The sequence below is a fragment of the Bos mutus genome, chromosome 2 (genome assembly GCF_027580195.1).
Source record: "Bos mutus isolate GX-2022 chromosome 2, NWIPB_WYAK_1.1, whole genome shotgun sequence".
NCBI classification, from domain to species: domain Eukaryota; kingdom Metazoa; phylum Chordata; class Mammalia; order Artiodactyla; family Bovidae; genus Bos; species Bos mutus.
In genome coordinates, this window is record NC_091618.1 from 31,833,326 (window position 1) to 31,977,504 (window position 144,179).

General features: G+C 43.1%; 1 protein-coding gene, 1 non-coding gene and 1 pseudogene across 2 annotated transcripts; 2 read left to right on the forward strand and 1 right to left on the reverse strand.

Annotated features, from left to right (window-relative positions):
* Nucleotides 1-5,467: 5,467 nt before the first annotated feature.
* On the reverse strand, nt 5,468-5,588 carry LOC138985031 (small nucleolar RNA SNORA40). Its single transcript, XR_011462269.1, has one exon. It is a non-coding gene; the product is annotated as a small nucleolar RNA SNORA40 (small nucleolar RNA).
* Nucleotides 5,589-28,641: 23,053 nt separating this feature from the next.
* MREG (melanoregulin) lies at nt 28,642-98,235 on the forward strand. The gene is made up of 5 exons (XM_005896178.3): nt 28,642-29,188; nt 48,305-48,464; nt 93,989-94,079; nt 95,201-95,364; nt 96,618-98,235. Exons 1-5 carry the CDS (start codon nt 29,094-29,096, stop codon nt 96,750-96,752), a joined length of 645 nt encoding a protein of 214 aa, XP_005896240.1. The 5' UTR covers nt 28,642-29,093; the 3' UTR covers nt 96,753-98,235.
* A 38,950-nt stretch (nt 98,236-137,185) lies between these two features.
* Nucleotides 137,186-137,540, forward strand: LOC102272460 (small ribosomal subunit protein uS10-like; annotated as a pseudogene).
* Nucleotides 137,541-144,179: the final 6,639 nt, after the last annotated feature.

Consider the following 144,179-nt stretch of genomic DNA (forward strand, 5'->3'; position numbering starts at 1 on the left):
ATGAAACCTGTTTGACTTCTTCCTGTTGAAGTGAAGTAGTTTCTTTAACAGTAACACTGAGTTCAAAGCATATGATTGACCAAACCCTAAGCTGGGTGGGGCAGGGCGGTTATCGGCTGCAGAAATTGCAGAATCTGCAATTTTATCAGCATCCCAAGCAGGTCCGGGACTAGAATGAGGCTAATGAGCTGCTGTGGGTGCCGCTTGTAAGGAGGTGCTCACTCTTGTGTGTGAACAGGGGAGGATCGCCCTTGAGAGTGAGCCAAAGCTCCCTTTAACATTGTGTGCATGCTATGTATGTAGCAGAAATCTTTTCCTCCTAGACTACATTTTAATAGTAGCCTTCTGAAGGTGATAACATCACAGCTCCTAAGAATTACAAGCTGACTTAAAGGGCAGGATGGCCCCAGCACAGGTTGGTGCAGAAAATGAAAGAAGCAGGGCTTGCTTTTCAAATTACCTGTTGATGATGGTTGACGACCTCTTGTATCTCCCTAGGTTGAAATTTGCTTATTTCTGTTTAACGCATGGAGCCTGCCCCTATGTAGCACTAAACTTAGCTCCAACTCCTTATTAGATCTTGTTCGACCATTGCTGTACAGCTGATCATTATCTGTGTTCTAGAATTAGAAGTCTGCACTCCAGGATTTCTGTGTGTCATAATAGTGCCTTGTCACTAATGTTCTTCTGTGACTGCACTTGGTAAATTTTGCTGTAGACTGGATGTTCCTGAATGGAACTCATTCGTTCAGCTAATAATTTGGTGCCCATTCTATGTGCTCAACATTATGGTAGGAGTTGGACGTTCAGTGGTGAAAAAAAAAAATATATATATATAATACAGAAATATAAATTTTAAGTTTTATTTATTTTTATTGAAGTGTGGTTGATTTATAATGTTGTATTAGTTTCAGGTGTATAGCAAAGTGATTCTCACACACACACCCACACACACATACACATATTCTTTTTCAGATTCTTTTCCATTATAGGTTATCACAAGACACTGAATATAGTTCCCTGTATTAGACAATGGGTCCTTATTTATCTATTTTGTAATAGTAGTATGTATCTATTAATTCCAGACTCCTAATTAATCCCCCCTTTCTGCTTTGTTAACCATAAATTTGTTTTCTATGGAGTCTGTTTCTATGTTGTAAATAGGTTCAGTTGTATTATTAAGATTCCATATATAAGTGATATTTGTCTCTGACGTTTCACACAGTATGGTCATCTCTAGGTCTATCCATATTGTTACAAATGGCATTATTTGACACTTTTTATGACTGAGTAGTGTTCCACTGTGTACATGTACCATATTTTCTCTGTCAGTAGACATTTAGGTTGCTTCCATGTCTTGGCTATTATAAATAGTGCTGCTATGAACATTGGGGTGCATGTATCTTTTTGAATTAAGAGTTTTCCTCTTTTCCAGATATATGCCCAGGAGTGGGATTGTTGGATCATATGGCAACTCTATTTTTAGTTTTTAAGGAATCTCAAGGAGAAGGCAATGGCAACCCACTCCAGTACTCTTGCCTGGAAAATCCCATGGAAGGAGGGGCCTGGTAGGCTGCAGTCCATGGGGTTGCTAGGAGTTGGACACGACTGAGCGACTTCACTTTCACTTTTCACTTTCATGCATTGGGGAAGGAAATGGCAACCCACTCCAGTGTTCTTGCCTGGAGAATCCCAGGGATGGAGAGCCTAGTGGGCTGCCGTCTATGGGGTCGCACAGAGTCGGACACGACTGAAGCGACTTAGCAGCAGCAGCATACTGTTTTCCATAGTGGCTGTACCAGTTTACATTCCCACCAGCACGATAGAAGGGTTCCCTTTTCTCTGCACCCTCTCCACCATAAAATTCTCTATTATTTTAAGTGCTAACAAGGATAAGGTCATGGTACTAAAGGCATATAAGAAAGAAAGGAAGAAAAGGACATCTAAGGGGAAAAAAAAAACATTTCTATAGTTACTCATGTCAAAAGAGGTTGTTGATAAGATGACCTTTGTGGATGTTATCACCTCTCTCTCACACACACACACACACGCACTGGTCTTTTTGTTTGCAGCTTGTGTTAGTTCAGGTTCTCAGAGAAGAAGATGCCAAGACACAGTAAAACGTGCATGAGATGTCTGGAGAATGTGCCCATGGAGGATAAAGGGCAGGGAGCCCAAGAAGGCATCCATAGCCTTCAGACCATGATGGTGTCTAACACTTGTAGAAGAGGGAGGGAGAGAGGAATGGGCAGGAAACACCTCGGGTTGCAGCCAGAGTTTCGACGTGTGTGAGATCACAGTCACAGTGGGGCAAAAGGGTATCAGGAGGTGCTCAGTGGGTCACCTGCTCCACATGTGCCCTTCCTCCCTGTCCCCACTCTGTAAAAGTAGCTGTGATTCCTCCTGCTGGTGATGGCAATGCCTTTTCTCACCAGCTGGTACCTGGTCACAGGAATCAGTTTCAGTTCAATGGAACCTGGCTGTGTTCCTTGGCAAGAATTGCCCTTTGGGACTAGGATCTCCAGAACTGCAGAGTCCAGAACCGCAGGGATAAGGCCCACAGTGGGTCTTAGCGGGTGATGGCAAGTAGGGCCACTACCACTTCCATTCCTTGGTTCCCAACATGTTCCCAAAGCCAATGAGGACATGCATCCTGAAAGATGGTGCCCCATCCTTTCAGAGGGTCGATGGTACTTCTGCTGTGTCTTGATTATTGTAGTCCTGTTGTGAGGCTAGTTTTCTCTGGAAGTCTGGGGTATGATACAATCAATGGTTCCATGATCAGGGGACCCACTTTGATCACCTGGTTGGATATTGGTGCATGGGATTCCATAGCTGTGTATTCCACCTTGTATAAGCCCCTAGATCAGTGATCCTCAACCTTTTTGGCCTCAGGGACCAGTTATGTGGAAGACAGTTTTCCAGACTGGGTATTGGAGAGAGGATTTCCAGATGATTCAAGTGAGTTACATTTTTTTATATACTTTATTTTTGTTATTATTACATCAGCTCCACCTCAGACCATCAGGCATTAGATCTTGGAATTGGAGACCCTTGTCCTAGATAGCGGTGGTATCTGAGTCCCTGTGAACAGGAAAGTCAAACTCTTACCTGGAATGGTAGGGCTTCCCTGGCAGCTCAGCTGGTAAAGAATCTGCCTGTAATGCAGGAGACCCTGGTTTGATCCCTGGGTCAGGAAGGTCCCTTGGAAAAGGGAACAACTACCCACTCCAGTATTCTTGCCTGGCGAGTTTCACGGACAGAGGAGCCTGTCAATGGGGGTCACAAAGAGTCGGACACAACTGAATCGCGTTCACTTTCTTTCACTTAACTGGAATGGTATCTGTCATTATAAGGCATGACACAAATACCACACAGTCATTTAAACAGGAAAAGTTTAATGTGAAGAATCATGAACCACAGCAGCGGACTGGATAGTAGGAAGTAAACACAATTTTAAAGACTATAGGAGTAGTAGAAGAACTGGCTGTGACTGGGCTGATAGGAAGAGAAGAGCTTCTCCCACCCACTCACCCAAGGCTGACAGACCCTGTTTGGAGGGGATAACTCTGATTTACTGGATGGCTGAGAAGTTACTAGTCATCTATGGGGCTTTGCTGGTGGAATTTGCTAGAAATCTGTCCTCTGGAATTTGCTTGAAATTTGCCCTTTAGGGTGCCAAGGCAGCTGGTGCTATTGCTGACCCAAGTGCATTGCTGACTGGGGGCTGCCAGGTAATCAGTAGAGGAAGCACTGAACTGGGAAGCAAAACCCTTTCCCTTGTGCAGTGTCTCTCCATCGAAGTTTCAGCACTCGCTGGCAAAGGAGAGGCTACTTAAAAGGCCTAGATACTTTTTCACAGAGCTGAGAAGCAGTATGGATGTGAGAGTTGGACTGTGAAGAAAGCTGAGTGCCGAAGAATTGATGCTTTTGAACCGTGGTGTTGGAGAAGATTCTTGAGAGTCCCTTGGACTGCAAGGAGATCTAACCAGTCCATTCTAAAGGAGATCAGCCCTGGGTGTTCATTGAAAGGACTGATGCTAAAGCTGAAACTCCAGTACTTTGGCCACCTCATGGGAAGAGTTGACTCATTGGAAAAGACCCTGATGCTGGGAGGGATTGGGGGCAGGAGGAGAAGGGGACGCCAGAGGATGAGATGGCTGGATGGCATCACCGACTTGATGGACATGAGTTTGAGTGAACTCCGGGAGTTGGTGATGGACAGGGAGGCCTGGCGTGCTGCGATTCATGGGGTTGGAGTCGGACACGCCTGAGTGACTGAACTGAACTGAACTGAACCGAGAAGCAGTACATCCATAAACATCAAGACAGCCCTTTCCAAAAGAAGTTTTGCTCAGTCCACAGCTGTAAGTCCACAAGTCTTTTAGTTGGGCCTTTTTGATTTTCTGGTGGCTCAGACAGTAAAAATCACTACAGATTGTAACTGCAACCATGAAATTAAAAGATGCTTGCTCCTTGGAAGAAAAGCTCTGACAAACCTAGACAGGGTATTAAAAAGCAGAGACATTACTTTGCCAACAAAGGTCCACATGGTCAAAGCTATGGTTTTTCCATTAGTCGTGTATGGATGTGAGAGTTGGACTATAAAGAAGGCTGAGTGCAGAAGAATTGATGCTTTTGAACTGTGGTGTTGGAGAAGACTCTTAAGAGTCCCTTGGAGTGTAAGGAGCTCATCAAACCAGTCAATCTGAAAGAAAATCATTTTGGTTTTGAATTTGAATAGTCATTGAAAGGACTGATGCTGAAGTTGAAGCTCCAATACTTTGGCTGCCTGATGTGAAGAGCTGACTCATTAGAAAAGACCCTGATGCTGGGAAAGATTGAAGGCAGGAGGAAAAGGGGATGACAAAGGACAAGATGGTTGGATGGCATCACTGACTCGATGGACATGAGTTTGAGCAAGCTCCAGGAGATGGTGAAGGACAGGGAAGTCTGGCATGCTATAGTCCATGGGGTCACAAAGAGTTGGGCACGACTGAGTGACTGAACAACAGATGGTAAAGAATCTGCCTGCAGTTGTGAGGGACTTGGGATCAATCCCTGGATTCGAAAGATGCCCTGGAGAAGGAAATGGCAACCCACTCCAGTATTCTTGCCTGGAGAACTCCATGGACAGAAGAGCCTGGCAGGCTATAGTCCATGGACTTGCAAAGAATCAGACACAAGTGAGTGACTAACACATATATACTTTGCTTTCCAATGGAATACAGACTTCAAAACTCCCCTTTTAAAAGCCTTTTAAAAATCAGATACTGTGTTCTTAAGATAAAAGCCTAAAAAAAGAAGCCATCTTTGTTTCATGTCAACATTAAAATTAGAGTACTAAATCAATACAACTGATAATTTGAAAGCTTAAGATATGAGGAAAGAGTATCAGCTATATAGTCCTGGAAGCAAACTTTACGTTCACCAATACACCCCCATGACTTGAATCTCTTTTCAGTGTCATGCTCCTTCTTATCTGTATCAAAACTCATACTGAGCAACGAGTTATGGGTTGCAAAAGAGGATTTCTTTTTGCACCTATCTATAAGTCTTTGTCTATAAATTAAAAACAAACAAGTGCTGTCCCATTTGTTTTTAACACTACCAGGTGCTTGGCTCAAAAGTGTCCCCTTGTGGTTATTGGTGGAACACCAGCCTGTCTGAACAGCACCTTTTTGGGTTTCTAAGATCTGGCTGCAGAGCTTCAACTTGAGCTGTGGTTTCCTCTCGGGATTTCTTCTCCACTCCTAGTTTACAAGGGTTCCACTTCACCAAGTGGCTGTTCATTGAAATAAGAAGGAAGATTTGAACCATATTCAAAAAAGTCGTATTAGATCAAAAGCTAGTGATTAAATCACTAGCTAGCATGTTAGGTCAAAAGCTAGCCCTTGTTTTGAGACAGTCATCTGAAGGGCTACTTATCTCCAGTTATCTAAAGGGATATTTTGAATCTTGTGGACAACACTGTTTATGACTTGTATGGCAACTAAATGCATCTGTTGGTTAGCCCAGTCATGCCCCTCTGAGTAAGAGGCACGCCTGCCCTCTGCCCTAGTAGGAGTTTAGATTGCGGGGACCTGCCAGGTCCTGATGGTTTCATCATCAGCACTGCATTCCTGGACATCTCCTGATTCCTCCTCTGCCCTCTCACCTAGTTCTGAAAGGTGAGCCTCCTCACCTTTGTTCAGCCTCCAAACCTCCTCTCGTGGAGGCTGTCAGTTCTCTAAAAGGAAACATTTCAAAATGTTTGAAGCCACTTGGCTGAGGTTGTCAATAAGTGAAAGTGTTAGTTGCTCAGTCATGTCCGACTCTTTGTGACCCCATGGACTGTAGCCCGCCAGGGTCCTCTGTCGATGGAATTCTCCAGGCAAGAGTACTGAAGTGGCTAACCATTTCCTTCTCCAGGGGATCTTCCCAACCCAGGAATTGAACCTGAGTCTCCTGCATTGGCAGATGGGGTCTTTACCACTGAGCCACCAAGGAAGCCCTGAGGTCATTAATAACCTTTATGCTAATTGCTGCCTTGTATCATCTCCCCCTTCTTATTTTGTCCTTTACTGTCCATTTCTGCAGAGCTCTTGGTGGGCTCTCTTTCCATGAGTTATGGATTTTAGAGTCTGCCGGAGTCCCAACTGCCTGGGTTCAAATCCTAGCTTCTACCACTTAATTACTCTGGTGACAGCTTTGAGATAATTGAGGAATTTGAATGTGGATTGATTATTAGTAGATAATGTCAAATAATTACTGGTCATTTTGTTAGATTTGCTAATAATATGGCAGTTACATTTTTTTTAAATGCCTTTACCCATTAGGGAAGAAATATTGGTTTTGGGATTTGCCTTAAAGTACTCCAGTTTAGGAAAAGATGGTGGTGGGGAGGCAGGAAGCAGACGAAACAACATTGGAAGCATGGTAGTAATTGTTAAAGCAAGGTGACAGATACTCTAGATGCCATGTATGTATATATATACAGTATATGGCTGATCCTACTAGTCTCTTTGCATCTGGATAAGTTTAGAAATTCCCCAAATAAAAAACTGTATATAGATGATCTTATTTGCAAGGCAGAAATAGAGACACAGATATAGGGAACAAAGTGTGGACACCAAGCGGGGGGAAGAAGGGTGGGATTAACTGGGAGACTGGGATTGACATATACACACTTGATACTGTGTATAAGGTGGCTCAGTGGTAAAGAGTCTGCCTGCAATGCAGGAGACCTGGATTCCATCCCTGGGTCTGGAAGATCCCCTCGAGGAAGGCGTGGCAAACCACTCCAATATTCTTGCCTGGAGAATCCCATGGACAGAGGAGTGTGGCAGGTTACAGTCCATGGGGTCGCAGAGTCAGACATGACTGAAGTGACTTAGCATGCATGCGTGCTTAAATTAGATAACTAATGAGAACCTACTGCATAGCACAGGAAACGACTCAGTGTTGACCTAAATAAGAAGAATATCCAAAAAAGAGGGGATATATGTATGTATATAGCTGATTCACTCTGCTGTACAGTAGAAGCTAATACAACATTGTAAAGCAATTATGCTCCAATAAAATTTTTAAAAATAAACAGAAAATAAAAATGGTCTCATTAATTACTTGGATAGAGGGTGACATGGGCAAGAGTTAATTGGTTATAAATAAGGATTATTTGGGAGAAACAGGAAGACTTTTCACTGGACAGCTAGTGGTTTATGTGACAGAGGGCATGGGAGACCAATTCCAAATGGAATATGTATTTGGTGATACAAAGCCATTGCTTCTTAAACTGAATTCTGCCCTATAGACCTTGGATATAACCCATTCAAACTCCTGGCCAGCCTCCTACACTGGCTTAGTCAACATGACTAGTTAGTTCTAATACAAGCCAGTTAAGGAAACATGGAGGGTTGCAAGAGATGGACTCCATCTGATATTCTGATAACGCTGATATACTTGAGTTCATATATTTGAATGGGGACATGATGTCCAGTTGGTATGGAAAAACTCAAATCCGCAAAGTAAAAACAATATTCCTGGCTTCTGTTGCATATTTTGAATCATTCTGTTTCTTTTTTCATCTGCCCTGACTGAATCACACATTTATTTAGAGTTTGTAGTTCTAAGCATGACTCAACAGAATCACCTTCTTTCAAATGCTACTAATTACCATGGACTTAAATAGCAAAGATTTTTTAAAAAGTCATTTCTGTGGGTGATTCAGAGTAGATGTTAACCAGAATTCCTTACCCTGTAATTTTAACACTGAAGTAAGAGCTATATATCAAATCTTTGCTTTGTTAGGTTTCTTCAGTTCCCTGTTAGGCTTCTTCAGCTTCTTCTTAAACCAAGAAGTATAGTCTATTTCTTCCTGCAAGAAGATTCACTTGTGAGGCATTGAGTGTGTATTTGGGGTTAGTGGGATTGACTGTGGCGAGAAGGGAAAAGTGATGGAGCAGCCTTCTCTTCTACATTGTTGAGATGGAGATTAGGGGACCTCAGAGGGTGGCTACCTTTATCTGATTCTTACTAATTAATTCTTACTATTTCATTTGGAGGAATGAAACTACAGAGATTTCAGTGGATACAGAAGAGTACATTTTGCCGAACAAGCATGTGTGTGTGTGTGTGTGTGTGTGTGTGTATAGGAATGGGCCTTGTAGTTGGCTTTTGAGCTCAAATTGGAGAATAGAAAATACATTGCCCACAAACTACAGAATCACTAATGATGGATAATAATAACTAGCCTTTATTGAGTGATTACTATATGCCAGACAATGCCAAGCACTTTCCATGAACGACCTTATTTTAACCATACAAAAACCATGTGAGGTAGGTTTCATCAGTAACAGTATTTTACAATGAGGAAACTGGCATAAACAAGCAAGTAACTTGTTTAAGATCTCAGTTAGCAAATGGCAGAAGTAGAATTTGAATTAAAGGAATTTAGCTTTAGAGCCTGTGACCAATGCAGTATACTGAGAATGACTAGAACCAAGACATCAAGAAATAATTTTTGAAATAAAATTTTGAAAAAATTTTAATGGAACTATTTGAACACATGTTAAAGTAAAGAGAATAATATCATCATGCCCCAACCCAGTTTTAATAATGATCTATATTTTTCCAAATTTTTATTTCTCTCCTACTTGATTTTTAAGTATTTTAGGGCAAATTCCATATGTCCTGTCATTTCTCAGAAAGTTAATTTTAATCTAATTGAAAATATTAATGTGAACAGAAAAACATAGATCACTCTCAAAAGTGGGACAGTGATTCACCATGATAGCATAAGAAAAACCCACGTGGCCAGCAACAGCAGTGCTCACCTACCACTGGCCATAAGGCACACGCCCCCTCCTTGGGCTGCAAATGTTTGCTTTGCTCGGCGTCTTGCTTGGTGTATACATCCCTCTTTTGCAGAAGGATACATCAGACTGTCAGTGCTAAATTAAACCACTTCCCTTTCCTCCAAAACCATGTCCAAAAATAAATAAATTTTGATTTTCTGGGCAGCTTTGATAAAGGGAACTAATGGGCTGGTCTGGTGCGTAGGAATTTTCAGCCAGTTTGAGAGCTGTGTGTAAGTCTAGGCTACATCCTTCAACTTCTGGTGAGTTTGTGAGCATGACTCAGCATCCCTAAATTCTGAGAACTCTGGAGAGAGAGATACAAGTTTGAGTTTCTAGATCTGCAAACAGGTTTGTTACTAGACCTGGAGTGCCAGCCTTTGGGCAGTGGGAAGTGTCCATCACACTTCCTGACTGGTTTTAATCCTTTGCCTTGTCTGCTCTAACTTAGCAGTCTCAATCCTTCTTCTTGTTTATTTTTTAGTATTTATTTATTTATTATTTGGCTGCGTCAGGTCTTAGTTGTGGCACGTGGGATCTTTCATTGCATCACACAGACTCTTCAGTTGTAGTGCATGGATTTAGTCGCTCTGCAGCATGTGGGATCTTAGTTCCCTGACAAGGGATTGAACCCGTGTCCCCTGCATCACAAGTCGGATTCTTAACCGCTGGGCCACAGGGAATTCCCCCAATGCTACTTTATATCACCTTCCATGAAACTACCTGAGTCCTTTTATTTTAAAAGTAAATAATTAAGAACATGACATGTCCTTTTGATTGTATTACTATCTTAATTAGAATTGCTATTTGTAAATATTGAGTGGTCTACATAGTTCTATATTCTGATAGGGTAAATAATCAGAAATACAATTCTCTTTCTCTCTGAGATAGATAGATAGATCTATCTTTGCTTTTTTCCTCTTTTTAAGATGTGGCCATATATATTATATGGAGAAGGAAATGGCAACCCACTCCAGGATTCTTGCCTGGGAAATCCCATGGACAGTGGATCCTAGTGGGCTACAGTCCATGGGGTCACAAGAGTCAGACATGATTTAGCAACTAAATCACCACCATCATATATATATATATATATAATATAATATAATTAATTATAGTACATATATAATATAGCTTGCCATTTTACCCATTTCTAGGTATGCGATCCTTATTTTACTTATAGGCAACCCTAAGGCAGAATTCCAATTTCTCGAATCAGCTCAGTTCAGTCGCTCAGTTGTGCCCAACTCTTTGCGACCCTGTGAATCGCAGCACGCCAGGCCTCCCTGTCCGTCATCATCTCCTGGAGTTCACTCAAACTCACGTCCATTGAGTCGGTGATGCCATCCAGCCATCTCATCCTCTGTTGTCCCCTTCTCCTCCTGCCCCCAATCCCTCCCAGCATCAGAGTCTTTTCCAATGAGTCAACTCCGCATGAGGTGGCCAAAGTACTGGAGTTTCAGCTTTAGCATCATTCTTTCCAAAGAACACCCAGGGCTGATCTCCTTTAGGATGGACTGGTTGGATCTCCTTGCAGTCCAAGGGACTCTCAAGAGTCTTCTCCAACACCACAGTTCAAAAGTAAATTCAAATATTTATTACATTGATGGTATACAAATACAAATTTTCAAACTTCAGGTTTGTTTGAGAAAATATCCAGAATATAGCAAGATAAGTAGAATTAAATTAATACACAATAACTGGGAAAACATCAAAATATGACATTTAAATCCTGCCTAGAAAGATCAAGTAGAAATTTTGCTGTTGATTTGTGTATATTTTTGGATTGTCTAAGTTTTTTGGAGTCAATTCATAAAAGGCATCTTTGGTTTACAAACAACACACTTCAAATGTAGTTTATTTCAATCTAAAGCACATGTTTTATATTTACATGAAATTTTAGCTAGTTAGTTTTAATGCAAGATATAAATTCTTGTATGGAATTCAAAATGCCATGCTTCAAATTTTAAATTTTTAGATTGAAGAAGTTGTACTGAAGAAAAAATAAAGAACATTGCGTTCTTGAAAATTCAGGTAAACATTAATATTTTAAATGTCCTTATATAGTACATTTTAAATGTGTTTTGAAATTTAGAAAGCATTTTATACAAAATCTTCAAATTTGGAATTTTTAAAAGAACAATGAAATTTATAAGTGCTTCTTTTTTCAGAGAGGATGGGAGACGGGATAGTCGATTTGACTCTCACTTGTCTAGAACATGAACTTTTGCTATTTCTTGTTTTCCAAATACCAAACACATTAAAGGAAAACAATCAGATGCAGTTATTCATGTTTTACCAATAAAAGATGAATGATTTTCATCAAGTATTTTAAAAAATTGTTCATTTGGAGTGTGCCTTTTCAAATCATTCTGGAGATTCTAAAATCTCTGAACATAATTTTTTATTTCAACAAATTTTCAAGGCTGTGTGAGTCACAATATTTCCAACTCCTTTTGAAGGAAAATACCCTTTAGTTTTAAATAGAAATTACTCGTTACATTTAAATGAGTTGCTTATAGTTATACATAATTTTGATTTATTCAGTGTCTGCTTGACTAGATTTTGATTTAATTTTGATCTACATTTAAATGAATTGCTTATAGTTATACATAATTTTGATTTACTTGACTAGATGCTTGATTTTAAAAACAAATAGTAGTAGCTGACTTGCCTTGTGTAATCTAAATTTGCTTTGAGGACAGAGTAACAATATTTTGATGATACCTAGTTACTCAGAAGGGGCTTCCCTGGTGGCTCAATGGTAAAGAATCTGCTTGTCAGTGCAGGAGATTCAGGGTTTGATCCCTGGGTCTGGAAGATCCCCTGGAGAAGAAAATGTCAACCTGTTCCAGTATTCTTGCCTGGGAAATCTCAAGGACAGGAGCCTGGCTGGCTACAGTCCATGAGGTTGCAAAGAGTCGGACATGACTTAGCAACTAAACAAGTTACTCGAAAGTGAAGGCTCCTGCAGTAGAGGGTTAGTTTTAATATAGTACACTGCTTCCAAAGAAGTTTTTTAAAAAGTCATTTTTATTTTAAAAAATGGAGGTGAAATTGACATAAAATTAATTTTAAAATGAACGATTCAGTGGCATTTAGTATGTTCACAGTGTTCTGTAACCACCACCTCTATCTAGTCCCAAAATATTCCCAAAGGGAAACTCCATAAAGCAGTTGCTCTGCATTTCCCCACTCTGCATCCCTGGCAACAATCAGGCAGAGTTCTGTCCCAATGGATTTACCCACTCTGGGATATGTCATGTATATGGAATTGTACAATATGTGATACTTGGTGTCTAGCTTTTTTCATGTACCATAATGCTTTTGAGGTTCATCCAAATTGTAGCATGCATTTTTAATCAATTTATGTAGGTGAGATTGCCTCCACTGTTGGACAGAATTAATTCTCTTAACCTTATTTATAGGATGTTCCTTCTTAAGAGCAAAAGGATTTTGTGATGATGCCTAGAGAACTTAATATGTTTTACTCTGATAAAAGGAGGAAGAAAATAAAGATCAGCCTATCTCACTCTGAAGTAGTCTGATACAAGAATTCCTGGCATTTTCAGAGGAAGGAAATTCTGAGCTCATGGAATGACCAGGGGTATAGATTTAGGTCTCGGGGTTACCAGGCAATGGATGCCATGACGTGCCACCCAGATCTTCTTCAGGAAGAAAGGAGTTACTGGGGCGACTACTGCAAGTGCTACCAGCGGTCAGCCCTTAGCAGCTACCAGCCCCCTGCCGGCCAATCTCAGCGGGAGAGCTGCCCTAGCCAAGGTCATGTTCCCTTTCCAGGTGGCCCTCATCCAAAGGTTGATATCATGGCGGTAGAAAGGCTAAGCCCTCTTGTACCAACACAGAACAGCTCAGCTGTGAAGTCCGCATAGAGCTGGCTGAGACCCAGCGCTGCTGCCTTTTCTTCCCTTCCTTTCCACAGGTGTTGATTCCATGAGTGCTCCTCACTAAGCCTCCTATACCTCTGAGTACTCCCAGCTAGACCTCCTGTAAGAGCACATGTCTCCATTGTTTGTTGTTTAGTCCCTAAGTCATGTCTGATTCTTCCCAAAGACTGAAGCCTGCCAGGTTCCTCTGTCCGTGGGATTTTCCAGCAAGAATACTGAAGTGGGTTGCCATTTCCTTCTCCAGGGGATTTTTCTGAGCCAGGGATGGAACCTATGTCTCCTGCATTGGCAAGTAGATTCTTAGCCACTGAGCTATCTGGGAAGCCCTGTGCTTTCCATTATGCCTCCTGTAAGCCCTGAGTGATTCCTGCTAATCTTCTGTAAACTCACTCCTTCTCAGAGTCTGCTTCCCTGGAAACCCAATGTATAGTCCCAAATTTTGCATGGTTCCACCAGGCATTCCAGGAAATGAAGTCAGTCACCTTCTCTAAGCTGAGAAGCTTAGCTTTTTCCTACTGGAGACTTGCCATTGTACCAGAGATCACCTCTCCAAGTTAAAATAATTTCTCCTTTCAAGGTCTTTAAAGCAACATCTCTTCTGGATATTGGATGGGGAGCAATTAAGGATTTTTTTTTTTTTTTTTTGGTAAGTCTTATTTGAGTTGGACTATAAAGGAAACTGAGTGCTGAAGAATTGATGCTTTTGAACTGTGGTGTTGCAGAAGACTCTTGAGAGTCCCTTGGACAGCAAGGAGATCCAACCAGTCCATCCTAAAGGAGATCAGTCCTGAATATGCAGTGGAAGGACTGATGTTGAAGCTGAAACTCCAATACTTTGGCCACCTGATGCGAAGAACTGACTCATTGGAAAAGACCCTGATGCTAGGGAAGACTGAAGGCAGGAGGAGAAGGGGACGACAGAGGATGAGATGGTTGGATGGCATCTCTGACTCAGTGGACATGAGTTTGAGCAAGCTCTGGGAGTTAGTGATGGACAGGGAGGCCTGGTGTACTGCAGTCCATGGGGTTGCAAAGAGTCGGACATGACTGAGGGACTGAACTGATTTCCCATGGAAATTATTCTCCCATCTGGCCAAGATGTGCATGTTCAAGGGTTCTTTTGCCTTGTCAAGGGTCTCAGTCGTGCTAGGAATCAGGAAGGGGATATACTCAAATTTGGGGTTAAATTGTTATACCAGTTCCTCATTTTTATAATACATTTTCTAGAGGCAGAAAACCATCAGTGTTTAATATGACCTGGGCAAGGATGGGTCTCCCTTTAACTGAGGAGTCCTTATGATTAAAGTAGCCTACAGACAAAAAATAAAGTCTGACACTGTTTCTACTGTTTCCCCATCTATTTGCCATGAAGTGATGGGACCAGATGCCATGATCTTAGTTTTCTGAATGTTGAGCTTTAAGCCAACTTTTTCACTCTCCTCTTTCACTTTCATCAAGAGGGTTTTTAGTTCCTCTTCACTTTCTGCCATAAGGGTGGTGTCATCTGCATATCCGAGGTTATTGATATTTCTCCCGGCAATCTTAATTCCAGCTTGTGCTTCTTCCAGCCCAGTGTTTCTCATGATGCACTCTGCGTATAAGTTAAATAAGCAGGGTGACAGTATACAGCCTTAACGTACTCCTTTTCCTATTTGGAACCAGTCTGTTGTTCCATGTCCAGTTCTAACTGTTGCTTCCTGACCTACATATAGGTTTCTCAAGAGGCAGGTCAGGTGGTCTGGTATTTCCATCTCTTTCAAAATTTTCCACAGTGATCCACACAGTCAAAGTCTTTGGCATATCTTTTGGGTTCCAAGATCACTGCAGATGGTGACTGCAGCCATGAAATTAAAAGACGCTTACTCCTTGGAAGGAAAGTTATGACCAACCTAGATAGCATATTCAAAAGCAGAGACATTACTTTGCCAACAAGGGTCTGTCTAGTCAAGGCTATGGTTTTTCCATTGGTCATGTATGGATGTGAGAGGTGGACTGTGAAGAAAGCTGAGCGCCGAAGAATTGATGCTTTTGAACTGTGGTGTTGGAGAAGACTCTTCAGAGTCCTTTGGACTGCAAGGAGATCCAACCAGTCCATTCTAAAGGAGATCAGCCCTGGGTGTTCTTTGGAAGGAATGATGCTAAAGCTGAAACTCCAATACTTTCGCCACCTCATGCAAAGAGTTGACTCATTGGAAAAGACTCTGATGCTGGGAGAGATTGGGGGCAGGAGGAAAAGGAGATGACAGAGGATGAGATGGCTGGATGGCATCACCGACTCGATGGACATGAGTTTGAGTGAACTCTGGGAGTTGGTGATGGACAAGGAGGCCTTGTGTGCTGCGATTCATGCGGTTGCAAAGAGTCGGACATGACTGAGCGACTGAACTGAAGTGAACTGATAGACAAAAAAAAGAAACCAGGGCAACTTATCCGTATAGGGTGTATAGGAAAGATGTACATGGAGGGTGGCTCTATGTAAAAACCCTGCCTGAAGTGACAAACACCTTTCTAGATTGGAAACAGCTCAGGCAGAGTTGATGTGGGGTTCAGCAAGGGAAGGGAGAATGGAGTTTACAGACTTTAAGTAGCAGTCTTTACAGTCATAGGAAAGGACCCTCATGGCTTATACTGAAAAGAGCCTCAACTCCAGCCAAGCAGAGCATTAAGCATCTATCAGCTTGCTGAGTTTCACTCTTTCCTTGTCCAAATACTGGCATATGGTGCTACTCTGTGATGGAGGGGCAGAAGACCACCTCCCTTCAGATACAACTCACTGCCGCTGGTCTTCTGGTACTGGCCTCTCTCCTTCCTGCTCTGTCCTATGTGTTCCAGTCCCCACCCCTGCTCCTCACACTCATACTCAGCCTCCGTCTCTATGTAGAACAATGTAGTTCTCTTTTTCCCCCTTTTCTACACCATTTGTCAGAGGGAATCTTTACACAGCCCAACGACCTATTAACACCTTTCACCAAATGAAGACTGTTCTTTTATTATTATTGTTAATAGCAGTTTTATTTGTCATAGACAAAAACAGGAAATAACCCAGATATTATCCAGTGGGTGAATGGATAAACAAACTGTGATCCATTAAAATAAAAAGGAGCAAACTTACTGATACACTTAACAACCCAGATGGATTTAGAGAGCTAAGCTCAATGAGGAAAGCCATTTCCCGAAGGCTACATATTGTGTGACTTCATTTGTATTACATTTTGGGTTTTTTGGCTGCACATCCACGGCTTGCAGGATCCTAGTTCCCCCAGCAGGGATCGAACCTGTGCCCCCTGCCATGAAGGCTCAGAGTCCTAACCACTGGTCCTCCAAGGAAGTCCTTTATATAACATTTTTGAGATGACAGTTAACACAAGTGGAGTACAGAATCGTGGTTGCCAGAGGTTGGTGAGAGGGTGGAGCAGGAAGGAAACAGGTGTGTCTATGAAGGGCAACCTGCAGGATTCTTGAGTCTATGGAAACGTTCTGTACTGAGATGAGCTGTGTGGGTGTCAATATCCTGCTTGGGATATGTGCCACATATTTCCCACAAGATGGGAAAACTCAAATCTCTCTGCATTATTTCTTGTAATTATCTCAAAATAAAAAGTTTAACATAAAAAAACCTAAATGAATGAGATTATAACAGATTCTGTATTGGGAAAAAGAATTGATGTAAAGGACAATATTGGGGCAACTGGCAAAGTTTGAATATTGATTGTGTATGTTTAAAAATAATGTTGTATTAATATTAAATTCTTTGAACTTAATAATTACACTGGGGTTATATAAGGACATATTTTAGTCCTGGCAGATACATTAGATTATTTAGGGCTGATGAATCTCGACTGCTGCAATTTTATCTCAAATAGGCCAAAACCCCCCCCAAAACTGACAACATACATAGATATAGGGGTGTGTAAGTGTGTATAAAAGAGAAAAATAATAAAGCCAAATGTGCCAAAATGATGTTCTGGGAAATTGTATGCATACCTTTGGATCTATGTCTTCCAGCTGTTTCAAAGATAGATTTATTAAAGTTGATAAAATGCAAAATAAAATATTAAAATGCAAAACCCAAAGCACTTCCACTTTAAGCATTTTACCTACATTCCTCCTTTTATATAAATCAAGAAATATATGTAATAGCCTCTGCTCTTTTCTATGGTTTTCAAGCTAACAGATCAAGTAGTAGTGGTTAATAAGGTCAAATGAAAGATTAAAAGAGTAATCAGTGCTGTTTGGCCCATGCAAGTCAAGAGAAGAGAGGAGTTATCGCTCAGTTGAGTAGTGCCCTATACAGGTTTAGAGGTTAGCCTTGTGCCAGTTTGAACCTCCAAATTGAATGCGCTGTGCGCTTAGTCACTCAGTCGTGTCCGACTCTTTGTGACGCCATAGACTGTAGCCCGCCAGGCTCCTCTGTCCACGGGGATTCTCCAGACAAGAATACTGGAGTGGGTTGCCATTTCTTTCTTTCATTCAATTCCAAATTGAATACTACAATTCAATTGGCCCTTTAAGCTAACGATCCTTAGCCCCATCTCCAGAGAAACTGTAGTTCATTTACAACAGAGGCCCACAAGGTGGCAGCATAGAGAATTAGAGGGGGTTTACATGTAACCTTCATGGGGAAATTTCAGTTCAGTTCAGTCGCTCAGTCGTGTGCAACTCTTTGCGACCCCATGGACTGCAGCACGCCAGTCTTCCCTGTCCATCACCAACTCCCAGAGCTTGCTCAAACTTATGTCCGTCGAGTCGATGATGCCATCCAAATATCTCATCCTCTGTCGTCCCCTTCTCCTGCCTTCAACCTTTCCCAGCATCAGGGTCCTTTCCAACGAGTCAGCTGTTTGCATTAAGTGGTCAAAGTATTGGAGCTTCAGCTTCAGCATCAGTCGTTCCAATGAATATTCAGGACTGATGGGAGATTTAACTAGTCCGTTTACAGTGGTAGAACTTGTGTGGAAAAGTTGCAGAGTTCTGGTCTGTTTATGTATCTCTGTGAGTGTTGTGGAGAAAGAGGTAATATAAATGAATGGGAAAATGAAGACTCCTTGGCATAAATTTGTCTATTAACATGCATATTGGTAAGATCTGGGTTTAAGTTGGGGCAAACTTTCAGGGGCCTTTCATAGCAAATATGAAAGGTGGTCATGTTTTCTCCATTACTGTGGTTTTTGATGCATGTCTTACACAACTTTGTGTCACCTTGTGTATAGCAGATGTTTAATAAGTGTTTGTTTATTTTTTGCTGCATCAAGCTGCCTCCCTTTATTCAGATAAAATAGCTGTATGTTTTGATGAATGTAACAACCAGCCTCCAGTTTATTACACCCACAAGACAGTGATTAATGCTGCTTCAGAATTATCAAATTTTCTGCTATTGAAAAGTGAAAGTGTTAGTCGCTCAGTTGTGTCCAATTCTTTGCGACCTATGGACTGTAGCTTGCTAGGGTCCTCTGTCTATGGAATTCTCCAGGCAAGAATACTGGAGTGGGTAGCCAGTCCCTTCTCCAGGGGATCTTCCTGACCCAGGGATCAAACCCTGGTCTCCTGCATTACAGGTGGATTCTTTACCATCTAAGCCACCAGCACTAATAAATGTTTATTAAGGTGCGTTTAATTGGATTAGGAATAATTGTGGCATGATGGAAGGGTCTGGGTTTATGTTTAACTTTAGTTCAGTGGAATGTAGAGAGACTTTAGAGAATGTAGAATTCTTGGGATTGTTGGAGTAGGTGGTCTTCCAGAGGTGGGAAAAGGTCTCATTCTAGATTACATCTGAAGATGTGAGAATTGAAGCTGCTCTGGGTATCTGAAAAGTGTTTATTGTAGCAGAATAGTTAGTATGACAGTAGAGTTAGATAAATGTATAGTTAGATGTGGGAATATAGTAAGAGTGGGGGTATTGTTAGAAGGAGCAGTATAATTAGCTATGGGAACATGGTTGGGTATGGCAAGGTAGCTAGCTGGGGGAGCCTAGTTAGTAAATGTCCGACAGGACAGTCAGCTATGAGAGCATAGTGAGGCATAGCAGGTAAACGTGGGAAGTCAGGAGTGAAGTAAGAAAGGGTACATTGCAAGAATCAAATGATGGGTGTGATGGGGCATGGATGAACCACTTGTTTCATTATTTTCCAGTTTTTGCTCTGTGTCATGCTCTGAAGATGAGTACTATTTATTTTTCGTCTTTAATTTCATAAGAAGTTGAGCACAATGCCATGTTTATAAACACACCAAATAAGTGTTTCTTGGGCTTCCCTGGTAGCCTAACTGGCAAAGAATCTGCTTGCAATGCAGGAGACCCCAGTTCAATTGGGGCTTCCCAGGTGGCACAGTGGTAAAGAATCCTCCTGCTGATGCAGGAGCTGCAGGAGATGTGGGTTCGATCCCTGGGTTGGGAAGATCCCCTAGAGTAGGAAATGGCAAACCACCCCAGTATTCTTGCCTGGAAAATTCCATGGATAGAGGAGCCTGGCAGGCTACAGTCCATGGGGTCTAAAAGAGTCAGACATGACTGAGCACACATGTACCAGTTCAGTTCCTGGGTTGGGAAGATCCCCTGGAGAAGGGATAGGCTGCCCACTGGAGTATTCTTGAGCTTCCCTGGTGGCTCAGATGTGAAGAATCCACCTGCAATGCAGGAGACCTGAGTTTGATCCCTGGTTCAGTATTCTTGCTTGGAGAATCCCCATGACAGAGGAGCCTGGCTGGCTACAGTCCATGGAGTGACAAAGAGTTAGACACGACTGAGTGGCTTAGCATAGCATAGCACAGGTGTTTCTTAAATCGGATCAATTTAGGTGGTCAAAGTTGGCTGTTATAGGTTAGAAGCTGACTAAAGTACATATGCTTTATTAACAACAGTGATTATGGCTAGCATTTACAGGGTGCTTCCTATTTTTCATGAAATTGTACTAAGTGCTTTCTGTGTATTATCTCACCTAATCCTGACCTCAGCCACAGGGGTTGATGACATATGTTGTTTTCCCTTGCCAACATGGATTCCTTTTTTGGTGGCCCCATTTGGTTTTCATTAGGAAACCCTCCCACTCAATCCAACTGGCTTATTTTTTCTCTCTCCCCCATTCCTCTTCACTTGAACACTACAGGGTGTACTTGAGACTCAGTAGACATATTCCTCCCTCTGAAAGAGCAGTGGTTCCATTTCAGGCCAATTAAAGTTGGACCCAGGCCTGTGAAGGAGCTCCTATCTTCTGCTGAGATTATCAGCAGAAAAGATGGGGAAATCCAGTGTTACCTGGGGCCTGAGAGTGTCACTAACTCAGAGCCCAGAGAAGACTATGGAGCATCTTAGTCTGTTGTGTGTTCGTGTGTCAGTCACTCAGTTGTATCCAACTCTTTGTGACCCCATGGATTGTAGCCCGCCAGGCTCCTCTGTCCATGGGATTCTCCAGGCAAGAATACTGGAGTGGGTTGCCATTCCCTTCTCCACTTAGTCTGTTTGGGCTACTGTAACTGAAATTCCACAGACTGGGTGGCTTATAAACAGTTCTAGAGGCTGGAAAAGCCAAGATTAAGGCACCATTAGATTCAATGCCTGGTGAGAGCCTGCTTCCTGATTCATACATAGCTATTCTCTCTCTGTGTCCTTATATGGCAGAAGGAGTGAGGAAGCTCTCTGGGGTCTCTTTTATTGGGTGCATAGTGCTCAGTCATGTCCAACTCTTTGTGACTCCATGGATTGTAGCCTGCAGGGCTCCTCTGTCCATGAGATTTCCCAGGCAAGAATACTGGAGTAAGTTTCCACTTCCTTCTCCAGGAGATCTTCCCAACCCAGGGATCGAACCCACATCTCTTGTGTCTCCTGCATTGGCAGGTGGATTCTTTACCATTGTGCCACCTGGGAAGCTCCTTTTATTAGGGCACTAGTCATATTCGTGAGTGTTCCATCCTCATGACCTAATCACCTCTCAAAGGCCTCATCTTCAAATTCCATCACATTGGGGCTTAGGTGTCAACCTATGAATCAGGGAGAAACACAAACATTCTGTCTCTAGCAAAGACCAATCCTTTTTTTTAACCTTTTGAGTGCCTGGATCCATTTATGTTTAAAGCTAGCATGACTTCCTGATGTTCAGATACTTGGGACAGTAAATTTCCTTTTATACTTAAACTAGTCCGAGTGATGTTTTTGTCATTCAAAATTAGTGAATTAAGACCCAAATGATTATCACAGAGGTTACGCAAATCTAGACAAAAAAAGTATTACACAGAGTTGAGACACAGCAGGGTTAGATTCCCTTCACGTTGGGACTATAGGAATCCAGTTTTCTTGGAGAATCTTTCCTTATGCTTTATACCTTTTTCTAGCTTACTGTGTTTTTATTCTCTCCAAGGGCCTCTTTTTAAAAGGTCTGACCTGTTCCTAAGTATGAAGTTACTTCAAAAGAGACATTCAACTGAATTTTGAGGAGAGACAAGATGTTTGTTGCTTGGAACTAAAGAAGGAACAAAGACTGATTATTAAAGTTTTCTCAGAGTATATACATTTGGGAAGAGGGAAGGAAGTGAAACTGACCAGCAAACTATAGCAAATAAAAATAGTTTCAAAATTTAGAAAGTTTTATGGGAAACCACAGAGTGATGTAACTGACAAATTCTCAGATAGTGGATAATGAATGTTTCTCTTCAGAGAGAAGCCAAGCAGAGAAACAGAAATAAAAGTCTCACCTGACTAAATCAAAGTGGACTGTTGTGCTTGGCTTGAAAGAGAACTCTTTAATTCTCTCTCTCCTGTCACAATTACCCTTTTTTGCCTTGTAAAACTCTTTATTTCTGAAGGCAACAGAATCTGATTCTTAATTACTTAAGCAAAAAAAGAACTATCGATCCACAAGTTATGGAGTAACCCTCAGAATGATGGGAAAACTAAAGAGCTAGAATGGCTAGATTTTGGAAAATATAGAACCATAAATGCTACAGGTATAAATATGTCCATTACTGTTGGACCTCCTCTTCAAGATGATGTCCCCCAAATAATTCACATCTCAACTCAATTATTTTCCACCTTTGGGTCCTTGCCCTTAAGTTGCAAATTTCAAGAAGAGTGTCTGATTGGTCTATCTTGGTCACAGGCTCATCCTTCACTGGGGATCAGGGACTGAGAGGTGGGGAAAGTGCCTTCACTGTCTGCCTGGCTCATGTAATTGAAAGGTGTGTGTGTGTGGGGGGGTGTTCCTCAAAGGAAAACAAAGAGCTGGTAACAAAAGAGGGATGAGGCACACTGCAGTGGCAGAAACAACAGACCCAAGAGGAACCCTTGGCTGGCTTTACCTTGGTGACATCCAGTCCACTCTCTGATGGGATCTTTGCAGAGTCCCATAGGAGGCATGTGGGCTGTCCATCTTGGGCCCCTTGGGGAGGATGATAATGCTGGCCTTGGCTTGGAGTGCTCGTTTGTTTCAGAAGATGTCTTTTTTCTCTAAGGAAGACAATGCTTTTGAAGTCTTTACTGGATTCGGGAAGCTCGTTAACAGATTCTTCACAAAAGGGCATAATGCAAACTCTCGGTTCATTAGCTCTTTTTCTGTCTTCATACACACATTTATTCAACACACTTATTGAGTGTCTACCATATACCTACATTGTTCTAAAAGTTGTGATACAGCATATGTTTCTATTTATTCTCTGTGATAGGTCTGTGCTATTTTAGATGCTCAGTTCAGTTCAGTTCAGTCGCTCAGTCGTGTCCGACTCTTTGCGACCCCATGAATTGCAGCACGCCAGGCCTCCCTGTCCATCACCAACTCCCAGAGTTCACTCAGACTTACGTCCATCGAGTCAGTAATGCCATCCAGCCATCTCATCCTCTGTCATCCCCTTCTCCTCCTGCCCCCAATCCCTCCCAGCATCAGAGTCTTTTCCAATGAGTCAACTCTTCGCATGAGGTGGCCAAAGTACTGGAGTTTCAGCTTTAGCATCATTCCTTCCAAAGAAATCCCAGGGCTGATCTCCTCCAGAATGGACTGGTTGGATCTCCTTGCAGTCCAAGGGACTCTCAAGAGTCTTCTGCAACACCACAGTTCAAAAGCATCAATTCTTCAGTGCTCAGCCTTCTTCACAGTCCAACTCTCACATCCATACATGACCACAGGAAAAACCATAGCCTTGACTAGATGAACCTTTGTTGGCAAAGTAATGTCTCTGCTTTTCAATATGCTATCTAGGTTGGTCATAACTTTCCTTCCAAGGAGTAAGCGTCTTTTAATTTCATGGCTGCAGTCACCATCTGCAGTGATTTTGGAGCCCCCCAAAAATAAAGTCTGACACTGTTTCCACTATTTCCCCATCTATTTCCCATGAAGTGATAGGACCAGATGCCATGATCTACAATTTTCTGAATGTTGAGCTTTAAGCCAACTTTTTCACTCTCCACTTTCACTTTCATCAAGAGGCTTTTGAGTTCCTCTTCACTTTCTGCCATAAGGGTGGTGTCATCTGCATATCTGAGGTTATTGATATTTTAGATGCTAGAATATTGCAAAGAACAACAATATCCCCACCTTCATGAGTGGAACCTACATTCTAGTTCACCATTGTATCCTAGTACTGGACTCTATAAATATTTGTTGAATGAATAACGGAATGATACCAACTTGAGCTATGTTGCTGCAAGCATAGCTTTTTTGTGGAATGCTAATCGTATGGTGTTGGAATGCAAAAATTTTCCCCACCCTGCATATAGTATGCCTTTTCCTCCAGTTCTCAGTAAGTTCTTAAAGAAATAGGACTTCAAAGTATACTGTTGTTTAGTTGCTCAGTTGTGTCCAGTTCTTGTTTTCAAAGCAAACTCTAGTTTTCTCTGCTATGGAGAAATCCAAAACTATAGGATGGCAGTTCTGTCTTGTAACAAGCAGCTGATGGGTCTCTGAGTCACCAGTTGTTCCAGGGGACTGCCCACTCCTGCAACATCAGGTGCTCAAGGGCTCTTGGTAAATGTCAGATGTTGCTGCCAGTGGTGGGTGGTGTAGGCGTCAATTCAGACAGGAGGAACAATGTAACATCACTCTAAAAAAAGGAAAGCTTGCTGCTCTCCTGCTAATGAAATCTGAAACAGGAAGTGGGGGTGTCAAAATGTGGTCTCAGCTATCTACTAGCTGAAGCTGCAGCGTTTGGTAACACTGTCATTCCTCAAGTTACCAAAAAAAAAAACAAAAAACAAAAAAAAACAAAACCCCAAAACAAAACCAGGGAAATCATGAAGGTATTTAACTTCTGGGAAGATTAATACTTGAGAACACCAATATGATAATCTTTAGAAAACTAATAAATAGAACATCCACATCTTTTAACCCTGTTGGAGATAATGGCAACCCACTCCAATATTCTTGCCTGGGAAATTCTATGGACAGAGGAACCTGGCAGGCTGTAGTCCATGGGGTCGCACAGAGTTGGACATGACTGAACGACTGAGCATGGATGCACGTTGGTTAAGAAGAATGAGGTAGTATTATGTGTACTAAAAGGCTATGTCTCCAAGATATTAAGTGGAGAAAGCTTGCAGGTAGATGAATGCATGCCATGTATATTAAAACCAAACTCACTACCAAAAATGATGAGATAGGGACTCCCCTGTGGTCCAGTGGTTAAGACTCTGCATTTCCACTGCAGGGGGAGAGAGTTTGGTCCCTGGTTGGGGAACTAAGATCCCTCATGCCTCATGGTGCGGCCAAAAAAAGACAACACACACAATGATGGTATATATACATTACAGGGAACATATGTGTGTGTGTGTGTGTCCAAAAAAAGGTTTGTAGCATACTGATAATAATGGTTACCCTGAGGAGGCTAGAAAGGAGACAGGACTGTGGATAGTGATCACGGGGAACTTTGTAACATTTCAATCTTCTAGAGGAATATTTCATTTAAAAGTTTTAACAGTTAACATTAATTAAAAATATTAATAGTTGTTAGAGCAAGCAAACACTAGATGTAATCCTTAGTAAGGAAGAGCATTAACCTTCTGATCAAGTTTGTTAAAATGGACATAGTTCTATGGCTTTCCAGAAATATCCAGTCTGAAACGGGCCACATGAAAGATGCCCACACACTGCAGAGGTACAAATGTGAAAAGAAATATTGTCATATGTCAGCAAAGTAGTACTGGAACTGACATTTGCTCAGCAGGCCTTACTATTTGGATTTAGTCAACTGTGTTGAATTCTACAACTTCCTATAGTACTTTATGGGTTTCCAATGGTCTCATTTGAGTCTCACGACTCAGCATCTCCATTTCACAAATTAGAAAACTGAGGCTCAGAAAAATGAGGTGGGACTTCCCTGGTGATCCAGTGGTTGAGAACCTGCCTGCTAATGCTGGGGACCTGAGTTTGATTCCTGGTCTGAGAAGATCCCACCTGCTCCAGGGCAACTAGCCCCATGCGCTACAACTCTTCAGCCTGCCCCCTAGAGCCTGTGCTCCACGAGAGGAGCCACCAAAATGAAAAGACCGCGCACCTCATCTAGAGAGTAGCCCCCACTCTCCGCAACTAGAGAAAACCTGAGTGTAGTAATGAAGATCCAGCACGGCCAAAAAGGAATAGTAAATAAATAAAACTTCTTAAAAAAGGTAGATTAAATGACTTATCTAAAATCAAGGTTAGTAAAGGGCAGAGAACCTGTATTTTCCAGGAACTAAACACCTTCTCTGATTTCTCCATTCTCAACAAATCCAACTTCAGCAGTTAATAAAAGTTGTCCGATGTTGGCTTTCATCTTCTTGCTAGCAGCCCCTTGGTCCACTTTCTACCTGAACGTAGGTGAGTGAACTCAATCCAACATCCAATTTCAGAACAAAGTTCATCCACCAAAGGGACTGCCCAGCTGCTAGCAAGTCTGCTGTCAAGAACAACAGTCTCCATCCTGGCACAGCTGTAAGTGATCAAGGACACGGTGCTGGGTTCGATACCACAGCCCTGTGCTCCCTGGTGACAACTGGTGTTCTGTTATGTCCTCTTAACTTTTCATGATGGGTCCCTATCCTGTTTCCCCAGCTAAGTCAGAGCTCTAAGGAAACTTCTCTTATCCTTCCTTAACTCTCAGTAGTCAGCCTCTCAATGAATATGCACTTGATTAGTTCCCTCGGCCTCATAATGTAGCCAGAACAGGATAAACTTAGGTGTAGTAACACACTTTTAAATGAACACACTGCCCATGAGAATTGACACTTCTGGAAATAAACTCTTGCTCTTCTTCCTTGCCTCTTCAAACCTGCCCACGCGACATCCATCTTTATCACAATCAATAACACAATTCTACTCTCACAAATTGTGAGCCCCCAACGTTGGACTCACTGCTGACTTTCATTTATACTTTACTTCCAATCCATTATAAATCTCATTGGCTCTGCCTTCAAACTCCATTCAGAGTCCAGTTATTTCTTCCCACCTCTAGTTGCTTCCTCCCTGGTCTAAATGATGGTCATTTATCACGTGGGTCATTAGAATGGCCTCCACTCGCCTCTTCTAAAACAGTCCTTGTTACCCAGTTTCTTCTCAAGACAGCAGTCAATGGATCCTATCGCTATCCATGTTGACCACATCTCTCCCTCTACTCAAAAGCCTCCAAAGGTTTGCTCACTCACATGGGACAAAATCGAGTTCTTACCATGTCCTAAGAGGCCACTTGGTTCTATCATCTCCTATTACTCTTCCTCCTAGCCCAATCCTCTCTCTGGCCCCTGGAACCCCTGCTCTTTCTTGGGCACCCTACTGTTATTCTCTCTCCTCTGGGGTTTTGCATGCAGCCTTCACTCTCCCAGCAATACTCTTCCCCATGAAACCAGGGCTAGCTTGCTCATCATCTTTCAATCTTTCCCTGAAGGTCACCATGTAGGGAGGCCTTCCCTGACCACCCCATTTAGAACTTCAGCCACTACTCCTCTCCCCAGTACACTACACTACACACACATACACACACACACACACACACACGCCTTCCTGGCACTGCTTATCCCCTTTCTTTTCTCCATAGTACACATCACCTTCTAACACACTCAATAATGTATTTCATTTGTCTAACTCCCCTAGTAGAATGTTTGCTTCAAAAAAGTAAGGATTTTTTTTTCTTTCATTCACTGCAGTGTTCCCAGAGCCTAGAACATGCCTGGAACTTACAGATGTTTGATAAACATTTGTTGAATAAACATGATTGATAAAGATGAAAATTCCATAGTATTGGTGGTTGTCTAGGGAAATATACTTTCAGATGTGGCCAGTCAGAGTGTGAATTGGAATTACCTCTTTGGAGGGCAATTTGGCAAGATCCAGGCTTCCCTGGTGGCTCAGATGGTAAAGCGTCTGTCTGCAATGCAGGAGACCCGGGTTTGATCCCTGGGGTGGGAAGATGCCCTGGAGAAGGAAATGGCAGCCCACTCCAGTCCTCTTGTCTAGAAAATCCCATGGATGGAGGAGCCTGGTAGGCTACAGTCCATGGGGTTGCGAAGAGTCAGACACAACTGAGCGACCTCACTTCACTTCACTTTTTGGCAAGATCCATCAAAAATTAAAAAGTCATCTTACCTGTGACCTAGAAATTCAACTGCCAAATATTTATTCAAGAGATATACATGTCCAAACACATAGTTCAAGGATATTTACTGCAGCATTATTTTAATAATAAATGGCTGTAATGAACTTATTATTCATCCATTGGCATCTGGTTAAAAAAACATAAGGGCATCAACTACATAAATGCAACTGTTAAAGATCATAGAGAAGAAGTTCTTCATGTGCTGGTGGGACAGTCTGTGTTGTAAACTGAGTGAAAAAAGCCAGGGACAGAAATGTGTGGAGTATGGCACTGAGTATAAAGGGAAAAGGCTATGGGTGCCTATACTTACATGTTTGCATAAGCATTAAGTGTATGTGTGTGTGTGTGTTTAAAATCTGGAAAATAGTAAAAAATTCAGTCGCAGTCAACTCTTTGGGACCCCATGGACTGTAGCCCCCCAGTCCCATGGACAGGGCCCCTGTCCGTGGGATTTCCCGGCAAGAATCCTGGAGTGGGTTGCCATTTTTTCCTCCAGGGGATCTTCCTGACTCAGGAATCCAACCTGGCTCTCCAGCCTCTCCTGCACTGGCAGGCGGATTCTTGACCACTGAGCCACTGGGGAAGTCAAAAAGCTAATGACAGAGGTTGCCTTTTTTTCAGAAAATTATTCAAGGGCTGGGTGACTTGTAAACAATTTTTTAAAATTCGTTGTGAACGTTGTACTTAAAAAGCTCACTTCTATAATGCATGAATCCATTTTTGCTAACTTTTACCCCGTGTGGCGCTGACAGGCTAAAAATATGCCCTAACCTCTGCTTTGAAGGCAAGGGGTGGGGGTGGGAAGGAGGACCTTTTATTTCCTCGGGCAGTGAACCCAATAAAACGTGTGAATAGATCCAGCCCAACCTCGTGCTCTGTGACTCGGGGGCGGGCTCCTCCCTCCCCTAGCCCCATCCCCAGCTGCGCCCTCGGATTCTGCCATCTGGCGGCTGGAGTCCCGGCTTCCTCCTTAGAGGGCAGCCGCGGAGCGTCTCGGGGACGCATGCGCCCCAATTTGCGCCCGGGGAATTAAAGAGCGAGAAGAAAAGCCCCAACGAAACCCGCGCCCCAAACAAAACCCAAGTGGAGGAAAGCGCGCGGCTCCGCAGCTCCGGGGCAGCGGAGGCGCCTCCCGCCTCGCTCGCGTCCCCGGCCGCGGCGGGATGCGCACGGACCGACCCGCGACGCCCCGGCCGCCACTGTGCCCGCACCTGGACGCCGGTCGGGTGGCCGCGCCCCAGTCGCGCTCGCTTGCCGCCGCGGCTCCCCCAGAGTGGCCCGGCGCCGGCGGGGCACCTCGCTCTCCATGGGGCTGAGGGACTGGCTGAGGACCGCGTGCTGCTGCTGCCCCTGCAAGTGCCTGGAGGAGCCCGCCGTGCCGGAGAAGGAGCCTCTGGTCAGGTGGGTGCCGCGCACGTCCCGGCCGTAATCTGGGGCTCCCTGGCCGCCGCCGGGCATCACGGACTCGGGGTTCCCGTGTGCTCCTCTGAGCTGGGGAGGTGCGCTTGTTTTAAGCTCACACGGAGGCACAGACTAAGCCCCTTGGTTCCTTAAAGAAGATCCTGGTCCTTGGGGGTTGTTCCTTGGGTAAAGTTTTTGCCAGAATGCACAAATTCTTGGAGGCGCCTGGGACCCAAGAAGATGTGTGTGGGAAACGGCAAGAGCTCGGGTGCAGTTCCCCGGGCAGAGAACTACCGGAGAGAAGTTTGCACAGGGGTCCTATTAAATACAACTGTGATTGTCTGTTTCATAGGCATATTTCAGTGAAATGGGCGACTGTGAATTTCTTTCACCCAGGAAAAAAGTTACTCAATTCTATTAGGAAGAGAAGACATTTACAGGGACGGAGAGCAAGGAAATATTTTTTACATTAAAAAAAGTACATATTTTTCTCAGGGGACACTGGAACGTTGATTCATGACAGATTAAGCTATTAAGTGTGAGGAAATTAATGCAAGTTAGCAATGCGCTAAGGGCCTTTGTGAAGGGACCATACAACACGGCTTTGTTCAGGGCTGTGATTGTAAGCAATTATTTTATATCTTGACTGCTGAAATCAAGGTTTCATTTCGGCATGACTTGGGGGTAGGTAGGTTAGAAACAAAATATTTGAAATGAAATTAGGAAATAGTAGGTGAGGCAAAATTCCAGGGTTTCGTAGGCAAAAACATGGAAGCCAGTGTTTCTTATGAAATATGCAACTAATATGATAAAGCTTTCACAACTTTTTAAAAACACGATTTACCTTTTCTTACTCTGTCAAGTCCAAACACTCCCCATGACTTTTGAGATCTTACATAACCCCTTCCCTCCTGTCCACTCCTGTTTTCCGGTATATTACACGCTGTGCACTCTTTGATTTAATCAGACAGGCATCCTTACTGCTCTAGGAACAATCTAAGCTTCTTATTCCCTCCAAGCTTGTTCAAAGTGGTGACCTTTATTTTTCCTGCCCGTTCTTAAATGCTAGTTTTCAAGTCCCCCTCAGTCAGTCAGTCTTTGATTTTTTCGTCCTTATTCATCTTTCTCGCCTATGACTTAGGGTTTAGAACTTGCTATCTGCTACTCATGGTTTAGTGAGCACATATATACATAAACATGTATGTCCTGTTTGCTTTCTGTGTATAGCATACACACCATACACAATGTTTTTGTTTGCTCCTGCAATGGTGTTCCCACTTCGATTATTAGATTGTTGTGGGTAGGGAGAAACCCAGTAATCTACCCCTAGTCTTAAAATAGTGGATCAGTTCAGTTCCGTCGCTCAGTCGTGTCCGACTCTTTGCGACCCCATGAATCGCAGCACGCCAGGCCTCCCTGTCCATCACCAACTCCCGGAGTTCACTCAGACTCGCAGTCTGGAATTTCAGGCTTGGATTATACCCTCAATTTGTCAATATTCATAATAACTTGAAATAACAGCCTTCAGCTTGGTCTCATTCTCAGAGCCTTGGGTCTTTCCAGTATTCTGTTGGGAATTGCTATTTAAGATAATAGTTTTGGTTGTCTTAAAAAATCTCAACCCTCTCCTGCCTTGGTTTACATTGTAAGTCAGAGAATTTTCAAGTGATTTTAAGGCTTTAGAGTCAGTTGAGGCAGAATAGCATGGTTCTCATGAGCCAGATTGCCTGGGGTTAAATTCCAGCCTGGGTGACCTGGCACAAGTTATGAAACTTTTTGTGCTTTAATTTTCTCATATGTAAAATGGGAATGATAATAGTATGTACCTCAGAAGGATGCAGTGTATAGATACCTGCACGTTCTTTCCTGCCCAAATTATTAGAAGGTCTAGATTGAAATCTTTTTTAAATGTGAAATTCAGTGCTTTTTAATACATTCACAAAGCTGTGCAGTCATCAACACTCTTAACTCCGGACATTTTTCATCACTCCAAAAAGAAGCACTATACTCATTGGCAGTCACTTGCTGCCCTCCCCTCCCTGCCCACTCCCTGCCATCCCCCAGGCCCACAGTCAACCACTAATCTACTTTTTGTCTTTAGAGATTTACTTCTTCTGGACATTTTGTATAAACGGAATCCTTCAATGTGTGGCCTTTTGCATCTGACTTCTTTCACTTAGCATAATGTTTTCAAGTTTCATCTATGTTGTAGGTTTATCAGCACTTAACTCTTTTTATTGTTGGATAATATTCCAGTGCATAGATGTTTTACATTTTATTTATCAATTGATAGATATTTGGGTGATTTCCACTTTTTGGCTTTTAAAATAATGCTTCTGTGAACATTAGTGTACAAATTTTTGTGTGGACGTATGTTTTTGATTCTCTTGGGTGTGTACCTAGAAGTGGAATTGCTAGGTCACATAGTAAATTTTACATTTTAACTTTCTGAGTTGCTGCCAGGCTGTTTTCCAAAGTGACTGGTTTGAAATCTTGACGTGGTGAAGTCATATGGCCAGATGGTCTTAATTTTTATTTTATTAAGAACTTCATTCTTCATGTCATTTTTTTTTCATTTATAAAAAAAAGATTTTGTACAGACATTGCCTGCCCTCAGCTGAATCCTTTATTCCATCATAAAACAGTGGTTATCAGGCTTTATGTCATACCCCAAGGCAATAGTGCTGGAAGAGGTATGGTCGAAAGGAAGACATTCGTCACTTGTGTGCGTGGTCACCTGCAGTCCTTTCCCGAAACGGACCAGGGAACCTCATTAGTTCAGCAAAACTAGTTTTTAATCTCAGCTCCTATACCAATCTGACATTGCCGCTTGTGGTTTTTAAGAAATATTTATTGATTTATTTGGCTGCGTTGAGTCTTAGTTGGGGCACACAGACTTGGAAGTTGTGGCAATGCATGGGTTTTGCTGCCCCGCAGCATGTGGGATTCCAGTTCCCTGACCAGGAACCCAACTGGTGTCCCCCACATTACAAGGCAAATTTTTAACCACTGGACCACCAGGAAAGTCCCTGTGTTTTTGATCTTGCTTTGTTTGCGTTTTCTGGAATTTTGGACCTAAAGGGAATGGCTGTCAGTTGTCTGGCTTGCATCTATGTTTTTCTCTGTCCCATGAGTTCTTTCTTTGCCCTTTCTCTTGAAGTATGCTGGGGCCTCCCCTGACTATAAATTCATCCCCATGTTGCTGTTTTCTTTAGCTGGCATCCTCTGCTTTCCCTTGTGTTGGGCGCAGATGTCTTTAAAGTGCAGTCAATTGTACCCCCACCTCCTCCTTCACCTCCCACTCATCATGAGATCTGGTTCCTTCCCCTGCATGACTACATGAGAACTCTTCTCTTGAAAGTTACAAGAGAAAGAAATCTGCTGTTCTTTTCTCGGTGTACATGGAGTGCCCCTGTGCTGACCATCCAGGCCTGATTTCCTATTTCCTCCTTCTCTGGCCTCTGATTTCTCATTCTCTCGTCTCTGTGCCTGTGATCCATCTAATCCTGCTGGTTTCCCTTCTGGTGTTGCTGTCAATGGCATAATTGTTAGCTAGACATCTTTTTGTTTGCTCTACTGTGGAACATTCTGCTTGGTTTTTAAGGTCCATTTCAGTTGCCGCCTATATGATGAAGTCTTAGAAAGTCTCCCCAGACAGTTATGGTGTCTCTTTTTTTTTCTGTTTACCCCTCAAGTCCCTTACTGCACTCTCCCTGGTATTATTTCACTTGTAAGGTGGGGGCTGTGACCCCTGTCAGACTGTAGATTTTAATCTAGATTGGGGGGGATGAATCTTACTACTTTAGCATCCCCTGTTGTGTCCAGCACAGTCCTCCACGTGGAGTCAGAACTGAATAAATACTTTTTGATTAATAAAAATTATAATAGCTGTTAATTTATGAATTTCTTCCTATGTGTAATTTTAAAAAATATATTTGGAACAAAATGTTATAAAGGATAACAGAACAGATACCCACATACCAGCACCCACCTTAAAAAAAAATTAGCAGTAGAGTGGAACCCCCCTGTGTATCCATCCATGACTGCATTGTCCTTGCCCTGCATAAGTAACCTCTACACCAAATCTGTATTTAGCATTCTTAAGCTTATATTAATGGCGCATACTATACTGTGCTATTGTATAAGGTTTTTTACATGCATTCTGTCATTTGTTGCTATGGGAAAGATTACAAGCCATGCATTCTATCCTCTGTCACTGTGGGAAAGATTGAAGGCAGAAGGAGAAGGGGGTGGCAGAAGATGAGATGGTTAGATAGCATCACTGACTCAGTGGACGTTAATTTGAGCAAACTCCAGTTTTTTCCAGTAGTCATCTGTGGATGTGAGAGTTGGACCACAAAGAAAGCTGAACACTGAAGAATTGATGCTTTTGAACTATGGTGCTAGAGAAGACTCTTGAGAGTCCATTGAATAGCAAAGGAGATCAAACCAGGATCTAAAAATTGAAATCAACCCTGAATATTCATTGGAAGTCCTGATGCTGAAGCGGAAGCTCCAATACTTTGGCCACCTGATGTGGAGAGCTGACTCATTGGAAAAGACCCTGATGCTGAAAGATTGAGGGCAGGAGGAGAAGGGGGCGACAGAGGGTGGGATGGTTGGATGGCATCATCGACTCAACGGACATGAGTTTGAGCAACCTCTGGGAGATAGTGGACAGGGAAGCCTGGCGTGCTGCAGTTAATTAGTTAATGAGGTCCCAAAGAGTCAGACACGACTTAGCCACTGAACAGCAATAGTGACCAGATAAAATAGGTGTTATTTATTCCTCATTTTATAGGTAAGGAACTCAGGGCTTAGAGTGTTTAAATAATTAGTTCACAGTCACAACTGGTAAGTTGGAGAGTCAGAATTTGAATCCATGTCTGTTTGACTTCAGAGTTTATTCCTTGCATTGCAGAAAATTTAGAAAGCTACCAAACAGTTTCCAAATTGAACTGATGGTGTTTATATCCTAGACACTGGTAGATGTCACTAGCTTTAGCTCCTGCCCATGGTGACTCTTTGCTCCTTTTCCTTTCTTCTTTGTCCTTCCTTAGTTTAATTCTTCTGCCTGGATGCAGGGGCAACCTCACCTTGAGAGCCAAGCCCAGGGGGAGTTAAGAAACCTGAGTCCTTGTCCCAACTATTAGTTGTCTGTGGGACTTTGGGGAAGTCTTGTAACTTCCTTGAATCTTAGTTTCTTCTTCTGTCCAGGGAAGGCATCTGACTTTAAGGTGCAGCCTTGAAGCGCTGTTCCAGGCTTGATGCAGACTGTCTTCTTTCTGTGGCCTTATGTCAGCTGAAATTCTGTTTGACATGGAATACAGGGGCATCAAGGTTGTGTGTAGTCCTGGGAAGGAGCCTGAAGGCCTACGATGTGTGAATCATGACTGTGATCCAGCTGCCAAGGTCGGCTTCACCAGCAAATATGTGAGTAGGCATTTCTAACACCAGGAAGCTTAGAACAAGTCTAGGCTTGGAGAAATGATCCATGGCCGGATGTGGGCTTGACACCAGGCTTCTGTGATAAAAAAGCCAAAGGTTTTATTCAGTCTCACTATTTCCTCACCTTCATCCCAGGTTTAGGAATGAATCATGGAATGTTCATCTTGTCCATCATCTATGTAAATTTTGAAGTTCTGAAAGCCATTCTTCTCTGCACTGTTTTTCTCAAGTAGAGTAAGTAATGATCACAGTGACAACAAAATATCCATATGTGCTGAGGACAGGACGATGATGCAAATGGATCATTTTGGAATGGCTGTATCATTATTTATTTGTCTGTAAAATAGCGAATGACGTTTTGACCCAAGATTTCATGTTGCTAATTAAAAGAAACAGTGGGGTACCTGTTATTAGGTTCCAGGACTGCTGTGACAAGTTGCCACAAACTTGATAGCTGTATATTAAGGCATATATGTAGAATCTAGAAAAATGGAACAGATGAATCTATTTGCAGAGTAGGAATAGAGACGTATACGTAGTAAGGAGATGTGTGGACACAGTCGGAAAAGGGGAGGGTGGCATCGTTTGGGAGATTGGGGATGACATATATACACTGCCATGTGTAAAGTAGACAGCTAGTGGGAACTGTTGTATAGCACAGGGAGCTCAGCTTGTTGCTCTGTGATGACCTAGGGGGTGGGATAGGGAGAGTGTGGGAGAGCGGTCCAAGAGGGAGGGGTTTTATGTATACTTATAGCTGATGGCAGATGGTGACTGCAGCCATGAAATTAAAAGACGTTTGCTCCTTGGAAGCTATGACCAACCTAGACAGCATATTAAAAAGCAGAGACATTACTTTGCCGACAAAGATCTGTCTAGTCAAAGCTATGGTTTTTCCAGTAGTCATGTGTGGACGTGAGAGTTGGACTATAAAGAAAGCCGAGCACCGAAGAATCAGTGCTTTTTAACTGTGGTGTTAGAGAAGACTATTGAGAGTTCCTTGGACTGCAAGGAGATCAAACCAGTCAATCCTAAAGGAAATCAATCCTGAATAGTCATTGGAAGGACTGATGCTGAAGCTGAAACTCCAGTACTTTGGCCACCTGATGCGAAGAACTGACTCATTGGAAAAGACCCTCATGCTGGGAAAGATTGAAGGCAGGAGGAGAACGGGTTGACAGAGGATGAGATGGTTGGATGGCATCACTGACTGGATGACCATGAGTTTGAGCAAGCTCCGGGAGATAGTGAAGGACAGAGAAGTCTGGCATGCTGCAGTCCGTGGGGTTGTGAAGAGTCGGACACAACTGAGCGACTGAACAACAACAGTACATATTTGTTTTGCAACCAGTAATAGGCCCTGCACTCTGTTCTTTGGTGTCTTTTTTTTTGGAAAATAATTTTGGTGAGACTGTATATATCTAAAGAACCCCTGTACTGCCTGGAAAGGAGTTAAGAGTTTGCTGTATTGCCTCTCATTATTTTTTTCTTAACTTTTAAAATCTTGTGTTTGTATATCAAAGACTGAAAATATACAAGCACATATACAGTGTAAAACACAACTACAGGGATTTCCATGGTGGTCCAGTGGTTAAGACTGCCTTCCAGTGCGCGGGGTACAGGTTCAATCCCTAGTTGGGGAGCCAAGATCCCACATGCCTGGTGGCCAAAAACCAAACACATAAAAAAGAAGCAATATTGAAACAAATTCAATAACGACTTTAAAAAATGGTCCACATTAAAACACACACACACACACACACACACAAACTTTAAAAAAAAAAAAACAACTACGAGATGGATACTCCTATAATCACCACCCAAGGCAAGAGATAGCTGTGGGCAACCCCACCCCCCACCCCTGATTATATCTAGACTTTTGTGATAGTCATTTCCTTGCTTTTCTTGATAGCTTTTCCGCCTATGTATGCACCTTAAAAATGGACTTTAGTTTGCCTGCTTTTAAACTTTACATACGTAGAGTCAAACTGTGTGTGTGCTTGACTTTGTGAGCTCGGCCCCAGCTGGGGCATGCAGTGGTTCTCACTGCTTGATGGTGTATTCCCACTGATTGGCCCATTCTTCTGTTAGTGGATTTTATAGTGTATTCCCTTTGGTTCACCCATTCTTCTGTTGGTGGACTTTTGGGTGGTTTCCAGTTTGGGGCTATTACACATGGTATAGATTTTAAAGTCAGCACAAGGGGGCAAATTGTTCATTCTTCAGTCACATTGGCCTCCTCCTGGGTCCTCAGATACACTCTTAGCGCCCTCCCTGCCTAGCGTGTTCTTTCTTCACTTACCTGGGAAACTCCCTTCCTCAATTCAGGTCTCTATTTAAAGTTCTTTTATCAGAAAGATCTTCCCTGACCACACTCTTTCAAACAGTACTTTTCACTCTCACTCTGGCCCTTATTCCTTCAGAGGCTGATCACCACCAGACATGAGTATATATGCTTACTGTCTCCTTCGTCTGGAAGACTCTGAGCCCCACCTTCATGAATTTAAACAGCTCAAAGATGTTAAGAGCTTGTCTGTGAGTCTGGAGAGTGGGATTCCAGCCTCGTTTCTGCCATTCAGAGTCCTGTGATGTTGGGAAGTCAACATTCATTCATTCAGCAAATTGAGCATCCATTAAGTGTCAGGTCCTGTTCTAAGCACTCCACGTACATCATTGAGCAAAAGAGATACAGATTGTATCCTCAAGGGGCTTTTATTATGGTTTTAGGGGAGCACAACAAACAGTAAACATAGTATTGATAAATAAATCAGAAGGTAAACAAATACGGTCATCCCTAAGTATCTGCAGGGAGTTGATTCCAAAAACCACCATCTGCTCTGCACCTCCCCCAACCCAGGGATGTAGACCCCATAAATCGAGTCGGGGCAGGAGAGCATGCATGCAGTTTTAAGTAGATTGGTCAGAGTAAGCCTCATTGAAGAAGGGATATTTAAACAGTGATATGAAGGAGGGGAGGGAGCGAGGCATGTGGATATAGGGGTGGGGGTGGGGAGGGAGCACTATCATAGGTGGAAGGATCAGCCAGTGCAAGGGCCTGGAAATGGCCCGTGACTGGTGGGTTCAGGGAACAGCAGAGAGACCAGAGTGGCTGGCATGTCATGTGGGGATTATAGACCACGGTGTGACCTGGGCTTGTATTCTATGTCAGATGGAAGCCCCTGGAGGGTTGTGAGGGAGGGGTGACAGGAATCGATTGACATATTGAAAAGATCACTTTAATTGTGTTAAGAAGAGAATTGGTAGAGACAGTGGTTGAAAAAGGTGAAAGTGAAAGAAAGCGTTAGACGATCAGTCTTGTCCGACCAACTCTTCGCAAGCCCACGGACTGTAGCCCTCCAGACTTCTCTTGTCCATGGGATTTCCCAGGCAAGAATACTGGAGTGGGTAGCCATTCCCTTCTCCATGGGATCTTCCAAACCTGGAAAAAGGTAGATCAGTGGAAAAAAAAATTGCAGGAATTCTTCTTTGACCTGAGGAGCGGTACTGCTAGAGATGGGCATTTGTTTAATGTACGGTCAGTAGGATTTTCTGTTGGATTAGATGTTGGGAGTGAGAGAGCTAAGGATGACTTGAAGGGTTTGGCCTGAGGAAGGATAGGTTTCCCATCTTCTAGGTGGGGAGACTGTTGGTGGGGAGGTTTGGAGGGAAGGTCAGCGGCTTGGTGCACCATGTTGAACTTGAGCTGTGAACCAGGCATCCTCATGGAGAAGGGAAGAAGGCAGGCCGTGCAGGAGTCTGGGACTTGAGAACGTGGTCTGAGCTGGGGATTCAGTTACAGGTTTGAGAATCTTCCTCAAGAAGATGGCATTTAAAGCCGTGAGACGAGGAGTTAGTTAGTGTAAACAAGGCAGAGACCAAGGGCTGAGTCTAATCTTCCCGAGCCCCAGTGTTTCCTCATCTGGCAGAAAAATCAGGCTTCCCCTGCCTTCTTCACAGACTTCTTGTCAGAACCATCTTCAGGCTTTTAAAGCAGTGAATGAAACCCGTGATGATGTGAGACTCTGTTTCAGCCTTGGGATGGGAAGGCATGAAGGGTGAGAGCATGTCAGGGAGCAAGAGGGGCCCAGAAAAGCACCCGGAGTTTTCTTCTTACATATTGAGAAGGTAGATACCTCTGCTGTTGAAGGATGTCATGAGACCAAGTGTTTAAACACTGAGAAAAGCGCCAGAATCCTTTGGACGATGTTTAGACTTGGGGTTCAATCATGTTCAAACATTGGATTAATACTGATGTTTCTAAGCCTGGAGTCTCCCTTAGCCCTATTGGTACTGGAAGAAAAGAATCCCGAGAGGATTGGCCTCACACCCTCGGTGGGGTTGGGGATGGAAGCTGAAACTTTGCTCATCTTACCTTCTGGGAGAAAAAACAGCCTTTGCTTCGCTTCGTGTGTAACTTCAGAGTCACCTCTCAGATGCCCTAAGTTCATAAAATATTTATCATCAGCAGATGGCGGCCAGCGGCAAAACGGGCTCTCTCACTTTCCTCAGAACCTTTAGAGATCATTTCACAGGGGAGGGAGGGAGGGAGAATGAAGCTCCGATCCAGTGCCCTCTTCTCCCTGCCGTCTGTCGTCCTGGGCTCTGTCCCAGACCCCAGGGCCTTCGCACGGAGTTCTCTTTACACAAAGATCCCACAATGCTTTGCAGGCTTGCGTGCACAGAGGTTTCCCGAGCTGCTGCTTTAGTTCGCTTTAGGTTTTTCTTCACTCTGGACTCTCCACACTAAGGGTTCAAAGTTTTAAAACAAAGCAGATACTGCCTTGCCTGGGTGATGGAGCAGGATGAAAGGAATGGGGAGCAGGGATCTTGGGAACCAGGCTGGTCTGACAGGTCCTTCTCTATGAGTTCAAGCCCTCGTTCACTTTTACCTTGATTGGTGTTTTCGTGAAATTATTAACTTAATGATTTATTTAGTGGTGTGCCCCCACCTCTCTAGGCCTTCAAAGAAACCAGGTTTGTAACTTGAATAGATAAGAAGAAGGTGGTGGGAGTGAGGTCCAAGTGAGGAGGCAGCCAACTGGAGTAGGGGGCTGCTCTGCAGAGGAGAACAACCGCCCAGATCCCGAGCTTGAGAGCATCACTCGGATGAGAGTCATTGCTCACCCTGGGGCAGAAGCCCTTGGTTCTCTCCCTTGTTTTATATTGTCCCCTGGGGAGAGGATCAGTGACTAGGCAGGCAGAGTCTGAGACTCTGGGGTTGTCAGGGGAGCACTGCTCCTAATTAGGGGATGCTGGAGAGGCACTGCCTGTCTGGAGACATCCAAGCAGGCCAGTGTTGACCTTCCTACACAGCTGCCTTCGGGATTTTAGGTTAAGGATGGGTGGTACTGTTAGATGTTGGCTGGAGTCGTATGTGTGTGTCTGTGTGTATGTGTATGTGCTTGTGGGGTGGGGAGAAGAGAGAGAAGACAGAGAAATATTGATTAACTGATGGTGAGAGGGTAGGACTGACTGGCCAAGGGGCTTCCCTGGTGGCTCGGTGGTAAAGAATCCACCTGCCAATACAGGAGACGTGGATTTGATCCCTGAGTTGGGAAGATTCCCTGGAGAATAAAATGGCAGCCTGCTCCAGTATTCTTGTCTGGGAAATCCCATGGACAGAGGAGCCTGGCAGGCTATAGTCCATGGGGTTGCAAAGAGAAGAGCATGACTTAGCTACTAAACAACAATGAGAGACTGGCCAAGAAGGCACTTGTCATAATCTTCTCAAAACAAGCCAGGAAATTGTGGCTTACGAAGCCAAAAGTGGCCAGATTTTTCAAGGTCAGATGCTGTTTATCACCTTCCCAGGTGGCACAGTGGTAAAGAATCTGCCTGCCAGAGCAGACACAAGAGACTCAAGTTCGATCCCTGGATCAGGAAGATCCCCTGGAGAAGGGATGGCAACCCACTCCAGTATTCTTATCTGGAAATTTCCATTTGACAAAGGAGCCCTGTGGGCTAGAGTCCATGGGGTCGCAGAGAGTCTGATACAATTGAGCGATTAAGCACACACTCATTCAAGTGGATTCTGGCTAATGTCTAAACCTCCTGCATTAGGGAACTTGTAATGAGTTATGTCTGGGATTTCCTTTAGTACACTGAGGTCACAGCTCTGTAACTTTTAAAAGTACTTGTAAAGCAGCTTCTCTGTGCCCGCCCTCACCAGGTGATGTGGGTTGTGAAGAAATACTGAGTACATCCCGGTGACTCAGATGGTGAAGAATCTGCCTGCAATGTAGGAGACCCAGGTTTGATCTCTGGGTTGGGAAGATCCCCTGGAGAAGGAAATGGCAACCTGCTCCAGTCTTCTTGCCTGGGAAATCCCATGGACAGATAGCCTGGCGGGCTACAGTCCATAGTTCGCAAAGAGTTGGACACGACCCAGCAACAAACACTTTCACTTTTCATCCCTGCCTTAGAGGAGTGGAACCTATCAACTTGTTGAGGCAAACAAATGAAACAGATTTGGGGAAAAATGAAAGACTGAGTTTCTGGAATGTAACTCAGGTTTCAGGATCTGAGAGGGATGTGTACTGCCCTGGTGAAAACTGTGCCCCCGGGGTTTGGATGCCTTGAGGAGAAGTCCCCGGGGAATTTGCTTCCCAGGGAAGTCGGGAACCACTTCACACCTGGAGTCAGTATCTGAGCCCCTATGTTTGAGGACCCATCCCATCACAGCACTTGGACGCACTCTATGAACTCTATGACTGTGGGTGCTTAGAGATGTCCCATCAAGGACCTTGTGCTGGAGGGTGGGGACCATCCTGTCCCGGGAGAAGTCAAACAACTGTGGAGTCTCGTCCGCATCTGCCAAGTGGGATAGCGTCACTGTCCGCTGCCCCCTGAGACCTCAGATGGTTGTACAGAGGGAGGGATAGAGTGTGGAGGGCCTGGGGTAAAGCGCTGTGTGGTTTTACTGGCCGCAAAATTGTTTGGGCATAAAGACGTTGGAGTTCACGCTCTTCACGCTCTGACACTGTCCGGTGCCGCCTGCTCTGGAGAATTCCTCTTTGTCCAGCATTCTCGCTCCCTGGGCTCTCCTGCTCTCTGTAGTCTCCTTTTCCATTCCTCTGAGGTCCTTCTTCATTCCCTCCCTTTCCTTCCTCCTTGTTCCCAGATGCTTCCTCTGCTCCCCTGGCTTCTGCGGTGATGGAGATGCATGAGTGTTTCTCCCACATCTAGGTTTCCTGCCCTGTCCTTGGTCCTAAGCCCAGATCCTGAGTGCTCTCTGCGTGTCCTGCAGGTATGCAGGTCAGCTGTGGCTCCTCCCATCCTCCGTAAAGACATCACCCTCACGTGGTCAGCACTGACTCCCCTCCTCCCACCTCCGTGTCACCCATCTGGGGTCAATAGGGCAGCCATGACTGAGTCTCTGATGCTGCAGGAACCCATGCTTGCTGTTCCCTCCTCTTGTTCCTCAAGCCCGCGCCCTCCTTCACTTGTGCCCCAACCAGTATCTCAAAATGTTTCGAATTAAACGTGGACTGATTTAGCAATAGAATACCACCTTTCCTATGCCCCAAAGGAATCTTCTCTGTAACTCTCACAAATTACAGATTGAACCAGCTGTTGTGGTTGTGCTTGGTTTATGAGCATCTTCCTCTCTCTGCCGAGCAGCCCTGCTCATCTCCTGCCCCACCGCTCCCCCACAGTGGCCCCGAGGCCCCCGACACTAGGAACTCGAAGACCATGGCAGGAAAGCCACACCTACCCTCTTGTGACCGTTGATTGTGACAGCCTCCTAAGCCCTGTTCCTTCTTTATCGAGAGTTGTTGCTGTAAAACTCAGACCTGACAAGGCTCAAAATCGCTTCGATAACTTGTCACCGTTCCCAGAACAAAAGTTGAACTCCAGCAGACCCCAAATGTCCTTTTCTTTCTGTCTGTCCATTTCCCTCCTTGGGAGCCTGTGTGGTTAGCCCTGTGTGAACACTTGGGAGTTCCCCCACCCTGTGGACACTTTGAGTTTCCATACGCTGTAGGTGGTGTTCCCTCTGTCAGGAACACCATTCCCTTTGCTTCTCTTCCTGGAGAAAGGCTGTACTCCTCAGGTCTGGGTTAGTATTTACTCCATGTAATCTGTCTTCAACTTCCTTCTCATCACACATAATGTGTCTCTCTTTCTTTGTTCCTACAACTTTTCTGTTTGCACTTAAAATTCACTTGCCTCCTTGCATTATAGTCACACCAGCAACAGGGGCAATGCCCTGTTTATTTGTGAGTTTCTAGAGCATCCAGCCCAGTAGCAGTATACGGTTGTTGAATAAATGAATGAATGAATGAGATAGACATGCTTGGTAAAGCTCATATAGGCACCAAGGCATCATTTGCCTCCCTATTTGTTGGCTCATCATTCTTAAAAGGAGTGAGTAGTGGGTCTCTCTGTTCAGCTTTTGTAGTGTCAGGCAGCTAAGGGAAAACAGGGCATTTCTGACAATCTTGTGGCTGATCTGTGTCTGACTCCCTGAAAGTCGCTCCTTCTCCATAGTTCTGATCACTCTATCCAGTCTCAGCCCCTGCACTTCTGAACTGGAGAGACTTCAAGAGCACTTTTCAATATCCGTTCAGGTAGCTGGCCTCCTGTAGACCTTGGCTCCAAGCTCCCATCCCCTCTCTGTCCCAGTTTTCATGAGCGGGCCGTGGTTGGCTCTCCCAAGCCTGACCCAGACCTCATCACTCAAGTGCTGGAGTCCTTCCCTAGCTGGGAGAGTTCCTGTGCTGAACACCAGTTTGGAGACCCAAACTTTGCTTCCTGTTGCAACATCTCCTTAGTGCCAACTTCTGAATATTTCATGTTGGTTTAAGCCTTAACATTACCTTCAGCCCAGTTGTCGGTTACTCTTATCCTTCCTTCCCAGATGCTGTCTGCTTATCAGGCGCCCACTGTCTGTCCTCCTTTGCCATTCCCTCCCATCACACCTGCAGATGTGCTGGCCACCCTGTGGCTGTGGGGCACTGTAGCTCTGCCTCAGACGAGGGCATCACTCACCGTGCAGGTGAAAAGCCAGAGAGCTTTTACTCTCTCCTGCTCCTGGATTATGTGGGTAATACCTATCCTGTCTCACCTGAGTTGTTTCAGTTCCATCTTAATGAATCCCACAGGTCCACCCTTCACCCCTCTGAAGCATTCTCCACACTGTAGCCAGAAAGATCTTTTATTTTTTTTAATTGTGGTAAAAGTCACATAATATAAAGCATACTATGTTAACCATGGTCTTCCCTGATAGCTCAGTTAAAGAATCTGCCTGCAATGCATGAGACCCCGGTTCGATTCCTGGGTCAGAAAGATCTGCTGGAGAAGGGATAGGCTACCCACTCCAGTATTCTTGGGCTTCCCTTGTGGCTCAGCTGGTAAAGAATCTGCCTGCAATGTGGGAGACCTGGGTTTGATCCCTGGGTTGGAAAGATCCCCTGGAGAAGAGACAGGCTACCCACTCCAGTATTCTTGCCTGGAGAATTCCATGGGCTGTACAGTCCATGGGGTTGCAATGAGTTGGACACGACCAAGCGACTTTCACTTTCATGTTAAAGTGAAGTCGCTCAGTCGTGTCCAACTCTTTGCGACCCCATGGACTGTAGCCTATCAGGCTCCTCTGTCCATGGGATTTTCCAGGCAAGAGTGCCGGAGTGGATTGCCATTTCCTTCTTCACGGGATCTTCCCGACCCAGGAATCAAACCCGGGTCTCCCACATTGCAGGCAGATGCTTTACCATCTGAGCCACCAGGGAAGCCGTGTTAACTATATCTAACTGTACAGTTCAGTGGCTCTAAGCACATTCACATTGTTGTACAACTTTCACCATCATCCACCTCTCGGATTTTTCACCTTCCTAAACTGAAACTCTATCCCTATTAAACACTAAGACTCCCTTCCCGCTCCCCACCTCCTCCCACTCCTGGCCCTTCTCATCTACCAATGACTTTCTTTTATTAAAAAAAAAAAAAAAATGATTATTTGGCTGGGCTGGGTCTAAGTTGCAGCATCTGAGATCTAGTTCCCTGACCAGGGATAGAACCTGAATCCCCTGAATTGAGAGTTGGGATTCTTAGCCAGTGGACCACCAGGAAAGTCCCCAGTGTACTTTCTGACTCGATGAACTTGAGTATTCTTTGTTGTTGTCATTGTTCAGTCGCTGAGTTGTGTCCGACTGTTTTCAACCCCATCGACTGCAGCATGCCAGGCTTCTCTGACCTCCACTGTCTCCCAGAGTTTGCTCAAATTCATGTCCTTTGAGTTGGTGATGCTATCTAACCATCTCATCGTCTGCCACCTCCTTTTCCTTTTGCCTCTAGTCTTTCCCAGCATCAGGGTCTTTTCCAATGAGTCAGCTCTCCACATAAGGTGGTTAAAGTACTGGAGCTTTAGCTTCAGCATCAGTCCTTCCAGTGAATATTCAGGATTGGTTTCCTTTAGGATTGACTGGTTTGATCTCCTTGCAGTCCAAGGGACTCTGAAGAGTCTTTTCCAACACCACAGTTCAAAAGCATCAATTCTTTGGTGCTCAGCTCTTTTTATGGTCCAACTCTCACATCCGTACATGACTACTGGAAAGACCATAGCTTTAACTATACTGACCTTTGTTGGCAAAGTAATATCTCTGCTTTTTAATATATTGTCTAGGTTTGTCATAGCTTTTCTTCCAAGGAGCAAGTGTCTTTTAATTTCATGGCTGCAGTTACCATCCGCAGTGATGGAGCCCAAGAAAAGAAAATCTGTCACTGTTTCCACTTTTTCCCCTGTATTTGCCATGGAGTGATGGGATCAGATGCCACGTTCTTAGTTTTTTTGTGTGTAAGTTAGAAAGATCTTTAAAGGTGTAATGTTGTTCATGTCACATTGCAGTCCTGCTTTAAAGCCCTTCTGCATCTTACCTAGCTCCTAGGAATAAAGACCACATTTCTAAAGAATGTTAGAAAACACGGCCTACAGAGCCAAGAGTATCTGGCCCCAGCTGTCTCCTCAGCTTCTCTTTCACTCACGAGCCAACAGCCCCCTTCTTTTACTACCTTGGCCCTGCTTCAGTCTACCCCAGGGCCTTTGAACATGCCATTTCCTTTGTTTGGAACTCTGTTTCTTGTCTTTCAGCTTAAAACCCATTTAAATCCCTTTTTCACAACACCTACCTAATGCCTACCCCCACTGCCTCTAACAGCTCCCTGAATTCCCCCTTTATAGCAGTTACCACTGTTTTTAATTATACTGTCATGTGATCATTCATTACTCTCTGTCCCTCCCTAGACTCCAAGGTCCAAGGATAGGGACCATGTCTGTGTTCACAATTTTATAAGCCCTGTAAGTAACGTGGAGTCAGGGACTTGTACATATTATTAGCATCAGATTAAGGGGATGACCCCAGCATGACCCGACCTGACCAGTCCCACAGAAGTTAACCAGGTCTTTGTACAAGCATGTCCTAGGTATGACACTCTGCCACTCAGCTCCTCGTAAACATAGATACGGCCTCATCAAGGGTAAATCATGACACAGGTGTCAGCATGTGGCTCCTAAAATCCTTACTCAACATCCAGTACTGCTTATTGAAAGTATTCAGATGTGCATGTTTATTCCTTAATTTTCTTGTTGTAAGGAATTTGATAGATAATATTAATACATACCATTGTACTTTGAATTCACTCTTATTTCCTTGAATTCAGAACCAGTAAAAATTTCATCTCTTTGTATGAATTGTTTGCTCCTTTTAATCACATGAGAATTGTATTCCTCATTGGAATTCCTTTTTTTTTTTTTTGTCTTATCTGCCAGGGTATTCATGATAAATTTCATGTTTAACATGGTAAAATTACCTCTGCCAGGTATCCTATTTTAGTTGTCCTCTGTTGTTTTAAAAGTGACTTTTAATTGTTCTGTTGTGTTATGCTTCATTATTAAAATCAGTGCAGATTCTTTTGCTTGGAATATATGTTTATATGTTGTGTGTGCATGCTAACTTGCTTTAGTCGTGTCTGACTCTTTGCGACCCTGTGGACTGCAGCCCACCAGGCTCCTCTGTCCATGGGATTTTCCAGGCAAGAATACTGGAGTGGGTTGCCGTGCCCTCCTCCAGGGGATCTTCCTGATCCAGGGATCAAACCCCTATCTCTTAGCCTCCTGCATTGGCTGGCAAGTTCTTTATCATTAGCGCCATTGTGCTCTAGAGCCTGTGCTCCACAGCAGGTGAACCCTGCCACCACAACTATCACATGTTACTGAGAGAGTTCAGTTCAGTTCAGTTCAGTCACTCAGTCGTGTCCGACTCTTTGCCATCCCATGGACTGCAGCACACCAGGCTTCCCTGTCCATCACCAACTCCCGGAGCTTGCTCAGACTCATGTCCATTGAGTCGGTGATGCCATCCAACCACCTCATCCTCTCTCGTCCCTTTCTCCTCCAGCCTTCAATTTTTCCCAGCATCAGGGTCCTTTCCAATGAGTCAGTTCTCCACATCAGGCAGCCAAAGTATTGGAGCTTCAGCTTCAGCATCAGTCCTTCCATTGAATATTCAGGACTGATTTCCTTTAGGATTGACTGTTTTGAAAGTTCAAGGGACTCTCAAGAGTCTTCTCCAACACCACAGTTCAAAAGCATCAATTCTTCAGCGTTCAGCTTTCTTAATGGTCCAACTCTCACATCCACACATGACTACTGGAAAAACCATAGCTTTGATTAGACAGACCTTTGTTGGCAAAGTAGTGTCTCTGCTTTTTAATATGCTGTCTAGGTTGGTTATAGCTTTTCTTCCAAGGAGCAAGCATTAAGGAGAGTTAACAGGCAGGTTGATAAGAAGTCCAAGCCTAAGGCCCCTTTAAGGAAGAGATAAACGTTTTTTCTTTTTCACATTCTTTTGCCTTAGACAAGTAGGCCTCATAGGCAGCAGTATCTCTTGTTCAAGGACCTGCCTTTTTTTGAGCTTTGGATGTATGTTATGGGAGAAAATCTGGGTAAAAACTTTCACAGCCTTGAGCTCTGAGTTAACCTGTTTCTTCTGGCTAATCTCATGTGATGTCATCCTAGGACGTATGTTATGGGAAACAGTCTGGACAAAATTCTCACAGCCTTGAGGTATTTTTTTTCTGTTCTCAGCAGCTGGCAGAAAAGTATATAATGCCCTGCTAAACTAGTGAGGTGGGTACTCTTTCTACCCACTTCTGATGTCTATGTCAGAAGCTTTCTTTGTCCTGTCACTTTAAATAAAATTGTGCATACAAAGCTCTGAGTGACTGAGACCTGTCTTTGGTCCCAGGGTTAAATCTTCTCCTTTGGAGACCACGAATCCAGAGGCACTGTTCACCGTAAACTATCATTACATTATGTAATACGTAATGTATTTTAATTTATGTGTTACTTACATGTGGCGTATATATATATATTTAGTTGATTATTTTGGGTCTTTGTTGCTGCACAGCTTTTCTCTAGTTGTGGAAGTCAGGGGCTGCTCTCCAGTTGCGGTGTGCGGCTCCTCTTGTTGCAGAGCACAGGCTCCATAGTTGTGGCTCTTGGGCTTAGTTGCTTTGTGACATGTGTATCCTCCCAGACCAGAGATTGAACTCATGTCTCCTGCATTGACAGGTGGATTCTTTACCACTGAGCCACCAGGGAAGCCTGATGTATGTATTACATGTAATATGTATTACAAAGCCCTTATACCCCCTTTTCTTATCCCGTAGTGGTAGCAATCCATATTCTTCGTTTGGAGCCACGCTGGCCAGGGATGATGAAAAGAATTTGTGGAGCATGCCTCACGACGTGTCCCACACAGAGGCAGACGACGATAGGATCCTGTACAACCTGATTGTCGTTCGTAATCAGCAGGCCAAAGATTCAGAGGTAAGCAGCTTTTGAGATCTTGCTATGTGCAGATGGTAATGCACAGCAAAAGAGAGCAATGACAGAGAAGAACAGCTTGAAGTAGAGAAAAGAATGAAGCATGATATGTGTGAAACGAAGGACAGGTCTTTTAGCATCTAGTCACGAATTATAGCTGGTCTTGGTATACGTGCTTAATACACAGATAAGACTGATTTCTAATTGTTGCTTTAATGATATAAATTACAACTGTATGGAAAAAGCAAGGCAGTGCTGTTCAGATCATGAAGATACTTTATGGTCTTAAATAGCTTAACCAGTCCATGTCTAATCTTTCCAGTTGTTTGGCCAGCCGCAGTTCAACATTCAAACTGAAGGTTGGAGGGTACTTTGCGTTATCCCCAGTTTTGAATTAATGGAGCCTGAATTTTTTTTTTTTCTGTTTTATCTTCTTGAATTGTGCTTATTGATCAAATAGTGTATCTGGCGTATTTGAGATGATTTGTGTAATAAGGCTTGAAATCACTCTTAATGGACTTTTAATCAAAGTTATTGATACAGGAACACTAGACTATTGAAAAGGAGATGACTTCATAAATTAAGAGAAAACAGCAAAAGGGATCATATTTTATTTTCTCTTTTTTTTCCAAAAGTAGTATTATATACTATAACAATACAGTATAATGTTATAGGTGTTTTTTTTCATATAATACAGCCTGAGTTTTCTAACCTCTGTGTTCAACTGTTAGTTCTGAGTAGATACCTATATTAGATATGACTTTGTGTGTTCCTTTGTATTTTATAGTAATTGAGAAGAATAGGGAGATTTAAAATGTCAGGCTTTTGTTTTGAAGTAAAGTACCAGAGCGTGTGTGTATGGGGCAGTTATGGCAAGGGAGGTCTGTTTCTTATGTAGGTTTATTTATATTTTTGATTATTGTCTTTTCTCCAAAACATGCTGTAGCAGGATATGATAACTTTTTTTTTTTTTGGCCACATGGCTTGTAGGATCTCAGCTCCCCAGCCCAGAGATCAGTCTCCTACCCCCTGCAGTGAAAGTGAGGAGTTGTAACCACTGGACTGCCAGGGAAGTCCCAGTAACTTTTAGAAGAGCCGCGTGTCCCAGTCCTTTTATTCTGGTGTGACCTGGAGTACCTTACGGGGATGGAGGTAGACGTAGAAGTGAGGAATCACAATTGCCTCTGGTTCTTAAGACCTTGGGGAAGGGTAGCTGGAGAGTCCCCCAGTGGCTTTGATGAGCATCCTTTATTGGCTGTGGGGTCTTGCTGAGGACCACTTCTACAAAATATTGGTCACAGGGCTTAAGTCAAAGACTAGGGGAAGGAAATGGCAAGCCACTCTGGTATTCTTGCCTGGAAAATCCCATAGACAGAGGAACTGGCGGGCTACAGACCATGAAATCACAAAAGAGTCGGACATGTCTTAGCAACTAAACCACCACCACCAGCATCCTACTAGTGGCCGTGCACCTGCTACCCCCGGCTTCCCTTATCCCCACTGCAATCCCCTCCTCCACTGGTAACGTTCGAAAGACATCGTACAGGCTTCTTAGGCCAGGAACAGCCATCCTGGCTGCCGCTCCTGAGCATATGGACGGGAATGCATGCATGACCTAGTTTTTCCTTTAATGGGAAGAGATAGTCCTTACCCTACTGTATTGGGCTGACCAGCTAGGGTTTCTGCTGGTGAGATTGGAACCAGTTCTTTTTTCCCTTTTCTTTCCACACTCTTCAAAGCTGTGACTGTAATAGGGAAATGAAACATATAGTACTCCTCTCTCTCTCCCCGACAGGGTCTCATGCCAACTAGGAGAGGGGCTTGAAGGGTGTTTGCACTGGGCCTGGCATCTCTCAGAGGAGCTCCAGCTTCTCTGCCCTGTTTACCTTTGCTATTGAATCAGTGGAGGAGGCAATGTGAGCTGCAAATCGCTCTGAAGAAGCACAGCTTCCAAAGAGGCCGTTGTGTCGTTCTGTGCTGCTCTTGGGCCGTGTGAAGGGTCTTCCAGAAGGCTTGCCTAAGAAGTAAAGCCAAGTTTAACTCTAGAGAAAGAAACCCTGCAACCAGGACAGGCCATCAGGTCAACAACATGAAGATGTGATGATGATGATGAAAGGGTGTGAAATGTCTATTCATAGTGCTTCCTTCTTTTTAGGTGTAAAATATGTATACAAATATATTCCCTGGTGGCTCAGATGGTAAAGAGTCTGCCGGGAGTGCAGGAGACATGGGTTTAATCCCTTCATCAGGAAAATCCCCTGGAGAAGGGAATGGCTATACACTCCAGTATTCTTGCCTGGAGAATTCCATGGACAGAGGAACCTGGCAGGCTATAGCTCATGGGATTACAAAGAGTCAAACATGACTGAAGTGACTAACACACTATATCTATGTGTATACATAAATATATACACATATATACACATAAAGTGAAAGTCGCTCAGTCGTGGCCGACTCTTTGTGACCCCATGGACTATAGAGTCCATGGAATTCTCCAAGCCAGAATACTGGAGTGGGTAGCCTTTCCCTTCTCCAGGGGATCTTCCCAATCCAGGGATCAAACCCAGGTCTCCTGCATTGCAGGTGGATTCTTTATCAGCTGAGTCACCAGGGAAGCCCTACACATATAAAGGTGTTTATAAAGTATGTATTTTAAGGTATATGGGCTTCCCTGGTGGCTCAGTGGTAAAGAATTTGCCTGAAATGCAGGAGACCTGGGTTCGATCCCTGGGTCGGGAAGATCCCCGGGAGGAGGGCATGGCAACCCACTCTAGTACTGTCATCTAGAGAATCCCATGGACAGAGGAGCCTGGAAGGCTGCAGTCCATAGGGTCGCATGGAGTCGGACACAACTGAAGTGACTAAGCGGCAACAGCATCTGTACATACATACATAATATATGAAAAAGAAAGTGGAAGTGGTAGTTGTCCTGTCGTGTCCAACTCTTTGCGACCCGTGGACTGTAGCCCGCCAGGTTCTTCTGTCCATGAAATTCTCCAGGCAAGAATATATATACATGTGGTTAAAAAAAGTTTATTTTCTACCAAAAGTATGATGCGCATATAAAAGGATTGTTGTTCAGTTGCTAAGTCGTGTCTGACTCTTTGCAACCCTGTGAACTGCAGCACGCCAGGCTTTCCTGTCCTTCACTATCTCCCTGAATTTGCTCAAACTCACGTCCACTGAGTCAGTGATGCCATCCAACCATCTCATCCTCTGTTGCCCCCTTCTCTTCTTACCCTCAATCTTTCCCAGCATCATTCTCCACACAGATTGGATCATATATTACATATCATTCTGTACTTTGTTTTTTTTTTTCCATTTAATAATATATTTTGGACATATTTCCATTTCACCATGTGTAGATTTCCCTTATTGTTTTGAGGGGCTCTCTGTTCTCTTGCATTGATTTCCCATCATTTATTCAGACAGTCCCTGTTGTTGTTTAGGTTGATTCAGGTTTTTTGTTGTTAGCAACAGAAGCAATGCCTCAGTGGGTATCCATATATACTTGTATGATCTTTAGTTGCTTTTTCAGGTATAGAATTACTGGATCAGAGAGTACACGTGTATTTAAATTGTAGGAATTGTCTTAGTGCTTCCTTTGTGGAAGAACCTAGGAAAAACACTTTAAGGTGCAGAACTGACTAGCACTGGAAATTCACACAGTGTTTAAGAGGAGCAGCTGCTGATCTCCAGATAGCTGTTTGCCTTGCTGAGACTGTGGATCTGGAAGTGCCAGAACTCTGGATTTTTAAGAGAAACTAAAACCCTAAATTTACATATAAAATGTACAGATTATTAAATGATAGCTCAGATTAAACATGTGTCAGCTAAACAAAATATGTTTATGGGCTATATACTTAATGTTTACGATGCAGACTGCTGCTGCCGAGTTGCTTCAGTCATATGACTCTGTGCAACCCCATAGACGGCCCACCAGGCTCCTCTATCCCTGGGATTGTCCAGGCAAGAACACTGGATTGGGTTGCCATTTCCTTCTCCAATGCATGCATACATGCATGCTAAGTCGCTTCAGTCGTGTCCGACTCTGTGTGACCCCATGGACAGCAGCCCACCAGGCTCCTCTGTCCACGGGATTCTCCAGACAAGAATATAGACTATTACTATTCAATATTATTGTTACTTTGTTCAATAGGATTGAAAAATGAACTAACTGTGAATTTAGAAGGCAGAAGTAGAAAGCTGGTGGTAGGTGTACCTGTTGCTTATTTTCTTTTTCATGCAGGATATAATTGGCACAAATTTTAATAAAATAGAGCATTTTAGTTTTTTGAGAGAAAAACAAATTCCACCTACTAAGGAATAAGGAACCCTAGATATTTTTGCATGAGGACGATTTAGAAACTCAAGCAAGGCATTAAGGAAAATTGAACATTATGTTTTTCCTTGAGCAGCAATAGCGTGAAAAACCTAGGAACGTCTGTACTTGGAATTCTCTGAAAATTGAAGAGTAATTTCAAAACAGTGTATGTATCACCGACATTCCCTTACTGAATCTGGAGCTGGTGGGAGAAGGTCTTATGAGTATAGTTAAGGCTAAATTTGCAGTGTTGTCCCAAAGTGGAAAAAAAATCAGAGAAGATGATATATAGGAGGGCAAATAATGAAACATGGCCTGAATTTAAAGTTACTTGCAGTGTCAGAAAATAAAATAGTAACATTAGTTAATTCTAACACAATCCACTTTCATTTACGCAAACCTTCAAAAGCTTGAATACAGCAGAAGAACTGACACATTTATAGACCGCCAAGTAGTGGAAAAATTTTGCTCTTGTCTTTAATTTTGGAAAATATTTTATGCTTAACTAAGAAACAATAGGGACTTCCCTGGCGGTCCAGTGTGCTTTGAATGGAAGGGGCATGTGTTCAATCCCTGGTTGGGGAACTAACTAACACCCCACATTCCAAACCACCAAAAAATTTTTTTAAATAGTAAACAACCACAAAATCATGTCAATAAATCATTGTCCTTATGTTCATTCTCATTAACCTAGCTGTATACTTCATATAACACTCTGTATTCTAGGGGGCCTAATAATGGTTAATGAAATATCATTGCACCTTATTTATTTGTTTTCTATAAATAATTCTAATCATACTGACCCACCCTGCCCTCTAAGATAATAATGAAAACCGTGCCAAGCACTGTTGAGCTGCTTGACATACATTAAGTCCTCTACACAACAGCTGTGAGGTGGATGCCATTGTTACTTCTTTTTGAATCACCTTGTTCAAGGCCACACCGTTGAAATGTGGAGCCAGGATCTGAATCTGGACTTTGTGAATCTAGAGATGCAAAATGTAATGAGCACCATGATTGAAGTTGTAAGAGAGGACTAGATATTGTCTGTGATTCCAGGAAGATTTCAGAATGCGCGGGCGGAATCTATCCAGAGTCTATTTCTGTGACTTTTTGAAACCAGTGATGTGAAAAGCAGTCTCACATCAGTGGGATGAGAACTGTGTGTGGTTTGGGGATTGTGACCGAAGTTCATAAAGTGGTCCCTGTCAAAATCCACCTTTCCCACATTATGGATCTACACGCTGGTTAAGACTGGTTAAGTACAGCTGGTTAAGACTCCAACCAAGTGTTTCGGTTTTATTAGTTCCAAGATTCTTCATCTTGTTTAGTGTTCTCTTGTTATTTGGTGCCTCTTTCGATGGTTCAGTAATAGATCTTTTAGGAGTCTGTGCATGGCTTTAAGATTTTTACTCTGTTCAAAAATACTTACATTTTTTATTAAGAATGTGAGTGCTGAAAATCAAACCGTTGTCATAAACAACGATTAAGGACTATTTTGGTTCAAAATAGGTAATGTTTATTTGGCACAATCGGTGATAGAAGTGCTAGGCTTGTTTTTAAATCTATCAAATAATTACGCGCTCGGAAACACACCTCGTTCTGATGATGAGCTTCTATCACTGAGTGAAGTAGTGTTTATGCGCTGGCAGGAGCCACGTGAACACCAGATGCTATGTGGCTCAAGGAATCCCGTGAAAACTTGAAAATCTCCCTCTGCTGAGCCCCAGGGAATGGGCTGTATGTTACTGTTTTTCAGAACTTTACAGGCAAAAACATAAAATGTTCCTGTTTACAATTTGTTTGTTCTTCCTGTGTGTCAGGACTCCCTGCTGGCAGAGTGTTGCCAGGCATTGTAAACAGTTCCTATAAAATGTTTAAAAGAGCGACAGATGTTCCCAGGGGTTTGTGTGCAACGTCTGGATTATACGCTCAGCCTGTCATATCCCTGGTACTGAAAGAAAGGACAAAAGAGGGTTAAGTGGAATATCTGGTCAGAGGATGTGAGGAGGTGGAGAGAGGGTTGAGTTGATTGGGTACCAGCCACATCACTTGGAAGCGCTTGGAGCGGGGATGTTCTGGTTGGGCTCTGCATGACTCCCTCCAAGTCTTCACGTGCTGGGTGGGGCTTGCTCTGGTCGGGCCCTCTGACTTCTCTGCACGTGGGTGAACACTGGCTGCAGTTGGCGATAGGACTGTAAGTTTTAAGTCAAGCAGTCAAGGAGCAAAATAACAGTGGAAAATGGAAGCGATTCTCTAGATAATTCTGGGCTTCTCAAACGGCCTCTTTGTTTAGGATGCAGATGATCCAGATGGTTTAATGTAACCATTCTTTTTTTTTTTAACTTTTTATTTTGTATTAGGGTACAGCCGATTAATGAACAATGCTGGTAGTTTCAGGTGAACACTGAAGGGACTCAGCCACACATATGCATATCCATTCTCCCCCAAACGCCCCTCCCATCCAGGCATGCAAGCATTCTTTATTTGACTTTGCTAGTGACTGTTTGGGTTAGAGGGGGAGAGAATAAAAACACTCATTAGGATCTGAGAATCAAGCCATCTTACCCTCTGTGTTCTAGGTAATAATATTTATGGGGGTTCATGCTGGGTGCTGAGCAGAAGCGCCCTTCTTAATGTGTGTGCTCCAGACAAAAACTCAAGCCTCACAGTAACCCTATGAAGAAGGGGTTTTGACACATAAGATCAGAGACTTTGACCATCTGTCCAAGGCATTGAGAGTGGGACAATTGGAATGGTAGTTCAGTCTGTGTGTATGACCTGGAAATCTCTATGAACAGAAACACTTGCTGCCATCTCTCTCTTGAGCTTAGAAAGAGCTTCAGTGGAATCTTTTTGGTCAAAGACAAAGTGAATGGGTGTTAATCAAATGGGTGTTGAAGTGAAGGGAAGTGAAGTCGCTCAGTTGTGTCCGACTCTTTGCGACCCCATGGACTGTAGCCTACCAGGCTCCTCCGTCCATGGGATTTTCCAGGCAAGAGTACTGGAGTGGGCTGCCATTTCCTTCTCCAGGGCATCTTCCCAACCCAGGGATCAAACCCAGGTCTCCTGCATTGCAGACAGATGCTTTACCATCTGAGCCAGTAGGGAAGCCAAATGGGTGTTGACTTCCTGCCAAAGTAGCTGCCCTGGGCTGTGTATTTGTCAGCTGTTTTTCACCCTGCACCAGCTGAATCACAGAGTGGATGATGTTGGTATTTGTTTAGTATCAGCCTCTCTGGTGGCTCAGGCAGTAAACAATTTGCCTGTGGTGTATCAGACCTGGGTTTGATCCCTAGGCCAGGAAGATCTCCTGGAGAAGGGAATGGCAACCCACTCCAGTATTCTTGCCTGGAGAATCCCATGGACAGAGGAGCCTCGTGGACTACAGTCTGTGGGGTCACAAAGAGTTGGCCACGACTGAGAGACTAACAAAACAGCAAACCTCTGTTGTGCAGTGCATGCAACAGCCTCCAGGTGCTGCCGCCTGGGAACTTTTAACACCTCGGGCACCATTCTGGGTACAAAAGATCTGTTGGGCTCCACCAAAGACATTGTCTGTCTGTCTGTAATGTTCTTTTCTATTCTTTGCCCACCCCTGACTTAAAAAATCTAAGCATTTTGGATATTAGCATTAAGATCTTACGTGTTTCTTAGCAAGTAGGTAGCACATCAAAACTCTATGTAAGCCAACAAAGTTGAGACAGAAAATTAAGCAGGCAAAGGGAAAATCATTAGATATTCAGTAGGATGTGAGGTGGTGAAAAGCATGCGTTTTGGAATTAGACAGTTGGGGATGAGAGGCATACCTCTGCCAAGTCCTGAGATGACACTGAATAGTCAGTTATTTGACCTCAGGGAGTTCTTACTGTTTATTGTCCATTTTGGGACACGATCGCAAGGTCTTAAACTAAGAGGACAGGGGGAGGATTTCTCTGGTGGTCCAGTGGTTAAGACTCTGCTTCCAGTGTAGGAATGGAGGGTCGATCCCAGGTCGGGAAACTTAAGATCCTGCATGCTGCATGCTGTGGCCAAAAAATTTTTAAAAAGAAGAAGAAGAAAGAAGTTCCCTAATATTGAATATGTATAGGCATGTGTGCTCAGTCATGTCTGACTCTTTGTGACCCCACAGAATATAGCCCAGCAGGCTCCTCAGTTCAGTTCAGTTCAGTTCAGTCCAGTCGCTCAGTCGTGTCCAACTCTTTGCAACCCCATGAATCGCAGCACGCCAGGCCTCCCTGTCCATTACCAACTCCCGGAGTTCACCCAGACTCACGTCCATCGAGTCAGTGATTCCATCCAGCCATCTCATCCTCTGTCGTCCCCTTCTCCTCTTGCCCCCAATCCCTCCCAGCATCAGAGTCTTTTCCAATGAGTCAACTCTTTGCATGAGGTGGCCAAAGTACTGGAGTTTCAGCTTTAGCATCATTCCTTCCAAAGAAATCCCAGGGCTGATCTCCTTCAGAATGGACTGGTTGGATCTCCTTGCAGTCCAAGGGACTCTCTCAAGAGTCTTCTCCAACACCACAGTTCAAAAGCATCAATTCTTTGGTGCTCAGCTTTCCTCACAGTCCAACTCTCACATCCATACATGACCACTGGAAAAACCATAGCCTTTACTAGACGAACCTTTGTTGGCAAAGTAATGTCTCTGCTTTTGAATATGCTATCTAGGTTGGTCATAACTTTCCTTCCAAGGAGTAAGTGTCTTTTAATTTCATGGCTGCAGTCACCATCTGCAGTGATTTTGGAGCCCCACAGATAAAGTCTGACACTGTTTCCACGGTTTCCCCATCTGTTTCCCATGAAGTGATGGGACCGGATGCCATGATCTTCGTTTTCTGAATGTTGAGCTTTAAGCCAGCCTTTTCACTCTCCACTTTCACTTTCATCAAGAGGCTTTTTAGTTCCTCTTCACTTTCTGCCATAAGGGTGGTGTCATCTGCATATCTGAGGTTATTGATATTTCTCCCGGCAATCTTGATTCCAGCTTGTGTTTCTTCCAGTCCAGCGTTTCTCATGATGTACTCTGCATATAAGTTAAATAAACAGGGTGACAATATACAGCCTTGACGTACTCCTTTTCCTATTTGGAACCAGTCTGTTGTTCCATGTCCAGTTCTAACTGTTGCTTCCTGACCTGCATACAGATTTCTCAAGAGGCAGGTCAGGTGGTCTGGTATTCCCATTTCTTTCAGAATTTTCCACAGTTTATTGTGATACAATTTTCCAGGCAAGAATACTGAAGTGGGTTGCCATTTCCTACTCCAGGGGATCTTCCCAACCCAGGGATCGAACCCGTGTCTCTTGAGTCTCCTACATTAGCAGGTGGATTCTTTACCACTGAGCCAAGTATGCCAGGCCAAAGATAGAAATTGAAACTGCTCTAGATAAACTGGGATGTATGATCACTTTTTAGAAAAATTGTGGTAAAATATAAATAACATAAAATTTGCCATTTTAACCATATTTAAATGTCAGTTCAGTGGCAACTAAGTACGTTCACATTTTTGGGCAGCCATCATCACCATCCACCCCCAGGACTTTTCATCTTCCCAAAGTAGAACTGTATAACCCTTACACGATAACTCCCTCCTACCCTTTCACAGCCCCTGAAACCCACCTTTTTACTTTCTGTCTCTATGAATGAGACTATACTAGGTACCTCGTATTAAGGGAATCATACAATATTTGTCTTTTGTGACTGGCTGACTTCACTTCGCCTAAGATCCTCAAAGTTCATCCATGTTGTAGCATGTGTTAGAATTTCCTTCCTTTTTAAAACTGAATAACATTCTATTGTGTGTATAGAATACACATGGACTGTAGCCTACCACACCCCTCCATCCATGGGATTTTCCAGGCAAGAGTACTGGAGTGGGTTGCCATTTCCTTCTCCAGAGGATCTTCCTGACCCAGGGATCGAACCCAGGTCTCCTGCATTGTAGGCAGACGCTTTACCATCTGAGCCACCGCGGAAGTCCTATTGTATGTATAAACCACATTTTGTTTATGCATTCTTCTGTCAGCAGGCATTTGGGTTGCTTCCAACTCTTGGCCAATGTGAGTAATGCTGCTATGAATGTGGGTATACAAATATTTGCTTGAGTCCCTGATTTAAATTCTTTTGGGTGCATACCCAGAAGTGGAGTTATTGGATCATACCATAATTCTGTGTTTAATTTTTGAGGAATCACCATACTCTTTCACAGCGTCTGTACCATTTTATTTTCTCAATAGCAAAGCATGAGAGTTCTAATTTATCCACAGCCTCACCAACACTTGTTAGTAAGATCACCTTTCTTAACCTCCACACTGGTCAATGAAACAGCTGATGACTTCAGATTGATCAGTTTTCACATCCAGATAGAGACAGTTGCAGCTGTGGACCATTCACCACCACTGAATATTAGCATTAGGGTTATAAACCCAGAAGAAACTGATGTCTTAGCAGAGCCTCCTTCTGAGCCACTTGTCCACGGAAGAGAAATAGAGGATGAGAAGACTGGGAGAGCTCTTTGTATGTGAATTTAGTTCTGGTTTTTTCCTAAGCATCCACATGCTAACGTGTAATGGCCAGGCCCTCTTTCTATTCCTGTTCCTTAGATTGTCCTTACTGGCCTCCTTTCCTTGGAGCTCCAGAAAGGTAGTAGATAATACACCTTGGGAGTACTGACAGGTCAGTGACAGAGAAGACGGACAATGCCTTGGGGACCTCCAGGAAGATGCAGTGCCTGGAGGAGAAGGGCAGGGAGCTGTCCATCTCTTTCCATTACTAGAACTTCACTGTCGCAGTAACAAGTGGCTGCATTTTTGGGTTTCCTAAGTTACCGTGCTTGTGCTGGTGAATTTCCAGAAGGCAGACCACATGTTTATTGGTGCTCATGTGCAGGATCATTTGATGATAAGAGCTGTATCTCTCCATTAGTTTTTCTACAACTTGCATAAAGCAATTAGGCCTGAGAAGAAACAGAAACCATAAAGCTGCCTCAGTTCGCTTCAGTTCAGTTCAGTCGCTCAGTTGTGTCCAACTCTTTGTGACCGCATGGACTGCAGCACTCCAGGCTTCCCTTTCCATCACCATTTCCCAGAGCTTACTCAAACTTATGTTCATCGAGTCAGTGATGCCATCCAACCATCTCATCCTCTGTCGTCCCCTTCTCCTCCCTTCTTCAATCTTTTCCAGCATCAGGGTCTTTTCCAGTGAGTCAGTTCTTCGCATCAGGTGGCCAAAGTATTGGAGTTTCAGCTTCAGCATCAGTCCTTCCAATGAATATTCAGGACTGATTTCCTTTAGGATTGACTGGTTGGATCTCCTTGCAGTCCAAGGGACTCTCAAGAGTCTTCTCCAACACCACAGTTTAAAAGCATCAGTTCTTTGGCACTCAGCTTTCTTTATGGTCCAACTCTCACATCCATACGTGACTCCTAGAAAAACCATAGCTTTGACTAGACATACCTTTGTTGGCAAAATAATGTCTCTGCTTTTTAATATGCTGTCTAGGTTGATCATAGCTTTTCTTCCAAGGGGGAAGCATCTTTTAATTTCATAGCTGCAGTCACCATCTGCAGTGATTTTGGAGTCAAGAAAATAGTCTCTCACTGTTTCCATTGTTTCCCCATCTATTTGCATGAAGTGATGGGACCAGATGCCAAGATCTTAGTTTTCCGAATGTTGAGCTTTAAGCCAACTTTTTCACTCTCCTCTTTCACTTTCATCAAGAGGCTCTTTAGTTCTTCTTCACTTTCTGCCATAAGGGTGGTGTCATCTGCATATCTGAGGTTATTGATATTTCTCCCGGCAATCTTGATTCCAGCTTGTGCTTCACCCAGCCTGGCATTTCGCATGATGTACTCTGCATATAAGTTAAATGAGCAGGGTGACAATATACAGCCTTGACGTACTCCTTTCCCGATTTGGAACCAGTCTGTTGTTCCATGTCCAGTTCTAGCTGTTGCTTCTTGACCTGCATACAGATTTTTCAGGAGGCAGGTGAGGTAGTCTGGTATTCCTGTCTCTTGAAGAATTTTCCACAGTTTGTTGTGATCCAAGTGCCTCAAGTTGTATTTTTTTAAGTTATAGTTAACTAGTTATAAATTTGAAACATGAGGGATTATCAGCAAATTAAGCCTTCAGTGAACTACTTCTGTGATGACTTTGGTTTTTCCTTGAACAAGTGAGATCATCAGAAATACCTGCCTGTGTAGAGTCAGGGAGACTCCTCCACAGAATACCTGGATTTTCACAGCAGTTTTTTGATATAAATGAGTTATTTAAAAAAAGTGAGAGAGGCTTCCCTGGTGGTTCAGTGGTTAAGACTCTGAGCTCCCAGTGCATGGGGCCCCGGGTTCAGTCCCTGGTCAGGGAACTAGATCCCACATGTTACAACTAAAGATCCTGCATGCCACAACTAAGACCCTGTTCAGCCACACACAAAAAAAAAAGAATGTGAGAGAGAGACCCTAAGAGGTTTTCTCTTCCTGATAGCATCCAGAAATGGGCTTGTGACTCAGGGTTCGACGCCCTTCCCTCTGGGGAGGAGAAGCAGAGCTACAGGATCTGAGGATTTAGGGCAGATAGCTATATGATTGTCTCTGTTCTATATTTTAAATGGGAGCAAAAATAATCATGTGGTAAAATAAGTCTATGGCCCTAGAACTTTATACAGAAGATTGTAAAACACTTTCCAGCTTATTTCCCTCTTCAAAAAATACCAGTGTGTCTAATTTTTCAAGGTATCTGCTATTTAGGGTTTGTTTCAACAAAATTCTGCCTAATGTGTCTAACCTATTTATTAGTTAATTTTATTAAAAACAATGTGTCTAATGTTCAGTTAGGCAAGCTTGATTTCAAATGAGTACTTTCAGTTCTTCATATCCCCGAGAATCAAGTATTTTCTAGTCTTGATGTTTATTTAGTGTTAACAATGCAGAAAACTCCTTTATGCTCTTCCTGCATCTCCTTCCTCTCAACTCAGTATAAGGACAAACTGATTTCTATTTGCCATGCAGTTAGAATTTCTGCTTTCATCAAAGTAAGGACCCACTTTCAATTTCACAACTGTTCTTAGGTCAACATGTTGGGCATGTATGCCAGGGGACCTGGTTGTTTGCTCATGCAAATCTCACAGGCTTATGATACCCTGGGTGTGTCACTTCCGCCCCAGATCTAGTAATCAGCTTTGCAGGTCTTGCACTTGATTTTCTCAGGGCACACAGAGCTGTTTCAACTTAGGGGACATATTATTCAGAGAAACAGAAGCAGGAGGATGTGTGTGTGTGTATCTATATCTCTATATCTGTATATTTACCCCTATATCTATCTCTCTCTACTTCTCTATCTTATCTGTCTCTATCATTCTATCATATTTACCTATCTATTTACATTTTTTTGTTCAAAGGAAATGGTTCACACAATTGTGGAGACTTGGTGAGTCAGCATCTGATGGGGGAGGCTGGAGATTTAGGGGTAGTTGAAATTCAAGTTCAAAGGCAGAATTCCTTCCTGCAGAGAGGAGGGTAATCTTTGTTTTAATCACTACCTTCAAGTGATTAGGTAGGGCCCACCCACATTGAGCTTCCTTCCTTAGCTGATAAAGAATGCGGCTGCAATGTGGGAGGCCTGGGTTCGATCCCTGGGTTGGGAAGATCCCCTGGAGAAGGGAAAGGCTACCCACTCCAGTAGATTCTGGCCTGGAGAATTCCATGAACTGTATAGTCCATGTGGTTGCAAAGAGTCAGACATGACTGAGTGACTTTGACTTCACCCACATTATAGAGAGTAATCTGCTTTACTCCCAGTGTGATAATTTAAATATTAATCTCTTACACAAAATACCTTCAGAGAAACATCCAGAATATTTGACCAAATATCTGGGCACTGTGACTCAGCCAACTTGACACATAGATGAACCATCATAGAGGATTTTACTAACACTAACCAAATTTGCAAGAGACTGCCATGTAGACCCAAATGTATGTAACCATTTGATGGGCCATAAAGTTGACTAATCTGTCCAGCCTCTCCCATATAATGAAATATGTAAAGGAAACTAGTGACCATACTGGAAGGTGCCTGGGGAAGAGGGATCAGAGATCAGCGGCACTGACATCAGTGGAGTACTTGCTGTGCACCCAGTGCTGCTCTCAGTACATGACATTGTGCTTGAGCTCGGTCACTAAGTCATGTCTGACTCTTCAACTCTGTGGACTGCAGCCTGACAGGCTCCTCCGTCCATAGGATTTCCCAGGCAAGAATACTGGAGTGCGTTGCCATTTTCTTCTCCAGGCCAAGCCAAGTTGCTCAGTTGTGCCCAACTGTTTGCGATCCCATGGACTGTAGCCTACCAGGCTCCTCCGTCCATGGAATTTTCCAGGCAAGAGTACTGGAGTGGGTTGCCATTTCCTTCTTCAGGGGTACTTCCTGGACCTGGGATTGAACCTCCTGTGTCTCTTTACAACTGAGTCTCCAGGGAAGCCATCCATATACCGTGTTGACAGCTGTTGTCCTCCAGATGTGATAACCTAGAACTTTCACCCCCCATATAAAGTTATTCCTCTGATTTGGTTAGGACACCTGGCCCCTTGATGGTGGTGGATAGAGGTTTCTGAACATCACCTCCAGGTGACTTGTAGCTTCAGGAACTGGACATAAGCAGGGATTTGGGAGGGCAGGCAATAGGATATGGAATCAAGGGAGATCCAGAATAATGTAATATTAGATGAATCTAGGCTGCCATCTATGGGGTCACACAGAGTTGGACATGACTGAAGTGACTTAGCAGCAGCAGCAGACTGAGAGCAGGGGCTGTTTGTTTAGTCACTAAGTCGTGTCCGAGTCTTTGCGACCCGACAGATTGTAGCCCTCTAGGCTTCTCTGTCCATGGGATTCTCCAGGCAGGAATACTGGAGTGGATTGCCATTTCCTTCTCCAGAGAGCAAGGGAGATATTTCAGATATTTTAAACTGAAGAGGCTAGGCAGATACCCAACAGAGCCAGCAGATTAGTAATGGAAGGTAAGATCTATAGACATTTCAGTTCCAGGGAAATAATCTATGTAGATTTATTGCAGATATGATTTAATGCATTGCCAAGGCTCGGCAAGTCCTCCCTATCCCATTTTCTCCCATGGAACCCCTTGACTCTTTTCTCAGTCCAATAGTGATGTCATGCGTGTTGCCTATGGACAGCTACACTTCTAAAATTGAAGACACATTCATTTTCTTAATTTGTTATTTAATATATAAAGCTGGACTGAGAGCATAGAAATTGAGGAGGCTGTTGAGCTTTGAGGAATCTCTGCCTAAATAGACTGTGGCAGCCTTCAGCAAAGTATGTTTTCCTCTTGGCAGAAAGGAAGAGAGCCCAGGGGAAGTGGTGGCCTCTGAGTGGTATCCCTTGTGATCAAAATAGCTCCTTGCTTCCTCATCAGTCCTTTTGGCCCCATTCATTGGCTTGAAATTCTTTTAAGGTGGAGTAGCCTAAGTATCAAATCCAAGTTACATCAACTCACGGGGCAGTTCTGCTGTTGGCAGTCCATCCTATACATATTCTTTTACCGTTAAACAAAGATACGTGTTCTTTGCAGTAGTATTTTGAAAAGTAAACATCTGAAATAAAAATCTTTGATGGTTAAAAAATAATGAGGTTTAAAAAAAAAAAAGAAAGCAGTGCTTGTGATGAGCCAGTATGAAGCTTGAGGCAAAAAGAAAGGTCAGTTATACTGTTTGTATTGAAAAATGTTATTATTTGTTCATTGTGTTTTTTTTATGTTATTTTAAAAAAATATTGCATTAAAATATTTATCTTGAGAAAAATAATGAGGTAGGATTTACAGATCCTGGCTTGGAAAGATAGTTATGATCTATTGCTAAGTGGGTATGTATAATGTGTAGAAAAATGTCCCATTTGTATAAAAGTATATGTATGCTAATATATAACTAACAATTTCTTTGTAGGAAGGTCACCTATGAACTTTTTTTAAGCCTTGGTGACCTCTGGGGAGTAGAAATGGGTGGAAAAAAGGATACATTCTCTTTGAATTCCACGATCTTCTGTACTGTCTGACAGCAGTGCATACGTGTGTGTTGCTTCTGTATACTTCTGCTGCTGCTCCTGCTGCTAAGTCTCTTCAGTCGTGTCCGACTCTGTGCGACCCCATAGACGGCAGCCCACCAGGTTCCCCCGTCCCTGGGATTCTCCAGGCAAGAACACTGGAGTGGGTTGCCATTTCCTTCTCCATCTGTATACGTCTACTTGGTATAAAATAATTATTTCACAGCACATTTTGTGGAGGCTATTTCCCTGGGTCTTTCTAATCTGTCTTGTTTTGGTGTGGGTATGTTGAAGAAAGGGGAAGAAGTGGGAAGAAGGAGAGAGACAGGAAGGGAGAGACAAGAGATTAGAAGAGAAAATGAGAGAGACCTTAGGAGGAACTGGAGCACGCTTTGAGGAATCCTGCCAAAATGGACTGAAGGGCAGAATGTGCATGAAGCAGTCAGTTGGTATTTATCTTTTTAACATTCTAAGATTCATCTGATAAAGCAGGCTCTTTCTCTGGAGCTTACCTCCCCTGCAACCGCCTGTGAATTTACATGGTAATTAACAGAGCTGTGGTTGTCTGCTGCCTCCCCACCCCCACCTTCTCCACTACCCCTCCCCCACCACTTCTTTTGATTGGTCTTGGTTGTCTTAGAGTAACAGAAAACGGCTCTTAATTGCACAGAGCCTGCCAGAGCCCTGGATACTGGTGCACTGGGACTGCAGGGTGTGAATGTGCTCAGCTGGGGAATCTTGGAAGGCTTACGGGAGTCCTCTGTAAGAACAGCTTTCTGGTTTTGAGTGGATGCAGGGAGTGGGAGCTGGCGGGGAGGCGGGGTGGATGGCAGCACCCGCCCGGTTCTGTTGGGGGCCCAGATCTGTCGTTTCTCTGCCCTAAAATCCCCAGAGTATTCTGAAAGGAGATCATATTTTTCTTGAAATGAAACCAACCTTCCACTTAGGTATTCAGTCCCTGGGTAGCTGTTTTTACATCATAATTAGACCATATGACCATGCTGTCCCCCCAACCCTGGAGGGAGCTGTGCCCTTTGATGGGTTTGCAATACAAGAGGCAGGTCAGGTGGCTTATGAATGAATACAAACTGGGTCTGCCCTCTTGAAATAATCCTTCTGTTTAATTAGAAATGAGGTGAGGTAAAGTCACTCCCAAGCTTGTTTACCACATTGCTGTTGTCATTATTAAATAACTTGGAGCCTAGACCTAGAGATTATCATACTAAGTGAAGGAAGACATACAGAGAAAGACAAATACCATATGATACTACTCATATGTGGAATCTAATTTTTAAAAGAGATACAAATGAACTCATTTACAAAACAGAAGCAGATTTATAAATGTTGAAAAAAAACTTAACGGGTACCAAAGAGGAAATGTTGAGGGATGTGTGGATAAATCAGGAGTTTGGGATGCACACACCAGTACTGCTATATATAAGGTAGATGACTGAAGGGCCCTACTGAATAGCAGAGGGAACTCTACCCAGTATTATCTGATAACCTATGTGAGAAAAGAATCTAAAAAGTGATGACTATTTGCATAAGTGTAACTGAATCACTTTACAGTACACCTGAAACTAACAGAACATTGTAAATCAGTTATACTCCAACAACATTAAAATATTTTTTGAAAATTAAATGTGTGTGTGTGTGTGTGTGTTAGTTGCTCAGTCGTGTCTGACTCTGTGTGACCCCATGGACTGTGGCCCACAAGGCTCTTCTGTCCATGGGATTCTCCAGGCAAGAGTACTGGAGTGGATCAGTCAGTTCAGTTGCTCAGTCGTGTCCAACTCTTTGTGACCCCATGGACTGCAGCATGACAGACCTCCGTGTCCATCACCAACTCCCAGAGTTTGATCAAACTCATGTCCATTGAGTCCGTGATGCCATCCAGCCATCTCATCCTCTGTTGTCCCCTTCTCCTCCTGCTCCCAATCCCTCCCAGCATCAGGGTCTTTTCCAATGAGTCAGCTCTTTGCATGAGGTGGCCAAAGTACTGGAGTTTCAGCTTCAGATCAGTCCTTCCAAAGAACACCCAGGACTGATCTTTAGGATGGAGTGGTTGGATCTCCTTGCAGTCCAAGGCACTCTCAAGAGTCTTCTCCAACACTGTAGTTCAAAAGCATCAATTCTTCAGTGCTCAGCTTTCTTTAGAGTCCACCTCTCACATCCATGCATGACTACTGGAAAAACCATAGCCTTGACTAGATGGACCTTTGTTGGCAAAGTAATGTCCCTGCTTTTTAATATGCTATTTCTCACTTCCACTGTATAATCATTAGGGATTTGATTTAAGGCATAACTGGAGTAAGTAGGTAAGCATAAACAAAGATTTAAAAAGAAAAATCCACTGAAACTTGCTCCGAGTTATTATTATTATTATTAAGTAAACATAGACAAAACCTTAAAAAAGTAAATAACTTGTAACTAGTTTCAGTGGACCTGAGTCAAGTTTACCTGGTTCCTTCTCCGATGGATGTGGTTTGCGGTAGGAGGCCACACGCAATGAGCAGTGTGTGTTTGGGCCCCATGTCATCTGTCCTGGCTGTGGATCCAAGAACCAGAAGATCCTGTGCTCCTGCCGCTTCCCCAGGCCCCGATGCTGGGCAGTCATCAGGGAGGGGCCAGGCAGGAGGAAGGGCTCACAGACCCACCAGGACACTTTTTGTTTCATTGTGCAGTTGAATGCACCTCAGTCTCTCTGAGTTTAGTTTTTACTCTTACTTCTTTTTGCCAGCCTTGGCGAGTTTACCAGGAAGTTTTGAAACCATGTACAAGTGGTCGAAATAAAATGTCCCTGTGGTTGAGTTTGTTGTTAAACACAGGACATGCTTCAGGGACACGAGCTTTTATCTGTTGACTCTTTGCCAGCAGTCACTTAAAGCTTGGTGGACTCCGAGGAGAGCTATGGATGGGAGTGTCCACAGCTTGTAAGAAGAGAGAGACCCTCAGACCAGGGACTGGTCAGGGTGTCTGCTCTTCCAGCCCAGCCTTGGCAATGTGCGAAAATAAGTTTTAAAATGCCCTCTTGTCATCTTACACTGCATAGACTATCATCTGTCTAAAGTCAGTGCGGTTTCTGTATTTTTTCCTTCTGGGAAATGACTGTAGGCCATGCTCTTCAGCCATCATCCATTTGCCTCTAGGCAGAAGCCTGGAGGGAAGGGTGATGGGGTGTGAGGAAAAAGGTGATGTGCAAACAGGAGACTGCTTGAAGTAAGACTGAGCTACCCAGGGATGTATTTGTCACTCCCAAGATGGGCAACCTTCGAGTGCAGAACTATTCTCCCTGCCTTTCTGGGACCCCATTGACTTCTTGACCCCCCGCCCCCTGCCCCCGCCAGGATTCTTCTCATGGTACCCTCTGGCCATGCCCCTTTTGTTGGCTCCTCACCAAGCCTGGGCCCCCTACCCCCAGTTATCCCATCACTAACATTTTTTTCCTCCCATCTTTCCACCCAATTCAACATCCTTTTACTCTCTGTAGGCTCAGCTCAACTGGAAATTTAAAAAGAAACAAGTATTAGGTCAAAGCTAGAGGAATTCAGTGAAGAGTATGAATGACTTGAAGGAGGAAATGTGTGACCCTGAACTCATCATCACTGGTGAAATGTGAGAAAGAGCGGAGGTTTTCTGAGCAGAGAGGTCCCTCAGTGTGGTGGTTTCTTGCTGGGCGTCCAGATGTATTCATGCCTGTTGTCACTGTGGTTTTTGGTCCTGAACTAGGGTTGGAGCAACCTCATCACCTTGGAAACACTGCCAGACGCATGCCGTGTGAGATTCCTGGGGTAGGGACAGAATCTTGTCTGAGGTCCCTGAGGATGGAGGTCAGGGCACTGGATGAGCCAGTCTGCCTCTTATCCCAAAGGATTTTGTGGGCCCTAAGGGCTGAAATGTTGAAAGGAGTGGACTTTGGCATAGACTGGCAGTCAGCATCAAGCACAGCAAGCACCAGCCTTGAGCTGCATAAGAATGTGGACAGTGAGCTGGGGGTGCCTGGGTATGCTAGCCATCTGACTGAGGTCAGGTAAGGCAGGGACATTTGAACACCATCTCCCTTCAAGCTGGCAGATCTTCTGCTGATGTGGAAACACTGGCTGCCGTTCACACCACTCACTCTGCCTGTTCTTCTGCCCTAGTTTGGAAAGGTCTTTCCTTCCTCTCTGGTTTCTCCTGCTCCTGGCTCTTCTTCCAGCCATGGAAAGCAGAGGGCAGGGCTTTGTAATGTGTCCCAGCAGGAAAACAAGCAGAACCTGATTTTTTTTGTCCATCCTTCTCTGCATTTTGCTTGCTCATATTTTCACCCTTGTCTGGGCTTGCATTTAAAGTGAACGTCTCGGCCGATGCGGGCTTAGATTTAGTCACTGAGAGGAACTGGCTCAAGCCCACATGTATCTAGGTTTTTCATTGCTGAGTGTTTTTGAACTCTCAGCATTTTCATTGATGCTTCAGTTCTCACCTTCGTATTTTGATCCATGACATGCTGTTTATCTTTTACCTGCTTTAAAGTGACATTTAGAGGATAGAAAGCATCTTCAAACATATTTGGGCTTCCCTGGTGGCTCAGACAGGAAAGAATCTGCCTGTAATGCAAGAGACCCAGGTTGGATCCCTGGGTGAGGAAGATTCCCTGAAGAAGGGAATGGCAACCCACTCCAGTATTCTTGCCTGGAGAATTCCACGGACAGAGAAGCCTGGCAGACTACAGTCCACGGGGTCGCTGTGAGTCAGACACGACTGAATGACTAACACTTTGAACATAAACACTAGAAGTGTTTCAGAGGGACCATTCTCTGTTGGGTGGAGAGTAGTTACTATTGCTGCTTCTCTTTTTTCACTGCAGTGACTTATTTTCTTCCTTTCTTCCTTTCTTTTTTAAAAGTGTTTATTTCTTTGACTGCACCTGGTCTTTGTTGCCTCATGCATGACCTTTGATCTCTGTTCAGGCACATGACATCTTTAACTGTGGGGTGTGAGCTCTCGGCTGTGATATGTGGGACTAGTCCCCTGACCAGGGATTGAACTCAGGCCTCTGGAACTGAGCGTGTGGAGTCTTAGCCACTGGATCACCAGGGACGTCTGGCGCTGTCTGTCACCTTTTCAACCTATCGTGGCCGTGTACAGTGTGCTTCTGGCACATGTCACCTTCCTTGCAAGCTCATCAGTCATGTTGCATTAGGGCTCACTTTAATGACTTCATTTTAACTTGATCACTTTTGTAGAGACACTGTTTCCCAATAAAGTCACACTCTGAGGCACTGGGGGTTAGGACTTGGCATACAAATTTTGTGGGGACCAGAAATAGTTACTTTGTTTGGTCATCAGATGTAGACCATGTGGTTATAGCAGTGTTTAAAGAGCCTGCCCTCAGGGAGCTTACATTCTATTAAAAGGACACTGACAACAAATAATGCAGGTTTTGCTTGCTCCTTAGAAGGAAAGCTATGACAGACCTAGATAGTGTATTAAAAAGCAGAGACATCACTTTGGCTGCAGAGGCCCGTATAGTCAAAGCTATGGTCTTTCCATTAGTCGTGTATGGATGTGAGAGTTGGACCATAAAGAAAGCTGAACACCAAATAGTCGATGCTTTTGAATTGTGGTGTTGGAGAAGATTCTTGAGAGTCTCTTGGAAAGCAAGGAGATCAAACCAGTCAATCCTAAAGATTAAAATTAACCCTGAATATTCATTGGAAGGACTGGTGCTAAAGCTGAAACTCCAATATTTTGGCCACCTGATGCAAAGAGCTGACTTATTGGAAAAGACCCTGATGCAGGGAAAGATTGAAGGCAGGAGGAGAAGGGAGCAACAGAGAATGAAGACGGTTGGATGGCATCACTGACTTATTAGACATGAGTTTGAGCAAACTCCAGGAGATAGTGAAGGACAGGGAAGCTGGCGTGCTGCAGTCCATGGGGTCACAAAGAGTTGGACAGAACTTAGTGACTGAGCAACAACACAAGGTTATGTAGCGGTGGAAAAATTTTCCTTTCTTCCCTTCTTTGGCTGGACTGATAATTAAATTGATATAAGACAGATTAACAGGAGAAAAATAAACTTAATTATGTATATATGAGATTCCCATAAAGATATGAAGACTCAAAGGGCAACCACATAATTGAAGTTTATGTAACATCCTGAATGAAGAAAAGGGGTGTAGAAGTCTGGGGGTTCAAAGTTGGAGGAAAGCCATTCATGGGAAGGCAGAGGAGATGTTTGAAAAACAAGTTTCCCTGTTACGCAGATACGTTTCCTAGATAAAAAATAATTATGGGTACAGGCCACCTTTCCAATATAAATTTAGGTGGTTGACTTTTCTTAAATCTGATGGGTTTTGATTGCCTTTACCCTCAAATATTGGGTTGGCCAAAAAGTTCATTCAAATTTTCCTGGAACATCTTATGGAAAAACCTGAATGAACTTGTTGGCCAACCCAGTAATCCTTATGCCAAAGAGATATGTTTTAGGGTAACAAAACCTTCTCCCCTTTCAGTTGTGATAAGCATTTGGAAGAAAAATAAGATAATATGAGGGAACAGAAAGTGACTTTGGGCTCAGTGCAGAGACCTGATTGGGCTGGGAACTGAGCCTTGTAAAGGGCATTCCAGGCAGAGGGACAGCACGTGCAGAGGCTCAGGGCAGCAATGAGCACGGTGTGCCGGGACAGCAAGGAGGCCAGCGTGGCTGCAGCAGAGGGAGCCAGGGGAGGGTCTGTGCTGCACGACCCTGAGCAGACTGGCAAGGACCAGACCCCTCAGGCCTGATAGGCACTGTGAGGGTTTAGAATTCTAAGAGGGGTAGGGAGTGCTTTTGAATTAATCAAATAGGAAATGCTACTTTGTTCCTTTGCAAGATCTGTTCTTCTCTGGCCCCAGTTACTTCTATTCTGGGCAACTTGCACTCCCTGGGAGTCCCGAGCAGGTCTGGCCTTGCACTGTGCCTCTCCTCCGCATTGCGAGATACATCTCCACGGGAATCCTGATCTCTGCACACACCCTGAGCAAAGACTGTCTGCCCTTTGTCTGGACTGTCTTGTCAGGGTGTTTTACAGTGAACAGCCTTGGGAGGTAGAGCCAGGTCTCCTTCTGGAGCAAAGGGCGGGTGGGTCTTTCCCATTATAAAAGGTCAGGTTGCCTGAGTTTAGGGTTCCTTTCCTGTAATGTAGCCTACTGCACGTGTAGGCATCATTTAGCTCTCTTCTCACTACTGGGTGGGATTTGGCCTGAAGAATGCTGATCTGCTCCTGCTGGAGTCTTTGTTTCTGACCCTGGAGTCTTGTGTCTTTTTCCAGCGCTCGTGAAGCTGTGGCAGAAGACCATGTTAGTTTCTAAGCTTGTGAGTCAAATCTCAGATGCTTGACAATTCTCAACACCCTTAAAATAGTTCTCATGTTGGCATCATGACTGAAAGTTTGACCATGGGTCAATGCTTTGGTGTATGTGTGTGGTTTTTAAACTTTTTTTCTGTTATTTTTGGAACTCTTCACACTTCCCTCTTCCATGAAACCTACCAGAAAACAGATCTAATTGAAACTGCCCTGGTCTGAGGAAAGGCAAGAACTTAGAGGGCGAGGTAAGGACATGGTCTCAGAAGTTTCTCTGCTTAATGGCCTGTGAACCATGGAGCACTGACGCGGCTTTTAACGTAAGAAATGTTAAGTGCTGTCATCCTGGGTACCTGCATTTTAAGGATTCAGGCCTCCTTTGAGTGAGATGTGTGCACTGTGGAAATGGGGGTGGGAGTGTTTCTGAGAGTAAGTCAGGTGGACTGGATTCCTCCATGCCACGTGTCTCTCGCCACAGTCTAGGCAAGCTGTGGTCCACGGGCCAAATTCCAGTTTTATTGGAACACAGACACTCCCACTTGTTTATATGTGTTTTCTGGATGCTTTGGTGCTTCAGTGACAAAGATGAGTAATTGTGATGGAGACCTTGTGTTCTGTCAGTTCAGTTCAGTTCAGTCGCTCAGTTGTGTCCGACTTTTCCAATGAGTCAGCTCTTCGCATCTGGTGGCCAGAGTATTGGCGTTTCAGCTTCAGCATCAGTCCTTCCAATGAATATTCAGGACTGATTTCCTTTAGGACTGACTGCTTTGATCTCCTTGCAGTCCAAGGGACTCTCAAAAGCCTTTTCCAACACCCCAGTTCAGAAGCATCAGTTCTTTGGCACTCGGCTGTCTCTGTGGTCCAACTCTGACATCCATACATGACTACTCGAAAAACCATTAAATACGTCTTGTAAACATATGAAATATGTTTTGTCAAATATGTGTTGTGAAATATGAAAAGCCATTAAATGTGTCTTGTAAACCCTAAAATATTTAGTATCTGGCTTGATGCCATCCAAGCTTTGCTTGTGGTTTGGTGCTCAGCAGAAGCTCTGATACTTTGGCCACCTGATCCAAAGAGCCAACTCATTGGAAAAGACCCTGATGCTGGGAAAGATTGAAGGCCAAAGGAGAAGAGGGAAGAAGAGGATGAGATGGTTAGATAGCATCACTGACTCAATGAACATGAATTTGAGCAAACTCTGGGAAATAGTGAAGGAGAGGGAAGCCTGGCATGCTGCAGTCATGGTGTCCCAGAGTAGGAAACGACTTAGCAACCAAACAACAGCAACATACTTGGCTCAAATGCTTGTGTGGCAGATATAATTTTTCAAACAACAAGGACACATAATCAACCCCCCTTGAGGAGGGCTCCCCACATCCACTGCTTGATGATACTTTGGAAGAAGACATCCTCTCTGGAACCTGAGAGACCCTTTGAGCCTTTTCATTTATGGGTGCAAAACAGCTGTCAATTCCTGATGCTTTTTTCTTTTGAAAAATGCCTAGAAATTATGTATCATGTTAGATTAGTCAACATTTTAAAAAACAACCTAGCATTTCTAAACATGTTAATTTTACCATGGATGGGTGCCACTGTTTTAACAATCTGAGAATTTTAAATGCAGAGGGATTGTTTTAGGGGCTTTGTTTGAATTAATTAAAGCCTGCCATGTTAATAGGGAAACAGGCAGGTGACTGACAAGGCAGAGGTCTGGAAAACTGGAAATGGTTGCCGAATTTAGGATTCATGAAGGCAGCTTCCTAATTGGCTTGACAAAGGGTCATCCATGTGTTTATGACAGCCAGTGAAGACTGAAGTAATTATAAACCATGTGTTAACCAGTGTGTTTCTGGGCAATTACAGGACTGCTTCCACTTAAACCATTATTTTGCCTTGAGGCGGAGGCATTACATCATGCTAGGGGCTTTGTCAGAGTCACCTCCAAACACTTGAATGGGGGAGAGTCATCTTTGGGTTCTGCTGAAGATGGTAGAGGAGTAAAACATGGACAGCAGGCGAGATACTGGAGTTGTAAGGAAAAATATTTTACGAGGCTTGACTCTAAATAATAACTTCCGATTGTTATAGGAACCCTGTCGTCATTGACAGCTGACAGAGCAAGCATTTTGTGCCTCTTTTGAAAGGGTCTCTGTGACTCCGCAATGTGCCCGTGCTGGAGATGTTCTTCGAGTGATTGGGCAGTGGTTCAGTTTACAGGTCCGTGTCTTCAAAAAGACATACATAGATCACTTAGAGCAGGCCTGGAGTAGACAATGAAAATACAGAAAAATTAGAAAGTAGGAGTCAAGTGAGGGAGAGGTGGGGTGAACGCAGATTGTTAAATCAGATTCACACGGATCATAGATTTTACCCAGCGTCAAACTTCCCCTGAGAACTCAGTTGGTAAAGAATCTGCCTGTGATGCATGAGACCTAGGTTCAATCTCTGGGTCAGGAAGATCCCCTGGAGAAAGGAATGGCTACCCGCTCTAGTATTCTTGCCTGGGAAATCCTATAGACAGAGGAGCCTGGCAGGCTACAGTTCATGGGGTCGCAAAGAGTCGGACACGACTGAGCGACTAAACCACCACCTCTTCCAGGCTTTACTAGCACTTTCAGTGACACAGACAATTGAGAGGCTCGGGAGAAGCAGAGAGAAGTCTGGCACACTGAGAATGTCTCCCAGGGCCCCCTGCACCCCACAGGACATGTACCCCTGACTCAGAATACTAGATGAGGTCCATGGGGTTACCTCACACAGTGCAAAGCATTTAAATTATGAAAGAGCTCTGGTGTATGCCCCCTCATTATTCTGTAGAATATGTGACATTCTCCAGGGACTATACCCCAAAGATATTTGATGTCTTGAGTCCAAGTCATCCTATGGCCAGAGACATCCTGCTAAGGGTATTCTATAGTCAAACCTTCTTCCTAGCAAATACTGTTAGTCTAGTTACCTGGAGGTTCACTTGATAAGAAAATCAGATAGATTTACCTGGCTTCTTGGGCTTCCCAGGTGGTGTTCATGGTAAAGAATCCACCTTCCAATGCAGCGAGTTCAGTCCCTGGGTTGGGAAGATCCCCTGGAGGAGGGCATGGCAACCCACTCCAGTCTTCTTGCCTGGAGAATCCCCATGGACAGAGGAGCCTGGCATGCTACAGTCCATGATATCAATTCAGTAGTGTCCGACTCTTTGTGACCCCATGGACTGTAGCCCGTCAGGCTCCTCTGTCCATGGGATTCTCCAGGCAAGAATGTTGGAGTGGGTAGCCATTCCCTTCTCCAGGGGATCTTCCTGACCCTGGGTTCGAACCCGTGTCTCCTGTGGCTTGTGAACTTCAGGCAGAATCTTTACTCCTGAGCACCTGGGGAAGCCCATAGGGTTACGTAGAGTCGGAAATGACTGAAGCAACATAGCATGAATGCACACACCTGCCTTCTTTCCTTTTTTGGGGAGGCTTACCCACGCCTACCCTCAACACACACACATACACCCATAGCCAGTAAATGGACCACAGGCCAGCTATTTAACTCCTGAAGGTATAAAAAAGTGGAATTATTCAGGGTTAGGCAGAAATAAAAGCAATTTGGCAGCTTTCAAATAAAGGAAGGACAATTATAATTTGGGTTCCTGGTAATAAAGTATGGAAAAAGAGTAATTACAGAAAGGGTTATCACTATAAACAATTATTTTCGTTAAAAAAAGTAGAAAATGGTCAGATTTGGGGGGTTGTTAGTTTTTCAAAGCAAATGACAGCTTCCTCCTTTCTCTCCTTCCTCCTCTCTGCTGTCTGTCTGCCTGGCTCTGCTGAGTTTTGCATGTACCGGCCACCCCCTTCCGGGTTATCATATTGTCCTTGCTCCTTCCCCTTTTTCTTCCTTCTCTTTGAAGCTGGCAGAGATCCTGAATTCAGAGTAAATGCCCACAGAAGCAACAGTGTTTTCAGCTAAATATTGTAACATGCACAGGAACTTGCAGACTTATTGACAGGCTTTTCACTTCAGCATCAGGTGACCTAAGGTCTGTGCATTGAATCCAGAACACGGTAAATACTTTTAAAAATAAATTCGACTTACAGTAATACCCATAGCTAGATTTTTCTATTTTTGAAGCAGTTAGATACTTGGTTAGGTTAATAAAGGAAATCATTAAAAATAACAAAAATCAATAAAAATAATTCTTGGGGATATTAAAGTTTTAAAGTTTCTATTCTGAATATAAAAGAAGTACATGATCATTATGGAAAATTTGGAACATATAGGGAAAAAAATCATCTACACATAATCTTATCCTTAGATTAAACACTATTATACTACTTTATTGCATTTTTCTTTTGCTTTTTTTGAGACAAAATATACATATATATAGATATGCACAGACATGTATGTAGTTATTCTCCTCTGTCCATGGAATTCTCCAGGCAAGAATATTTTCCATTCCTTTCTCCAGAAAGGAGAATATATATATGTATTATGTATATACACTATACATAATATTACATATATACATATATACATAATATTATATATAGTGTATATATTATGTATATAGACTATACATACATATATATGTATGTATTATATATATTATCGTATACACTTGTATATTATGTGTGTGTATATATGTATATAATGTATATACACTAATGTGAATATATACACTTGTTTCAAAAATATGTTATGATAAATATATATAGTCTGCTTTAACTAACATTGATCACTAATGTATCATTTAAGTCTTTTTTCATCCATCATCTTTTAATTAGTGCTTTAAAGCACATTATTTGCATTGACCTTTTTTGCATTTGAGATTATTTCCTTAGGCTAGATTCTTCAAACTGTAATTCATAGATTAAAGATTTTATCCATTTTTATATACTCTGATATATACTGCCAAATAGTTTTCACTATCTGTGAAAAAAATAAAGTAACACCAGTTTCATAACTCTCAATACAAAAGAGCACCTTTCACCACATCCCTCCCAGCACTGGATGTTCTCATTTTCTTTTATTTTTAATAGATAATTTGGCTAATTGTAAGGGTTCATAAGGGTTGCTTAGTTGATCAGTTGTGTCCGACTCTTTGCAATCCCATGGACTTTAGCCCACCAGGCTCCTCTGTCCATGGGATTCTCCAGGCAAGAATACTGGAATGGGTTGCCATTCCCTTCTCCAGGGAATCTTCCCACCCCAGAGCTTGAACCTGGGTCTCTTGCATTGCAGGCAGATTCTTTACCATCTGAGCCACTAGGGAAGCCCTTATACAATTTGGCTAGACAACAACAAGACAAAATTTATTGTTTCATTGAGAATTCTTGAAGGGTAGATAATTATTTCCTAATTGATCCTTTCATGAATTATCTATCCATGGCTTCTGCCCATGGGGTCACAAAGAGTCAGACACAACCGAGTGACTAAACAACCATACTTGTATCAAATGCTTTTTCCACTATGTTACTTGTCTTTTTAATATTATTTTTTCTCCGTGACTAAGTTTCAGGTTTTTATTTAGTCAAATTATATATTTTTCTGTTGCCTTGGAGGTCTTTCAAAGTAGTATGACATTTGCCCAGGTATAGGAATCAGTTCAATGAGATTATGGTACAAAAGCATTTTTAGACAGTGAAAGACACGCTACCAATGATAGGGGCAGTGACTTCTCCCCCGACTGTCACCTGGAAAGAACCTGCAGTTCTTACGGACCCACATAGAAATGTTTTCTGGTAAGGTCTGGATAAAGAGGTGTCCTTTTGCAAACTGCCACTCTTCAGCATGTATTTACATTTATGGCATCTTTCCATTTGGGTGAGCCTCACTGGAGGTGCTGACTCGCCAGGCATGGTCAGCAGCTGCCATATTGCACAGCCCAGGGCTAGAGGCTGAGGTTGGGTGGCTGACCTTTGCGATGCCCTCTAGACTCTGCACGCAGACAATCCATGGTTACATCCAGACTTGCTAGGTAATTTGAAGATGCTGCCTTCCTTGAAGGTACACAGTTAAAGTAATTGGCTGTTTCTGTCTTGCCAGAAATTCAAGCCCCTCTTTCCACTCCATGCACAGGAATTGACTTATTATCCTATGCCTTTAGTGACAACAACTAATTGTCTCTTTCTTGCTGTGGCCTGAGCAGCAGATCCGAGAATGGGTTCCAGTGAGTTATAGTGTCACAGGAAAACACCGAGGCCCAGTTCTTTGCACTGGCTGTGTTGGCCACATCGCCTCCTGAGTGGGGCCCTTCTACCATTGCTAAAATTGTGTGTAGGCTGGAACCACGCAAATTTGACAGGACTGACTTGAAATCTCTTTGCTTAACGGCCCCATCCGTGGCTTTGCTGGCATCCATCCACAGCCGGAGCTGCAAGTTATCCCTCGGCTTAATCTGGTTAAAACCAGAAAAAGAATTAGGTCAGTGGCCACTGGCTGCAAGGCAGTCTGTTTCCAGAACTCCAGCCGAACTGCGGAATATAAATCAGCAGGGAGAGTTGGCAAAGCATTACTTGGTACTTGCATTTGACTTGTTCTGGGTCCGACTTCTAGCCCTGGTTCTAGGTCTTAACACAAGAGCTCGCAGAGGGCAGTGGATCTACATTAGCAACCAGGGGTAGTGGTGGTTCAGTAGCTCAGTCGTGTCTGACTCTTGGTGACCACACAGACTGCGGTACACCAGGCTCTCCTGTCTTTCACCGTCTCCTGGAGTTTGCTCAGACTCATGTCCATTGAGTCGGTGATGCCACCCAACCATCTCAGGATGTACTTTTCCATGGTGCCTCAGGCAGGAACTGCAGGATGCTATTTGGGGTTTGAGGCTCTGCCTGGTAGGTTGGGTCAAACTGTCCAATCTGCCAGACTTTGGGCAAGTTTCACTTTATTGTCTTTTAAGTATTAGAGCAGAGGTCCCCAACCTTTTTGGCACCAGGGACCGATTTCGTGGGAGACAGTTTTTCCAAAGACCAGGGATCGGGGGATGGTTTGGGGACGATTCAAGTGCATTACATTTATTGTGCACTTATTTCTAATCTAATGCCACCTGTGATCTGACAGGAGGTACTACTTTGCAGCCTGGAGCCTGGGGACTCCTGTTAACTAGAGCATCTGGGGTGGGGGTCTCAGAGCCTAGCAGTTTGTGCAGCAAGCTTACCCAACTAAGGCCCAGCTTTCTCTGGGATTCAGAGAGAAGGCAAGTAGATGGCTCTGGAAGGTCAGGAGGAAGGAATTGTTCAGTCGCTCAGTCATGTCTGACTCTTTTCGACCCCATGGACTGCAGCACACTAAGCTCCCCTGTCCTCCTTCACTATCTCCCAGAGTTTGCTCAGAGATGGAAACCTGTAAGTCAGAAGCTTATTCCCTTTTTTTTTTTAATGTGAGCTTTATTTTTTTTCAAGATTATTTTGATGCGGACCATTTTAAAAGTTTAAATTTTATTGAATTTGTTACAGTATTGCTTCTGTTCAACTTTTGTTTGTTTGTTTGTTTTGGCCACAAGGCACGTGGGAGTCTTAGCTCCCTGACCAGGGATGGAACCTACACACCCTGCCTTGGAAAGTGAGGTCTTAACTATTGAAATGACAGGGAAGTCCCCAGAGGCTTGTTCTTATCTCCCTGGATCGGTGGGTCTGAGGAGATTAGGGGAGAGAGAACCTCATCAAAGTTTGACCTTCCCAACTGAAAAGGCTCGTTTCCATAGGCCTTAGTTACCGACCGATAGGTCTTGTGTGGAGCGGATGTTCCAGAGTAGCGAGATGTCTGGGCTGAAGCAGTAATGAAACTACTCACTTCAGACTGGGACCCGATCCCAGGCTCACCTCACCTGGGACTTGAGCCCAAGTCTTCTAACTTCTCTCCTTTGGAAGGGACTGGAATTCAGCCGCACGTGAGATGGACTTGAACCCACAATCTCTGGCTTAGAAGGGGACTCGAACCCACAGTCTCCCAGTTGAAACAGTCTGGGACTTCCCTGGTGGTCCAGGGTTAAGACTCCATGCTCCCAATGCAGGGGATCTGGGTTTGATCCTTGGTCAGGGACCTAGATTCGGCAACTAAGAGTTGGCTAAAGATCCTGCAGGCTGGAAACTAAGACCCGATGCAGCCAAATAAATATTAAGAAAAGAAAGAAAGGAAACCCCACGTCTTAGCACAGAAGGAATTCAGCAAGAGGCCAAGTGATAGGCAAGAAGTAGATTTATTATTAATGATATAGAATGCTTGTGAAAGACACAAATGGGCAGGCAGGAGGGCTCTGCCCTGAGAGCTAAGTGGGAAAGCAGGTTCATTCAAGGAGGGATATGCTCCACAGACAGAGTGTGGGCTGTTTCAGAAGTTAAGAGGCCACGAGGTGTGAGGTTGGTTATTCTTTATGGGCTGGGTAATTTCATAGGCTAATGAGTGGGGGGATTATCCCAATTATTTTAGGGCAGGGGCAGAGATTTCCAGGAATCGGGCCAGTGCCCACTTTGATGGTTGGCTTTGGAACTGTCATGGTGCTGGTGGGTGTGTCATTTAGCATATGCTAATGTATTATAATAAGCATATAATGAGGCTCAAGGTCTACTGGAAGTTAAATCTTTTGCCATCTTGGGCCTGTTAGGTTCTAACCAGTTCATGTTGCATCCTGAACAACTATGTCATTCTTTTTTTAAAAAATAATTTTATTTATTTATTTTGGCTGTTGTGGGTCTTCGTCACCGCAAGGGCTTTTCTCTAGTTGTGGTGAGGGGAGAACTAGCCATTCTTCATTGAGGTGGGCAGGCTTCTCATTGCAGTGGCTTCTCTTGTGGTGGGGCACGGGCTCTAGGTCATGCCAGCTTCAATAGTTGCGACACACGGACTCCATAGCTGCAGTTCCCAGGCTCTAGAGCGCAGGCTCAATAGATGTGGCACACAGCTTAGTTGTTTTGAGGAATGTGGGATCTTCCCAGAACAGGAATCAAACCTGTGTCTCCTGCATTGGCAGGAGGATTCTTTATCACTGAGCCACCAGGGAAGCCCCACTACGTCATTCATTTAAAGTTTGTGTCCTGTCCCCTTTTCTCCTGCCTCGATCAGGCCAAGCCTTGTTGGGAGCTGTTGGAGGGCCCTCCAAATTCTGGAGCCTCCAAGGACTGAGCACCAGGGCCCCAGGCACTGGCTCCTCCTTGGCCTCTGCTCCCTACTGCCACCTCCTGCAGTGTTCATCTGGTCTGCGGTTTCTCCTCTATCACACCGACTTTCTCATCTGATCTTGGGCTGAGGTGGAAGCAGAAGCTGATGAGTGGAGCGGCAATCTAGGAACAGTGAAATACAGTCCTGTCTTTGCTGCTCACACACCGTGGGGTGGAGGGTGGAGAGAATGGGCTTTTATAGTCCCCACAGAGGGTGCCTCTCTTGGGTGGGTGGCCTTGACTCTGTCCAGACCAAGCTCTGAGCTTCTTCTGCATAATCTCCTCTTTCCTCCTCTCCCCACTGGCCCCTTGCGCTGGGACCCGGTTGCTGGGCAGTGAGGGGGGTGTGGTCCAGGGTGTGGAGAGCAGGGCAGGGCCTGTCTGTCCTCTGGATCCTAGTGGCCCTGCCAGAGCTGCTTCAGCAGTGAAAGTCCCTGCATTATGTTCCCTTTCTTTCTCTGTGTCCCAGTTTCCACATTGGTGACAGGGAAGGGCCATGGAGTGAGCTAAATTTGGGCCTAATTGGTGCAGCTTAGGATACTGGGAGAAGCCTGGGTTAAGGAGTCAAAGAGACTTGGGTTGAAATTTTAGGTTCCCTACTTAACAGCTGTGAGGTCGCAGCTGAGTTGTTTAACCTCCCAGGGTCTCACTTAACACACTTCTAGAAAAGGATCCACAAACCCAGCTCATCAGATTTTCTAATGAAAACAAGGACACATGTGGAGTGCTCAGGACAGGGCCTGCCTCACCGTCTAGCCTCAATATCTATTGTTATTTAAAGAGACTTATGTGAAAAGTACTTTTCAAATGTCAGCTGCTTGATCAGCACACAGCAGGAGAGGTGAATGGGTTATTTTGTTTTATTTCATCTTTCTTGAATTTATTCTGCTTCCCCAAAATATGGGGATCAAAATACCTTGATTATATAAAACTCCCTTGTTGAGAATCCACATGGAGTAGAACTCATGTGGCTTTTTCTGATAAAATTTAGTGCTGCTTTCCAGATTCAAAGCAGGCACTCAGTCATCAGCAGAAGGTGGCCTTTCTGTGAATTGTCATTTTCATTTGGGTTCAGCCAGCCCACTGGGCGCCTGCTGTGTGCAGAGGACTGTACGGCATGGATGAATTCAGACTCTTGTAACCTCAAAGCCCACAGTCTAGAAGTGAAAGAGATGTTACAAGTGCCTGGATGACAACGTGTGTGCTCAGTTGCATCAAACTCTTGGTGACCCCATGGACTGTAGCCCACCAGACTCCTCTGTCCATGGAATTCTCTGGGCAAGGATACTAGAGTGGATTACCATTTCCTTGTCTAGGAGATCTTCCTGATTCAGGGATCGAACTCATGTCTCTTGTGTCTCCTGCATTGACAGGCAGATTCTTTACTGCTGACCCACCTGGGAAACCCCTATATGACAATATCTTGACAGTAAGTAACTCTACAGCAGTTCCCATAAAGGGGCTGAGGAATTTCAAAAGAAGCAGCAGTTCCTTTGAGCTGGTAAGAAAAGCAAAGCCTTCTCAAGGTGGCGGCATTTGGCTGTGCCTGGAAGTTCAGTTCAGTTCAGTTGCTCAGTTGTGTCCGACTCTTTGCGACCCCATGAACCTCAGCACGCCAGGCCTCCCTGTCCATCACCATCTCCCGGAGTCCACCCAAACCCATGTCCATTGAGTTGGTGATGCCATCCAACCATCTCATCCTCTGTCGTCGCCTTTTCCTCCTGCCCTCAATCTTTCCCAGCATCAGGGACTTTTCCATTGAGTCAGCTCTTCGCATCAGGTGGCCAAAGTATTGGAGTTTCAGCTTCAACATCACTCCTTCCAATGAACATCCAGGACTGATCTCCTTTAGGATGAACTGGTTAGATCTCCTTGCAGTCCAAGGGACTCTCAAGAGTCTTCTCCAACACCACAGTTCAAAAACATCAATTCTTTGGTGCTCAGCTTTCTTAATACTCCAACTCTCACATCCACACACAACCAATGGAAAAACCATAGCCTTGACTAGACGGACCTTTGTTGACAAAGTAATGTCTCTGCTTTTTAATATGCTGTCTATGTTGGTCATAACTTTCCTTCCAAGGAGTAAGCGTCTTTTAATTTCATGGCTGCAGTCACCATCTGCAGTGATTTTGGAGCCCAGAAAAATAACGTCAGCCACTGTTTACACTGTTTCCCCATCTATTTGCCATGAAGTGATGGGACTGGATGCCATGATCTTCACTTTCTGAATGTTGAGCTTTAAGCCAACTTTTTCACTCTCCTCTTTCACTTTCATCAAGAGGCTTTTTAGTTCCTCTTCACTTTCTGCCATAAGGGTGGTGTCATATGCATACCTGAGGTTATTGATATTTCTCCCGGCAGTCTTGATTCCAGCTTGTGCTTCCTGCAGCCCAGCATTTCTCGTGATGTACTCTGCATATAAGTTAAATAAGCAGGGTGACAATATACAGCCTTGATATACTCCTTTTCCTATTTGGAACCAGTCTGTTGTTCCATCTCCAGTTCTAACTGTTACTTCCTGACCTGTATACAGGTTTCTCAAGAGGCAGGTCAGGTGGTCTGGTATTCCCATCTCTTTCAGAATTTTCCACAGTTTATTGTGATCCACACAGTCAAAGGCTTTGGCATAGTCAATAAAGCAGAAATAGATGTTTTTCTGGAACTCTCTTGCTTTTTCAACGATCCAGTGGATGTTGGCAATTTGATCTCTGGTTCCTCTGCCTTTTCTAAAACCAGCTTGAACATCTGGAAGTTCACGGTTTACGTATTGCCGAAGCCTGGCTTGGAGAATTTTGAGCGTCACTTTACTAGCGTGTGAGATGAGTGCAATTGTGAGGTAGTTTGAGCATTCTTTGGCATTGCCTTTCTTTGGGATTGGAATGAAAACTGACCTTTTCCATTCCTTTGACCACTGCTGAGTTTTTCCAAATTTGCTGGCATATTGAGTGCAGCACTTTCACAGCATCATCCTGGAAGACAGGGTAGGATTTAGATGACAGTAGAATGTGGTCAGAGGCAGACAGGGTCAAGATGGAGAGCCTGTCTGGGACTGGCACTGCTTTTTCAGTAAGTGGTACCCACTGGAGTTCTCTGTGAGAGAAATGACCCAGTCTGACCTTTAGGAAGATAGCTGGTTGGGAGGAGACTGGAGTAGTTAGCTTCTGGAAGCAGAGGGACCTTTACTGGAGCTGTTTAGGCCAATGAAGGCTGAGACAGTGGCGATAGATATGAGAGGAATCTTGTGACAGAGGCAGAAGGACCAGGACTGGGTGACTGATTTGGATGCGTTGAGAAGGTGGGCTGGAAGGGAAGTGAGCGGTAGATGGCCACGTTGGGAGTGTCAGAGGGCCTGTGCTGGCTTGGTGGAGGCCGGTGGGGAGTCAGACTGGGCTCTGTCCAGTGGCCGGGTCAGCCACCCGTCCATGTGGAGGCATCTGACAGAAAGGGGACAATAGAAACCTGGACCTGGGGCTTGGGTTCAGGGCCCCAGAAGGAGGCCTGGGAGTCACCGGCCAAGAAGTAGTGACAGCAGAGGCGGGGCGTTACAGGAAATCATCCAGGTAGGTGGAAGGGGAAAGACCCGACACAGAGCCTTGGGAGAGGACCACACAAGAAGAGGCAGAGGAGGAAGAAGACCTGCAGAGGGAGGGAGGAGAGTGAGGAAGTAGAGCCGGAGGAGGCACTTTAGAGGCAGGGAGTCTGAACCTCTGACCTCCTGCTGGCTGACTCCAGGCAAGAACCAGACCTTTCTACTGCCGTATGGGGGGACTAATGTCCACCCTACCCCACCAGGTGTCCTGAAGGGCACTTAGTAGATGCTTATTGCTTCTTTCCCGTAGAGACCTGGGGAGGCATGGGAAGAAGTAGGGTGGGGGGCACATCAGCATCCTATGCTTTAGGAAAGGACACTCCTGTTGGGTTACTCCTGAGCTGAGGAGGTGGGGGACGGACCTTGGCACTTGCCGTGGGTAGCAGGTCTGAAAAGCTGATAGCCAGGCGCTGATGAGTAAGGGGATGAGGAGGAAGAGAGAAGGCTCTGGAAGCTCCCTTTGAAACCACGTAGCCGAGAAGGGAGGGTGGAGAACCACGTGGCATTAGAGGAAGCAGGGTAAAGGGAAGGGCGTCTTGGTAGTGCGTCACTGAAACCCTCTGACCTCTCAGGAAGAGGGAGCTAGTTCCTGGCAGAAATCCATTTCTTGGATTTGGCCTCTGGGGTTGAAGCGTTCGGGTGTTTGTTCAGAGATGCCAGCCGATGCACTCTGGAAGGAAGAAGTCTGTCACGTGAGCCAGGGAAACTGTGGTTGGTCTTGTGAGCCCATTGGGGCCCCGGCCGGGTTTCTGAATTAGATGTCCTGTGACCCAGTCATCTTGAAAGCCTGGGAGGAGAGGGCTGCTGGCTTTCCAGGGACTTTTCCAAGGGAAGGGAGACAGTGTGACCTGTCTCCTTCTGAAATGAGTGATGGGGCTTCGAGGGAAGAGCAAAGGAAGTATCCAGTAGGTAGATGAGTCTAAGAACCTTGGGGCCTTTCTCAGTTTCGAAGCCTAGTTTCAGAAAAGTGTGGGCAGTTTCTCAGCTGTCTCTGCCTTGCAGACAAGCACAGCCCGATCCCAGACGTTGACCTTTTCTCCTCTGTCCTCGGAATCTCAGACCTTGGCTTCTGCCACCCCTCACTGCCCACCCCATCTGCATCTTGAAGGGAGTGGTTTTGCCTTTGTCTCACTCCTCAGAGGTGACAGTAGCCAGGTGGACAGGAGGGTGTGGGAGAGGGGTAGTTGAGGGGGTTGAGGTCCCTCCACCTGCTCTGAGGAGGGGAGACGGAACGGAAGTCCCCAAAGGAAGGACTCCCAGGGAGTCAACCCTTGAGAAGGATGTTCTTGCGTGGCTGCATTCTTGCCTAAAGCCTGGTGATACTTTGCTTTTAGAAAAGTTCTTTTTTCTTCCATGATTTTAATTGTGTTTTCTCTGTTCCTCCTTCAGGTTGACCTCTGTTCTAATCATCTGCTCTTTTGTCTTTAACTGCCTTCTTACCTTGCTCATGCACCAACTCCTCCCCGCACCCCCCACCTCCCAGCACTTTCCTGTTTGAAGAGACAGGGTAGACAGTGGCTATGCATGTTGGCCCTACAACCAGACTGCCTGGGTCAGAAATCTCAGCTCCTTATCTACTAGTGTGTACACCTGGGCAAGTACTTCATCTCCCTGAGCCTCAGTTTCCTCATTTTTCAAATGTTATAATAATATCCATCTCATTGAGACTTCCCTGGTAGCCCAGTAGCTAAAGCCTTGCGTTCCCAATGCAGGGGGCCAGGGTTTCGATCCCTGGTCCAGGAACTAAATCCCAGACACTGCAACTAAGAGTTTGCGTGCCACAGCTAAAGATCCTGCTGCAAATAAGATCCAAATAAGTAAATAAAAATATTTTAGAAAATCCATCTCATACATGTCATATTATGAGAATTAACTAAATAAATACATATAAAGAGCTTAGAGTGGTACCTGGGAAGTTATAGGTACTCTGTCAATATTATCTATCTATATCTGTCTACTGTCTGTCTGACTCTCTTTTTTTGTAAATGCCTTCAAATCCTTTTCTAATTTTTCCAGGTGACACAGAAGGAATATATTATGTTGAAAGAGCCTACAGAAGTTATATTTCTAGAAATGATAAATTATATAGTGTATTTTCACCGTGCTGTGTGCTTAGTCGTTCAGTCGTGTCTGACTCTTGGCGACCCCGTGGATTGTAGCCCACCAGGCTCCTCTGTCCATGGGGATCCTCGAGGCAAGAATACTGGAGTGGGTTGCCGTGCTTGCCTCTAGGGATCTCCCAAACCCAGGGATTGAACCCAGGTCTCTTGCATTGTAGGTGGATTCTTTACTGTCTGAGCCACCAGGGAAGCCCCTAAAGTACAGCAGCTATCACATGGAGCTCCAGTGATGGAGAGCCCATTCTCTTAGAAAACCTTCATCCTGGGTGAAAAGTCCCATCTAATATCGATCTTTCTGTGGCTTCCACTAACATGAACAAGTCTTACTGGAACAAGGAATAAATAAAGTTATTAGTTCTTGTTATTAGGAGCAAATAAAAATGCACCCAACTCTTAGGTTGAAAAAAGTCAACATAGCCAAAGGACCAGATGCAGGGACGTGTCTTTTGCATGAACTGCTGCTAATAAATTTCAACTTGTAGATTTTATATCATAGGCCTTATTTGTTACAGGTTTCAAGCCTTGATTCTTACATTCCCTGTGTTGGTCATCTCTGCTACTTTTGTGAACTTTGACCCCATACAGTACCTGATGAAAATGATGGCTAAGCTCAGAAACCAAGCCCTTTCCTGTGTCACTAAAAACCTTCCTCCAAGCTGACGTCAACAGCTTTGAATGCTCTTCAGTAGCTTGAAGACTACCTTAGTCTGTGTTATCCACTTCACATTTCTCTGTGAAAAGCAAGCATGAGAGAATCCGTTAGAGGCTTGTTAAAATGCAGATATTCCTCCACCCCCATATATCACATGTCTTTCTTACTTATCTACCTGCAGAATGAAAGAAAATGAAATGGGAGAAGCAGTCAATATATATATATATTTTTAAATATCTTTTGGAAACTCCGTTTTTAATAGAAAGTAGCATAAGATGATACGAATTGGTGAAAATTGAAAGGAAAGAGATAGCAGTTACAATATTCAAAGAATTCATTTTATCAAAAAGCTATCACTTTCAAGTAAAAGTATTTGACTACTCTGCACCTTGTAGTTCCTTGAGTTAGATGTTTAATATTAGCAATATGATGTTGTTATAGCTACAGTCGTATGGAGTCTTCTTTTAATGTGGATGTTGAGTTGAAGTGGCAATTCCCATAGGGAACACACAGTGTATGGTACATGCTGGTACTTGGGGCAATATCGCTCTTCCATCTTTCTCTGTCTCTCATTGCAAGGGAGGAGGACAAGTGGGGACACAGAGTCTCACTAGCATTCGCACAGATCACGATCTGTTCCCTGGGGCTGGCACATTGCAGCCCCCAGTGAAATCTGGCTTCCGGTAGCAAAAAAGAAAGACATAATACAGACCCTGGGGTAACTGATCTGTCTGCCACAAGCAGATGCTTGATGTTCGCTTCTCCAAGACCTGTTTTCCTCTTCTCTCATCAATCTATCAAGTTTGTCCCAAATTTCCTTTGGAGAGAACAGTTGCATTCTCAGTTCTAAGAGTGGACACTGATTCAGTTCAGTTCAGTCATTCAGTCGTGTCTGACTCTTTGTGACCCCATGGACTGCAGCACGCCAGGCTTCCCTGTTCTTCACCAGTTCCCAGAGCTTGCTCAAACTCATGTCCACTGAGTCGGTGATGCCATCCAACCATCTCATCCTCTGTCATTCCCTTCTCCTCCCACCTTCAATCTTTCCCAGCATCAGGGTCCTTTCCAGTGGGTCAGTTCTTTGCATCAGGAGGCCAAACTATTGCAGTTTCAGCTTCAGCATCAGTCCTTCCAATGAATATTCAGTACTGATTTTGACGGGTTTGATCTCCTTGCTGTCCAAGGGACTCTCGAGAGTCTCCAGCACCACAGCTCAAACAGGACACTGATTGGCTTAAGCTAATAAACTCAACCCTGGCTGGATATTAGAACCAATAAGGGACTATTTTAAAATATCTGTGTGGGACCTATCTCTCAGAGCAACAAAATCAGAATCCTTTGAAGGGGTGCTTGGCTTGAAATCCAATAACATAAGCCAATCAGCATATCCCCCTGGCTCAAGGATGGGCACGTAACCCAACTCAAGCCAAGCAGATGCAGCAAGTTTTCATTTTATGCCCTCTGTTCTCTTTGAATTTTTATTTCTTTGTGATTATATTAATTATATATTAGTTATATTTGTATAGTTAAAAGTAAATTAATCTCTTTTGAAGTTGCTCCTAAAAGTATAAGATGATTTTAAAGTATATGTCATCTATTGTTAGAGTACATTTCTTCAAATGTACAAATCTCCATTTTAGGAAGAAGTAAGAAGTATATTTTAACTGTGCCATGTATCTACAACCTCACAGTAACACAGAATAGGTGTGAATAAAATGTTTTAATTTTATGTCTGAGAAGATGACCCCTGGAGCTTAAATCAGAGCTCAAGGTCAAGACCAGCTCATGGGATGGAGAAGCCGCAGGAGAGCTGGCTCCTGACTGTGGAAGCCGATTGTTCTTTGTTCTGCTGTTCATGTTTGACCTCAGCCTTCTTATCTAGCAGCTCTAATCTGATCTGGCCAACAACTAGAGAGGAGAAAATCCTCAAGGATTCAGCTAAGTATCTTCAGTTGCTCTTTTTCAATCAGATGTTTTTCGGTTTGACTTGGTTCCCAGATACCTTATGAAATTAAATTTGCATGATTTCTTTGATTACACCTCTGCTAATGTACTCATTGTTCAACTTGGAGGCCACAGTGACACAATGACCACCTTGCATTACTTCAGAAATTATGAGTAAACAAAGATTGTTTTAGAAGGTAAGAGTGTTAACTTTTGATGTCTAGTAGATTTGAGTGTCAAGTCATTTGTGAAGAATATTTGACTTGTTATTTTCAAGTTATTTGTCTGAAGAAAATTGCTGCAATTTTTAAAATGTAGAAGGACATCATAAATCTTGTTTTTCTCTAATACTAAGGAATAAATGAGTTAGTTTCTTTAGTTGTGGGTAAGATTTTGTTCATCATCGTTTCTTATTTGCTACATTTAGATTCTGTTCTTTGGGATCATATGCTAAGAAAAAATTCAAATCCTCTCTTATCATCATTTATTTTTTCAAAAGCCAATTCTTTGTTAAAACTCTGCCCAAGCTACTTCTGGTTTTAGAGCTTTACATTTTGCACAAAGCCTTCAGAATGCTTTCATATATGGTTATCCATGACTATTGTGTCAAAAGAAGAAATGTGGATTTATGAAATGCTGAGTTTCATTCTGTTAATCTTAATAGGCACTTATCACATGCATCCATACTCGGCAGATTTTAAAACGTTGCATCGTTGCTTCTCCTTTGACAGTTTATCAGAGGAACGGACAGTAAAATGCAATGAGATTGTGTAGCATTGTTAGTGTTTAGGAATAGCAAAATAACCAACATATGGACAGCAAGAAAAGATTTAAAAAACCTGAAGCCTAGATTACCCAATGATGAATGGGTGTCTGAAAAAGAGAGATTTGGCTACACTTAGTTCAGGACAGAAGTTCTGACCATCAGCCCAAGGAGCTAAAGGAAAATTAGCAGACTTTTCATCGCAAGGTAGTGAAGCCACCTAGTGGTTTGTTAGATAATTTAAGGTTATGTGAACGTATAAAGTGTCTTGCAAATTGATTGAGCGGGTCTCTATCAAGCATGAATAGGACTTTGATCATTTATCATTTAGTCCGGCAAGGAGGGTCAGTTTCATTGAGAAGAAGCACAGCGGTGCTCTGTGTAATCTTTTATATATTTATAATCTTTTTTAAAATCAGAAAGGAGTTAAGTTAACTTATATGAAACTACTGTGAGAGAGCACAAACTAGAAGAGGGAAAAAAAAAAGATGTAAAAAGTAGTAAAAACTTCTGTTAATTCAAAAACGTTTTCGAGATTCTGTACATTTTCCATGATAGGACTCTACGTTTTCAGGAAAGCATGGAAACCGATCAGTTATAAAAATTCAGTGTTCAGAACAGTGAAATAATTTTTGGGAAAAGCAAAATCCTACCTGATGTGAAGAACAGAGAAATGTTTCTTCTGAAGGTCCTCACCGATGAGATACTGCCTCATGCCATGTATAATGTCCTCAGTCCTTGTAATAGAAATCAATCCTGAGTCTTGGAATATTGTTTCGTAGCTGTGGCTGCACTGCTTTGGAGGAGAATGTGCACCAAGCTCTATTTTCAGGGCTTGCCTGAAAGCATTTGATCCTCATAATAAGCCCGAGAGGAAGCCAATATTATTATCCCATACTGCAGATTAGGCCAGTGACATGCTGTCACTTTATGAACCTGCCCAAAGTTAAGCTCTTAATGAGTAATGGAACTGGAATTCAACCCCTTTGTGCCCTTTTCCAAGATGCTGTGTATACTGAATGGCACATCCAGTGAAAATGGCAGTGCTCTACTGAATACTTAGACAGTCTGTAGGGCATTGGATAGGAGTGCTTTAACATGGTGCTGAGGACATGGTGAGGATTGCGCATTTCTGAGATGACCCAGTTTACGTTGCCCTCCAGGGTCACAGGCTTTACCCTGACTCCAGTCACTGCACACTCCTGCATGTGCATGTGCATACACACCTTTGGTCAGAAACAGAGGACCAGGCAAAAGTACTCAGATTCACCACTTCCTGACTGATAAACAACAGCTGAAATTCATGAACTTTTAAAAACAGTTCTATTTTATTGGAGTACAGTTGATGTACAATGTTGTGTTAATTTCTGGTGTACAGCAAAGCAGTTCATTCATTATATATATATATATATATACACACACACACACATTCTTTTTCACATTCGTTTCTATTATGGTTTATCACAAAATATTGAATATAGTTCCCTGTGCTATACAATGAGACCTTGTTCATCCATTCTGTATATACCAGTTTGCATCTGCTAACCCCAAACTCCTGATCCACCCCTTCCCACCCCCTCCCCTTGGCAACCACCAGTCTCCTCTCTATGTCCACAGTTTGGTTTCTGTTTCATAGATAGGTTCATCTGTGCCATACTTTAGGTTCCGCATGTAAGTGATACGAAAGAGTGTTTGTCTGTCTTTCTGACTTACTTCACTTCATGTGATAATACTTAGGTCCATCCATGTTGCTGCAGATGGCATTATTTCATTCTCTTTTATGGCTGAGTAGTATTCTGTGGAGAAGGAAATGGCAGCCCACTCCAGTGTTCTTGCCTGGAGAATCCCAGGGACGGGGAGCCTGGTGGGCTGCTGTCTCTGGGGTCGCACAGAGTCGGACACGACTGCAGCGACTTAGCAGCAGCAGCAGCAGTATTCTGTTGTGTATATGTACCACATCATCTTTATCCCTTCCTCTGTCCATGGCCATTTAGTTTGTTTCCATGTTTTGGCTATTGAGAATAGTGCTGCTCTGTATACAGGGGTGCATGTATCTTTTTGAATTATAGTTTTGTGAAACCCATGACCTTCTGATAGCTTTGTACCTTCAGATACAAGATTTAAAATGCAATCATAACCAAATATGCTCTATTTTACTAGTTTTTCCTTCTTAGAGTGGTATCTATAAATGTTTGGGAATGGCAGCTAAATTGATTTCTCTTAACCAGTCATGAAAGTTGATTAGGGATGAGCAAGGCAAGCCTGGCATCACTGAAACATTTTCAGTTAGAGGAGTCAAAATACCATATAATCTGAGTCTCAAATTGAGCGTTTAGAATGATGCTCTTTTAAGCTGTACTTTAGCACAGAAAAGGTATACTCTATAAAACGAATTTTTCATGTAGATAAGGCTCCTTGAAAACATATTTCCATGGTTTTTAAAAGAAATCCGTAGCTCAGTAAAGATTCTGCTGCTGCTGCTGCTAAGTCACTTCAGTTGTGTCCGACTCTGTGCAACCCCATACACAGTAGCCCACCAGGCTCTCCCATCCCTGGGATTCTCAAGGCAAGAACACTGGAGTGGGTTTCCATTTCCTTCTCTGCAGTAAAGATTCTTACGTTCCTGGAAGATTTAAGTTCTGTTTGAGGAGCTGAAGCTCAATACTTTGGCCACCTGATGTGCAGAGCTGGTTCATTAGAAAAGACCCTGATGCTGGGAAAGATTGATGGCAGTGACAGAGGATGAGATGGTTGGTTGGCACCACCAACTCAATGGACATGAGTTTGAGCAAGCTCGGGAGATGGTGAAGGACAGGGATGCCTGGCATCCATGGGGTTGCAAAGAGTCAGACATGACTGAGTGACTGAACAACAACAAAGATGACCTACTACCCATAAGGTTGAAGCATTCAAAAAGATAACCTTTTAATAGTTCTGCTGAGTGCTTGAAAATTTATCCTGTCTTGGGAATACAAATGAAAGAGAGCAATGCTGAAATACGGTAAAGGAAACATTGGCTGGAAATCAAGAAACTTGGGATTCCCAACTCCACTGTATTCTGATAACAAAGGAAGATACAAATTCTTTGGGTCTCATTTTTTCTCAGAAACTTCTGAGTCAGACCTGGATTCAAATACCAAGTCCAGTACCTATTAGCTGGATGATACTGTATTAGCTAGGTAAACTTTCTGGGCGTCAGTTTATTTATCTATAAAAAGTCTTTAGTAATACTGTGTGCAGGTATTTTATATATAAAAGTTTTTTTATACCTTTAATCTTTATAACATCCTTAAATGGAATATTCACTGTTGTTATCCCCACTTTATAGGTGCTATCACTGTAGTTGGGAAATTAGATAATGTGAAGAGGTTAATTAGGATAGTTTCTGAGATATGTTACATCACCTGGTACATAGCTGATATCCCAGACATGGAGGTGATGTATTCCTGCTGACTTCATCTCACCCAGCTCCTTCTCTTCTTTTAGGATATGCCTTGAAGATTAGTGAAGAGGAGAACTGCATGCATTAACAACTTAACTTTGGGAATTAGATAGAGATTTAGACCAAAGTGTAAAAATAAAACTGAAGTTTAATTTTTCCTACAGGAGTGGCAAAAACTCAATTATGATATCTACACCCTGCGACAGATTCGAAGGGAAGTGAGAAGTAGATGGAAACACATTTTAGAAGATTTAGGTGAGTCTAAAAGTGATTATAAAATGGCAAAAATAACCAGTTGTGGTTATTCCTCTCTACTTTCTCCAGCCTGGTTTTTATAAAAGGAATGTCAGTAACTGACTGTTTAAGGCTACTGTGTACTAATTGTTTTCCCAATGCCATCCTCTCTGTATCCTCCAGCATAAACATCTGATGTTTCTCTTATCATCAGCCGTTGTCTTGAGGACATATTTTGCCATGTGTTACCCCATCTGTCTTCAGTATCAAGTAGGACAGGGCAGTGAAATCATATGGGATATTCGTTCAATCAAGATCATTGAATTTGGGGGCATTGTACATTGATTGATTTAAATGGAGTGATTGGCCAATTACTCATAGCTTTATAAGATAGAGCAGATTAGGAGAAATGTTATTTGTAAGAGAGACCGCAAATACCTGTGGTATTAGAGTAGCTATTTGGTATTGATTTTTTCTTAATTCTGCCAGGCTTGTAATTCAGTAAATATGGCCCTCACATTATAAAGAAGCTTGTTTTCATGTTCAGAAAAAATGGATTTATCAATTTTGAAGTCCTCAGTCCTTCTCCTTTGAAACAGAACATTACACCTTGGCATTATAACTTTGCAAATGTGGGTACCAAGTTGCTATCCCCTGTTGCTTATATTATGCTTGTATTAAATCTACGAGTCTTTTAGACCTTTGTATAAGTAATTTAGCCAGCCAACGATATTGCCCTGGGGGAGGGAACCTGGGCTTGGAGGAGTCTGGACCTGAAGATGACCATTTTGCAGGTTGAGGGGACAAGTAGGAATTCTGGGGACAGGGGAGGGGGTGAAGAGCAGGAAATGGGAGGAGGGTTTCCAAACTGATAAAGTGGGTGGCAGGCAGTCAGTGGGTGAGTAGCAGAGGCTTAACTTGGAGGGAAAAGTTGACAAAGAAAATTTGACACAAAGAAACCGCAAAAGCATTTTAATTGAAGACCCGACCAACCTCACTGAGCTGCAGGGCAGCAAAGGGAGTGGTGCTTTGGGCTTCAGCTTTCTCGTATTTGCTCCACAGCCGTCTCCGGTCCCCTCATCCCTTGCAGGCTGTTGTCTCCTTGTGACTGCTTCACGTGAGGGTTTAATTTCTTTACACAGGTTTTCAAAGAGAAGCAGACTCTTTGCTGTCAGTGACAAAACTGAGCACCATCAGTGATTCTAAAAACACAAGGAAAGCTCGGGAAATACTGTTGAGACTGGCTGAAGAGACCAGTATTTTCCCTACCAGTTGGGAGCTCTCGGAGAGATATCTCTTTGTTATGGTAAGTGTCCATCTGCTTATTTTTTAGTAATTTTTTAAAATTAATTTTTATTAGAGTATAGATGCTTTTGTCCTTTTGGAGGGTGTCTCAGATGGTAAAGAATCCGCCTGCAATCCAGAAGATTTCAGAGACCAGATTCTATCCTTGGGTTGGGAAGATCCCCTGGAGAAGGGAATGGCAACCCACTCCAGTATTCTTGCCTGGAGAATCCCATGGGCAGAGGAGCTTGTCAGGCTATAGTCCATAGGGTTGCACAGAGTCAGACACGACTGAAGCAACTTATCTCACATAGCTGCTTTAAAATGTTGTGTTGGTAGAACACTGAGTAGAGTTTCCGGCGCTATACAGTAGGTTCCTATTAGTTAGTCTATTTTATGAATAGTGTCACTAGTGTGTGTATGTCAATCTCAGCCTGCCAGTTCATCCCACTCACTCCCCTCTCCCTCTCACTGGTGCCCATACACTTGCTTTCTATATCTTTGTCTCTATTTCTGTTTCTCAAATAAGACCATCTATACCATTTTTATAGATTCCACATATATGCATTCATATGTAATATTTGTTTCTCTCTTTCTGACTTACTTCCCTCTGAGTGACAGTTTCTAGGTCCATCCACATCTCTGCAAATGATCCAATTTTGTTCTTTTTTATGGCTGAGTAATATTCCATTGTATAGATGTACTGCATCTTCTTTATCCATTCCTCTATTGATGGACATTTGGGTTCCCAATTTTGCTTTAAATTTTTGCTTCTCTGTTAGTCCATGTACTTATTCATCATTCTGACCCCATGAACTTCACCGTGGTGTGAGGTGTGGGAGATGGTGCTGGCATCTTATGCCTTGGTGTTCAGTAGCCAGCACATCCTCATCTCTTGGAGGGCTTTAAAAATTCAGGTTTTTGGAATACACTTAGACCAGTTGAGACTTGGGTTGTAGTTCAAGAATCTGTGTTTTTCAGCCAATTTTGTTTGGTAGTCAGTTTTTTGAGCCATTTTTAGGTCAAAGAGATGTGAGAAATTGGGTATACAGCCTAAGATTGAAAAATGATTTGAAAGGACTCAAAGAGCAGGGGAATGTTTTCTGGAGAATGTAAGTCATTAAGGAGTGTCTCTAAATTTGTTGAGAAAAATTTAATAAATGTTCTACTCACTCATTGTTATTTCTAGATGGATGTGATTTTTAGATGAATTTTTGCCACAGACATGGCTTTGTTTCCATTTTGACAACAGTTTTGTTTTTAATTTTTTGGCAGGACCGTCTCATTGCACTTGATGCTGCGGAAGAGTTCTTTAAAATTGCCAGTCGAACTTACCCCAAGAAGGCTGGGGTCCCATGCCTGGCAGATGGCCAGAAAGAACTGCACTACTTTCCTTTGCCAAGTCCCTAAAGGAGAAGCTACGAGGCAGAATGGGAATTCTTCCGCTGGACCTCAACAGCCATCCAAAGTCGGGCAAATGCGTGCAAACGAGAATGAGCAAGGAGAGAGCTAGCTAACAGAAAAAGGATTTTGAATCCTACTAAAACCTAAGAGTTTGGATAGCTGGTCATCATGAAACTCTATGAAATGTTGAAGTTGCATTGAAACATCGTGGTGATCTTGCATCAGAGAGTTGGTCAGTGGGCTGTTTTATCATGGGTGATTAGATTCTGTTGCCCCCATTTTGGTTTTGGTTGCATAATGAGCTCTGACCACTGATCCTATTGGGAGAATGGGATATTCCAGTTAATAAGATTCCTGGAGCCATCATTGAGCCTAAATATGGATTACCAATTTTTAAATAACTGTTATATAATATAGGCTAACACCAAAACACTACCAGGCATGATGTGACCTTCCTTGATTTTGGAGCACCTACAGAACCTTGGAGGTGTTTAGAGCATCAATTGGAGAATATCCAGAAGTTTAGGTGTACCAAATAATAGAAATATCTAGGAGTGCTGCTCAGGAGGGAGTCCTAAGTAGAATGATCCCAATCGGAACTCCATGTAAAAAGCTGTGTCGTCAGTTGTGGTACAGGCATCTCAAATTCTTAACGTTATTGAGATCTGGTTATGTCATTTTTGCATAGTGTCCAGCTCTGGGCCACAAGCCCCTGCCTGATATTTTATCAGGGATATTTTACCTTCACTGTCTTCTCTACTCTTTAGCCTGTTTCCAGCTTATTGACTGAAAGTTACACCTGCCCAGAGTCCTCTCGTGCATATTTGCAACTCTGTAGGCCGTGCTGCATTGAAGAAAGTCATTGCTGGACTTTCTTCCATCCTGAAGATGATTTTCAGAATGGAGCATTTCTGTCAATACAGTTTGCCACAGGTTGAGCAGCTCAGCTTCAAAAGTTATAGCCCCTTAAGCAAGGAGCTTGTCATGAAATCAGGGTTCATTGTATTGAAAAGAGCTTTTCAGGTTTATCAGTAGATTGCTGAAAATAATCGCAATATTCTTACTTTTACAGATTTTGCTTTTCTGACTTCAGGTTTAAAAGTAACTTGTATGTAGTCTGTGCAGGGGATTGTGACTTGAAGATTTCCCTACCCCAACTAACTCTTTTGGTAGTGAATACTTTGTTTAAAATATTTGTCAGAGGAGATCCATGTTATCCATTTATGAGTGCATTGCAGACCAATTAACTGACATGTTTCAGGAAAATTTTTCGTAGTTGAGTAAGTAAACAAAAAGTTTTATTTTTTAAAATAAATAATACATTTTTATTTTGTTTTGTTTAGTTCTTAATACCTCTCTCATGTTGTTTAAAATTAGCCTGCAGATATTTTCTCTCACTTCTGTAGGCTCTTGCAAGATAAACATACAGTGAGACAGACAGACAAAACCAAAAAGAAACAATAAATTAACAAAATACATTTGAAGATCATACTGTTTTCATCCTTGTCCATGGAATTTGTGTTTTGTCTTTGCCTTTTTTGATGTCAAAATAGAGGAGATTGTTTGCATCTATAGAGAATAAGTTGTAACGATAGTCTTTATTTTTGGTAATGAATAAGGTTAAAACTGTCTCTATGATTATAAAAACTCATGGAATTATCCAGGAAACTTTCATTGCAAAGAATTAAAAAGTTTCTATATTTACTTTTCAGTTGAATGTGTGTTACATTTCCGAGAATAAAGAGGAAACAGATACTCTTTCCTTAATCCCTTTAAATTAAAGGTAAAGAGGATGAGAGAGATGGGCTTAAGGACCTCTGGTTGTTCTAAAGCCAGTCAAGGGGCCAGTCTGAGCTCAAGTCCATTGAGAAGTATGTGAGAGGGGCTTGAGGGTGACGGGAGTGACCACTTCAGAAGTCACAGGGTGCTCAGCAGGAACAGGATCCAGGGGTTCGTGTGTATATGCAGGGCAGTTTCAGGTGACGGATGGAAAATTTTATATTAATAGTTATTTATTTTAACATGCACCAAGGAAGCAAGGGGGTGGGGACTTCCTGGGGGCTCAGTGATAAAGAATCTGCCTTCAATGCAGGATACCTGGGTTCGATCCCTGGGTTGGGAAGATCCCCTGGAGGAGGGCATGGCAACCCACTCTAGTACTCTTGCCTGGAGAATCCCATGGACAGAAGAGCCTGACAGGCTGCACCCCATACGGTTGCAGAGTTGGGCACGCCTGAAGTGACTAAGCAGCAGCAGCAGCAAGGGGGTGGTGGGCTGTAATTTAGCAGATAGAACACGAGATTTCCTATTCCATGAATATAATTACAACCAACAATAAAAAGTATTTGTGTTTCCTTAAAGGGGCCCCCAGGAAGGCAGAGTGGACACACTGACCAAAGTGATAAAGAATGCTTTGGTGAGGAGTCACTAACATCACTGAAGGTTTGGTGTATCCCTGTAGGGCAGGGGCTGTTCCAGAAATGCACTCACTGGTAGCAATGGGGATGGAAGAAGAGGTGCTCAGTGGCAAGGCTTCACCGTCAGAAGCCAAGTGGCACAATTATAATGAGTGACCAGATCTGAAGAGTACCTGTAGAGAGATTTGGAGATGGTTGATGAAACATGGCCTCTCTAGGGGCAAAATAGATGGGCAGCCAATAAGAATACTCCTCACACTTTACCATCAAAAGATCTCAAGGACAAGGCTTCCCTGGTGATCAAGTGGTTAAGAATCCAGCTTGCAGTGCAAAGGACACCAGTTTGATCCCCAGTCCCGGAAGATCCCCACATGCCATGGGACAGTTGAGCCTGAGAGCCGTAACTACTGAAGGTCATGCACCCTGGAGCCCGAGCTCCTCAACAAGAGAAGCCACTGAGGTGAGAATCCTTGTGCTACCAGCTAGGGAGTAGCCTCCGCTCATCGCAACTAGATGAAGCCCTTGCATAGCAACGAAGACCCAGCACAGCCAAAAATGTATGAATATTAAGAAAAAGATTAAAAAAAAATTTCAAGGATGGATGATCAAGAGATAAGTAGGGCACAGACACAGCCAGTTTAATAAAAACTTATGATCTCTTGCTAGCTTTCCAGACTTTGATATTTTCCAGACCCAGAAACTACAGACTGAAGGAAAGACTGGATCCCTAAGAAGGAAAACTTTGAAACACCACTGCAAGGGGTCATGGCAATGCTTCCTCTATTCCTCCCTCAAAAGGAGGTTATTTACTGGGATAACTACACTAGAGAAAGGAGTCTACACAGACACACTCCAGACAGGGAACACTAGGTCCAAGTGGACATAGATACCCAGGGACAGGAGTATCATTACGGTGTGCTGTTTAGAGTGGGGCACATGGAATGCAGATAATAAATGGAGTCCTACCCCACGTCTAACTCACAGTCAGTTAGGTGAGTTCATGGGTCTACCCAGTGGTCATCTCCCCAGTTCCACATTAAATTCCAGGATGGAACATACTCTGGACTTGGCAGAACCAACATTTGTTTTTTGGCTGATGGGTTAAAAACCAACCTACTGAGAAAGCTAAGTAGAAGACTCTGAAACTGCTTCACTCCTTGGCCAAGATAATAAACCCAAATTAACATTGGATTCCAGAAAGACAACAGAGATTAGCACCCTTAAAGACCTAAAGGATGCAGGAGTGTTGGTCCTAATTATAATTCCGTTCAATTCACCACTCTGACCCCGAAACTAGATGGATATTGGAGAATGAAAGTGAATTATTGAAAATTCAACTAATTAGAAGCCTTAATTGCAGCTGCTGAGCTAGATGTGGGATCTTGGTGAGAGTAAATTAACAAGTCTCAGCTACATGTGGGTATTGATCTGGCAAATGCATTCTCTCCATACCCATCAGAAAGGAAGGTCAGAAACTGCATTCACTTGAGACGGACAACAGTACACATTTTGGTATTGCTCCAGAGCTAAGACTCTCCTACCCTTTGTTATAATAAAAAGGATCTGGACCCTCTGGATTCTGCAGAGTATCACTTTGGTTATTATACGGTAACATTAGATAAATGGTAAAATTAGATAAATTGGTAACATTAGATCTGATAAATGCAAAGTGGAAAATGCATCAGAGGCCTTGAAGAAAGACAGTTCAGAGGATGAGAGAGAAATTCTACAAAGTCTCAGGAGCCTGTCAATTCATTGCAGTTCTTAGGGATCCAGTGGTCTGCGGTGTGCTGAAACATCCCCTCAAAAGGAAGGTTGAGTTACTTCATTGTACACCTCTAAGGTGCCACCAGAATGCTGGATGGCCATCTCTGTGTTGCCACCTGGAACTACCACTCAACCCATTTAACTGGATGATGTGAAAAGCTGCCAGCTCTGAATGAGGTCCAGGGCAGGAAAGGGCTCCCAAGCAGGTCCAAGGCTGTGGCCAAGTGGCCTGACACTTGTAGCTTAGGACCCTACAGACCCGTTGGTATTGAAAGTTGGTGATAAAAAACGATGCCATGTGGAATTTATGGACAGTTCAATAGGAAAATGACAATACAGACTCCAAGAGTCCTGGAGTAAGGCCATGCCATTTTCAAGGGATGATTACACATTAGTTGAAAAACTGCTCATCATGAATTGGGTTTTTGTCAGACCCATGAAAGTGTAAGGTCAAATCTAACAGCAATCTATTTTTTCTGTTTTTCAATATAAGCTATTCAATTTTAGAATAGTTTTAGATTTACAGAAAAGTTGCAAAGGTAGTACACAGCATCCCCATATGCTTCATGTCAAGTTTCTATTATTAACATAGTATAGTACCTGGGGCTTCTGTGGTGACAGACAGTAAAGAATCCACCTGCAATGCAGAAAACACAGAAGATGCAGGTTTGATCCCTGGGTCAGGAAGATCTGAAGTAGGGAATGGCAGCCCACTCCAATATTCTTGTCTGGAGAATCCAATGGACAGAGGAGCCTGGCAAGCTACAGTCCATGGGATCTCAAAGAGTCAGGCATGAATAACCAACTAACAATAACAATAGTACCTAAGAATGGTACATTTGTTATATCTAATGAACCATTATCAGTGCATCATTAACTAAAGTCCAAGTTTACTCAGATACCTTAGTTTTTACCTAATGTCTCTTTCTCTTTCAGGATCCCATCCAGGACGTGGTATTGCATTTGAAAGGAAGTGAAAGTGTTAGTCGCTCAGTCGTGTGCAACTCTTTGAGATCCCATGGACTTAGCAAGCCAGTTTCCTCTGTCCATGGGATTTCCTAGGCAAGAATATTGGAGTGGATAACCATTTCCTTCTCCAGGGAATCTTCCCAAACCAGGGATCGAACCTTGGTCTCCTGCACGGCAGGCAGATTCTTCACCGTCTGAGCCACCAGGGAAGCCTGTGATAGTTTCTCAGACCTTCCTTGCTTTTGGTGATCTTGATGGTTTTGAGAAGTGCTGTTCATGCGTTGGAGAAGGAAATGGCAACCCACTCCAGTGTTCTTGCCTGGAGAATCCCAGGGACGGGGGAGCCTGTTGGGCTGCCGTCTATGGGGTCGCACAGAGTCGGACACGACTGAAGTGACTTACCAGCAGTAGCAGCAGTTCAGGAATCTAGGAGAGGAAAGATGATAAGTATTGGTGTGGTTTTGAGACCAACTGTGGCAGTGGGGCTGTAAGTCATCCAATTAGCCTTTCTTCAGGAAAAGAAATACACCAGATTCCAGGAGGAGCCTCTCCCAGGACGTGCCATGAAAAGCAAGCACTTCAGGCAGCATGGAGATGCTGTAATCTGCCCGCTTTGGGACAGAAATATCCATCCCCTCTGCTGCTGGCAGTGTCTGAGATCTGGTGTCTGAGATATTGGTGTCTGAGATCTCAGCCAGGTTTCTCTGTAGGAATTGCCATCAACCAGTAAGAGCTGCCTTGTCCAAGGTTGTCCCCCCATTCGGGCCATCCTGCCTCTATGGATGAGTTAGCTGGTGCAGGGGTGGGAAGGGTTATCCTAGCTCTGGAGCTCCCCAATAGATTGACGGAGACTTTTGTTGCGACAACATCTCAGTAGCAGTTTTGCCAACCCTGCTGTACGTATTTGCTTGCAAACTTCTTGCAGGCCAATCTCCATTTCAGAATCTTTTTCTCAGGAAACCACATCCTGACAGTATCTGAGTCAACAATACAATATGCAAGTCTGCAATTGTAGCTAACACATTCGTAGTGATTCTATGTTAATTTTAGTGGAATTATACTGGAGCATTTATCTATTGAAACACATACTACTTCATTATGAGTCATTAAAATGTATTAAACAGGTATCTATCCTTGGTATTAAGGCATTGTTTTTTAAAAGGTTAATTAGGTAGTTATTAGTAAATTCACTTAACATAAATGGTTAAATTATTTATTTATTTGGGCTGTGCTGAGTCTTCGTTGCTGCGCCTGGGATTTTCTCTAGTTGCACTGTGGGGGCTTCTCATTGCAGTGGTTCTCTTGTGGAGCACCGGCTCTAGGCGCATGGACTCAGTAGTTGCCGCTCTCAGGCTTAGAGCAGGGGCTCAGTAGTGTTGCATGGGCTTAGCTGCATGTGGGATCTTCCCAGACTAGGGATGTAACCAGTGTGTCCTGCATTGCAAGGTGGATGGATTCTTAACCACTGGACCACCAGGGAAGCCCAGTTGAATCATTTTTAAAGATCATCATAAAAGTTAACTTTTCTTTACCTAAGACATTAAAGTCAGTAACTTCTGGAAAAGGACTGCATTGACAGCCTCAGAAACTAGTTTATGTGATTTCTTACACAGAAAATCTGTTTAAATTGCATTGAAAGGAGCATACTCATAATTTCTAAATCATTACTGTGTATAGAGTGAAAATGGCCAGCCACTTTGAACTTTCTTTTACAATGTTTCAAAGAGTGTTATTATTAGCTTGCAGAGTATTATTCTATATTTTTCTTTTGACAGGAAACAACTGGACATATGGGATTTCAATTTTCAATTTCCTTATCAGATGTGTTTAGAACCCTGTATGGTTTTCTTGTAGTTTTAACCTGATTTTCATCGTTTAATCATTTAGTAAGTAAATAAGGTTTATCTAATTTTGCTACTTATCTCTATTTTAAGTATTTAGTGATGTTAAATTAGAAAGAGCAGTCTTTTGTACATATGTATGTGTACATATTAATATATTTCTATGTTATATATTACAAAAAACAAATAAAATTGTGAGATTTATAAGAGCTAAATAAAGCACAGACATATAGTACTATATGTACATATAGATCAGTACTCTTTCAAAAACCAACAGCAGTAGTTTTTAGGTAGCAATTTACTTTAAAAAATTCTTCCACGTTAATAGTGTGAAATGTGTAAGTAAACTTTTTATCATATATCCTAGAGATATGTATTAAGCATTTGAAGTATCCTAATCAGGAAACTACTTTCCAATAGGGTTGTTTACTCATTTCAATCATCTTTATCAAAATTTACACCAGAAAGTTCATCAAGTTGCATAAAGAGTGTTAGGTATGATTTTCCATTTAAAAACTGATTTTCCACTTATGAATTATGAAACCACTCAAGTGGTTAGCTAGAAAGACTGACTGACCTCTATCCTCTTAGCAGGATGAAGACATAGATACACATACACACTGCTGACAGTGTGTATAAAGTAGACAGCTGATGAGAGCAGACTGTGCAGCACAGGGAACTCTACCTAATGTGGTGTCCTGTTAAATGGGAGGGAAGTCCAAAAGGGAGGGGGACACATGGCTGATTCATTTTGTTGTGCGGTAGCAGCTATCATGACATTGTAAAGCAACTATACTGCAATTAAAATTAATTAATAATAGTGAAAAAAGAATCCGTTATAACCAACAGTGCTGAGGAGTAGAGCACCTTTTTGTCCTTTGTCTGTCTACTTCAAAATCTTCACACCAAGTTGTTCCACTTTGTTACTGGAATATTGTTGTGTCTGCCTAAGAACGAAACTTTCACTCAAGTGTCTTTCAAATGTTTATTTCAGTATTGCGGGTGTTAAGAAAAAAGGGAGACTTCTTTGGGATTACAGGAAGCTGATCATAATTCCTGGTTAATGAGTGTTGTATCTTTAGAAGAGTTTGGGCTAAGATCTGCTTTCACTCAGTTGACCTACAGCCTTAATTTTCTTGTAATTGCTGGAGATTATTGATATTTACTCAAAGACTGGACATCTGCTGAAAGGTTACAGTGATTTAACTCAACTTCTACTGTCTTTTAAAAATATAAAAGTAATAGTACAATACTTTTTATATAAAAATATAAAGGTAAATAGTAAAAAACAAAACCATGGTACTCAAAATTCTAATGTGACTATTCAAACCATTTTGGGAGGGTTCACATTAAAAAAAAAAAAGATTTATTTATTTTATTTTTTGACTGTGGTGGGTCTCTGCTGCAAGCTGGGGTTACTCTTCACTGTGGTGTGCAGGCGTCTCATCGTGGTGGCTTCTCTTGCTGTGGAGCAGTCTCAGGTTCTTAGGTTTCAATGTACATGGGCTCGGTAGTTGTGGGGCTAGGGCTTAGTTGCTCTGAGACGTGTGGGATTTTCCTGGACTAGGGATCAAACCAGTGTCCCTTGCATTGCAAGGCAGATCCCCAACCATTGGACCGCCAGGGAAGCCCTGGTTCCTTTTTTATGGGCATATTTGAAATTTGTATATACTTATTTTCTGTCCTGATTATTAAATTTAGGTCAAGGGTAATGAGCGCAAATGCTTCCAAGGGTAACTGCGTAGGAACTGTGGGTCAAGGAGAGTTACGTGTTCCTAACTCTAAAGCAGCGCTTCCCTGGTGGCTCAGACGCTGAAGAATCTGCCTGCAATGCAGGAGACCTGGGTTCAATCCCTGGGTCAGGTAGTGGCAATCCACTCCAGTATTCTTGCCTGAAGAATTCCATGAACAGAGGAGCCTGGTGGGCTACAGTCCATGGGGTCACAAAGAGTCACACACAACTAAGTGATTTTCACTTTTCACTTTACTCTAAAGGAAATACTTACAGTCTCTAGTCTCCTAAGACAGCCCACATACACTCTGTAGAGTGTTTCTCTCTAAAAAAATTCACTTCTTACCTAAAAATAAAAAGGAACAGCTACTACTTAGCTTCAAATGATTGTTGTCATTGAATAAGGGCTCAGTTCTGTTTGTAATTCTGATTTTTTGGCAAGATCCAAATAAGCATGATTTTTATGTAAATTTTATCCATCTTAAAATATGGTTACTAAGTTTAAAATTTAAAAACATCACGTAAGCCAAAGATATATATATATGTGTGTGTGTGTATATATATATATATATATATATATATATATAATGGACAGCTTACCACATTTCACAGATTGTAAATATTTTCCATTACTAAGTACCTTCTGAAAGCATCATTTTTACAAAGCTGCATATTGAGTAGATGTAAGCAATTTTACTGTTCATGGGGTTCTCAAGGCAAGAATACTGAAGTGGTTTGCCATTCCCTTCTCCAGTGGGACCACATTCTGTCAGACCTCTCCACCATGACCCGTCCATCTTGGGTGGCCCCACATGGCATGGCTTAGTTTCATTGAGTAAGACAAGGCTGTGGCCCATGTGATCAGATTGGCTAGTTGTCTGTGATTGTGGTTTCAGTCTGTCTGCCCTCTGATGTCCGCTCTCAGTGCCTACCATCTTACTTGGGTTTCTCTTACCTTGGACGTGGGGTATCTCTTCATGGCTGCTCCAGCAAAGCACAGCTGCTGCTCCTGATTCTCCAAGCCAGGCTTCAGGAATACATGAACCATGAACTTCCAGATGTTCAAGCTGGTTTTAGAAAAGGCAGAGGAACCAGAGATCAAGTTGCCAACATAAAAGCAAGAGAGTTCCAGAAAAACACCTTTTCTGCTTTATTGACTATGCCAAAGCCTTTGACTGTGTGGATCACAATGAACTGTGGAAAATTCTGAAAGAGATGGGAATACCAGACCACCTGACCTGCCTCTTGAGAAATCTGTATGCAGGTTAGGAAGCAACAGTTAGAACTGGACATGGAACAACAGACTGGTTCCAAATAGGAAAAGGAGTCCATCAAGGCTGTATATTGTCTCCCTGTTTATTTAACTTCTATGCAGAGTACATCATGAGAAACGCTGGGCTGGAAGAAGCACAAGCTGGAATCAAGATTGCTGGGAGAAATCTCAATAACCTCAGATATGCAGATGACACCACCCTTATGGCAGAAAGTGAAGACCTAAAGAGCTTCTTGATGAAAGTGAAAGAGGAGAGTGAAAAAGTTGGCTTCAAGCTCAACATTCAGAAAACGAAGATCATGGCATCTGGTCCCATCTCTTCACCACAAATAGGTGGGGAAACAGTGGAAACAGTTGCTGACTTTATTTTTTTGGGCTCCAAAATCACTGCAGATGGTGATTGCAGCCATGAAATTAAAAGACGCTTGCTCATTGGAAGGAAAGTTATGACCAACCTAGACAGCATATTAAAAAACACAGACATTACTTCGTCAACAAAGGTCCGTCTAGTCAAGGCTATGGTTTTTCCAGTGGTCATGTATGGATGTGAGAGTTGGACTGTGAAGAAAGCTGAGCGCTGAAGAATTGATCCTTTTGAACTGTGGTGTTGGAGAAGACTCTTGAGAGTCCCTTGGACTGCAAGGAGATCCAACCAGTCCATTCTAAATGAGATCAATCCTGGGTGTTCATTGGAAGGAGTGATGTTGAAGCTGAAACTTCAGTTCTTTGGCTACCTCATGCGAAGAGCTGACTCGTTGGAAAAGACCCTGATGCTGGGAAAGATTGAGGGCGGGAGGAGAAGGGGATGACAGAGGATGAAATGGTTGGATGGCATCACTGACTCAATGAACATGAGTTTGGGTGAACTCCAGGAGTTGGTGATGGATAGAGAGGCCTGGCATGCTGTGGTTCATGGGGTTGCAGAGTCAGACACTGACTAAAGCAATTTTACAATCTTTTATTATTTTTGGATATGTAGTGGTTTTTTGCAATTTTTCTCTACAATAAACGTCTTCATATGCATTGCATTCTCCTGTGTTCTTAGTGGAATTACAGAATTAGAACAGGAATACCTAAATTCTATTTTATATACATCATTAAATATTTTCCAAAAAGTTTGTACCAATTTATGCTTTTTCCAGCAATGATGTATGAAAATATAGTTTCAGCATATCATCATCATTCAGGAATGTACCAAGAAAAAAATGGCAAAGAAAAATAACGGTACCTCCTTGTTGATTTAATTTGCATGTCTGTTTGTTAGAGTGAGCATTATTCCATATGCTTCTTTACCACTTTTATTTCTTTTGTGATTGGTCTATTTGCTTCTGTTGCCCTTTGTCTACAGGGTGAACTCCTATTTTGAAATTGTAACAATGTCAAGCTATAAAGCAAGGTATAAATAAACATCAACACCTGGCTCATGTTTAAAACATCTGTTTTATGGGGCTTTTCTTTTCTCTCCTTGTTGTCAGCTTTCATTCTGGGCGTTTTCACTGTCTCACATGGCAGCATCCGTAACAGTGGCAAAATGAATTGAAAGGCATCTTTAAATTGGCTTTGATATTGGCTGTGTCTCTTTCTTGTGTGGGATATAAATCTCAAGGATTAAGATGGCTGAAGTTTGACACCTATATTTTGGGATTGGTTTCTGAATTATCAGTTATGAATAGTTTTGAGTTTATAAATGCAGGTTTTAATACTGTGTTATTAGGCATTAGACTAACTCTTGGTTTTGAGAGTCCATACTCAAAATTTCAGAGTTCAGAAGGGTCTTAAAAGTTGTCCATTCCAAACTGCTCATTTTGTTGATATGAAATTGAGTCCAGATCGCTTCTCCAAAACCACACAACTGGCCAGTACAGCACCACCGTCTACTACTTAGGCCTCTGACCCCTGGTTTAATTTCCTTTCCATTTCACCACGCCGCCTTCCTCTTCTATTGTTGCTGGTGTTGCTACAGTTTGTAATGTAATTTGATCCTGATATATCTGAATTCAACTAATGAATGACTGCATATCTGTATGTTCACGTCAGCAATCCATTACAGAAAGTAATTATTTCGCTCTTTCAAACCTGTTGAAAAATTTTCACAGAGTCATGGAAAACCTTTATAAATATTGGTTTTATTACTCTTTTATTCCAAGAGATTATGCAGGTAAGAGTAGGAGCCAAGAAGTAAGAAAAATTAAATCTCCAAATGCTTGCTTTACTAATCACAGAAGCACAAAACTGCCGCCTAGATATTTTATTAGGGGTAACTCTATTAGCATCATTATGGCAGAGGTTCAAATTCAATCTGGGGGCAAAACACTGAACTCGTAATTTCTATCCAAAGGCATTTGATGCTAATAAAATACACACAAAAAAGGAATTGCCAGCATTGTTCTATAAGCTGAACATTTACTTTGGGTACTGAGAATATCCCTGTGTGTGGAAGAGTCTGCAACTTTCTTTGTGGCAGCCAAGGAGGTGGCCTATAGGGTCTTGCCTCTCAAATGTAGCAGGGATCTCAGATTAGGCCTAAACTAGTACTTTCCAAACTTGGGGGTCTTGTTAAGTACAAAGGTGGTTGAATTCCACTCATGATAGTGTGATTCTGTAGGATTAGCATGGAGACTGGGAATATTATTTAATATACTTTTAACTTTAGAATAGTTTTATTTATTTTTAATATTTATTTTTGACTGTGTTGGGTGTTCACTGCCATAAGGGCTTTTCTCTAGTTGCACTGAGTGGGGGCCACTCTCCAGTTGCAGTATGCGGGTTTCTCATTGCAGTGGCTTCTCTTGTTGTGGGGCGCAGGCTCTAGGCCATGTGGGTTTCAGCAGTTGTGGCACACAGGCTCTAGCAGGCTCAGTAGATGTGGTGGACGGGCTTAGGTGCTTCGTAGCTTGTGGAATCTTCCTGGATCGGGGATCGAACCTGTGTCTCCTACATTGGCAGGCAGATTCTTTACCACTGAGCCACCAGGGAAGCCCTAGAATAATTTTAGATTTATAGGAAAATTGTAAAGATAGTACAGAAAGTTTTCATATACCCAACTCCCATTTTTGCTATTTTATTAACATCTGACACATGGTACATTTATCACATCCAGTGAACTAATACTGATAAATTATTATCTACTAAAGTCCATACTTTATTCATATTTCCCCCCTTTTTTTAACCTAATTCCCCAACTGTGAGTTACAGAGACCCCTACACAGAAAGTCTTATTTGTATTATGCAACAAAAAAGTCTGGGGTGGGGCGGTCCATGGATCAACTGAGTCGTCTGTAGCTTACTTCCAGCTCTTCATCCTTAACATGACTTTCATCCTCATGGCTCCAAGAGGGCTGCTACCTCAAGAGTTAGTGTCTACATCCAGGGAAGCAGAAGGCACAAGAGCAAAGGAACAAAGGGCGTGTTACCTGTACCTGTTACTCTAAAAGAGTTCTGCTTATAAAATGGGATTGTCCAGAACTGGGTCATTGGGCCAGCCATGAATACAGGGGAATCTGAGAAGGTGAGTAATTTTAACTGGGCACCTTGAAAAAAACTATAATTCTGTGAGTGAGCAAGAAGGGGAGTGTGGCTGGTAGGTGGGCAGTCAGCAGTACCTGCTTCCCAGAGCTGCCACCAACAATGTATTTATATTCTGCAAATTGTTCATACCCTTTCTTTCCATTCTTCCATAGCAAAGTGATTTTCTGAAAAATGCAAAGAGGTTCATGTCCTCTCTTGCTTAAAGCAACATCCTTTGGAAAAAGTTCAAACTCCTAAACATGTCCTTGAGGTTCTGCGGTTTTGGACCTTGCTTGCTTTTCAGCTCCACTCTGCAAGCTGGCTACAGTGGCCTCCTTCTAATGGCAGAGACTCCTTTGCTCTCTCTTCCCTCTTAGCCTGAGCATCTAGTGTTCTTTCTTTGGAAAGAACACTTTAAAATTCAGAGATGAATTTTAAAGTGTTCTTTAAATACTCTCCAGCTCCCTGCAGGCATCTCCCTCTCAGCTTGTTACTGCTCCTAACTTCCATTCATTCTTTAGATCTTTAGATCTTCATGTTTCAGTTCAATCCAAGTTCATCAACACAACCTTCCCTGACCTTAGAGATTAACTTAGACCCCACTGTAAATGTCCTCTTAGGATAACATGCACTTTTTCTTCATGGTTCTTAGCCCAGTCATCATCTTGAATTTGGCTACGTGATTATTAAATCGGTTGTTGCCTACTCCATAAAATGCTAGCCCCACAACGCTGGTGGGCACCACATCTGTCTTTACTCATTGATATGTTCCTTGTGCCTAGTAGGATGGCTGGCATATGGAAGATATTAAGTTAATGTCAGTGGAGAGAATGAAGGAGGGAAGCTTGCATTCTGAGGGATGAGAGAGTCGAGAGGCAGAGTTTGCTTCAAGAACAAAGGGTTAATGATGGAGGAGAGGCAGTCTGAGCCTCACTAGGTTTGCCACTGCCATTTGCCTTCTCCTTCCTCACTCTGGCCTCATCTCTGAAGTTTAAAGCGAGAAGATGCAAAAAATAGAGAAAAAGCTACACAAGCTATTTTCTGTGTCCCCCATGGGACACTGGGAGATGTCTGCAGTGTTGGTACCAGTGGCATCGATGGCTCATAAGCATGAGCTCTGTGTGCAAGGTCGGTGCCTTCTACAGCAATGGTCATAGTCTTAGCGTGTTGGCTGTGGCTTTGCAGAGGCAGAAGGGGTGGGAGGGAGCTGTAATTTCACCACAAAGATTGGTGATACCCTAGGTGGTCAAAGGGACAACCACATCTTAAGGGTTAAGATTATTTTAAGGGTTAAGGGTTATTTTACCTAATTTATCTATTCTTTGCAAATTGCCTTTCCAAATATTTTATTTTTCTCGGAAATGGTTCCACAGTTAGTTAAAAAAATACTGAAAATCACTGGCCTTGTCACAAGAAAAAATATTTTTTTCTATTTCTTTAATGTTGTATCTATATGAGATGTGCACTAAACCTATGGTGGTAATCATTTCATAAGGTATGTAAGTCAATCATGTTGTACACCTTAAACTTATGCAGTGCTGGATGTCAATTATATTTCAAAAAACGCGGAAAAAGAGGAAAACCACTGCATGCATAGATAAAAAATAACCCCTTATTATAGAATGCAATAGGTTAAATGAGTCCCCTCAGAATTTGCTATTTATTCAGAAGTTCAAGATGTCAAGAAAAAGTTAATGGAAAACCAAGATTATTTCCCAAAGTTAAATGAGATCTATTCCATTTACTCGAAGACAAGTCTGTTAAGCAATGGCCCTGGGCTCTTAGCCCTGGGGCTCTCTCATCATCCTGTCTTTGAATACAAACAGAGAAGGCTGAGGCAGAAGAGATGAACCAACGCCTCAGCTCCAGGTGTGCGCCAAGGCTTCCAGGTGCTGGGTGTCTCTGGAATTAGGACAACCTGCCTGCTTTCCCTGTGAATGTCTGTAGAAACAGCACGGTAAGTACTCAGGTGAGTGCCTCTGGATGGTCTCGGTTGGTTGATTGGTTAAAAGTAACAAATTTGCATCTTACAGTAACATGCAGATCCTCCAGTCGCTATTCAAAGACTTTGCTGGAAGAATCTGGTTGAACACTAGATGCCGCTGTTGACTCACTCTGTTGTCTGTTAACGTCGGGTTTTACTCTGGTCTCTGCCAGGAGATGCAATTAAAGAAAAAGAAATAAGCCTGAGTAAATATGCAAAGTTCTGTTAATTTTCTTCTCTTTTAATGACTGATTTAAAGGGTTTTTTTTCTCTTAATAAATTCCAGAGGTGGTCTTTTTCTACAGAACATTTGACAATTGGCAGAAAATGGAGAGACGTAGATGCATGAATGTCAATTAGCTCACACTTGGGGTTTGTAAATAAGATCATTTTTGTATCAGTTTCTTTCTTTTAAGAGTTAATTTTACTTCTTTATTTCCAATTTGAATGCCTGTATAATTTTTTCCTGCGTGATTGATCTGACTAGGAATCCCATAATATATGGGATATGGGAATAATATGTTGAATAGTAATGGTGAGAGTAGGCGTCTTTGCTCTGTTCCTGATCTTAGGAGAAAAGTTTTCAGATGTCCACAGTTGAATATGATGTTTGCTATAGGCTTTTTATACATGTCTTTTAAATCATGTTGAGACACATGCATGTATGCTCAGTTGCATCTCACTCTTTTCATGCCATGGTCTTATAGGCTCCTCTGTTCATAGGATTTTCCAGGCAAGAGTACTGGAGTGGGTTGCCACTTCCTTCTCCAGGAGATCTTCCTGACCCAGGGATTGAACCCAGGTCTCCCGCACTGTAGGCAGATGCTTTACCATCTGAACCACCGGGGAAGTAATTTAGCAAACTGAGCACTAAAGGTACATGGGCCTCTTAAGACCAGTTTTGAATTCTCTATGATCTGTTGATGGATGGTAAAGAGGTGTCTCTCTCAAAGGCAGATCACTAAAAGTTATTTGGAAACATAGAACATTGCACATAATATTGGAGAGCGCTTGCTTCATATTAATGCTCAGAATTCCCTCATTCTTCAGCACAAATATGACTCCGAGACAGCTCCCGCTCTGTACTTTCAGAACAATGTGCTCAGAACATTTATCATATTGCATTGGAATACTTGTTTGCATAACTTGCTCCCAGAAGAGAATTCCTCTAGGATAGCATCTGGTCATTTTTGTGTTTCTGTGACCCAAATTTTTAACAGTGCCTGGCTCACAATGGTGTTTTCCAACCCTGACTCCGTGTCAGAATGTCTTCGGAGTTATATAGAGCTCTCTAAAGCTCCCTGCATACCTCTCGAGTCACAATCTTGAGACAGTGTGAAACAGTATGGTTCAGCATGGTTTGGCATGGTGGAGGGATAAAAAACAGGGACATGGGCAGTCATGGATCTGAATCTTCCAGGACATCTACCCAACTACTTCTGGTCCTCCATCGTTGGTTCTTTGCCTCTCATTTAATTGAAGTATGGACACCCTTTCTCCTTAAACAATTGATGCTGCTTCAAAACTCTATCCTTTTTCTGCAAAAGTAAGAACTTTGGAAGAATATGCATGAGTTGCTAGCGTCTTTGAGTCATAACTTGGGAACAGAGACTCATTGACTCTGAGATATTCAATATTAGAAAAGCATCCAACCTTTGCATGGAGAACCACACCCAGAAGAAAAGTGCTTCTTTAATCCATATTATATTAACACCAAACAGAAGAAATGTATAAGATTCTCTTTAGAATTATGTGAGGGAAATCCCAAAATGTTGAATCCAAACCAGGATAGTAAGTGGGGAAATTAATTGTGCCAATATTATACCCAACATTATGAATTTCAGTTCTGCAAAATGTTACTGATAATCCTTTTGTTTTGTATGCTTTTGTTATTGTTTTAGTTCAGTAAATATTTAAAAAAATCATTGTAAGATTTTTTAGTTTCACAGGCATCCAATAATCCTGATTTTCCCATTAAATTTTTATTTTGCTGGTGATGTTTTCAGGAACTTTCAGGAACACTCTTTCTCAGTGTCCTTTGCTGGATCCCTTTCCAATAAACCTCAAAATGTAGGGATTTCTATGGGCTTTCAGTCACTCCTTCATTACGAACAAATGTTCAATTAATTATAAATATACTATAAAGAAAACATTAAACTTAGTCTCTAAGAGGGAAGAGAAGACAAACAAAGTAACTACAAACGACAATAAGACTGTGAAACTGAACATGGGTAAGGAAACATGGAAGCAGGCGAGACTGTTCTCTGTAAGTTAATCAGCAACATCTCCGAGCAAGGACATTTGAGACCTGAAGGATGAATGGCGGCCAGCCATGCAAAGATTTGAAGGATAACTGGTCCCGTCAGAGGAAATAGTAAGCGTAGAGTCCTGAAGTTAATAAAGGGTTTGGTATAATTGAAGGACATAGGGGAAGACAAGCTAGAAAAATAATGCACTTTTTGTTATGATTGCATTTTTTTGTGAATACTGAACTTAAAAACTTATTTGGACAAGAATCTATCTATGCTGCTGCTGCTAAGTCGCTTCAGTCGTGTCCGACTCTGTGCGACCCCATAGACGGCAGCCCACCAGGCTCCCCTGTCCCTGGGATTCTCCAGGCAAGAACACTGGAGTGGGTTGCCATTTCCTTCTCCAATGCATGAAAGTGAAAAGTGAAAGTGAAGGCGCTCAGTCATGTCCGACTCTTAGCAACCCCATGGACTACAGCCTACCAGGCTCCTCCATAGATTTTATGTAAAATCAAAGGAGATAATTAAAGCAGTTTTATATGCTCACCTTTTCAGTAATGAAAGTTTTCAATATTAAAATGTCATGTTTCTGAGAGAGCATTGCTGACTAACCAATACTTGAATCGTTACCAAAAAAGTGATATATCCCATTGGTACAAGCCATTGTAGAATACATACTGGCCACAATCTTTTCTCAAGGACACAGAAATATATCCAACAAGTATCACCCAATTAAAGAGGAAGATTCTCTTTTCTCTGTTAGTTGTGCAATCCTGCATAGGAGGATTCTTGAAATTTGGCCTTGACTTAATTTTTAAAATTGAAATACAGTTGACTCACAATGTTGTGTTAAGGACACAATGTTGTTGTTAAGGCGGACACAAGAGCCACCCGCATTGTGACCTCAGCATCTCACTGCTTATGAGGAAGTGTGTCCAGAGCATCCTAAGGGATGGAGTGCTGAGACCACGGTGTAGGTGGATGTTGTGTCCCAGTAATAGGGAAGTCGCTGAAGGAGTCTGCAGGAGGGACAGCCACAATCTGATTTCCACTCTAAGACAATCACTCTGGCAATTTGTAGGGAATGGATTGGAGGATGGCAAGAATGGAAGCAAGATCATTTGAAAGCAAGGAGACTGATGATTTGGATTAGAGTGGAGGTTGTAAGGATGGGGATAAATGGGCCAAATTTAAAATATAATTTAGAGATAATATAACGAACAATAATTCATGATGGACTTGGATTTTGGAAATGGTACAGGAAAAGGAGATGTCCAGGATTACTCATAGCTTTCTGGCTATGCACGAGTGTGCTGCCATTTCTGAGATAAGGAAGACTGGAGGAAGGCGCTAGCTCAGTTCTCATGGAGCACCAGAAGTTTTTTTCCCTCAGTAATTAAATAGATCATTTTGTTTTGAAGTGCATATAGAATATTGTTTTTTGGTAATAGCTTTATTGAGACATAATTCACATACCATGCAATCCACCCGTTGAAAGTGTATAATTCAATGGTTTTTCTTAATAGTATATCCACAGACTTGTGCAACTATCACTATAATCATTTTAGGATATTCTCTTTCCTCCGTAGGAAAACCTGTTCCCTTTAGCAGTCACTCCCTCCTAGTTCTTCACATCAGAACCTCCTCTCCCACCCCAAACACTGTGCATGTGTGCTTAATCATGTCCAACTCTAGCCTGGCAGGCTCCTCTGTGCATAGGATTCTCCAGGTAAGGATACTGGAGTGGGTTGCCATGTCCTCCTTTAGGCGATCTTCCCAACACGGGGATCAAACCCACATCTCCTGTGTCTCCTGCAATGGCAGACAGAATCTTTACCACTGATTCTTTACCAATTTGGCAACCACTAATGTAGTTTCTGTCTCTATAGATTTATGCATCTGGGACATTTGGTGTAAGTAGAGTAATTTAATATGTAGCCTTTGTGTCTGACTTTTTTCACTTAGGATAATGTTTTCAAGGTTCATTCATGTTGTAAAGTGTACCAGTATTTCACTCCTTTTTATTGTTGACTAAGATTCTAAGAGAGTTCCAGAAAAACATCTATTTCTGCTTTATTGACTATGGCAAAGCCTTTGACTGTGTGGATCACAATAAACTGTGGAAAATTCTGAAAGAGATGGGAATATCAGACCACCTGACCTGCCTCTTGAGAAATCTGTATGCAGGTCAGGAAGCAACAGTTAGAACTGGACATGGAACAACAGACTGGTTCCAAATAGGAAAAGGAGTACGTCAAGGCTGTATATTGTCACCCTGCTTATTTAACTTATATGCAGAGTACATCATGAGAAACGCTGGACTGGAAGAAGCACAAGCTGGAATCCATATTACCGGGAGAAATATCAATAACCTCAGATATACAGATGACACCACCCTTATGGCAGAAAGTGAAGAGGAACTAAAAAGCCTCTTGATGAAAGTGAAAGAGGAGAGTGAAAAAGTTGGCTTAAAGCTCAACATTCAGAAAACGAAGATTATGGCATCTAGTCCCATAACTTCATGGGAAATAGATGGGGAAACAGTGGAAACAGTTGCTGACTTTATTTTTTGGGGCTTCAAAATCACTGCAGATGGTGACTGCAGCCATGAAATTAAAAGACGCTTACTCCTTGGAAGGAAAGTTATGACCAACCTAGATAGCATATTCAAAAGCAGAGACATCACTTTGCCAACAAAGGTTCGTCTAGTCAAGGCTATGGTTTCTCCTGTGGTCATGTATGGATGTGAGAGTTGGACTGTGAAGAAAGCCGAGTGCTGAAGAATTGATGCTTTTGAACTGTGGTGTTGGAGAAGACTCTTGAGAGTCCCTTGGACTGCAAGGAGATCCAACCAGTCCATTCTGAAGGACATCAGCTCTGGGATTTCTTTGGAAGGAATGATGCTAAAGCTGAAACTCCAGTACTTTGGCCACCTCATACGAAGAGTTGACTCACTGGAAAAGACTCTGATGCTGGGAGGGACTGGGGGCAGGAGGAGAAGGGGACGACAGAGGATGAGATGACTGGATGGCATCACTGACTCAATGGACGTGAGTCTGAGTGAACTCTGGGAGTTGGTGATGGACAGGGAGGCCTGGCGTGCTGCAATTCATGGGGTCGCAAAGAGTCGAACACGACTGAGTGACTGAACTGATTGAACTGAACTGAAGATTCTACTGTATCAATATACTATATAGTATTTAACCACTCATCAACTGTTGGGCACTTGGATCATTTCTACTTTTTGATGACTATGAATAATTCTGCTATAAATATTTGCATACAAGTTTTAGTGTGGGTATCCATGAGTTTTGTTTAAATTTATGAAATCTGCAGTGTTCCCAGACTGCAGAAGTCCAGTTGCTGCCATGGTCTGTGCTTTCTTCCTCTAGCCTTTTGACCTTCATCATTGTACTAAGGAGACTCCATTCCCCAGTACACCAACCAACCTGAGTCCTCAGAACTGCCACCTCTCAGGACTCTTTCTATTCTTTATTCTGGCTTCTAAAGTTGGGGGGAAGTAGTATCTTACAGTGAGTCAGCTGGTGAGAATTCCATGTAGGAGATGGCTCATGTTTTTGTTACTTTTACGGGTGACATCCTGGAGGAAGGTGTGCAGCCCAGTGTGTATCCTGAGAGTCAGGATATGTCGGCGAGGCAGTCCTGGGTCGAATCCCAACAAAGTGCTCAACTTTCTGATCCTCTTCTCTAAATGGCACCATCCAGATATATTTAGCTCACTGAGTGGTTCTTAGGAGTAAATAAGATTAATGCTGAGCACCATCCTGGCATGCTTTACAATGTGGTGTTAGTTTCTGCTGTACAGCAAGTGTATCAGCTATATGTATGCGTATATCCAGGGCTTCCCAGGTGGCTCAGTGGTAAAGAATGTGCCTGCCAATTCAGGAGATTAGAGTTTGATCCCTGAGTTGGGAAGCTCCCCTGGAGAGGAAAATGGCATCCCACTGCAGTGTGCTTGCCTGAAAAATCCCATGGACAGAGGAGACTGGCGGGCTACAGTTCATGGGGTCTTGAAGAGTCAGACATGACTTAGCAACTAAACAGCAGCAACAGCATACATGTATCTCCTCCCTCTTGGACCTCTCTCCCACCCCATCCCCATCCCACCCAACCCTCCATCCCACCCATCTAGGTCACCACAGAGCACCGAGGTGAGCTTTCTGTGCTATACAGCAGGTTCCCATGATGATTTTACACATGGAAGCATGTATATATTGATCTCAATCTCCTAATTCATCCCACCCTCCTCTGCCCTTATCGTGTGTCCACACATCCATTTTCTACATCTGTGTCTCTATTCCTGTCCTGCAGGTACATTCATCTGTACCATCTCTCTAGTTTCCATATATATGCATTAATATATGACATTTGTTTTTCTTTGTGACTTTACTTCACTCTCTCTGACAGACTACAGGTCCATTTGCATCTCTACGAATGACCCAGTTTTGTTCCTTTTTAATGGCCAAGTAATATTCCTTTGTCTATATGTACAACATCTTCTTAACCCATTCATCTATTGATGAGCGTATAGGTTGCTTCCATGTCCTGGCTATTGAAGATAATGCTACAATCTTATTATTCTTATGCAGTCACCTCTTTGTGGGCTACTGGTAATATAATATGAATTTTCCCTCTGTTCTGTCTGGCTATTACCAAATCTGCTTAATATCGCTTTCTGCATCAATAATGAAAGGATAGTAATACATATCTCATAAGTTATTATAAAGATGAAATAAGAATGGTAAAGGACTGGGCATAAAATATGGCATTCAGTAAATGACAGCTATGGCCATTTTTTTTTTTGATATACATGTAGGTACATGTTTTAAGCACCTTCTATGAACCGTGTCCTAGTCCTGGAAATACAGCAGTGGGTGGAATCAAGTCCATATCCGTGTGGAATCTACATCATCGTCACTATTACTACTACTGCAAATCTGGTCTGGGTTGCTGTGTACAAAGGGAAAGGAGAGTGAGGTATGTCTTAGGCGATGGACCATATTTCTACTTTACCTGGAAAAGTGGGCTCATGGCTTTTCATCTTTTCTGCTTCATAGCAGCAGACAAACAAAAACCTCTGAAGACCTCGAGCTGCTATGATCAGAGCCTGTGGACTCTCCCTGGGCTTTCCCTTCTGTCCTGGTGTGGGTCCTCTGGAGTCCAGGTTGCCTGCTCACAGACCACAGGGTTGAGCTCTGCTCTGTTTGTGCGGTTTTAAGTCAGATTGCCTGCGAATCTTGAAATTGTTATTGATGTTCTCAACTGTTTACTAATGTGGCAGCGACTGTGATTTGTGCTTTAATATTTTTTCAAAGCCCATTTGCTCTGTAACTGCAGCTCTTAAGTGCTCAGGTGGATTCCCCGAGTGGCAGTTCCTAATGGACATTGGATGTGTCACCAGACGATGGCAGCAGAGACACACCATGCAGGTCCCTGCGAAGGGACCCGGACCTCTTAGGCAGGCTTTCTCAGCCTGGCCCGGTAACAAAACTGAATTTCTTGCTGCTCTTGTTGTTCTTGTTTTTTTCCATGTAAGCATCACAGATAATCCCACAAACAGGACCTTGTAAAGGATCCATTTGGAAAAGTGAACAAGATTACTTGTGGACAGGATCTTCCGCCCCTTCACAGCTGCTCTGTAAATTGTTGTTGGTGGACCTATGGGAGTAAGATAAACGCGATTAACGAGAAACAAAGAGATGTTTCTTATCTCACTGGGGTTTTTCATAGTGTGTTTTAAGCACATTCAAAGGTTTGTTAACAATGGAGACCATTATATGTTCTGTGACTCACAGGGTTTCCCAGATAGCTCAGATGGTAATGAATCTCCCAGGGGATCTGGGTTTGATCCCTGGGTTGGGCAAATCCCTTGAAGAAGGGAATGGCAACCCACTCCAGTATTCTTGCCTGGAGAATTCCATGGACAGAGAAGCCTGGTGGGCTACAGCCTGTGGGGTTGCAAAGAGTCGGACACGACTGAAGCGACTAACACACACATATATACATACATACATGACCCACAGGAGGAGGATAGATGTGAAAGCTGATTTTGATTACAGGTATTGAGATGCTTGCCCAGGTTGGATGGTTTTTGTCATCTCTACAAGGGTCATTGGAGCAGAGCCCTCTGGCTCTTGCAGGAAAGAACAGCCTCGCTAGTTCCTACAGCTTCTCTTCCTTGAGAAAATGTCTGTTTATGTCACACAATTCACTGCCTGGCCCTGGATGCCTTGTGTGCATTTCCTAGACAGTTTGATGTGAGAGAGGGCAATCTGCAGGCATTTTGAAATCCATGGCACAGGGATATTTTCCAGCTTCAGCTCCACCATAAGCCAAAAAGAGGTCTTAAAAACAGAATAACACACACTGCAATGTTTTTTTTTTTTAATTTTATTTTTAAACTTTACAATATTGTATTAGTTTTGCCAAATATCAAAATGGGTCCGCCACAGGTATACATGTGTTCCCCATCCTGAACCCTCCTCCCTCCTCCCTCCATACCATCCCTCTGGGTCGTCCCAGTGCACCAGCCCCAAGCATTCAGTATCATGCATCGAACCTGGACTGGCAACTCGTTTCATACATGATATTATACATGTTTCAATGCCATTCTCCCAAATCTTCCCACCCTCTCCCTCTCCCACAGAGTCCATAAGACTGTTCTATATATCAGTGTCTCTTTTGCTGTCTCATACACAGGGTAATTGTTACCATCTTTGTAAATTCCATATATATGCGTTAGTATACTGTATTGGTGTTTTTCTTTCTGGCTTACTTCACTCTGTATAATAGGCTCCAGTTTCATCCACCTCATTAGAACTGATTCAAATGTATTCTTTTTAATGGCTGAGTAATACTCCATTGTGTATATGTACCACTGCTTTCTTATCCATTCATCTGCTGATGGACATCTAGGTTGCTTCCATGTCCTGGCTATTATAAACAGTGCTGCGATGAACATTGGGGTACACATGTCTCTTTCCTTTCTGGTTTCCTCAGTGTGTATGCCCAGCAGTGGGATTGCTGGATCATAAGGCAGTTCTATTTCCAGTTTTTTAAGGAATCTCCACACTGTTCTCCATAGTGGCTGTACTAGTTTGCATTCCCACCAACAGTGTAAGAGGGTTCCCTTTTCTCCACACCCTCTCCAGCATTTATTGCTTATAGACTTTTGGATCACAGCCATTCTGACTGGTGTGAAATGGTACCTCATAGTGGTTTTGATTTGCATTTCTCTGATAATGAGTGATGTTGAGTATCTTTTCATGTGTTTGTTAGCCATCTGTATGTCTTCTTTGGAGAAATGTCTATTTAGTTCTTTGGCCCATTTTTTGATTGGGTCATTTATGTTTCTGGAATTGAGCTGTAGGAGTTGCTTGTATATTTTTGAGATTAGTTGTTTGTCAGTTGCTTCATTTGCTATTATTTTCTCCCATTCTGAAGGCTGTCTTTTCACCTTGCTAATAGTTTCCTTTGATGTGCAGAAGCTTTTAAGTTTAATTAGGTCCCATTTGTTTATTTTTGATTTTATTTCCAATATTCTGGGAGGTGGGTCATAGAGGATCCTGCTGTGATGTATGTCAGAGAGTGTTTTGCCTATGTTCTCCTCTAGGAGTTTTATAGTTTCTGGTCTTAGGTTTAGATCTTTAATCCATTTTGAGTTTATTTTTGTGTATGGTGTTAGAAAGTGTTCTAGTTTCATTCTTTTACAAGTGGTTGACCAGATTTCCCAGCACCACTTGTTAAAGATTGTCTTTAATCCATTGTATATTCTTGCCTCCTTTGTCAAAGATAAGGTGTCCATATGTGCGTGGATTTATCTCTGGGCTTTCTATTTTGTTCCATTGATCTATATTTCTGTCTTTGTGCCAGTACCATACTGTCTTGATAACTGTGGCTTTGTAGTAGAGCCTGAAGTCAGGTAGGTTGATTCCTCCAGTTCCATTCTTCTTTCTCAAGATAGCTTTGGCTATTCAAGGTTTTTTGTATTTCCATACAAATTGACACACTGCAATGTTGAAGAAGAATGTTGGGGGTGCAAAGGGGTGCCGTGGAGAACACATGGTTCTGCTGCAGTAAAGCATTGCTCAGGGTAAAATGAAAATGTGGGACTTACTCAAAATTATTAAGAATTTCAAGATGGGCAGCAGGGTGCGTGTGTGTTCAGTTGAGCTTTGCTGCTGCTGCTAAGTTGCTTCAGTCGTGTCCGACTCTGTGCGACCCCAGAGATGGCAGCCCACCAGGCTCCCCCGTCCCTCGGATTCTCCAGGCAAGAACACTGGAGTGGGGTGCCATTGCCTTCTTTAGTTGTGTCTGATTCTTTGCGACCCCATGGACTGCAGCCCATCAGGCTCATTTGTCCATGGGATTCTCCAGGCAAGAATTTTGGAGTGGGTTGCCATTTCCTCCTCCAGGGGATCTTCCTGACCCAGGGATCGAACCCACATCACTTATGTCTCCTGCATTGGCAGGCGGGTTCTTTACTTCTAGTGTCACCTGAGAAGCCCTGGCAGCAGCATTGGATTCTAACAAGTATAGTGGCTCCTCTGAGTGTGGGGGCCTGTGCATCTTCACATGGGTGAAGTGTGTGTGTGTGTGTGTGTGAGAGAGAGAGAGAGAGAGAGAGGAAGTGGGAGAGAAGCTTTTTAAAAATTCTATTTTCACTGCTTAGTCTTTTTAAGGCAAAATTCTAAACCTCATCACTATTGACACATGGACTGGATCATTCTTGACTGTGGGGGCCACCCTGGACGTTAAAGGGTGCTTAGCTGCATCCTCTTTGTTGTCTACCCTCTAGATGCCAAAGCACCTCCTGTCCCCCTGTTTTGACAATCCAAAATATCTTGAGACATTGCCAAGGGTTTCGTTTGGGGAGGCAAGATCACCCCCATTGAGAATCACTGCTTTAAGATAAGGTTTTACAAGTCACCCAAAGAGAGCTTAATGGCTTGTCTTTCTTCTTTTTTCTGGTCTTTCCTTTCATTTCCTTTCTTCCTATCTAAGCATGAAGGAAACTATGAACTGTGCTTTTTGGCTTGTTGCTGGTGGGTGCAGAATACTAAACTTTCACGCCAGGCTAATCCAGCGTAGAGATTCCTGCAGAGCTGAAGGCACACCCTGGTTCTGTAGATGTGCGATTTGTCCTGGTCGCCTTGGGTGGATATACATTTCAGAATCTGTTCTCTGAATCCTGAAAATGTATCCTTTAATCTTCGACTCAGAAAACCCCTTGACTCTGGGAGGAGACACCAAAGGCCTTCTCTGTGACAGGCGGGGAGAGGGCTGTTTGGATTGCTAATTTGTTTTCACTCCCTGGTCTGTTTTCCCTTCATGCTCTCTTTCCACTTTGGACCTTGAGTATGAATAATTCCGCATAGCCTGAGGGGAGAAGCAGGAGGCCGGCTAGTAGTGGTGTTTGTACTGTAACAAAATAAAAAGTTTAAAAGCCCTGTGAAGCCTGAGACCTTGGAAAGGGAGGGAGGTTTAGAATGTACTCTAAAACGGACTCATAAAACATGACAAACTCTGGAAACCTCTTGGAGGTCCGCAGAATATATTGCCCACTTACTTTAGGAGGGGATCCCCAACCAGAACTGCCAGCCGCTCCCGCCCACCCCCCCAAATGTGGAGTCTCAATGCAGAGTGTCCCTGTCACTCACAGGCCCTGTGAGATAGCTTTCTTAACCCTGTATTTCACAAACTGTCATCCTGAAAGGCAAGCTAAGCAGTGACATTGTTTGGATTGTTAGTCAGTTCAGTTACTCAGTCGTGTCCGACTCTTTGCGACCCCATGGACTGCAGCACGCCAGGCTTCCCTGTCCATCACCAACTCCTGGAGCTTGCTCAAACTCATGGCCATCGAGTTGGTGATGTCATTCAACCGTCTCATCCTCTGTCATCCCCTTCTCCTTCTGCCTTCAATCTTTCCCAGCATCACAGTCCTTTCCAATGAGTCAGTTCTTCACATTGGGTGGCCAAAGTATTGGAGTTTCAGCTTCAGCATCAGTCCTTCCAATGAATATTCAGGACTGATGTTCTTTAGGATGGACTGGTTGGATCTCCTTGCAGTCCAAGGAACTCTAAAGAGTCTTCTCCAATACCACAGTTGAAAAGCATCAATTCTTTGGAGCTCAGCTTTCTTTACAGTCCAACTTTCACATCCATACATGACTGCTGGTAAAACCATAGCTTTGACTAGATGGACCTTTGTTGGCAAAGTAATGTCTTTACTTTTTAATGTGCTGTCTTGATTGGTCATAGTTTTTCTTCCAAGGAGCAAGCGTCTTCAAATTTCATAGCTGCAGTCACCATCTGCAGTGATTTTGGAACCCCCAAAAATAGTCTGTCACTGTTTCCACTGTTTCCCCATCTATTTGCCATGAAGTGATGGGACCAGATGCCATGATCTTAGTTTTCTGAATGTTGAGTTTTAAGCCAACTTTTTCCACTCTCCTTTTTCACTTTCATCAAGAGGCTGTTTAGTTCTTCAATCTCTGCCATACGTGTGGGGTCATCTGCATATCTGAGGTTATTGATATTTCTCTCAGCAATCTTGATTCCAGCTTATGCTTCATCCAATGTGGCATTTCACATGATGTACTCTGCATATAAGTTAAATAAGTAGGGTGACAATATACAGCCTTGATGTACTCCTTTCCCAATTTGGAACCAGACTGATGTTCCATGTTCAGTTCTAACTGTTGCTTCTTGACCTGCATATAGATTTCACAGGAGGCAAGTCAGGTGGTCTGGCATTCCCATCTCTTTAAGAATTTTCCACAGTTTGTTGTGATCCACGCAGTCAATAGTAGTCAATAAAGCAGAAGTAGTCAATAAAGCGTAGTCAATAAAGTAGAAGTAGATATTTTTCTGGAACTCTCTTGCTTTTTCGATGATCCAAAGGATGTTGGCAATTTGATTTCTGGTTCCTATGCTTTTTCTAAATCCAGCTTGAACATCTGGAAGTTCACAGTTCACATACTGTTGAAGCCTGGCTTGGAGGATTTTGAGCATTGTGAGAAGAGTGCAATTGTGTGGTAGTTTGAGCATTCTTTGGCATTGCCTTTCTTTGAGATTGTAATGAAAACTGACCTTTTCCAGTCCTGTGGCCACTGCTGAGTTTTCCCAATTTGCTGGCATTTTGAGTGCAATACTTTAAAAACATCATCTTTTAGGATTTGAAATAGCTCAACTGGAATTCCATCACCTCCTCTAGCTTTGTTCGTAGTGATGCTTCAAATGTCAAAGGCTAACAGAGTTTTGACAAGAAAATGCACTGGTCATAGCAAACACCGTCTTCCAACAACACAAGAGAAGACTCTACACGTGGACATCACCAGATAGTCAATACCGAAATCAGATTGATTATATTCTTTGCAGCCAAAGATGGAGAAGCTCTTTGTCAGCAAAAACAAGACCAGGAGCTGACTGTGGCTTAGATCATGAACTCCTTATTGCCAATGGACTTAAATTGAAAAAAGTGGGGAAAACCACTAGAACATTCAGGTATGACCTAAATCAAATCCCTTACAATTTTACAGTGGAAGTGACAAATAGATTCAAGGGATTAGATCTGATAGACAGAGTGCCTGAAAAACTATGGATGGAAGTTCATGACATTGTACAGGAGGCAGTGACCAAGACCATCCCCAGGAAAAACAAATGCAAAAAGGCAAAATGGTTGTCTGAGGAGTCCTTACAAATAGCTGAGAAGAGAAGCAAAAGGCAAAGGAGAAAAGTAAAGCTATACCCATTTGAATGCAGAGTTCCAAAGAATAGCAAGGAGAGATAAGAAAGACTTCCTCAGTGATCAATGCAAAGAAATAGAGGAAAGCAATAGAATGGGAAAGACTAGAGATCTCTTCAAGGAAATTAGAGATACTAAGGGAACATTTCATAAAAAGATGGGCACAATAAAAGGATTGTTAGTAGTAACTTGATAATTAGCCATCAGAAGTACCTGATCTCTACTGTCCTGTGTTCAGATTGGTTCTGGTCTGAGATTGTCTGTCGTCTCATGTTAGTCACTCGGTCGTGTTTGACTCTTTGCAACTCTATGAGCTGTAACTCAGCAGCCTTTCTAGGCAAGAATACTGGAGTGGGTTGCTGTTCCCTTCTCTAGGGGATCTTCCTGACTTAGGGATTGAAACCACGTCTCCTGCATTGTGGGCAGATTCTTTACCAGTCTGAGCCAGAAGGGAAGCCTGAAACTGTTGGGTTTATTCAAATCTTTGTCAAAGAAGTCAAGAACCTTAGGCTTGACTACTCTGCTGAGCCTTTGGTTGTGTGATTTTGCCACAGGCTGGACATTGTCTTTAAGATAGAAACCCTAAAAGTGTGCAGGTTTCTTAGTGGCTGCATGTCTCTATTGTGTTAAGACTCTGTTCACGTGGAGCTGATTCTCTCAAAATTGGGACCCCTTTGAGATCTGTGAACTTCTAGTAGATAGGACAATCCTGCCATCCAGCAAACACTCAGTGTTTCACAGAACTGGTTAACATCCATGAAAGAAACAGAATGAAAGCATAGAGTGGAGCCACAGAAACCTTCTTCATTAATGGGAAGACTAATTAGCAACAGATCTTTCTTCCCCACTTTTTAAATTGTGGTCTAGTTGATTTGCAGTGTTGTGTTAGCTTCAGGTGTTGAGGAAAATGATTCAGTATATGCATATGGTGCGGATGGTGACTGCAGCCATGAAATTAAGAGACGATTGCTCCTTGAAAGAAGAGCTATGACCAACCTACACAGCATATTAAAAAGCAGAGACATTACTGTGCTGACAAAGGTCCATATAGTCAAAGCTATGGTATCTCTAGTAGTCATGTATGGATGTGAGAGTTGGACCATAAAGAAGGCTGAACACCGAAGAATTGATGCTTTTGAACTGTGGTGCTGGAGAAGACTTGAGAGTCCCTTGGACTGCAAGGAGATCAAACCAGTCAATGCTAAAGGAGATCAATCCTGAGTATTCATTGGAAGGACTGATGCTGAAGCTCCAGTACTTTGGCCACCTGTTGCGAAGAACTGACTTGTTAGAAAAGATCCTGATGCTGGGAAAGATTGAAGGCGGGAGGAGAAGGGCATGACAGAGAATGAGATGGTTGGTTGGCATCACTGACTCAATGGACATGAGTTTGAGTAAGCTCCAGGAGTTGGTGGAAGCACAGCGTGCCAGGGAAGCCTGGCATGCTGCAGTCCATGGGGCTGCAAAGATTTGGACACAACTGAGCAACTGAACTGAACTGATATGTTTGTTTCAGATTCTTTTCCCTTATGAGTTATTAGAGCAAAATACCTTTTTAACAGGAAAAGAAAGGTAATACAGAGTAATACAGTGGAGTTTTAGGCCCTTCCTTCCCACCCTCTTTCTTGGAGGGAATTTCTAAAAATTGGAATTAGTATAATCCACTGGAGTTTAGGTCTCATTAACACTAGCAATAGGAAAGTTCGTTTTTTCTGTAGCTGTCATATGCTGAGGAAACTGAAGCATCAGAATATTCTTCTCTCCTGCCTTCAATGGAACTGACTGGCTGGGAGCCCATTGTGGGGGTAAATGACTACAAATAAGGAGAAGTCTTTAGGGATGAGGGTGGCAGAGAACAAGCATAGAGACCAGAGTCGGGGGGTGGCCATTGCTGCCTCCCTGAGGTGAGCTCCGTAGATTATCACTCAATGAGAAAAGGAAAGGAGAGTTTTGTACTGTCCTCTGGATTCCTCCTGTTAAAGAATAATTTTCAAAATAGAATATCATCATGAACCTCAGATACAAAATGAACATGAGTTAGTGATGTTATTTAAATCATTAATGAATGAGCGCATGAGTAAGATATTACAACTGATTCAAAGGAAGATTCAAAGACCAGGAAATAATGCAGCAATAAATTTACAAGTAGATGCAAAAGGAGCTCATTCCACAGAAGGAAAGAACAACCAATTGTATTTTCAGGGAACAAAATTCATTTGAATGTCTATGGACAAGAATCCTTTGCATTACCATCTATTATCCACAACTTACAAAATTACAAAATAGCTCAAAATTAAAGACAGCCTCATGGCTCAGAAAGTAAAGAATCCGCCTGCAATGCAGGAGATACAGGAAACTCAGGCTCAACCCCTGGGTTGGGAAGATCCCCTGGAGGAAGAAATGGCAACCTACTTACTCCAGTATTCTTACCTGAAAAATCCCGTGGCCGGTGGAGCCTGGTGGGCTACAGTCCAAAGGGTTGTTTGGCACCGTTACAATGTCTTTTACAATTTTTTCCTACACCTATATATGTTTGATTATCTAAAGTGATATTTTGTTTTGGGAAATAGACTATACTTTCAGGAAAAGAAGCTGCTGAGTAGCTTCCTCTTTGGACAACTCCAACAAGTCAGGATGAAGCGTCCATGGAGAGCCTTAAGGATGAGTGGGAAAGAATGAAGAGAGGCCATTGTTGAACCACAGGTGTGCGTGGCATACTGCCTCAGAGAAAAGAGGTACAGCTAGGCTTTAGACTAAGTGTTATTACTCTGGATGTCATCTTATCTAGCCTCTGCCTCACCTTGAGCTCATCCTGTGGGGTCATGAAAGCCATGAGAGACTGTGATTTAGAGCTCCCTCCAGAGCAGAAAAGCACAGCATCACCCCTCACAGTCCTATTTGTGCTCATGTGGGGTTGCTTCTTTGCTAGGTCTTAGGGGACAAAGGGGGCTTCCCAGGGGGCACAGTGGTAAAGAATCTGCTTGCCAATGCAGGAGACGCAAGAGATGCAGGTTCGATCCCTGATTGGGGAAGATCCCCTGGAGTAGGAAATCGCAACCCACTCCAGTATTCTTGCCTGGAAAATTCCATGGACAGACGAGCCTGGCAGGCTACAGTCCATGGGGTCACAAAGAGTCAGACATGACTGTGGCTGAGCACACACATAAGGGGAAGGAATGTCATTAGAACCATCCTTAATGTAATTTGGAGGGTGGGAAGGACTTGGACATGCAGAGGGAGCACCATCTAAGGTAAAAGGAGCATTCTGGGAGGAGGACCATAAAATTCTCGAATGATTTTCAGAGGCCATGTGTTTTTCCTTTTTATCAGAGCATCCTCACAAAGGTAAGGAGAAAAAAAAATTAAAACATCTGAAAAGTCTGTTCTGAGTTTTTGTTGATCTTGTAGCTCAGACCAAAAGAGGGCATTTGAAGTTGAGTGGTAAAAATAAGAAAGAAATGTATGCTTTTTAAAAGATGGAGACGTAGATATGGATGCGGGAAAGCGATGTGACTGAAGCAGGCTGGTATTTCTGAGTCATGGGATCACGAGCCTCTAGTTGTGGGGTTAAAAGGTGATCCTTGAGAATTTACCTGTTTATGAAGAATTTACTACATGCCATTGTTTTGAATCATAAAGCTTTGACTGCTTATTCGTTTCTCCTCTTCCTTCAATAGGCAAACACTGGAGAGCTTTTATTCTCTTCTTGCACTTGAATTTTTCAAAGTCCATTATGAATAATATAGTATCAATATTTCACTTAACTCCAGGTCTCAGCACCACAGAACTTGAACAAGTCAGTTGGAATAAAAGGGAAGAAGAGACACAAACCCTCTTTTAAAAATCATTAAAACTCTTTTAACACAAAGTGTGGTTAAATTATATCTGTGCAATGGAGAGAGTTTAAAAGCCAGACATAGTTTATGGTTATAACAAGTTTTCATAATTGTAGCTTCAATTCAGAATAACTAGGATTTTTGGATTGGCTTGGAATCTTCCTCTGGCTGTTAATGTAAAATATGAAAATGAAACTGTAGGCTTGGACTCTTTTCTGAGTAAACATACACAGAAAAATATGTCTGTGAAACTTGAGAGCATTTGAGCGGTTTTGTTTTCTTATGTGGATAGTTAGGACAACAACAAAGTGAAACCAGAAATGGAGAACTACTTTTTACTGCACATCTCAAAAAGAAGTTGGCTCTGAAGCATTAACTTCAATATAGTTTGTCAGTGAATTAATAGAACCTAACATCACTGATTCTCAGCTGAATTAAATGAATAACCCAGTCAAGCCCATGGTAGCTATAACATATCTAGTTTAGATCTCCCAAGTTACTAAGAGAGTGATTACCAAATCAGGGAAAAGGGCAGAGTTTGACACATATAGTGATTTATAAGCCCCTGTTCATGGAAAAATCTGGCTAAAATCAATTCAGGTTTGACTTGCATTGTGTTCTCTTTCATATTGCACGAGGGCTCAGGAATAGTCAGTAGATCAGGTGTGTAAAGACATAATTCACATCGTGCGCCTGCGAGTATTTCTCCTCCCATAGGTGTGTTTGGACGGCACATAACAAGATTGAGGAGGGCATATGAGGTGGTCTCTTTTCTTGATTGATGCCAGAAGCTCTGGTGAAGAAGCAACAGTGGGTGGTTAAAAGCATCTTAGCATGCTAAGATTGCTTGGTGCCCAGAGAAAATGTGTTACCGTCTCTGAGACCTATGCATTTGGATTTACCATACCTACAGGGAAGTTGGAAAGAAAGACTAGTGAGAAAGACAGAGACACTGAGAAACCTCTCAATTCCTCAGTGGTCACTCACTCACAGGTTACCTGGCCTTGGCCAGGCCCTCAGCTGCTGTTGGTTCTCAAGTCGATTGCTCCTTGCAAGAGATTAAGGGCTGAACTGTTCCCCAGTGGGGTGGAAATATCAATTCTGGCTTTAACGGATAACACTTTAAGGCTGGAATATCCCTGGACAGCTGTTCTGGAAGAGCCGAAGTGTCAATCCACTGCTGCTATTCTTATTATTAAAAATTTATTTCCACTTGACAACAGTGGCTGCTGTAAACTTGCCTCTCCGATCACTCCCGTGACGAGGACCGGAACTACCTGAGGTCCCAGGATGTCTGCTGATGGCTGTCTTCTGGTGCCTCCTGGGTGGTTCAGGGGGTCCTGGTCTCCGGAATTCCCCCTTCTTTCCTGGGGTGTGAGGTTGATTGCTGAGAAGATGTTGTATTAGGGGGACCCTGAGGGAGAATAGCAAAGTTATTCTGAGCCAGAAACGGAAGGTCTGGACTTGTCCTGGTGCCATAAACTTGCGACTGAGTGTCGGGAATAGAGAGAGCTTGAAGACATAGCTGAAATGATGGAGTGATACTGACTTGAGCCTTATTGACCTTAAGATGCCTCCTTCTACCTGCTATAAAGACAGGTTGGCCTATGGCTGGTAGATGTTATTGCTTACATCCTGAGAACCAGAACCTGTAAGACAGAAATGTGTTTCATGGAACAGTGAGATTGTCTCTAGAAACATCTCTCAAGTATAGCCGATGATCATTGTTATGACCAAAGTGACATGAATGTGAACTAGTGAGATTGGCTTTTGCCTCTGGATTAAGTAATTTTTGCCTTCTTATAGTAACACTTCATCGAAAAGTTCTATAAACAGTGAAGCTCAAAACCAATGGGAGGCAACAGGAAATTCTCTTTCATCTTAGATTCGTGGCTGGCGCACCTCAACTCAGAGCTGGCCCAAGCATGCCTTTCAAATTTTACAGCAACTCTTCACACGTAACTGCAAATGTTTAAATTACAGCCATTCTTAACACCAAATTGGAGATTAAAAAAAGTCATGTTAACTCAAGCTTTAAAAAACTTTTTAAAACAATTCTTTTCGCTTAAAAAAAAAACAAAACTTTAATGCTGGCACAAAGAAATATTTTAAGTCACCACATAAAAATGTAGAAGGAAAGAAAGTTTCCTCCCACTCCAGGTCTCCAGTTCCTGATTCCTCTCTCCAAGGACAAGCACTAAGAGAATATTCTGGTATAAGCTGCCAGAGACAGTCTTTTCAAGTCCAAATGTGTATGTGGGTTTACAGTTTTTTCAAATGCAGCTCTGTGTGTGTGTCTTACCTTCACAATCATTAGCACCTTATACACGTGTTCTGCATATTCCTTTTTTGCACATCTTATCTTGGAGATCATTTCATATGATATTAAGCTGCCTCATTTTTTAAATGCTGCAATATTACAGCATACCTTTCTGTGTGAAAAGATATGAGTAAACCTGTGGAATTAGTTTTAAACGAGTAGAACTGCTAGGTCAAAGAATATATGCATTTTTTATTTTAACATATAGATTAATACATTTTTTTCCCCCTGAAAATGTGTTAGTAATTTACACTCACGCCAGCAATGCACCGGAGTGTTTTGCCCTCTATATTCCTGCTAACACAGTTACCTCAAGTTTTTAACAGAATTTAAAATTTGAAATTTCTTCTTTTCATCTCTCCTCCATCTGTGGAAAGTGGGGCTTCTATGGCTCAGGCAGTAAACAATCTGCCTGCAATACAGGAGACCCAGGTTCAATCCCTGGGTTGGAAAGATCCCCTGGAGGAGGAGGAAATGACTACCCACTCCAGTATTCTTGCCTGGAGAATTCCATGGACAGAGGAGCCTGGTGGGCTACAGTCCATAGGGTTGCAGAGTCGGATGTGGCTGAGCAACTAACACTTTCAATTTCACATGTAACCTTAGCCAACTTGCAAAAAATTTTTTTGTTTCCTAAATAACATCACTCTTCTTCTGTTCTCTGATGTTATGGGAGCTTTGGTATTTGGAGAGCAAGTGCATTTGATTTTGTTTTGTAAAAGTGGTTTGAATTCTAGTTCTTGTTTAATTCTGATTTGATTGCCTGCATGTCCTGCGCTCACTACTGGAAGCAAGAGGACATAATTCTTACTTCGAGGTAGCTTGACTAGTTTAACAATTAAAAGGGAAACAAAAGACCTGGAAAAATATTTAGTAAGCTGCTTTAAATAATTTGAGGATAAGAGTGTATATCTGGATATATCGCCTCTTGGCACACAGATCAGCATATGCTTGTCTGGCTGAAATCTAGATGGAATCAGAACATGGTAAAAATAAAGGAAAAGACCAGCAGTGAATTGAAACTGTCTTTCTGGTGGGCAATTTTAAGGGAGAGAGTAGCAGGTAGGAATCGAACAATGTGGTTTTTTTAGGAATCTGACTGCAATAGAAAAGGAAATGGAGGAGTCAGTGGAAAGGAGGAAACATGAGCTACAGGGAAGACAGGTCCTGCAGGAGCCCGGCGAGGTTGGACTTCTAAGCATGGATGGAAAAGAGAGAGAACCCTTCCTACAGAGAGGAGAGTAAGTACCTCGTGATGTTGGTTGAGGTAGCTCAGAGCAGAGGGAAGAGGAGCTGAAGTTCTCTATTTAACACAGAGTGTGTGGGACTTGGAGAAGACCTGGAAGTATGTCCTGGCTCAGCCACTGCAAGGTCTGTTTCCCCCACCTGCCTGGGTTTTCCTGCTTGTGCAATGGGGACATTCTGCTTATCTTAAAACTTTGGGGATCAAATGAGGGAGTGCATGCGGAGACATCTAACACAGCACCGGAAGCAGAATCCCTTGTAAATAAAGGTGGATTGAATCTAAAGCCTGAAGGTTTTGGGGACGGGATGCTCTCTAGGGCCATAGCCTGGGAGTATAAACCACAGTAGCAAAAAGGGGGTGTGAAAAAATGAGTGATATTGGGTGATATGAAGGAGAGTTCACATTTTAAAAAGATTTTTTAATTGAAGTATAGTTGATTTGCAATGTTAAGTTCTGCTATACAGCAAAGTGACTCAGTATACACATTCTTCTGTAAAATATTCTTTTCCATTATGATTTATCCCAGGAGATTGGATATAGTTCCCTGTGCTATACGGAAGGACCTTGTTGTTTATCCATTCTGTATGTAAATTACAGTTTGCATCTCCTAGCCCCAAACTCCACGTCCATCCCTGTCCCACTTCCCCTTTTCCCTCCCACTTAGTAACCACAGTCTATTCTCTATGTCTGTGGGTCTATTTCTGTTTCACAGATACTAGGTTCATCTGTGCCATGTTTTAGATTCCCCATGTAAGTGCTGTATCATAAGGTATTCGTCTTTCTTTTTCTGATTTGCTTCACTTAGTATGACAATCTCTAGCTGCATCCATGTTCCTGCAGTATCTCATTCTTTTTAATGGCTGAGTAGTATTCCGCTGTATCTATATAAAGACAGACCCGTTTTTTAAAAAAAATTATTTGGCTGTGCCAGGTCTTAGTTGTAGCATGTGGGATCTAGTTTGCTGACCAGGGATTGAATCTGGGACCCCAATACTGGGATCATGGGGTTTTAGCCACTGGACACCACTGGAGAACTTCCTGGACAGGTCACATTTTTGAAGCCAATTTTAAAAATCCAGTTTTAATTTATCTCAGCCATAAAGGGACAATTGAAGAAGAAATCCCATACAGTTAAATGAACAGAGTTATTAATAGTCAACCAGGACCATTAAAAAAATGATCTGTTCTCATGGCAGTGGAGGAGGTTGAGGACAGTTCTTTGCAGGACCTGACTGAATGCAGGACAGAGCTGCATCAGACAGGCAGTACCCTGTACACGGATCTCTTTCAGGAGAGAATGTAAGCTTGCACTCTTGGTCCATTTTCCATTTGTACCACCGTCCTTTGAGACGTTATCAAACCATGAAGGTCCCTGTGTTATTAAAATGCTGTGAAGGGCTGTGCCTGGGATATCAGTGTGTTGGTATAGCTGCAGCACATTTTGAATCATTTTTTAAATAAGCTCTGGTACGATCCAGATTGTTTCAGTAAGAGAATTGCTGTCTTTGCATGTTGGGAGGCTCCGGTTTGACAGATGGACGCACAGGGACAAGCCAGGTGGAATTTAGGAGATGTTTCCTCTGTGTGTATCTTGCCTCTCATTCACAGTGATCAGTTATCAGGTGAAGCTCTCTGTTATACAGAGACGTGCTCCCCATAGTGAGAATGGACACAGGACTCAAATCCTTTGATACTGAAGGGTTGTTGCAATCAGGTAGGAGATGCCCCTGGACCCCCCCAAAGGCATCTGTAATGTCAAGTTTCATTGATTCATCACATATAACTGTTCCTGCCAAGATATCAAAACAACCCATTAGCATCACCTTCCTTATCTCACTTCGTATGGATCATGAGGAGGAGCAGAAGGAACAGAGATGAGACCCCATCTACTCTTGCAGGTTGCATCTAGGAAACACATTCCGCCCAGGATGAGGACACCAGGAATTTTTAAGTTGTAGGAGCTCCCAAAGAAGGAAAAACTGAAGTTCCCTCACTGAAGTTTATACTCATATCCATCTTTCCAGATGGCCACAGCTCCAACCTGGCTGAAAATGTGAGAATGCAACCTTCTTCAGCCCTGCCTGCTACCTTCAAAAAAATGTCACGGCCGTTGATTGAGGGTAATGACGCCCAGCTGCAGTGTCTCCCTCATCACCAACTCTTGTGGGGGAAATGGGACTATAAACTGGACCCTGCTTGAGGCAATGAGGGAAGAAAATGTCTGGGTCCTCGCCTGACACCTGGACCTCACCATGGTGCAAAGTGAAACTCATCAACTCAGGTGGCCAAGAAAAGCAGATGTTGAGCATGGTGAAATGTAAAGTGTGGGGGAAGTGGCTTTATGGACCTTTGGCTGAGATGCTCGTATTTGGATGTTATACACAGGAAGTCATCAGGTAGTGGGATAATATAAACAGACCTTACTTCATCAAGTAATTTATTTTGGATCCGCAGCAGCAGCAACAGCCTCTACAGCACAAAGGAAACGTAAGGATCTACTTTTTTATTCGAAAGATTTTTCAACCAGCAGGGGCTGCTTGTACTGAAAAAGTAGGGGCGCCATTTCCTTAATTTTAAACATTTCTTCATCATTAGAGGGGATGATGTTGACTTGCGGCCATAATGTTTCCCAAAGCATTTGCAGTGGCATGATTTCTTCAGTCTCTACAACCACCAGTGAGAGAAGTAGGAATTCCTATCTAAGGTCCCCATGGGGGGATGCTGAGGCTTACACTGGTCAGGAAGTTTGCTCAGGGCTGCAAAGCAAGTAAGGAGTGAAAAGGGAATTGAAATCAAGTCTTCTCTGAATCCAGAATTCTTTTACACTCAGCTGGTATTTCTCCAAGTGTTGATGTAAAATTGAGTGGTCTATGAGATGATTTGAGACAGTATATGAATTAAAATGAAAACTTTTTAATAGCTTAAAATTTTTGTATTAAAAAAGGATATAGCAGAATAGCATAGGAGTTAACTTAAACTCAGGTGAAACTCAAGTTCTAGAGCCCTTCTCCCTGGACTCCAATCCCAGTCCTACTAACTACTGTGATTTCCTGCTCATCAGTCTAAGCCTCAATTTCCTCATCTGTAAAATGGGAGTAATAGTAGCTTCTACCTCAGAGGGTTGTCGTGAAGATTCAATAAGCTAATATTGATAAAGTATTTAGAGAGGGACTTGATATACAGTGAGAAATCTTCAAGTGTTAGTTAGGGAAATAATAAAAATAGTACATTAAACTCATGACTGCATGAATCTTTTGAATTTGGAGAAGGTAAGGAAGAATATATGTTTTAAAAGGATAGATGATAATTTTGGAATACGATATTAATAGGTAACTAATAGAACAGATAGCAATCTGTATCTGAGGGTTCTGTATCCACAGATTCAACCAACCTCAGATCAAAGTATCTGGGAGCTCTTTGAGGAAAACACGGTTTCTGCTGCGGTGGAACGCTGGGCCACCCACTCCTGCTCCTGACTCACCGCTGTTCGCTCTTGCAGAAGAACGAGTTGGTCAGGAAACCAGAGCATCCATGGCCATTAAAGACAAGAGCAAGACTCCCGTGGAGCCAGAGGTGGCCATTCACCAGATTAGATCACCATCACCAGCTGCGACGTGAAATCTCTGGAGAAGGTATGTGCTAACCTGATCAGAGGCGCAAAGGAAAGGGATCTCCAAGTGAAAGGACCTGTTCCGATGCCTACCAAGACTGAGAATAACTACAAGGAAAACTCCGTGTGGTGAAGGTTCTAAGACTTGGTATCGATTCCAGGTGAGGATCCACAAGTGACTCATGGGCCCGCACAGTCCTTCTGAGATTGTCAAGCAGATCACTTTCATCAATACTGAGCCAGGAGGAGGTGGAAGTCACCATTGCTGATGCCTAAATCAACCTTTTTAATAAGTTGAGTATCAGCTGTTATCTCTCTCTCTCTCTCTCTGGGAAAACATTCCAGAAAGTTCCCCAAAGTAAAACTCAAATTTGTTGTGTACTTGCAACTGTTTACTTAGCATTTGCATTGTATTATTACATGTGAAATAAATACAAATACAATAAATACATTGTGTTTATTAAATGTGAAAGTGAAAGTGCTAGTCACTCAGTCATGTCCGACTCTTTTCGACCCCGTGGACTGACTGAAGCCCATCAGGCTCCTCTGTCCATTGGATTCTTCAGACAAGAATACTGAAGTTGGTTGCCATTCCCTTTTCCAGGGGATTTTCTTGACCCAGGGATGGAGCCTGGGTCTCCAGTGTTGCAGGCAAATTCTTTACCATCTGGGCCAAAGTGATCCATATATATAAATATCTGGGAAAAAATTCCAGAAAGTTGCCCAAAGCAAAACTTGAATTTACTGTGTACTTACAACTGTTTACATAGCATTTACATTGTATTTACTAGAACTATTTAAATAACATTTATATTGTGTTAGGTATTATAAGTAATCTAGAGCTGATTTAAAGTAGAGTGGAGATTATATGCGAATACTATGTCATTTTATATAAGAAACTTGAGCATCCATGGATTTTGGTATGTGCCCGGGGGTCCAGAAACCAATCCCCTGTGGATACTGAAAGAGATCTGTGTGAAGAAAACGTGTGGCACTTGTGAAGCACCAGTGTCTACCAGGAAGGACAGTGTGACAATGAAGAAGTCTGAGCCCAATAGGTGGGCTGCACAGGTGGGCTGCCGCTGGTTGACTTTCTGAAGGGAAAGGTGGTGATGGAGACTCAGCCTGTATTAAGACACATGCTAGTTTTCTACATCGTTTTGTCCTCTCACCTTTTCTAAATAGGTCATCAGGCAATGTTCCTTAGACTCAGAGAGCAGGCATGAAAACTTGCTTTAATAAGAAATACCCTTCTGTCACTCAACCTGACAGGAGAGGAAAGCTGCAGTGGTTTCTCGCCCTGTTTGTTTGAGTCAGAGGGGCAGAGGCAGGAAGATGGAAGCCAGACCTGACGCCGGGTGTCAGGTAAGGGACATGGGGATGCTGGGGCCAGGGGAGGAATTATCAGTTCCAAACCCAGACACCATGACTGTGAAAAGGAGACAGAGGAGAAATGCTTTCAAGTGAGTCATGCTGCTTCGGTTACTTCATTGAAATGGAGGGGTCACAGGTCTGTTGATTCGTTCATTCCTGTCCTCTGAGTGGCAGGAGAAAGAAATGGACCTGGTGTGTGTGTTGTGTCTCCTCTAGGGACAGGTTTACCGTAACGGACCTCTCCCTGGACTGAGGTTTTTGCTCTGCCCGAAGGACACCAGGGGGAGCATCTTGGGCTCCTTTGCCTGAGTTTTCACTTCCTGCTCCTTAGTGAGCTGCTCCAACAACTCACCCACCCTGAGTGACTCTCTCCTGAGACTTGTGCTCTCTGATAACATCCTGCCTCCAAGTCACTAAGAAACACAATGGCCTGAAACCTCAGAGGGAGGGAAGCCCAGTAAGGCGCTTCTACCTTTCTCATCCTCGATGACAAAGGCGCCTTATGCTCTGGTTCTGTCTCTTTGGACCAGCAGGACATTGGATGTTTCAGGCTCTCATGCGGTCTTTTTTATTTTTTCAAACTGCATGTATATATACAAATATATACACACACACACACACACACACACACGGCTGCACCGGCTCTTGGTTGTGACATGCAGGATCTTCGATCTTTGTTGTCACATGCAGGATCTTTAGCTGTGCCGTGTAAACTCTTAGTTGCAGGATGTTGGATCTACTTCCCTGATCAGAAATAGAAACTGGGCCCCCTGCATTGGGAGCTTGGAGTCATAGCCACGGGATGCCCAGGGAAGTCCCTCATGTGGTCATTTTAGAAATCTGGCACTTAGGAGAGGGCCTGAGAGTCAGGTCACATCAGACCACCTGGTTCAGACAGGCTCATTTTCGTCTGGTTCCTCTGGGGTAACCAGAGTTGATCACAGTAGAAAGTTACGCTGATCAACTGAGGCAAAATGTTAGCTTACTGGAAGGATTACTGCTGTCTAAAAGAAGAAAAAAATGGAATAATCATGTTTTGGAAAAGAGAGAAACTCAAACAGATACCCAAATATACAGTAATAGAAGCATTATTTTTTTTTTGAGAGCTTATTGTGTTCCAGCCCTTATTAAGCCCCAGGCATGTACTAATTCATCTGACCCTCCCTACAATGCTGTAAGGTGGGTACTGTTATTATTGTTTGGGTGAAAGTTTTCAGAAAACCAACTTCCCTCACAATGTGACAATCTGACCTTTGCTTAACTGCCACCCTGAAGACCAGATACAGTGATTTGTGTCAAGCCTAATGCCAGGCAGCATCACTTCAGGTAAAAATGACCCCTGATTGGTAAATGGCCCCCAGACTGGGAGAACTGTGTGTACCTGTTAGGAAGCTCTCGTTTTGGGTTTCTCTGAATTCTCACAACTGGCATGTCTCTCTGTGGAAACTTGTAAGCTATGCCTAAGGAATTGTTACAGAAACTACTAGCTTCCAAAGGGGAGGTCATGATATTTTCAAGCCAGAGAAATTCCTGCCTGGAGTAGTTGTTGGCTCCTTGTACTTGGAACTCTCTGTGTGGATTATTGTCAGGGCTTCTGGGCTGAAGAAAAACATCTGATATGGTTCTGAGTAAACCGATGCAAACTATAGAGCCTATGGCTGTCTTGTGAGTTTGAATCTATATTTTCACTATGGGCATTGCATATTGCTTTTATATAGAAGAGGAAACTGAGGCGGTGAGGAGTTAAATAACTCTAAACCAAAGACACATGGATAATAAGTGGTAGATCCTTGTTTGATCCAGGGCACGTGATGCCACCTGGTCTCTTAAACAACTGGCCAGTCTCTACAGGGTACAGACTTCTGGAGGAATTTGCTCCAATTATTTCCAGTCTTGGGTCAGTGCAAGTGGGGAGAACCTGGACAGCCAAACTGAACCATCAGCTCATCTCTTGGTCATGGTGCCACAGAGAAGCCCTTACCTTGATTGCCCATCCCTGAGGAAAATCAAAAGAAAGAGAATGGATGCCAACTGGACAAAAATAATGAATGTCCATAGTTCTTGAGTCAGATAGGGCTCCAAGGATGGCTACATAATGGGCATTAACCTCATTAGATATTTTCTGTTGTTGTTGTTGCTACTGTTGAACACTTGTGTCACTCAAGGGAACCTCTATTTGGTAGTTTTTACAACATCCCCTGCCCGATTTTGTAAAGCATTCAATGATTCATTCATTTATTCATGCACTCATTTATTCTCATATTTTTTCTCATTTATTCATAATTCATTTACTCACTCACTCAGTGAACACATTTAGAGAACCCTGGGGATGAAAGGATGCAGCAGTGGGGTTTGGTGATGTTCGGCAGAGAAGGTATCTCTGGGCAAACTACTCAGTAGCTAAAGTTCGTTGGCGGCTGAGGACAAGAGGTCTAGTGATGAGGGGCAATTAGAGACTGGTGGGAGAGGATGGAGGCTGGTCGAGGGGAAAGTCTGAGGAGAGCCAGAGCACTGGGCATGGACATAGTCTGCCTGGGTCAGGACAAGGCCCTGGAGCCCACCAGGGGGTGCAGCAGGTGGGAGCGGGAGACAGACCAGGGATAACAGGGTGGGGCGGTGTTTGGAAGCAGGTGAGGAGGGGGCAGGCGGGGTTGTTAGAGGAGAAGAGAGAAGAGTTGGTGTGTTCGCTGAAGCATTTGCTGACGACGTGCCCACAGGAAGTTCTTCACTCGAAAGTATACCTGGTGCAGCCATTGTGGAGACCATGATGGAGGTTTCTCAGAAAAGTAAAGCTAAAACTACCATGCACGTGTGTGTGCTAAGTCGCTTCAGTCGTGTCCGACTCTTCGTGACCCATGCACTCTAGCCTGCCAGGCTCCTCTGTCCACGGGATTATCCAGGTTAGTATACTGGAGAGGATTGCCATGCCCTCCTCCAGGGGATCTTCCCGACTCAGGGATCGAACCTGCATCTCTTACATCTCCTTCATTAGCAAGTGGGTTCTTTACCACTAGTGCCACCTGGGAAGTCCAGAGCTACCATAAGACCCAGTAATTCCACTCCTGGGTATATACCCCCCGCCAAAAAAAACCCCAAAACATTAATTCCAAAAGATCTACACACCCAAGTGTTCATAGCAGTATGATTTATAATTAGCAAGATATGGGAGCACCCTAAGTATCAGTCAACAGATGAATGAATAAGGAAGATGTGGTACATATTACACAATGGAATACTCAGCCCTAAGAGGAATGAAACATTACCTCTTGCAGCAAAATGGAGGGTATTAACCTTAGTGAAATAAGTCAGACAGAGAAAGGCAAATAAGATACCATTTACATATGGAGTCTAAGAAAATACAACAAATTAGTGAATATAACAGAAATGAAGTAGACTCAGATATGGAGAACCAACGGGTAGTTACCAGTGGTGGGGGGTGGCGGGCGGCAATAAAGGGTTGGGGGAGGTAAAAACTATTGCATGTAAAATAGGCTCAAAGATATATTGTACAACATGAGGAATACACCCAATATAATAGCTATAGCTAGAAAATAACCTCTCAAAGTTGTATAAAAAGTTAAAGACAAAAAAAACTACACCTGGATCTGTAGTGTTGCCTAATAATGAGAGCTCAAGGCTTCTCGGGTGGTCGTGTCTGGTGGGTCAGGCCTTTGCTCTGGGGGCTGGGGCTCGGGCTGGGGTCTCTCACGTGGCCCATCTCTGGATCACTCCTTTCCCACTGCTCCAGGCCCTCCTCCACTTTGCTGTGCGTTCTCTCTGGGCTTTGCCTCCTGGTCACCTCACACTTTGGAATCTTTTCCTTCTTCACGCTTCACATAATGCCTCAGGGCATGGCTGCTTGCCTGGTTAGCTAAATTAAGAACTGAGTTCAGAGAATGAGGTTGGTGTCAGCGACTGAAGGTTTTACCTGTTTTAGGGGCAATATATTTATATTTACCCAGTCTTTGGGAAGTCAGTGCGGGAACATTAGACTGGTGACATTTCTGCTGGTTGATGGGGAGAAATATTTTGAAGCAGAAAGAGCTTTGGCCAGACCTCAAACCCTGCCAAAAATCTGGCTGAGGAAGGCCTTCCATAAATAAAAACTGGCCCCAAATTATGCATATTACTTTGTGAAGTAATAAACTCCTTGTCACTGAATGTATAGAGGAGAGTGCTTACCTGTTAAAGTTTTGTCCCAGAGGCTCCATTTAGAATGGACAAGATCAGTGGCATCCTTTTAAAAATGAATATTTCTGTGGGGCCTTGAAACAAAAAAGAAAACAAAAACAAAAAAACACACTGTATTGTAATTCATAGTCTGTCTCCATTTCCCCTGCCTTTTAAGGAAGAAGGATTCATACTTATTGCACTAGTGTCTGGGCTTTCCTGTATAGTGCAAGGGGGGAAAAACCCCAAGTGCCAGCCAGTGGAGCTGGAGACTAAGCTGAGATACAGAGTGCTGAACTGAACCGCATGAGCGAGGGGAGAGGTGGGTGAACCATGCAGGCTGCGTGTCGTGGAAAGTTTTTGGCCTGGCTTTAGGACTAGGAAGGCCAGTAAGATTTCAGAAAGCAGCTGCTATCTGTGTTGAGAATGTTGAGGATATTGAACATGGCAGAGATAAGGAATAATGGATTTAAAGGCACCTTGGTGTTCGTTAAGAATGCACTTTGCCCCTTGGCTTTTTCTTTAGAGGCTGAGTAAAGATTTTGGATTCTTTGGATTATATATATTTTTTTGATGGACAGTAGTTTCTTTGAACACGACTCCATGCTGAGGCTGGACCACAAGGCAGGCTGGCATTTACAGGGGAGAAGTCAGATAGAAAACAGGTAAAATAGTGATCGGCCTTCGATGAAGCCAAAACAGGCAGCCCAGAGCACCCCTCGGCTTCACCCTTGTCCCCTGAGATACCTGCTCTAACCCCTGGGCCTCTGTGGAGCCCAGTTTGAAATCCCCCTTTGACTCCACCTCACAGTCGCCTCCAGTTCTGGAAGTCATTGTGTAATGCCAGCCTTGCCTCCTTCTCAGTCACAGACACTGGCCACAGGGAAATGCAGACTCCTTCTGGTTGCATGTCTGAGTTGCCACACTTTGGAAAAGGTGCCCTCAGCACGGAGGCTCTGGGCCGCGGGGTGTGGCTTTGTGAATGGGGCCCGCTGTGGTTCTGTGGAGCCCAGGTAGCCCAGCCCCGTCCCCCGCCTGGCCCCGGGGCAGACGTCTAGTTCCACGCCACAGCCAGCCCCTGGAGGAGGCTGCTTCTATGACCCACATTTTCCTGTTGCCTCCAGACACGACTTCTCATAAATTGCTTTGCTATATCCCGTTGGAACAAGACTTGAGAGCTTAAACCAGTTTGTTCAGCAGATCTGGGTGTCCTGCAAACAAGGGATCATTTGAGATAGACTGGGAGTAGCCCTGCTCCTGGGCAGGCCGACTGGCAGAGGACACAGTAGGCTGCCTTCTGGGGTAGAATTGTTTGAGGAGTGGATAGGGACAGGGTTCGTTGAGGCTTAAGACACACAGAAGAATCCCAGG

Coding starts and splice junctions, on each gene's coding strand:
- MREG (XM_005896178.3), top strand. CDS start 29,094: ATGGGGCTGAGGGACTGGCTGAGGACCGCGTGCTGCTGCTGCCCCTGC. Junction 29,189..48,304: donor GAGAAGGAGCCTCTGGTCAG/GTGGGTGCCGCG, acceptor CTTATCCCGTAG/TGGTAGCAATCCATATTCTT. Junction 95,365..96,617: donor AGAGATATCTCTTTGTTATG/GTAAGTGTCCAT, acceptor ATTTTTTGGCAG/GACCGTCTCATTGCACTTGA.